We start from the raw sequence: 106439 nt of genomic DNA on the forward strand, positions 1-106439 counted from the left end.
CATATAATTTTATTGTAATTGTTTTTATACACACCATTCAAAAGTATGGGGGTATATTGATTTTGTCAATGGAAATATTGGTCTCCATAAAATAAATATATAAAATTCTAAGATGTTCTATACAAGTCTGTCCATGTGTCTGCCAAAGTCAAAACTCCGAAAAAAGAAAGCTTTTTGACACATTCTTTTGCAATTTTCACAAAAATTTTGCAATATAATTTCATAGAAATCACCACATATTTGCTTCTTTACAAAAGCTTGATTTCTATTGCAAATTTGGGGAAACGATCCATAATCTCAAATATCTGCCAAATAATGGTCCGGAAAATGTGTTAGTAGTTTATGAATAAGGGGTTTAAAATGTAATTTTTAGTAAAATTAGTTTGGTATAAACAAATTGTGGACAACAATACATCAGATTTTTAAAATTGAATAACAGCCAAAGTAGAACATCGAAAAAATCGATGTATCGTCCACATTATCGATGTTTTTGATCTATATTTTCAAACATCCATGTTTTTACGAACGATGTTGCTTTCCCATTTATGATCGGTCCAACATTATGTATTATTAGGTAATTAGTTAGTTAGTTAGTTAGATAGTTAGTTAGTTAGTTAGTAGTTAGTTAGTTAGTTAGTTAGTTAGTTAGTTAGTTAGTTAGTTAGTTAGTTAGTTAGTTAGTAGTTAGTTAGTTAGTTAGTTAGTTAGTTAGTAGTTAGTAGTTAGTAGTTAGTTAGTTAGTAGTTAGTAGTTAGTTAGTTAGTTAGTTAGTTAGTTAGTTAGTTAGTTAGTAGTTAGTTAGTTAGTTAGTTAGTTAGTTAGTTAGGTAGTATTTAGTTAGTTAGTTAGTTAGTTAGTTAGTTAGTTAGTAGTTAGTTAGTTAGTTAGTTAGTAGTTAGTTAGTTAGTTAGTTATTGTTAGTTAGTTAGTTAGTTAGTTAGTTAGTTAGTTAGTAGTTAGTTAGTTAGTAGTAGTTAGTTAGTAGTTAGTTAGTTAGTTAGTGTTAGTTAGTTAGTTAGTTAGTTAGTTAGTTAGTTAGTAGTTAGTTAGTTAGTAGTTAGTTAGTTAGTTAGTTAGTTAGTTAGTTAGTTAGGTAGTTAGTTAGTTAGTTAGTTAGTAGTAGTTAGTTTAGTTAGTTAGTAGTTAGTTAGTTAGTTAGTTAGTTAGTTAGTTAGTTAGTTAGTTAGGTAGTTAGTTAGTTAGTTAGTTATTTAGTTAGTTAGTTGTTAGTTAGTTAGTTAGTTAGTTAGTTAGTTAGTTAGTTAGTTAGTTAGTTAGTTAGTTAGTTAGTTAGTTAGTTAGTTAGTTAGTTAGTTAGTTAGTTAGTTAGTTAGTAGTTAGTTAGTTAGTTAGTAGTTAGTTAGTTAGTAGTTAGTTAGTTAGTTAGTTAGTTAGTTAGTTAGTTAGTAGTTAGTTAGTTAGTTAGTTAGTTAGTTAGTTAGTTAGTTAGTTAGTTAGTTAGTTAGTTAGTTAGTTAGTTAGTTAGTTAGTTAGTTAGTTAGTTAGTTAGTTAGTTAGTTAGTTAGTTAGTTAGTTAGTTAGTTAGTTAGTTAGTTAGTTAGTTAGTTAGTTAGTTAGTTAGTTAGTAGTTAGTTAGTTAGTTAGTTAGTTAGTTAGTTAGTTAGTTAGTTAGTTAGTTAGTTAGTTAGTAGTTAGTAGTAGTTAGTTAGTTAGTTAGTTAGTTAGTTAGTTAGTTAGTTAGTAGTTAGTTAGTTAGTTAGTTAGTTAGTTAGTAGTTAGTTAGTTAGTTAGTAGTTAGTTAGTTAGTTAGTTAGTTAGTTAGTTAGTTAGTTAGTTAGTAGTTAGTAGTTAGTTAGTTAGTAGTGTTAGTTAGTAGTTAGTTAGTTAGTTAGTTAGGTAGTTAGTTAGTTAGTTAGTTAGTTAGTTAGTTAGTTAGTAGTTAGTTAGTAGTTAGTTAGTTAGTAGTTAGTTAGTTAGTTAGTAGTTAGTTAGTAGTAGTTAGTTAGTTAGTTAGTTAGTTAGTAGTTAGTTAGTTAGTTAGTTAGTTAGTTAGTTAGTAGTAGTTAGTTAGTTAGTTAGTTAGTTAGTTAGTAGTTAGTAGTTAGTTAGTTAGTTAGTTAGTTAGTTAGTTAGTAGTTAGTTAGTTAGTTAGTTAGTTAGGTAGTTAGTTAGTTAGTTAGTTAGTTAGTTAGTTAGTTAGTTAGTTAGTTAGTTAGTTAGTTAGTTAGTTAGTTAGTTAGTTAGTTAGTTAGTTAGTTAGTTAGTTAGTTAGTTAGTTAGTTAGTTAGTTAGTTAGTTAGTTAGTTAGTTAGTAGTTAGTTAGTTAGTTAGTTAGTTAGTTAGTTAGTTAGTTAGTAGTTAGTTAGTTAGTTAGTTAGTTAGTTAGTTAGTTAGTTAGTTAGTTAGTTAGTTAGTTAGTTAGTAGTTAGTAGTTAGTTAGTTAGTAGTTAGTTAGTTAGTTAGTTAGTTAGTTAGTTAGTTAGTTAGTTAGTTAGTAGTTAGTTAGTTAGTTAGTTAGTTAGTTAGTTAGTTAGTTAGTTAGTTAGTTAGTTAGTTAGTTAGTTAGTAGTTAGTTAGTAGTTAGTTAGTTAGTTAGTTAGTTAGTTAGTTAGTTAGTTAGTTAGTTAGTTAGTTAGTTAGTTAGTTAGTTAGTTAGTTAGTAGTTAGTTAGTTAGTTAGTTAGTTAGTTAGTAGTTAGTTAGTTAGTTAGTTAGTTAGTTAGTTAGTTAGTTAGGTTAGTTAGTTAGTTAGTTAGTTACTTAGTTAATTAGTTAGTTTTAAACACCTTTTAATAAAGAATTTGAAATAAAATTGTTCGTACGACAAACATTCCTCTACTAAGTTAATTAAAAACTAATCAATTGCAGACTTTGTATTAAATTTAGCGGATTAAGTTCATTGGATTTTCAAGAACATTTCGTACATACAATATACGAATAGTAAATAAGTGTGTTATTTACTAGTATATAATGTATCCGCTACATATTTATAAATAAAATAAATGAAACAATAACACTGACAACAACAAATAAAATCAATAAATTATAACAAATTGTATTTAATAGTATTTATTTACATTAGTGTGGTACACCAACCATTCTATAACGTCTGTTTATCTATATGTCCAACATTTAAAAAATAAAAACCAATACTTACCCAACAGAGACTTAAACAAATGCTTTAATTCAAACATTATTATCAAATGTGCCACAAACCTTAATTAAGTTTAGCTAGTCTTATAATACTTCAAATCAACAGGATCGTAGTTCGAACTTATAAATATTTTTGGTTTTTCAATGAAAAACTTATATTTTTATAATAAATACATTGTTATTAACCTCCTGGACGCTTCATATATAACAATTTAGCTGTACCTTATGGTACGATCGGGTCCAGAAAGCGAGATCTTCGGCGATAAACAAATTTTTAAATCATTTCTAACTAAAAATTAAATCTTCATGTTTGCTGGGTAAAACGATATTTTCTTTTCTCTCGAATATCCTTCTTTTGTATGTAGTATTATTTTTTTAAACATTTGTGTGTGTAAGCATGTAAATGTGTGTAAATTTTGTTGTTGTTCTCTTTACTATCAAACACTCGTCTGTCCACTTGTGGTTGACATACAGACATAAACATTTATTATAATACATTTTTTCTTGCCATTTTATTTGTTGTCTTTGTTGTTTTAGTTTACATCAACATATGAATGTCTGAATTCATATCGGTCTGTATTAGTAATTGTATGTCTATGGTTGGCAACTTATTGTAACAATTTAATTTATTTGAATAAAATACAAAACTGATCTGCATTCATAGTGTGACACACATACACATAGCAAACAAGTTGAATACAATAGTCTGGTTTTTACGATTGTTAAACAATTTTATGGCAAGAATGAAAATTATTTGCTTGGCATTGAGCCAAATAAATGTCTGGTCATTGGGTTTTGTTTTTTTTTTTTCATTAACCAGAGACGATGAAATTACTTCTGGGCTCTAGTATAAACTCATAAAGATTTTTGAATTAAAAACAAAAAGAAAACAGGAGACAAGGTGATTTTATTAAGGATTTACTGTGGTTATATATGAATAGATATTTCTGTTGATACCTATATAGATTACTAAATAATATAAAATAGATAGATAGATAGATAGATAGATAGATAGATAGATAGATAGCTAGATAGATAGATAGATAGATAGATAGATAGATAGATAGATAGGATAGATAGATAGATAGATAGATAGATAGATAGATAGATAGATAGATAGATAGATAGATAGATAGATAGATAGATAGATAGATAGATAGATAGATAGATAGATAGATAGATAGATAGATAGATAGATAGATAGATAGATAGATAGATAGATAGATAGATAGATAGATAGATAGATAGATAGATAGATAGATAGATAGATAGATAGATAGATAGATAGATAGATAGATAGATAGATAGATAGATAGATAGATAGATAGATAGATAGATAGATAGATAGATAGATAGATAGATAGATAGATAGATAGATAGATAGATAGATAGATAGATAGATAGATAGATAGATAGAAGATAGATAGATAGATAGATAGATAGATAGATAGATAGATAGATAGATAGATAGATAGATAGATAGATAGATAGATAGATAGATAGATAGATAGATAGATAGATAGATAGATAGATAGATAGATAGATAGATAGATAGATAGATAGATAGATAGATAGATAGATAGATAGATAGATAGATAGATAGATAGATAGATAGATAGATAGCTAGATAGATAGATAGATAGATAGATAGATAGATAGATAGATAGATAGATAGATAGATAGATAGATAGATAGATAGATAGATAGATAGATAGATAGATAGATAGATAGATAGATAGATAGATAGATAGATAGATAGATAGATAGATAGATAGATAGATAGATAGATAGATAGATAGATAGATAGATAGATAGATAGATAGATAGATAGATAGATAGATAGATAGATAGATAGATAGATAGATAGATAGATAGATAGATAGATAGATAGATAGATAGATAGATAGATAGATAGATAGATAGATAGATAGATAGATAGATAGATAGATAGATAGATAGATAGATAGATAGATAGATAGATAGATAGATAGATAGATAGATAGATAGATAGATAGATAGATAGATAGATAGATAGATAGATAGATAGATCGCATAGATAGATAGATAGATAGATAGATAGATAGATAGATAGATAGATAGATAGATAGATAGATAGATATAGCTAGATAGATAGATAGATAGGATAGATAGATAGATTAGATAGATAATTACAAAATTAATATACATATAATTAAAATATTTTTCGTAGTAACCTCATTTTTGTGGCAACCTCATATACTTTAACTTTCATACTTAAATCTACATAATATATGTATTATAATAAAGCTCTTTTTTGTAACAGAAGGACATTATTAAATAAATATCAAAGTAAAACTAAACCTTATTTTAATATACAAACAAAGAAAAAAATAAACTCTTTTTCCCCGCACAAAGCAATATTTTGCTAAATAAAGAAAGAAACCCACAATTGGAAAAAGGCAAATAAGCCTTATAGGATATTACAAATTCCTTTACCCCTAAAATTTTATTAAAAAGTTCAGTTACAACATTTTTTCATTAAACTTACAAATTTTCACAAAAATAAACCAGCAAAACAACAAAAACAGCAATCAACAAATAAACGAAAAGCTAAAAACAACAGCAAAAAAAAACATTAAAAAAACTAACAAATATTGCCAACGTTGTACAAAATAAAGCCAACAGCAAAAAACATGCTTGCAATACTTTGTTGTTTGTTTGTTTGTTGTTAAAGACGGAAACGGAAATGCATTGAAGTTATATATGGCGCGCATTTTGGTTTCATTTTATGGTTTTACTTTTGTCATTTTCCAACCGTTCCCCAGCATATTTTTGCCTCTAACCAACAAACCTCAACATTAGTACCATTACATTTCATGTTCATTTATGTTTTTACAATTTGTCCCCTTCAACCGGAGTTTTTTTTTCCACGGTTTGTTTGTAAAACTTAAAGTTTACTTAAATACTAACGCGTGTGTGTGTATGTTTTTTGCCATTTCTTTTTCTGTGTTATTAGTTTATTTCAATTTCTTTTGGCTTTAGGATCGTTTTAATACCTTTCACCACTACGTTGTGGTTAGTGGGTATATAAAGTAGTTGGTTATTTGATGTACAATAACTGAAAGTAGTCACGAAGGATGTTGGTTTTGAGATTAGTAGTTTCAAATGTAATATCTTGTCGTTAGAAAGGATGTTATCTTGAAGCTAATATAGTATAGGTGCTAGGTTCAAAACTGGATCCTATATAAGACATTAATGTTGCTATAAAACACATTTGTATAGAATTTTATAGCCGATATTAACTAGATTAATGGGTTTTCGAGCGATTTCTCTTGACTCAGCAGTTTACAGAATTTGATGGGATAATTGACTGCTGTACGTCCAATTTAAATATCTGTTCTATTTTTTAACATAAGTTAATTCAAATTCTTTACCACCGACTATAAAATTTTATGTTTGATTATTTCTTCTGTTGACTTTTTCAAATACTTGTAGATGTATGTATGTATACATATAAGGAGTTCTACACATAAGTAAAATCATGTTACAAGTTTTTTTGTGAAGTGGCGTTTTTTTTTTTCCTTTCAAACTACATTTTGTGTTCAAAATGAAAAGAATGAAAAGTACTTAAACAAGTACATGTTATTTAAAGTCAAAAGGTTATTGCAGGTGTTTTAACTTAAGTTTCTTCTAATACAACAATAAATAGCAAACATACAGTTTGATCAAATACTTTGCGACATATTGTCGTAAGTCAAGTAATAGTATAAATATATTTGTGAAATATTCAACCATTTTTGCTTGCGGTGGTTATAACATGGAATTGCTGTCATTCCAATCTCAATACATACATTATAGTTAAATGGGATTATTTTAGTTGACATTTGGAAAAGACAACCTCCTAGCAAAGGATAATGAATATATAGTAAATTCATTGTCTTTTGCTTAGGTAACATTCTTATAAACTCACATAATGATAGTGAAAAATTTTGTTTCGATAAAACATCCGTTTAAGCCGGATATGTTATCGGTTATACCAATAAAAACTTAAAACTTAAATTTTTAAAATAAAAAACTATTAAAACAACTTTTCCTACACAGTGTCAAGTGTCACAAGAACTTATCATGCTTACTTACAAATAAGTACTAAAATAAGTCATTACAAGTAAGACAGCTTCCTAATGTTATGAATTAAGTCTTGTGCACGAAAATACGACAATCCGAAGCACAAGAAATCATAAGTTTCTCGTCCAACCAGACGAATCAACATTTAAACCGGATATAGATGACGCCAAGGTAATACTCTGTAATTGGTAGGACCATAAGGTCCAATGATCAAAAGATCAACTTTTATTATAAACACCCAAAAATCTCACTTTTTGAAACCATTTTGACTACTTTTAGCTGATGAAATTGAATCTGGACAACTTTGACATCCATATAAATACATGAGGATAAAATGGGTGCGGCACCTCCCACTTAAAAAAATCTTAAATTAGTATATCTGAGAATATATAACAGCTGGAGTGTTTACTTTTTTTCGGAGACACTTTAGTTGCATCATGTATGTTTAGACCAAAAAAGGGGCGGACTTTAAAATTTAAATTACTATTGATTTTAGATTAGATTTTAGGGGGCTAGAACCTCCCATATAAATTAAATTCCAAAGTTCGTTTATCTAGGAAACTTTTCGGAGACACTTTCGAAGCAACATGTATGTTTAGACCATAAAATGGGCGGACTTTAAATAGGAGGCGTGGCACCTGCGAAATGAATTAAATACTAAAATTCGTTTATCTGAGAAACTATTGTAGATAAAATCTTAAAATGTTGCACAAATACCTTTAGCATCCATGAGAATATTTAGGAGAAAAACGGGCGGACTTTCATAAGGGTGGCACCTATCACTACGATTGATTTTAGATTAGATTTTAGGGGCCTGGAACCTCCCATATAAATTAAATTCCAAAGTTCGTTTATCTAGGAAACTTTTGGTGATAGAATCTCACAATTTTTTACAATGAATTTTAACATATATTTGAAGATTTTGGAGAAAAATGTACCGACTTTTATGATGGGGGCCTGTATAATTTAAAAATTTTAATAACTTCCTTTTATGTTGAATTGTATATTCTAAAAGAAATTTTATATAAAATACATAACAATAAAGAAAAGCCTGTTTTTTAACATTTTTCTCCGAAATCCTCAGAATTCAAATCGCAGGTACTGCTAATATGTGAAAGATATCATCCTATTTTATTTCCTTATTTATTGTCCATCAGTCAAATGGAGATTTTCTTAAAATTATCAAAATTGCTTAACAAAATTGCTAAAAGTTTGAAACTAGAGTTTTAAAACTGCCTTCTGAAGGGTTTTCCATTTATGACTATACCCCTATACTATACACTATATAATGAGGGTAAAAACTCGCAAGTACCTATCTCGTTCGCTTACAAATAGGGAGTTAGGTAAGTACTTACTGTGATCTCCTGCCAATAGGGAGTTAAGTAGTGTTGTTTCTGAGAAAAATTTCTACGCCCACTGCGCATATTATAAGTTTTCAGTGTTAACAAGTAAGAGTGTTATATTCGGCTGTGCCGAATTTTGTATACCCACCATCAAATCATTGCCGAAAAGGAATGCTTTTTTCAATTATGGACCGATCCTCGTCAAGTTTTCTAGAACGATTTCAGTTTAAGCTAGTAATGAGCGTTAAGGCCATTTTCTGAAGGGGACATTATGTGGAGGGTAGGGTTGATTATGAACCGATCCTTATAAAATTTTACAAAGCGATTTAGGTTCCTATAAATATGTTCATGACGAATTTCATCGCTATATATGCTTCTTTTAGACAGTTATGAGCGTTAAAGTCATTTTCTGAAGGGGACCTTATATGGGGGCTAGGGGAAATCGTAGACCGATATTGCCCATTTTCAATACCAAGCAAACTGCACCAATACTAAATGTCTATGCTAAATTTCAGCACGATAGCTACTTCCGTTTGGACTCTATCGTGTTTTCAACAGACAGACGGACAGACGGACGGACGGACATGGATAGATCGTCTTAGAATTTAATAAGGATCCAGAATATATATACTTTTATGGGTCTAAGATGAATATTTCGATGTGTTACAAACGGAATGACAAAAACAATATACCCCCATCTTTTTTAATGGTGGGTATAAAAATAAAGTTCGAAATCAATATGTCAAAGCTGAAAGTTAAGTACTTACATAATATATTATGTGTAAGTTATTACTAGACTCATTCTAAGTAATACAGACGGTATGTAGTAGTGATTGCAAAGTAAGTTGTTGAGTAAGTATAAGTCATTACAATGTTTTTACCGGGGATGAAGCACTAAAAGATGAAAATGTGGAAAATTTGTAGGTGAAACGACCTTTTTAATCACATATTCGGAATCAGCCCAACAAATAACACTGGAATTAGAGAAATCGTTGGCCTCTGTATGAATTTTATACAGATTTGAATCCTGTCCTTGGACAGAAAAGATAAATTTCATTGAATTAGCAAAGAAATTTCCAAAACGTTGCTTATCCGTTTAGTTTGAACTACCGATTTAAGATTTTGTTGATTATTTTTTAAATTTTTTTGAAAACAAAATGCCATTTGTTTAAATTATTATTTTCTTAATCACTTCCAGCATTAATCTTACTACTTAAAACAATTTCATTTTAATTACCAAATACTTAAACTCCAATTAACACTTATTATTTAAACCAGCCCCTTTCGATTTACAAATGAGAATTTCAATATTAAAATTAATTAGACTATGATATTTATTCACACCATCCCCACCCCAACTTAAAACAACTATTATAATGACCTTATTGCAAGTTATTATACAAAGTAATTAACTTAAATTCATCATTATACACATTTCTTGCAAATTCAGGTCAACTAACAAAAACTAAAAAAATATGAGAAAATTAAAAAACTAAAATTCATTTAACGAAGCCAGTTCCAATAACCTACTGACGTTAAAGATGTTTGTTTAAAAGTGTTTTTGTTTGTTTTTGATTTATTAAGAAACTTTATAGAAATATAACAAGCCAGCAGAATCTGTTGCAAAATAAACAAATCATCTCTTTAGGAATATTGCTGTTATTGTTGTGGTTGAGTTGTTGTTGGTTATGTTTTTTTCACTCATACATTTTCATGTCAAGTGTGTGTCTTAAAGAGGCGAAGGACATGCTTTTAGTACTTTTTTTGTTTATAAAAAAAAACTATATTTATTGTTTTGTTGTTTGTTACTGTTGTATGTGTTTGGGAGAGAGAGAATTTTTGCTTTTAATTTTGAACAACAACAACAAGTACAACATCAGCAACAAAAAGAGAAACACTTTAGAATTTGTTGACCCACATTTTATAAGCAAACAAATGAACATTAAATCTTTTTATTGTGTGTGTGTATGTATGTAAGCATCTGTGTGTAAATATATGAATGAGAATGTATGCATGACCCATATTTTAATAAATGTTTACGAGTACACAAACTCGACAAATGTTGATGAACTTTTCTATTATTTCTTTAGCATCCCATATACAAAAAAAAAGAGGAAACAATTTAGAATCCTTTTTTCTACAATATTTGATACATTGTACATTTATATTACAAAACACTTACAAACAAGTATTGGGTTGGTTTAAAAGTAATTTCGTTTGTTAAACAAAACTATAATACAGAAAACTATATAACATATCTATTGATCAGTCTATTTACTATTCGCCAAATACAGTCTATGGACTATTGTCTAGTCTGTACACTAGTCCATTGAACACTATATAAACGATTTACTAGTCTATGGACTAGTCTATAGCTTATTCTGTGGACTAGACTAGTCTATAGCTTATTCTATGGATTAGTTTATGGCCTATTCGATGGCCTAGTCTATGCACTATTATTAGTTTATGCACTAGTCATGGATTGGTCTACTGATTATCCTATTGACTAATCTATGGACTGGACTACTGACTATTCTACTGATAAGCCAACTGACTAGTCTATGGACTGGATTACTGACGTTTCTTTGCATTAGTATATGAACCAGTCTATTGACTAGTCTATTGAATAGTCTATGAACTATTCTATGAACTATTCTATAGACTATTCTATGAACTATTCTATAGACTATTCTATTGCCTAGTCTATGGAATAGTCTAATAACTTGTCTATGGACTAGTCTAATAGTCTTGTCTATGGACTATTTTACTGACTATTCTATTGATCCTTCCATTGTTCAATCTATGGACTGTGCTATATTCTGGTCTACTGACAATTACATATATGGACATGTCAATAGTTAAGTCTATAGATGAGTCAATTTACAGTCTATTCACTGCACTACAGACTTGTATTTGTACTAATCTATGGCAAGACTAATCTGGCAAGTCTAAGTACATACTAGTTGAATGGTGTACAAGTAGGTATGAAACCCTTACATCAGATATGCAGTTTTTAAAAATTCTAACAACTATAACAATAATTACTACCTCTCAACAATGATTATGATCTACTAATTGTTCTAATTACAATAAACAAACAGAAATCTAAAGTTTTTCATATTTTTATTTCAAAAAATACAATCAATTATAGAAAACAAGTAAATTACAACTTTTAACAGCCCAAAAGCAAATAATAACTAAAATCATTCAAAAAAAAAACACTTATATAACCAACCCACAACCAATAACTACTTGAAATTCTAATGTGAACAATATTTAAACATAGTTATACATACTAATATCTATACATTATATATGTATATAAAACATCTATATATAAATGTTTATCTTTACGATTATATTCTTTATTTAATTCGTACAATTTCCAATATATTTGCAATTTAAGTCTTTAAATAAATACAAAATCAATTTATGTAGATTTTCATTTGTAATTTCCATATGCATGACATAAATATTTGTCTTGTTGGGATTTTCTATTTGCTTTCTATCACTTTTCAAATGTTAGAAAAAAAAACATGTGAAAATATTATAGTATTATTGAAGTTTTTACTGTTGGTTTTTCTGCAATAAATATTTCCTGGAAAATACAAGTTTTTTTTTCTTATATTATAGAGTATGTTAGTAAACAAGTCTGTTTTTTTTTTTGGTGAGAAGTATGTATGTATAGAAGGCTTATCCAAAGATATTTATGGTATTTTAGGTTTAATTATGGCTATTTGAATCAAATATATTGGTTATAATAAAAATGTTCAAGGTTATTTATTTGTGGTTATTATGTTTTTAAATATTTACATAAATATTTAAAAAAATTGTATTGCTACTATAAGAAAAATTTAAAAAGTGATGTGAATACTCTACACATCTGTAGCGAGGAGAGTACTATGCATAGTTTTTAGAGCAGTAGTCCACATTTAGTCCCGAGTTGACCAATATTGATGGACCACCCAATCATTCCTATTTCACTAAAGGAGTAGAACCACTACTGCCTTGAAAAGGGATTTTTTGATTTTTGGTATAAAAATGGAAAATGTGGCGTATACTTTATATTACGATTCTCATAATAATGGCAATACTCATACGCAATGTTTGAAAATACGTACGTTTGAAACATACATTATTTTAGTTAGTTAGTTAGTTAGTTAGTTAGTTAGTTAGTTAGTTAGTTAGTTAGTTAGTTAGTTAGTTAGTTAGTTAGTTAGTTAGTTAGTTAGTTAGTAGTTAGTTAGTTAGTTAGTTAGTTAGTTAGTTAGTTAGTTAGTTAGTTAGTTAGTTAGTTAGTAGTTAGTTAGTTAGTTAGTTAGTTAGTTAGTTAGTTAGTTAGTTAGTTAGTAGTTAGTTAGTTAGTTAGTTAGTAGTTAGTTAGTTAGTTAGTTAGTTAGTTAGTTAGTTAGTTAGTTAGTTAGTTAGTTAGTTAGTTAGTTAGTTAGTTAGTTAGTTAGTTAGTTAGTTAGTTAGTTAGTTAGTTAGTTAGTTAGTTAGTTAGTTAGTTAGTTAGTTAGTTAGTTAGTTAGTTAGTTAGTTAGTTAGTTAGTTAGTTAGTTAGTTAGTTAGTTAGTTAGTTAGTTAGTTAGTTAGTTAGTTAGTTAGTTAGTTAGTTAGTTAGTTAGTTAGTTAGTTAGTTAGTTAGTTAGTTAGTTAGTTAGTTAGTTAGTTAGTTAGTTAGTTAGTTAGTTAGTTAGTTAGTTAGTTAGTTAGTTAGTTAGTTAGTTAGTTAGTTAGTTAGTTAGTTAGTTAGTTAGTTAGTTAGTTAGTTAGTTAGTTAGTTAGTTAGTTAGTTAGTTAGTTAGTTAGTTAGTTAGTTAGTTAGTTAGTTAGTTAGTTAGTTAGTTAGTTAGTTAGTTAGTTAGTTAGTTAGTTAGTTAGTTAGTTAGTTAGTTAGTTAGTTAGTTAGTTAGTTAGTTAGTTAGTTAGTTAGTTAGTTAGTTAGTTAGTTAGTTAGTTAGTTAGTTAGTTAGTTAGTTAGTTAGTTAGTTAGTTAGTTAGTTAGTTAGTTAGTTAGTTAGTTAGTTAGTTAGTTAGTTAGTTAGTTAGTTAGTTAGTTAGTTAGTTAGTTAGTTAGTTAGTTAGTTAGTTAGTTAGTTAGTTAGTTAGTTAGTTAGTTAGTTAGTAGTTAGTTAGTTAGTTAGTTAGTTAGTTAGTTAGTTAGTTAGTTAGTTAGTAGTTAGTTAGTTAGTTAGTTAGTTAGTTAGTTAGTTAGTTAGTTAGTTAGTTAGTTAGTTAGTTAGTTAGTTAGTTAGTTAGTTAGTTAGTTAGTTAGTTAGTTAGTTAGTTAGTAGTTAGTTAGTTAGTTAGTTAGTTAGTTAGTTAGTTAGTTAGTTAGTTAGTTAGTTAGTTAGTTAGTTAGTAGTTAGTTAGTTAGTAGTTAGTTAGTTAGTTAGTTAGTTAGTTAGTTAGTTAGTTAGTTAGTTAGTTAGTTAGTTAGTTAGTTAGTTAGTTAGTTAGTTAGTTAGTTAGTTAGTTAGTTAGTTAGTTAGTTAGTTAGTTAGTCAAATTTGAAAACACAACCTAAATTAATTAGGTGTGTAAAATCCTATTAATTCATTCTCTACATTGTCATTGCTAACAATTGACAATTACAAATAAAATCAAAACCATCAATGCACTTTTGTTATAAACTGGAACACGCCATAATTGATAAAAGCTTTTTCATTAACTAAATGAAAATGCATTCTGGGAAAATTGTAATATGTACGTTTGTAATTTCATTAAGATTCCTTTTTTAACCTTTTGCAACTATACTTACTGCGTAAATGTAGTATTACTTATGTTGGCAAGTACTTAGAGCAAATTAATATTCATTAGAAAACAAGTAAACAGTGTCAAAGAAAACTCACTGATTAGAGTACAAATATACAGATGCTGAAAGAGCTGTAAAGAAAATATGTTTTCTCATAATATGAAAACTAAAAAATATATTAGTCAGTAAGCAAATAGCAGGCAATTATTATTATTATTTTGCACCTTTTCAAACTCGTATTCCTCTATTTATGCTTACATTTCAAAATAATTTAACATGACTTGCTAGACAAATATGATACGCTACATACGTATAGCCCAGCAAACAAAAATTATATGAAATCATTTTCTAAAGTTGAAAGGAAACAACTATTTATATTATTTTCAAACTTTGAATTCAAAACTATATGTTTGCTGGGATCTAAACTGAAACTAATACATTATACTTATATATACATACATATGTATGTATTTAGAAATGTGTCAGTACGAGTGATTGTGTATGTATGTCACACTTGACATTTCAATGTAAACTTTCAAGAAATTCTGTATCTTTTCTCTATCCTACTGCTGCTGATATCTCCTCATATAAGCAGTGTTTCCTTTTGTCCCATTATTAGTAGAAAAAAAAAACAAAAAGAGGAAAATGATGACAAAATATTTCAGCTCAAGTAGCTCCTTCATTACAATCTCTTTTAGTTTTCTTTTTTTTCAACTTTTTTTTTTGTATTTTTCTTATAACAAGGAATGCATTCATAATTTAAGCTTTTCATGTAGTTGTAAGTAGTTGTGTGTTAAATAGAAAAACATACATATGTATAATGATTGTACCCATTTTAACCCTATAGTAAGTGATATCTTCTATTTATAGATTCTCATTCCATTCATAGTCGATATTACATTAAGTTTAAAAAGTACCATGAAATATCATTAATGAAACTCTAATGACACAAAAAATGGTGTTAAATTGAAATCATATGAAAAGATTGACAGGTGTAGTTTGTCTTTCTTATACTCAAACATAAATAGATTCGTTGTTTCTTTCTATATTAAAAAATCATTTACTTTTGAATAAAACGAAATGTATTCTAAATAGGACACCAAGATAATACCTTAATAAAATTTTGTAGGTTTTATAATTCATGGCAAAATATTTTTCAAACTTAAACACTTCACATGGCATAATGGAAAATATGGCAAAGTTGCAAATAATGGTTAATGTTATATATAATTCCGCTTTATATCGGAATATCTAATTTATTCAAATATAAATTGCTAGGTATTGAGTAAAATAGGTTTAAAAGAAAAATGTTAGTTAGTAAGTTAGTAAGTTAGTAAGTTAGTAAGTTAGTAAGTTAGTAAGTTAGTAATAGGTAAGTTAGTAAGTTAGTAAGTTAGTAAGTTAGTAAGTTAGTAAGTTAGTAAGTTAGTAAGTTAGTAAGTTAGTAAGTTAGTAAGTTAGTAAGTTAGTAAGTTAGTAAGTTAGTAAGCTAGTAAGCTAGTAAGTTAGTATGTTAGTAAGTTAGTAAGTTAGTAAGTTAGTAAGTTAGTATGTTAGTAAGTTAGTAAGTTAGTAAGTTAGTAAGTTAGTAAGTTAGTAAGTTAGTAAGTTAGTAAGTTAGTAAGTTAATAAGTTAGTAAGTTAGTAAGTTAGTAAGTTGGTAAGTTAGTAAGTTAGTAAGTTAGTAAGTTAGTAAGTTAGTAAGTTAGTAAGTTAGTAAGCTAGTAAGTTAGTATGTTAGTAAGTTAGTAAGTTAGTAAGTTAGTAAGTTAATAAGTTAGTAAGTTAGTAAGTTAGTAAGTTAGTAAGTTGGTAAGTTAGTAAGTTAGTAAGTTAGTAAGTTAGTAAGTTAGTAAGTTAGTAAGTAGTAAGTTAGTAAGTTAGTAAGTTAGTAAGTTAGTAAGTTAGTAAGTTAGTAAGTTAGTAAGTAGTAAGTTAGTAAGTTAGTAAGTTAGTAAGTCAGTAAGTCAGTAAGTTAGTAAGTTAATAAGTTAGAAAGTTAGTATGTTAGTAAGTTAGTAAGTTAGTAAGTTAGTAAGTTAGTAAGTTAGTATGTTAGTAAGTTAGTAAGTTAGTAAGTTAGTAAGTTAGTAAGTTAGAAAGTTAGTAAGTTAGTAAGTTAGTAAGTTAGGAAGTTAGTAAGTTAGTAAGTTAAAAAGTTAGTAAGTTAGTAAGTTAGTATGTTAGTATTTTAGTAAGTTAGTAAGTTAGTAAGTTAGTAAGTTAGTAAGTTAGTAAGTTAGAAAGTTAGTAAGTTAGTTAGTTAGTAACTTACTAACTTACTAAGCTAGTAAGTTAGTATGTTAGTAAGTTAGTAAGTTAGTAAGTTAGTAAGTTAGTAAGTTAGTAAGTTAGTAAGTTAGTAAGTTAGTAGTCAGTAAGTTAGTATGTTAGTAAGTTAGTAAGTTAGTAAGTTAGTAAGTTAGTAAGTTAATAAGTTAGTAAGTTAGTAAGTTAGTAAGTTAGTAAGTTAGTAAGTTAGTAAGTTAGTAAGTTAGTAAGTTAGTAAGTTAGTAAGTTAGTAAGTTAGTAAGTTAGTAAGTTAGTAAGTAGTAGTTAGTAAGTTAGTAAGTTAGTAAGTTAATAAGTTATTAAGTTAGGAAGTTAGTATGTTAGTAAGTTAGTAAGTTAGTAAGTTAGTAAGTTAGTAAGTTAGTAAGTTAGTATGTTAGTATGTTAGTAAGTTAGTAAGTTAGTAAGTTAGTAAGTTAGTAACTTGGTAAGTTAGTAAGTTAGTAAGTTAGTAAGTTAAAAAGTTAGTAAGTTAGTATGTTAGTAAGTTAGTAAGTTAGAAAGTTAGTAAGTTAGTAAGTTAGTTAGTTAGTAAGTTAAGTAGTAAGTTAGTAAGTTAGTAAGTTAGTAAGTTAGTAAGTTAGTTTAGTAAGTTAGTAAGTTAGTTAGTTTAGTAAGTTAGTAGTTTAGTAAGTTTGTTAAGTTAGTAGTAAGTTAGTGAAGTAGTATGTAGTAAGTTATTAAGTTTAGTAAAGTTAGAATGTTTAGTAAGTTAGAAGTTAGTAAGTTAGTTAAGTTAGTAAGTTAGTAATTAGTAAGTTAGTTAATTTAGGTAAGTTAGTAAGTTAGTAAGTTAGTAAGTTAGTAAGTTAGAGTAAGTTAGTAAGCTGTAAATTAGTAGTTAGTAAGTTAGTAAGTTAGTAAGTTAGTAACGTTAGTTAATTTAGTAAGTAGTAGTAGTTAGTTAAAATTCGTAAATTAGTAAAATTAGTAAGTTAGTAAGTAAGGAAGTTAGTAAGTTAGTAAGTTATTTATGCTCCTTACCACATATTGTCTAATGATATCATCTTTAAATCAAATTTGAAACATTTTATTCAAAATTAACCCACATCCCAACATTTATACAAAATTATTTAAAGTCCTGTGATAATAGGCCATGACAAACCCAATAATACTCATGAAAATTTCCCGCTGTTTTAAGGATTATAAAAAGAGAATTAAACATTTGGCAAAGCTCTTGTTAAAATTAAACTTGTGCTCATGAAACTGTTTTGTATTAAAAGATTTTTGACATTCACGCAAACTTCTGCATAAATTTTTAAATACAATGGTTTTATATTACTTTATTTGTACATAAAAAAACTAGTACGATTTTAGTTGTCGTATTGTTGGTTAATTTATGTCAAAAAGGTTTTTAGCCTTAAATGTACACAAGTTGATATACATACATATACCTATTTGCAAACAAAGACAATATCTTAAGGCCTTTATCACAGATAAAAAGAATGTACTGTATGTACTTAGGTATGTATATCTGTATGTGTAGAGAGAAGTTTTTCATATCTTCGTCAAAATAAATTCATACCCACAGTCGTTTGGCTAATTTGTAACATTTCTGTACTTACATATTATCTCCGCTTACTTTTTCCTTTTCATCTTTACTTCCTTTCATTCTTTCCATCTTTCTGATATGATGTCAAGTGTAGGTTAATTGGGGACACATACTTTAGAATGAGTGCGTAATATATATAGAGACATACACTTTCATTAACTATAAACACTTACAACATTTTAGAAAACACCTTCATTTAAACAAGCACAATACATTAGGATGACCCCAGTTATTTGCGACCTGTACAGTGCGCACAATGTTTGCATGGAATACAGACGGACGGAAAGACATAACTCAATCGATTCAGTAAGTAATTCTAAGTAATAATTGAAGGTGGGTGTAAGACCAATATTTTTGGTGGTGTAGCGTATAACTCTCAAATATTTCATATTTTTTGTATAAAACAGTAAATCCTAATTTATTTGGACAGTCCTAATGGACATACATATGCATAAGTTTATATTATCAAACAAGAGAAATGCATAATAACTTCTATTGTTAGACCACGAGAAGAGAGATAAGAAAGAAAATATAATATTTTATATAAAACTACCCAACAAACACTTATTTATCAATTTGTACATTTTTTGTTCATGCAGAGGTAACATGCCAGCACACAGTGGTATAGGAAAAAAAAAAAGAGGGAAATAATTCGGTAACTTCTAAACGGTTAATCCGATTTTAATGAAATTTGGTATGCACAAAGAGGAGGTGTTGTCGAGTTTAGGTTTTGAATTTGGACCTTATAGGCCAACCAGGGGCCCGGCGGACCAACCAGGACACCTCGGCTATGTTAAATTTTTAAAACGATCCTATTTCTTCATTTGAGTTCCGATTTAAAAAAAAATTCGTATATAGAATCTCCTCATCGAGCACTACCTAATGTTTTTTAAGTGACAAATTAATTAGGGAAAACTCAACATCTTTTAGAAAATTTACCTAGCACTATTATTTTCATCCATAAAGTTAACTCTTAAATTTGTTACATATATGGATGAAAATAATAGTGCTAGGTAAATTTTCTAAAAGATGTTGAGTTTTCCCTAATTAATTTGTCACTTAAAAAACATTAGGTAGGCATCAATGGAAAGGTAATATTGTCTATTTTTCAAAACTGTATATAATTTTTGAAAATTAAAAAATTCGCGGAATACTTTTTTAAAAAAATTTAAAAAATGTTTTTTATTCAGTTTTTGCGAAGATACAAATTTTTCAAATTGCAATAAAAATTTTATTTATGAATATTTTTTTGATGAAATTTTACAGTTAAGTAGATTTTTTTACTCAAAATCCAAAATTAAATAAAAGTTTCGAATTTTCTTATTAGAAATCACGGAATTCCCAAAAAAGTTTTAAAAAATCCCAAAAATGGTATTTTTTGGTTTTTTGCCTATTATATCCATACCAGGGGCGGGGTTATCGAAACCCGTTACAAAATGATTAAGAACATATTGGGTCATATAAAACAGGTCACTATAATTTGATATCGACTATGCGATTTGAGAATTTTTGCTCAAAATTGAATTTTCCATAAAAAATAGGGTTTTTTTGGATGGACCTGGTCCCTTCGGTATCAAAAATGTTTAGGTTTTGTTTCATTTATCGTATTTTATGTAAAGTCAGCTTTCCAAAAAGTATAAATTCTATATACATCTTCTTAGAAACTTTTTAGATAACTTAAAAAGAAAAAGATACTTTTTTCCCAAAAAAATTACAAAAAATCGCAATTTTTTAATTTTTTAAATTAATGCCTATAACTTTGGACTCAGTCATGATTTTTACATAATTCTTTCACTGCTTGATATATAAACTTGTTGTTAAGCGAATAAAAAAAATGGCGAAAATCGGGAATATTTGGACCCGCTATTATCAAAAAACTAAAGTAAGGAAGGTAAAAATTTTAAAATTTTAATTTTCAAATGCGAATTTCTCCTAAACTATATGAGATAATTTACTGCTTTTATAGTGCTCGATGAGGAGATTCTATATACGAATTTTTTTTTAAATCGGAACTCAAATGTAGAAATAGGATCGTTTTAAAAATTTAACATAGCCGAGGTGTCCTAATTTGAGGACCCTCCGCCGGGCCCCTGGTTGGCTTATAAGGTCCAAATTGTTTGTTTTTGTTGGGTTATTTATGGTGCCCAGACAGTACGTGACAAAGTTGCGTGAGTGATTCCTTAAGTTAAGCAAGACATATTTTCTCATGTAACTAATACTTGCAGTAAATATTTAACTAATATTACAAGATATTCATCTATCCACATTAAATGTCCTTTAACTTGTTTTAGACATCTTGTTCTATGCTGATTTTCCACTTCTTATTTCATTACGATTATGGAAATACATGTCAGGATTGAAATATCATTTACATTACTCATGAACTTCCCACAACGCCCTCGCAATTCATTTTTTTATGTATTAAATTAAAAAGCTCTAGGATGAGTAAATAAATAACAACCACAAGTATGATTGTTATGTAAGTTTGTGGCGAATTTTTTATACTATTCACCAAATTAAAATGTTTTAGAAATACATGTAAAGTTTATACTACTGTGTTGATCGATTATTGACAAACTTGCCCATATATGGCCATCCTGAGTGGATTATAATTGTATATATTATTCATAATGTAAGAAAAACAAAACTAATAAATGTTTAAAACTTAATGATTGATTCCTAATTTATATATGACCCCCATACGGAAGAGTCCTAGTGTGGGGTATTACATGATTTTCTTTAGACCACACAATATTTATGACAACACAAGCAGAGGTAGTCTTAACAAATTACTCACACTAATATCGAATATTGTTTGATTGATTACATTAACAGGAAATGAACTGTAAAAGTGAAAAGCTTAAAATTTAATTTTCATGTATTTTTTCTTTTTTTTTAATTTTTACCGTTGGAACAACAAACGTGGAGATAAATTCATTGTTAAGTTAATTAATTTTCATTTCAAAAGATTCGCCGCATGAATAATTGCTTTAAGCGAAATTTGTTTCTTAATTTAATAAATATGTATGTATGTACATAAAATGAATCCTTAGGAATTTTCCATAAAATAAATTAGCTTAAAATGTGTGTGTATAGCAAAAACTGAAAATCATATTTAAATTATTACGGATTTAAAATTTTTTGCTTAAACTTAAAAAAATTTAAAAAATCTTGAAGATTTTTGTAAAATGTTAAGCTTTTTCTACTTAGATACTTTGAAAAGTATTACAGCTGCTTTGTTGCAGAAGAAAAAAAAAAACAAAGTAAAAAGGATTTATATCATGATGGATGGATTATTGAGATTTATGAGTTGTTGTTTCTTAAATGTGTTTGAATAATTGTGTACATGTTGCTGATTTAGTTACAGTTGCAAAAAGAGAATTTGTTGACAGATGAAAAAAAAAACATAAAGAAATCTTCCTTCATATATGAACGGATTTTCAATTTATATTCAAACATATTAAATGTCAAGAAAGATTTTTGTTTTTATAAAACAGTTTCAGGTAAAGGGTGTCCTTAATCAAAGCAAGTTTAGCAAGTTTTAGAAATTAATAATGAAAAATAATTTTTTGAAAAATTTAGAATTTTTAAATGTTTCACAATGTGTAAACATTAACCAATATATGTCCTATTATCCTGCTTGAAAAATGAAAAATCAATTTGTTTATTTATAAACACAAGTTTATCTGTAGTTTATCAATCCTCACCGGAAATTGTGCTTAATTGCTGGTTGGTTGAATTTCTAAAATTTTTGTTTAACTTGTGGTACCTGTATCTACAATGTTTTGATATTTGATAGAGAACTGTAATGTGTATATATACGTACATACATATGTACATATGTATGTTCTAATGCTACAGAATATTGTTATAGTTATCATCAAAAAATATGGGGATATATTGATTTTGTCATGGGTTTACTTACTGAGATAGAGATTGTCATTTGAACAATTTACAGTATTTGATTTTTAGAATGAGCTTAAGCTCATTTAACATTCATTCGAAAACTTTTCAGTGTCTAATGTCTGATATACTTATAATTTGTTCAATAAATTATCTGTATGATTGACTACAGTTTAAGTCTCAACTTTATATTAGACAAAGACCTAGAGACTAGACTATTCACAAGACTATAGTCCTAACTATGGACCAGAATATAGATTCAAGTATTGTCTCCACTAGAAAATAGATTCCAGTTTTAACCATAAACTAGATTATAAAAAACATTATAATCTACAGTCAATAGTCTAAACTCAAATTAGATCGATTCTGGATTGTGTATCCTGAGTATTTAGCTCGACTACACTTTAGACTATAGTATGCACTACGGAATAGACTTTAGTCTGAACTATAGATTAAATTATGCCAAAACGGAGTCTCTCTTGATTGTTCGTGAACTAACATGATAACCACAGTCTGAACTATATATTAGATTATAGTTAGGACTATAGATTAGACTATAATATATACAGTCAATAGTCTAAACTCAAATTAGTTCGATTCTGGATTGTGTATCCTGACTATTTAGCTACATTTTAGACTATAGTATGCACTACGGAATAGACTTTAGTCTGAACTATAGATTAAATTATGCCAAAACGGAGTCCTTCCGACTCTACTTGATTGTTCGTGAACTAACATGACAACCACAGTCTGAACTATATATTACATTATAGTTAGGACTATAGATTAGACTATAATCTATACACTACATATTTAACTATAGTTTAATCTTTAGCCTGTGATATTAAGAATGGACTATAGATTTTTGACTATATTAGCGATTAGGATATATTCTGAACTATAGATTAGTCTCAAGTCCAGACTATGGTTTAAACTCTATTATAGAATATAGTTTAGATTCTAGTTTGGACTATAGATAAGACTATTATATGGGCTGAATAATCGACTATATATTAGATTATAAATTAGAATAAAGCAAGCACTATAGATTAGACTATAGACTGGACAACTACATATGAGACAATAGTCTGGTATATATATTAGACTATATCTCAACTACAAATTAGGCTATAAGCTGGACCATAAATTAGATTATAGTCTGGATGGATTGGACGCAATATAGTTAAAATAGATCATAGATTAGACTAGACTATAATTTGGACTAAAGATTAGACTATAGTTTAAATCATAGAGTAGATCATAGTTTGCACTATACAGTAGACCATAGTCTTTATATTAGACTTTTTCTGGGCTATAGATAAAACTATAATCTGGACTAAAGTCTGAGCTATAGAGTATAATATAATCTAAACTAAATATTAGACTATAATCTGGGTTTGAGAGTATACCATAGATTAGACTACTTCATATTAGCCTATAGTCTGGTATATACATTAGACTATATCTCAACTACAAATTAGGCTAAAATCTAGACCATAGAATAGATTATAGTCTGGACTATATATTAGACTATAGTTTAAGCTTTAAATAAAGCTACACTCAGGACTATAGTCTAGGTTAGACAGTGACCAATACTGTAGATTATACCATTACTGTTCTATAGATTAAACTACAGTTTCGACTATAGATTAGACTATAGTCTGGACTATAGATTGGACCATATATAGTTAAATTAGATTATAGATTAGACTATACTCGATTTTAGTATGACCTACAGTTTTGACTATAGATTAGATCATTGAGAAACCTATAGCCTGTTCTATAGATTAGACTATAGTCTGATCTTTACATTAGACTTTGTCTAAGCTATAGATTAAACTACAATCAGAAACACAACAATCTCAACTAAATATTAGACTATAGTCTGGGTTTGATAGTATACCATAGTCTAGAATAGACTATGGTCTATGTATACAACTATAGTCCAGGTTAGACTGTAGATTAGACTATAGTCTGTACTATAGATTTGACAACAGTTTTGTCTATAGATTAGACTGTAGTCTTGACTTTAGATAATAGTTTAATGTGGGATATAGTTTAATCTATTTTATTTTTTTGCTCTGCTTTATAAGGATAACATTCGTGGGATATAACCTTGTATCTACGAATTAGAGTCAACCATGAAGTTATGCATTAGTTGAAAGTACTTTTACGGATGTACGATGATTACTTGTCGAACTGCTCATATCATATTAATATTCTATAATGGTGATGCTGAGATTACCCCGAATCTTTTTTGTTCGTTTGGCAAACATTTAGTTTATGAATAAAAATACTATATACTGCATTATACATCCACATAAATATGTTGGTCATCTATTTTTCTGGATCATTGTCCCTCATTATTTTTCTTTACCGGCCTTTTCTATGTTGATTATATATTATGTTTAAGTTTGGGATATCTAGGATAGAAAAATAATACTTGTTTATTAGATAATATTTAAATATGAGTATTGGGAGTTAAAATTCTATAAAAATAGCTATATTTAACCACAGTTTTAACACAAACTTGGCAAATTGAAATTGTATAAATTTTGTCCAGACAACAAAATCATAAATAAATAACTAAACACTGAAACCAATTTAAACAAAAAGTCAAAAAACAACAAAAATAATAATTTTTGGTCATGACACTCTTTACAAAGGATAAACTTTTTTCTCAATTATAGACTTGCTGTTTTAATAAATCATCAGGTTTGGTGAGCACCTTTTTTTGAAGTCATCTATAGATTGTAGGATAATTATAAATGTCCTCTAGTATTTATGTGAGTTAGAGTGGTAGAAAATAGTTTTTGGCAGTAAAAACTATTAAAATAAATGAAATAATGATGGTAAACAATTTTGTGTTGAAAATTACATTTTATTATAATTTTACGCTTCAAGCGGTTTGTTTTGTTTTTTTTTTGTTTTCGGAAATGATCAAAAGTTGTTTTTGGCATATTTTATATAAGTGGATGTTTATCTAATTTTTCATGTAGTTGGCAGTAAATGGATTTCATTGTTTAATATTACCACAAAAAATGTATACAATAGACCGACTCACAGAAAAAATGTATCTCAAAAAATTACTTTGTTTTGTCATACTATGTTTCCCAATATATTTATACCCCACACCACCATAGTGGGGAGGGTATTATACGTTTGTGCTGATGTTTGTAATGCACAAAAATATTGGTCCTACACCCACCATAAAGTATACCGATTGACTCGGAATCACTTTCTAAGTCGATTAAGTCTGCCCGGCGCAAGGTACTGGTTGCAATTTTCAAGATATTTTGATGAAATTTAAATTATACGTGTTTTTTTCCCAACGACGAAGCCTATTGAAAATGGTTGAAATGGGTCCATTATTTCACCTAGTCCCCATACAACCCTACCCCCCGAAAAGGGCTTTTGAGTTCATAATTATGTTAAATATTGTCGTATCTATACAAAAACCGGCAAAACTTAGTTCTATATACGTCTTAATAATACTACCGATTTTCATAATTATCGGACTTTATTTGACCCTAGCCCCCATACAATGTCCCCTTCAGAAAATGACTTGAAGATCAATAATTCACTAATAAACACTAGTATCACGATGAAATCCAGCATACATAATTCTAATGTAAACCTTAAGCCCAAAATTCCCAAAATTTATAAGGATAGGCCAATATTTACCTTTGCCCCCATATTACCCCTCTTTTAGAAAATCACTTTATTCAACAAATTGCTAAAATATTTCGGAATTAAGGTAAACAACTTAAATGCTTTATTATTAAAAATAATCCATATTTTTAACATACTCAGTGGTGTAGGGTATCATATAGTCGGCCGTGCCCGACTATACTTTCCTACTTGTTTAGTTGTTGCAATGACCGCTTGTAAGCTGGACTGTTATCGAAAAAATATCCGAATTTATAAGTCCAAAAGGAAATTACACGCAATATTTTGAACACATTGGAAGGTTATACACAAACATCGAACGTGCCCGATTGTATACCAGGAACTTTTAAACACTAATCCTAGATAGAATGTCAGTAGAGCGAAGAAATACCGTCTAACTAATCACAACTCTAGCTTTTAGGCCGTCAGAAAGCAATTTGGGTGATATCAGGTGATATTTGGGATTAGTTCGTAACGAAAAAGTGAATGTACTTGATTTAAAGACATGGAAACTAGAGGTAGTTAACCTAAAGAACGCAAAACCATTCAATACAACGAGAGCTTAATTAAAAATATTAGCGAGATAATCCCATAAAGAGTCATGAAACGGTAGGAAGAACCACAAAGATCCTATGGGGTGACCATAACTTGAGCAGTACGAGAAGCATCTCCAAAATGTGGAAATCTGAAGTTAGTAGGATAGTACATACATATTTTGAGTGGACACACAGGATTACGGGCACAACTACATATATAAAATTGAGGGTGTGGATTTAGACGAACGTAGAGCAAGTACAGAGGACAATGAAGCTCTCGATTAGGCCATGTCCGTCTTACTGTCTGTATCATGTTTGCCTGCCTGTCTGTTTGTCTGTCTGTCTGTCTGTCTGTCCGTCAGTCCGTCTGTCTGTTGAATTCAAATTTCTAAAGACCCCAGATATCTTCGGGATCCAAATTTTCAATAATTCTTTCGAGAAGTTTCCTATATAAAATCAGCAAAATCCGTCCATAAATAACAGAGATATAAGCAAAAATCCAAAACAACCTCTGATAAAAAACCAACAACAAACATACAACATGTGTGTTGGTTTCATTGTTCTGTGTGTATTTTGTTTCGTTTAGTGTTCTTGTAGTTGTTGTTTGTTTTTCTTTGTGTTTAGTTTAATTCTGCTCCGCTTTATACAGTAAAATTCAATAGAACTTAATAACTGTAGAGAGCTTTAATAATAACTAATAGTAATAATTCTCATTTAGTTTACAATATTTGACATATTTTTATGTTTTCTTCAATTTCAGTTTAATTTACAAAAGCATGAAGATCAATGAAAAAATGGCGACTCCGATAGAGGAAAAAGTTGATCAAAATTTAAAGGTAAGTAAAATTATATTCAGTTAAACATTTCTTTTATATTAAAACACTTATGTTAGGTTAATCAAAATATTACTTTAAAAAATGGCTCATAAAAGTTAAAATAAAATTATTTTTCGTAAGCTGACTTGAGATGAATGAAACTAAAGTATTTAGTTATCTGTAGTGCTCCGATTTGCATTGGTAAAGGATCAAGTATGATTTACATTGCATCCAAATAAATTACCATATTGTGGGCGGTCCTCAAGACACTCTACTGTATTGAAATTATTGATCAATTTTAATCAGTTTTAATTAAATTATCTCTTGTGAACTATAGGGTTTAATGAGAAGCAGTATGTTTCATCAATTAATATTACAATACAAAACCAATCAGTTTCATTTTGGTTTCTGGGGTTTGTATGAATATTTATTTATCATTGCATTAAATTCCTTCGCATATTAAATTACAAATGTACATTATGTTGGTCTGTTAATTTGCTGATGTATATAAGAATTTCAATAATTTATTGTTTATTTGGTAGTTTTTATCTTAAATGACACTTAAGGACTATTTAAATATGAAGCAAAATTGCACTTGTTTCAGCTGAACAAAAATCCTTAATTCTTTTAACAAATTGCAGAGCAAACTGTACAAAATTTGTGACGTAATATACATATATATTTTATTTTGACACCATCCTATTAAACATTCTTATTAATTAAACCCAACTTTCTCTTCATAACAAACAATACAAAAATTTCAGCAATTTGCTTGGCTCCCAGATGCATACATTATTTTTGTCTTTTACAAACATTATTGTATCAATATCAATTTGTTACTGGTTTTAATTTCAAGATATGTATGTATGTATGTCCACATACATATTACAAATGTGTTAATAATTAATACTGGAAAGACTGTTGTTTTATTATAATTATTTTACACATTTATCACTTATTATTATTTTAACATACTATATTTATAATGAATGTCCGTTCAATCATTATGCACTATATGAAAATTATATGAAAATTAATTTAAATAAATTATAAATAAAAAATTTTGGTATTTCTTTTATAGATTCGCACTGGCATGGTAAATGTCAGCGATGGCAAATCGAAACCCGAACCACTTAGACTGAATTTAACCATGGAACTGGTGACACTACAAAGATTAGAAATTGTTACGCCCACAAATCCACAGAATGGTCCGCCAAGTGAATCAAAAGTAAGTAAATAAGACTTGATTATAGACTGGATTAAAGACTAGCCTATAGACTAGAATATAGACTGGAATAAGACCAGACTATAACTATAATATAGACTAGATTACAGAATAGATTATAAACTACACTATTTACTAGACTATAGAGTAGACTATAGACTAGAACATAGACCAGACTATAGAATAGAGTATAGACTAGACTATAGACTAGACTATAGACTAGACTATAGACTAGACTATAGACTAGACTATAGACTAGACTATAGACTAGACTATAGACTAGACTATAGACTAGACTATAGACTAGACTATAGACTAGACTATAGACTAGACTATAGACTAGACTATAGACTAGACTATAGACTAGACTATAGACTAGACTATAGACTAGACTATAGACTAGACTATAGACTAGACTATAGACTAGACTATAGACTAGACTATAGACTAGACTATAGACTAGACTATAGACTAGACTATAGACTAGACTATAGACTAGACTATAGACTATACTATAGACTAGACTATAGACTAGACTATAGACTAGACTATAGACTAGACTATAGACTAGACTATAGACTAGACTATAGACTAGACTATAGACTAGACTATAGACTAGACTATAGACTAGACTATAGACTAGACTATAGACTAGACTATAGACTAGACTATAGACTAGACTATAGACTAGACTATAGACTAGACTATAGACTAGACTATAGACTAGACTATAGACTAGACTATAGACTAGACTATAGACTAGACTATAGACTAGACTATAGACTAGACTATAGACTAGACTATAGACTAGACTATAGACTAGACTATAGACTAGACTATAGACTAGACTATAGACTAGACTATAGACTAGACTATAGACTAGACTATAGACTAGACTATAGACTAGACTATAGCTAGACTATAGACTAGACTATAGACTAGACTATAGACTAGACTATAGACTAGACTATAGACTAGACTATAGACTAGACTATAGACTAGACTATAGACTAGACTATAGACTAGACTATAGACTAGACTATAGACTAGACTATAGACTAGACTATAGACTAGACTAGACTAGACTAAGACTAATAGACTAGACTATAGACTAGACTATAGACTAGACTATAGACTAGACTATAGACTAGACTATAGACTAGACTATAGACTAGACTATAGACAGACTATAGACTAGACTATAGACTAGACTATAGACTAGACTATAGACTAGACTATAGACTAGACTATAGACTAGACTATAGACTAGACTATAGACTAGACTATAGACTAGACTATAGACTAGACTATAGACTAGACTATAGACTAGACTATAGACTAGACTATAGACTAGACTATAGACTAGACTATAGACTAGACTAGCTAGACTATAGACTAGACTATAGACTAGACTATAGACTAGACTATAGCCTAGACTATAGACTAGACTATATACTACACTATAGACTACACTATAGACTAGACTATAGACTAGACTATAGACTAGACTATAGACTAGACTATAAAAATGTATAATCGTACGATTACAAAACCAGTGTTATTACCACACTTCTTAAATTGTTTTCTAAAGTGAAGTGTGCATAAGATTCGTAGCGTCCGTAAAGCTCATTCATTTATTTCATATTTTTTAATGAATATTAATTTAAATTTTAAAAATTTAATTCATTTATTAACACAACATACATGCGTAAAAATTTGTATAAATCCCAACACTGACAAGCAAAACATTTGTATCATAAAACGCAATCTTTATGTATAGACACGTTAATTATTATAATTTTGTTGAAAAAAAAAACAAAAAAAAATAAATTTCAGCTGCAGCAAGCATGTCATTAAATCTCATGTAATTACAATAAATTACAATTATTACATTATTTTAAATTCATATAAAAAGTAGTGACTATTTTAAACTTAATTAAAACAAATATAGGACACACACACTCCCGCATACACTTTGCCATAATTAAAAATGTTTGTTATACTTTAATGTTATACCTTTAATCCTTTAACTATTGAAAAGTTGAAGTAATTATTTAAACATTTATTCAAACAAACTTTACACACTCCCTTTGAATTTCATAAACTAATTTGTTCAAGTTATTAAATTTCCTCTCGCTCTTTCTACAAACATAGTCTTGACGCTTTTGTTTTTGCCTTTTATTTACTTTTAGGAACGCATGGTGCAAATCACGCGTCAAAAGCAGGGAGGCCTGGGTCTGAGTATAAAAGGTGGTGCCGAACACAAGTTGCCCATATTAATCTCACGCATTTATAAGGATCAAGCAGCTGACATTACGGGACAATTGTTTGTGGGTGATGCCATAATTAAAGTTAATGGTGAATATATAACAGCCTGCCCTCACGATGATGCTGTGAATATTTTGCGAAATGCTGGCGATATTGTTGTTTTAACGGTGAAACATTATCGTGCAGCAACGCCATTTCTACAGAAACAATGTAAGTTGCGAAAAATTTTAATGTGTGTGTATGTGTTGTGTATGTATAAATGTACTATTGTGTGTATATGCAGAACTTTAAATGAATAATTTGTTGTTATTAGAATTAGAGATGTGTTTGGAACAAGAAGTAGGAACTTACAATTGTTTAAGGAATAATGTAATCATCACTTAAGTATCCATGATATACTCTCTTTGGTTCAAAATTTGAAGTCAACCTGATCAGAAAATGTCAAGTCCGAAAAGAGTAGACTATATATGATAGACTAGAATATAGACTAGACTATATACTAAACTATAGACTAGACTAAAGACTAAACTAAAGGCTAAACTATATACTAAACTATAGATAAGACTAGACAATAGACTATAGACCAGACTATAGACTAGACTATAGACTAGACTATAGACTAGACTATAGACTAGACTATAGACTAGACTATAGACTAGACTATAGACTAGACTATAGACTAGACTATAGACTAGACTATAGACTAAACTATAGACTAGACTATAGACTAGACTATAGACTAGACTATAGACTAGACTATAGACTAGACTATAGACTAGACTATAGACCAAACTATAGACTAGACTATAGACTAGACTATAGACTAGACTATAGACTAGACTATAGACTAGACTGTAGACTAGACTATAGACTAGACTATAGACTAGACTAGACTAGACTATAGACTAGACTATAGACTAGACTATAGACTAGACTATAGACTAGACTATAGAATAGACTATAGACTAGACTATAGACTAGACTATAGACTAGACTATAGACTAGACTATAGACTAGACTATAGACTAGACTATAGACTAGACTATAGACTAGACTATAGACTAGACTATAGATAGACTATAGACTAGACTAGACTAGACTATAGACTAGACTATAGACTAGACTATAGACTAGACTATAGACTAGACTATAGACTAGACTATAGACTAGACTATAGACTAGACTATAGACTAGACTATAGACTAGACTATAGACTAGACTATAGACTAGACTATAGACTAGACTATAGACTAGACTATAGACTAGACTATAGACTAGACTATAGACTAGACTATAGACTAGACTATAGACTAGACTATAGACTAGACTATAGACTAGACTATAGACTAGACTATAGACTAGACTATAGACTAGACTATAGACTAGACTATAGACTACTAGACTATAGACTAACTATAGACTAGACTATAGACTAGACTATAGACTAGACTATAGACTAGACTATAGACTAGACTATAGACTAGACTATAGACTAGACTATAGACTAGACTATAGACTAGACTATAGACTAGACTATAGACTAGACTATAGACTAGACTATAGACTAGACTATAGACTAGACTATAGACTAGACTATAGACTAGACTATAGACTAGACTATAGACTAGACTATAGACTAGACTATAGACTAGACTATAGACTAGACTATAGACTAGACTATAGACTAGACTATAGACTAGACTATAGACTAGACTATAGACTAGACTATAGACTAGACTATAGACTAGACTATAGACTAGACTATAGACTAGACTATAGACTAGACTATAGACTAGACTATAGACTAGACTATAGACTAGACTATAGACTAGACTATAGACTAGACTATAGACTAGACTATAGACTAGACTATAGACTAGACTATAGACTAGACTATAGACTAGACTATAGACTAGACTATAGACTAGACTATAGACTAGACTATAGACTAGACTATAGACTAGACTATAGACTAGACTATAGACTAGACTATAGACTAGACTATAGACTAGACTATAGACTAGACTATAGACTAGACTATAGACTAGACTATAGACTAGACTATAGACTAGACTATAGACTAGACTATAGACTAGACTATAGACTAGACTATAGATAGACTAGACTAGACTAGACTATAGACTAGACTATAGACTTGACTAGACTACAGACTTGGCTAGACTATAGACATAGACTTGACTAGACTACAGACTTGACTAGACTAGACTACAGACTTGACTAGACTATAGACTCGACTAGACTAAAGACTCGACTAGACTAAAGACTCGACTAGACTATAGACTTGACTAGACTATAGACTTGACTAGACTATAGACTTGACTATAGACTATGGTAGACCTTTCGAGGAGCCTCATGAAAAATTCGGTTATAAATCGTTTGTCTCCATTACGTACAAGTTTAAAGCAAGAACTATTTAACAAACAATGGGATAAAGGGGCGTGGCATCTAATCATGATAGCCAAATATTATTTTTAAAAATGTTGCTATAATAATATAAAGCTATTATAATATAAAGCTATTATGAGTTTGAAGTCTTCACTCTTTTGAAGTTCCGCAGTTGTAATAGTAAGAAAATTTTATTAAATTCCGTTTCTTTAATATTTGCACAACAATTTGCCTTTAACGCCTTTCATTATGAAGCTTAAAAATTCAAGCAAAGTAATAAAAAAAATAGAAATAAATGAAAACAATTTGAATAAAATGAATGCCAAACAATTTCAAGGCCGAACAATTTGAAGTGATTTGAGAAAATGTTAATAGAAGTTAAATTATAAGAGATGTTTATGTTACTGTTATAAAGCCGTAATATTTAAATTAAATTATAACATAATAATTGTATAATAATTTAATAAATATGAAACACGCTGCTGATAGCCACTATTCCCAATTGGCCAAAGATCGTGAAGGCAACAACATATGAAAGTGAATACAGTAACACCGGAACTGTTAAAATAACTATAGAGGTTCCTTATAGGGTCCTAATATGAGTTGTAGATTCCTTTACGGTCTGATCTTCGCAGATATTTTGAGTGATTTGTATTGTTGAGAAACTTATTTATATCAAATTCTATATAAATACCTTTCGGTAACAAGTGTCTTATTATCATCTAAATTGTGACTCGTATGAGAACATTATTCCGAATCATGTGGTTATTTTAAAGTACTCGGCTTTATTCTGTTTTTCTAGCAAAAAAAAATAATTTTCACAAATTTTCAACATCAATTCTTTGGGAAAAATTACAAACTTACAAACATGCGTACCTAGACATAAGTATATGTAAATGTATATGCAAATTAAACAGAATATAAACAGCAAATTGACCAACAATCAATACAGTATCTATTGTATTCGAACTTGTTCACTTATATAAACTTATATACACTTTTTTGTCCTATGACATGTCAATGGGACCATTAAAACGTCAATGCAAGTTGTTCATCCTGCCATTTACTTATGCAAATATGGGAGAAAACATTTAACATCACAAAAAAGGAACAACAAAAAATTGGTATTTCATCCTGTATAAATTTATTTTTTTAAAGAATTTTGTTGTTATTTTAACTTTTTTCGAGTTTGAATTTTCATTTACATGAGAGAAACACTCAGCACTTGTGTTTTAATGTTATTTAATGTATAGCATATTAGGATGGTTCCAAAAAGTTTTTGAGCTCTTAGTTTAAATGAAAAATAATTATACGAATTATTCAAATAGTCTATGGACTTTTCTATTCATTAGTACTCAATACTCAAACTAAAAGAGTAGTCCCAAGAGTGACTCATACATTAGTCAATACACTAATAAATAGATTAGTCGATAGACTATTTGATCTCTCATATACATATAATAAACTACAGACTAGCTCATAGATTAATCAATCCATCCATAGACTAGACAATATCTAGAAATCAAGTGGCCATTACATAAAATTGTCAATCAAAAGACCTGTCCATTTAAAATGGATTAAATCGGTAAACTAGAACAATGAAATTTAATAATAGGTCCGTTCGTCCTACCATCAAAAAAAACCTCCTAAAGTTCGATCTATATTTTCCGTTATTCTACCAACTGTGAAAGTTTTATATTCAATTAAATATGTCTTACATATGTATGTATATGTACATGGTCATCCTAATGTACAATTCGTACATATGTAATGTCAATGCAAAAACAAATGTAATTTAATTCTTAATTATATGAAAAAGGGTACAAGTACTTAAGAGTACATTTACATTGGACTCTTTTGTCTTGATGCCATTACTTTAATTTAACTTATTTCTATACGTATAACAAAATTACTACATTCATCCCTGCAGTTCGCGGTGACTATTCCAAAATGTCACATAGATGATGTCACAAAATCATCCGAATTTCTTTGACTACAAATGAATTATACATTCTGTATCGATTATTTGTGGCGAGATGAATGTATAGTGAAAAGCGATTATCTATAGACTAGTCTATAGTCTAGTCAATAGTATAGTCTAGTCTAGTCAATAGTATAGTCTATAGTCAATAGTATAGTCTATAGTCAATAGTATAGTCTATAGTCTATAGTCAATAGTAGTCTATAGTCTATAGTCAATAGTATAGTCTATAGTCTATAGTATAGTCTAGTAGTCTAGTATAGTCTATAGTCTAGTCTATAGTCTAGTCTATAGTCTAGTCTATAGTCTAGTCTATAGTCTAGTCTATAATCTAGTCTATAGTCTAGTCTATAGTCTAGTCTATAGTCTAGTCTATAGTCTAGTCTATAGTCTAGTCTATAGTCTAGTCTATAGTCTAGTCTATAGTCTAGTCTATAGTCTAGTCTATAGTCTAGTCTATAGTCTAGTCTATAGTCTAGTCTATAGTCTAGTCTATAGTCTAGTCTATAGTCTAGTCTATAGTCTAGTCTATAGTCTAGTCTATAGTCTAGTCTATAGTCTAGTCTATAGTCTAGTCTATAGTCTAGTCTATAGTCTAGTCTATAGTCTAGTCTATAGTCTAGTCTATAGTCTAGTCTATAGTCTAGTCTATAGTCTAGTCTATAGTCTAGTCTATAGTCTAGTCTATAGTCTAGTCTATAGTCTAGTCTATAGTCTAGTCTATAGTCTAGTCTATAGTCTAGTCTATAGTCTAGTCTATATAGTCTAGTCTATAGTCTAGTCTATAGTCTAGTCTATAGTCTAGTCTAGTCTATAGTCTAGTCTATAGTCTAGTCTATAGTCTAGTCTATAGTCTAGTCTATAGTCTAGTCTATAGTCTAGTCTATAGTCTAGTCTATAGTCTAGTCTATAGTCTAGTCTATAGTCTAGTCTATAGTCTAGTCTATAGTCTAGTCTATAGTCTAGTCTATAGTCTAGTCTATAGTCTAGTCTATAGTCTAGTCTATAGTCTAGTCTATAGTCTAGTCTATAGTCTAGTCTATAGTCTAGTCTATAGTCTAGTCTATAGTCTAGTCTATAGTCTAGTCTATAGTCTAGTCTATAGTCTAGTCTATAGTCTAGTCTATAGTCTAGTCTATAGTCTAGTCTATAGTCTAGTCTATAGTCTAGTCTATAGTCTAGTCTATAGTCTAGTCTATAGTCTAGTCTATAGTCTAGTCTATAGTATCGTCTATAGTCTAGTCTATAGTCTAGTCTATAGTATCTATAGTCTAGTCTATAGTCTAGTCTATAGTCTAGTCTATAGTCTAGTCTATAGTCTAGTCTATAGTCTAGTCTATAGTCTAGTCTATAGTCTAGTCTATAGTCTAGTCTATAGTCTAGTCTATAGTCTAGTCTATAGTCTAGTCTATAGTCTAGTCTATAGTCTAGTCTATAGTCTAGTCTATAGTCTAGTCTATAGTCTAGTCTATAGTCTAGTCATAGTCTAGTCTATAGTCTAGTCTATAGTCTAGTCTATAGTCTAGTCTATAGTCTAGTCTATAGTCTAGTCTATAGTCTAGTCTATAGTCTAGTCTATAGTCTAGTCTATAGTCTAGTCTATAGTCTAGTCTATAGTCTAGTCTATAGTCTAGTCTATAGTCTAGTCTATAGTCTAGTCTATAGTCTAGTCTATAGTCTAGTCTATAGTCTAGTCTATAGTCTAGTCTATAGTCTAGTCTATAGTCTAGTCTATAGTCTAGTCTATAGTCTAGTCTATAGTCTAGTCTATAGTCTAGTCTATAGTCTAGTCTATAGTCTAGTCTATAGTCTAGTCTATAGTCTAGTCTATAGTCTAGTCTATAGTCTAGTCTATAGTCTAGTCTAGTCTAGTCTATAGTCTAGTCTATAGTCTAGTCTATAGTCTAGTCTATAGTCTAGTATAGTCTAGTCTATAGTCTAGTCTATAGTCTAGTCTATAGTCTAGTCTATAGTCTAGTCTATAGTCTAGTCTATAGTCTAGTCTATAGTCTAGTCTATAGTCTAGTCTATAGTCTAGTCTATAGTCTAGTCTATAGTCTAGTCTATAGTCTAGTCTATAGTCTAGTCTATAGTCTAGTCTATAGTCTAGTCTATAGTCTAGTCTATAGTCTAGTCTATAGTCTAGTCTATAGTCTAGTCTATAGTCTAGTCTATAGTCTAGTCTATAGTCTAGTATAGTCTAGATAGTCTAGTCTATAGTCTAGTCTATAGTCTAGTCTATAGTCTAGTCTATAGTCTATAGTCTAGTCTATAGTCTAGTCTATAGTCTAGTCTATAGTCTAGTCTATAGTCTAGTCTATAGTCTAGTATAGTCTAGTCTATAGTCTAGTCTATAGTCTAGTCTATAGTCTAGTCTATAGTCTAGTCTATGGTCTAGTCTATAGTCTAGTCTATAGTCTAGTCTATAGTCTAGTCTATAGTCTAGTCTATAGTCTAGTCTATAGTCTAGTCTATAGTCTAGTCATAGTCTAGTCTATAGTTTCGGTCTATAGTCTAGTCTATAGTCTAGTCTATAGTCTAGTCTATGTCTAGTCTATAGTCTCGTCTATCGTCTAGTCTATAGTCTAGTCTATAGTCTAGTCTATAGTCTAGTCTATAGTCTAGTCTATAGTCTAGTCTATAGTCTAGTCTATAGTCTAGTCTATAGTCTAGTCTATAGTCTAGTCTATAGTCTAGTCTATAGTCTAGTCTATAGTCTAGTCTATAGTCTAGTCTATAGTCTAGTCTATAGTCTAGTCTATAGTCTAGTCTATAGTCTAGTCTATAGTCTAGTCTAGTCATAGTCTAGTCTATAGTCTAGTCTATGGTCTAGTCTATAGTCTAGTCCTATAGTCTAGTCTATAGTCTAGTCTAATAGTCCTAGGTCTATAGTCTAGTCTATAGTCTAGTCTATAGTCAGTCTAGTCTAGTCTATAGTCTAGTCTATAGTCTAGTCTATAGTCTGTCTATAGTCTAGTCTATAGTATAGTCTATAGTCTAAGTCTATAGTCCTAGTCTATAGTCTAGTCTATAGTCTAGTCTATAGTCTAGTCTATAGTTCTAGTCTATAGTCTAGTCCTATAGTCTAGTCTATAGTCTATAGTCTAGTCTATAGTCTAGTCTATAGTCTAGTCTATAGTCTAGTCTATAGTCTAGTCTATAGTCTAGTCTAGTCTATAGTCTAGTCTAGTCTATAGTCTAGTCTATAGTCTATGTCTAGTCTAGTCTAGTCTATAGTCTAGTCTAGTCTATAGTCTAGTCTATAGTCTAGTCTAGTCTATAGTCTAGTCTATAGTCTTGTCTATAGTCTAGTCTAGTCTAGTCTATAGTCTAGTCTATAGTCTATAGTCTAGTCTATAGTATAGTCTAGTCTATAGTCTAGTCTATAGTATAGTCTAGTCTATAGTCTAGTCTATAGTCTAGTCTCTAGTCTAGTCTATAGTCTAGTCTATAGTCTAGTCTATAGTCTAGTCTATAGTCTAGTCTATAGTATAGTCTATAGTCTAGTCTATAGTCTAGTCTATAGTCTGGTCTATAGTCTAGTCTAGTCTAGTCTATAGTCTAGTCTATAGTCTAGTCTATAGTCTAGTCTAAAGTCTAGTCTATAGTATAGTCTATCGTCTAGTCTATAGTCTAGTCTATAGTCTAGTCTATAGTCTAGTCTATAGTCTAGTCTATAGTCTAGTCTATAGTCTAGTCTATAGTCTAGTCTATAGTCTAGTCTATAGTCTAGTCTATAGTCTAGTCTATAGTCTAGTCTATAGTCTCGTCTATAGTCTAGTCTATAGTCTAGTCTATAGTCTAGTCTATAGTCTAGTCTATAGTCTAGTCTATAGTCTAGTCTATAGTCTAGTCTATAGTCTAGTCTATAGTCTAGTCTATAGTCTAGTCTATAGTCTAGTCTATAGTCTAGTCTATAGTCTAGTCTATAGTCTAGTCTATAGTCTAGTCTATAGTCTAGTCTATAGTTAGTCTATAGTCTAGTCTATAGTCTAGTCTATAGTCTAGTCTATAGTCTAGTCTATAGTCTAGTCTATAGTCTAGTCTATAGTCTAGTCTATAGTCTAGTCTATAGTCTAGTCTATAGTCTAGTCTATAGTCTAGTCTATAGTCTAGTCTATAGTCTAGTCTATAGTCTAGTCTATAGTCTAGTCTATAGTCTAGTCTATAGTCTAGTCTATAGTCTAGTCTATAGTCTAGTCTATAGTCTAGTCTATAGTCTAGTCTATAGTCTAGTCTATAGTCTAGTCTATAGTCTAGTCTATAGTCTAGTCTATAGTCTAGTCTATAGTCTAGTCTATAGTCTAGTCTATAGTCTAGTCTATAGTCTAGTCTATAGTCTAGTCTATTGTCTAGTCTATTGTCTAGTCTATAGTCTAGTTTACAGTCTATTTTATAGTCTAGTCTAGTTTACAGTCTATTTATAGTCTAGTCTTGTTTATAGTCTAGTCTATAGACTAAACGCCATAGTTATTTATTTATCGATTAACTATTATATTAGCTAGCCTATGTACTAGTATTTTTACTAGTATTTTGACTTGTCAATGGAGTAGTCTCCAGACTATTCCCAAGTTTTGAAAAAGGGACAATAGTACTGAAGTTTTTGTTCTCGCTCAAAAAGTCTAGTCAAGTATTGGTTAGACATTTTGTCTCTAAAAGGGAAATATTTACTACTTGCAAAACTGTTAGGATACCTTTATATACATACAAACATTCCTATAGATAAATATATGCCACATAATGTATGAGTCTTGTTATATACATATGTATGTAAAGTGCCAGACTGCACACAAAACCCCATATGTAGTAAATGTATGTTTGTATATAATGTTATTTATTTAACATTTATTTCCTCATATTGTTTTTGTCTCAACATATTAAAACGAGTATACTACACAAACATCTACTATTTTATACATACATTTATAAGTTTTTACTTTGTTTTTCTCTCTTTTATTTTCATGTGTTTTTTTTCCTTCAACTTTCTCCTTATTAAGTGGCAAAAGATACACCAGACTCGGATAATGATACAACATGTGCTGAACTAAAGGCTGACGAAGGATATAAATCCTCAGTGAATAATGGTACCATAAGCCGTAGTTGTAGTAGACCAATGTCAATTTGTTCAGAACCAGAAAAGAAATGGGTTTGATGTTGTGGCAGGTAAGTTAAAGCACGAAAAAATTAATAATAACAAAAACAACAATACAATAAAGAACGGAGACAAAAGGAAATGTTTGAAATAAAGACAGGAAGTTGAAAGCAGGGGAAAAGAATAATGAATTAAATTGCAATGTAGACATTAAAATGTACTTAAAAGAGTACATGAATATAAAATTTAAACTGGTTAATTTTTTTTATAAGGATCGCTTAATTTAAGTGGATTTTTATTATTTTTTAAGAAAATAGTAATGAAAATGAATATCAAAGAAATATATTTTTAAGAACATTTATTTCACATTTATATTGTATAGAATAAATCTGAAGCGTTCGAAATAGAATTTTGTAATATATCCGCGAAAATTTTTTGAATATTCTATCAAAAAATTTGTAAAAATTTTTTAAATGTAAACGTAGTGAATGATAAACATATATTCTTAATAATTTTCTGTTTCCTGTTTAGTACCTCTAATGATGGCTTACGTGACACGTTACATTTATGGTACCGATAAATTAAGACAAATGCTTTTGAAGTTCGAGGAATAAATGGAACCTCCACCGGCATTATACACTGTGATGATTTGGCAATTTTGAGTCAATGGTTGAAATTAATTAACGACAATGTTGTGGGTTTTAACACATTTACAGGTAAGTTTTGTTACATACATATATGACATGTTTTTCTTTCATATTTAAAGAAAATATCGGAATTTAAAATGATTTCTTTAAATTATAATGGTTAGTTAGTTAGTTAGTTAGTTAGTTAGTAGTTAGTTAGTTAGTTAGTTAGCTAGTTAGTTAGTTAGTTAGTTAGTTAGTTAGTTAGTTAGTTAGTTAGTTAGTTAGTTAGTTAGTTAGTTAGTTAGTTAGTTCGTTAGTTAGTTAGTTAGTTAGTTAGTTAGTTAGTTAGTTAGTTAGTTAGTTAGTTTAGTTAGTTAGTTAGTTAGTCTAGTTAGTTAGTTAGTTAGTTAGTTAGTAGTTAGTTAGTTAGTTAGTTAGTTAGTTAGTAGTTAGTTAGTTAGTTAGTTAGTTAGTTAGTTAGTTAGTTAAGTTAGTTAGTTAGTTAGTTAGTTAGTTAGTTAGTTATTAGTTAGTTAGTTAGTTAGTTAGTTAGTTAGTTATAGTTAGTTAGTTAGTTAGTAGTAGTTAGTTAGTAGTTAGTTAGTTAGTTAGTTAGTTAGTTAGTTAGTTAGGTAGTTAGTTAGTTAGTAGTTAGTTAGTTAGTTAGTTAGTTAGTTAGTTAGTTAGTTAGTTAGTAGTTAGTTTAGTTAGTTAGTTAGTTAGTTAGTTAGTTAGTTAGTTAGTTAGTTAGTTAGTTAGTTAGTTAGTAGTTAGTAGTTAGTTAGTTAGTTAGTTAGTTAGTTAGTTAGTTAGTTAGTTAGTTAGTTAGTTAGTTAGTTATTAGTTAGTTAGTTAGTTAGTTAGGTTAGTTAGTAGTTAGTTAGTTAGTTAGTTAGTTAGTTAGTTAGTTAGTAGTTAGTTAGTTAGTTAGTTAGTTAGTTAGTTAGTTAGTTAGTTAGTTAGTTAGTAGTTAGTTAGTAGTTAGTTAGTTAGTTAGTGTTAGTTAGTTAGTTAGTTAGTTAGTTAGTTAGTTAGTTAGTTAGTTAGTTAGTTAGTTAGTTAGTTAGTTAGTTAGTTAGTTAGTAGTTAGTTAGTTAGTTAGTTAGTTAGTTAGTAGTTAGTTAGTTAGTTAGTTTAGTTAGTTAGTTAGTAGTTAGTTAGTTAGTTAGTTAGTTAGTTAGTTAGTTAGTTAGTTAGTTAGTTAGTTAGTTAGTTAGTTAGTTAGTTAGTTAGTTAGTTAGTTAGTTAGTAGTTAGTAGTTAGTTAGTTAGTTAGTAGTTAGTTAGTTAGTTAGTTAGTTAGTTAGTTAGTTAGTTAGTTAGTTAGTTAGTTAGTTAGTTAGTTAGTTAGTTAGTTAGTTAGTTAGTTAGTTAGTTAGTTAGTTAGTTAGTTAGTTAGTTAGTTAGTTAGTTAGTAGTTAGTTAGTTAGTTAGTTAGTTAGTTAGTTAGTAGTTAGTTAGTTAGTTAGTTAGTTAGTTAGTTAGTTAGTTAGTTAGTTAGTTAGTTAGTTAGTTAGTTAGTTAGTTAGTTCGTAGTTAGTTAGTTAGTTAGTAGTTAGTTAGTTAGTAGTTAGTTAGTTAGTTAGTAGTTAGTTAGTTAGTTAGTTAGTTAGTTAGTTAGTTAGTAGTTAGTTAGTTAGTTAGTTAGTTAGTTAGTTAGTTAGTTAGTAGTTAGTTAGTTAGTTAGTTAGTAGTTAGTTAGTTAGTAGTTAGTTAGTTAGTAGTTAGTTAGTTAGTTAGTTAGTTCGTTAGTTAGTTAGTTAGTTAGTAGTTAGTTAGTTAGTTAGTAGTTAGTTAGTTAGTTAGTTAGTTAGTAGTTAGTTAGTTAGTTAGTTAGTTAGTTAGTTAGTTAGTTAGTTAGTAGTTAGTTAGTTAGTTAGTTAGTGTTAGTTAGTTAGTAGTTAGTAGTTAGTTAGTTAGTTAGTTAGTTAGTAGTTAGTTAGTTTAGTTAGTAGTTAGTTAGTTAGTTAGTTAGTTAGTTAGTTAGTAGTTAGTTAGTAGTTAGTAGTTAGTTAGTTAGTTAGTAGTTAGTTAGTTCGTAGTTAGTTAGTTATGTAGTAGTTAGTTAGTTAGTTAGTTAGTTAGTTTAGTTAGTTAGTTAGTTAGTTCGTTAGTTAGTTAGTTAGTTAGTTAGTTAGTTAATTAGTTAGTTAGTAGTTAGTTAGTTAGTTAGTCTATGGACTACTCAATTGTGTTGTATAATAACTAGTCTACGATCTGCCTATTGACCGGTATTTTGAGGAGTTTTTGGCTTAGTATAATTTACTAGTCTTGGTCTTTGGACTAGTCTATTGCTTGGTCTTTGGACTGCCCATCAACCAATTTTTAAAACATAAAAAATAATTTTACTGCTAACAACAACATACATATTTACTGAAAAAAAAAATAGGGTCAGAAATTACATCAAAATTGCAAATGAATTACTCCGTTTATTTATATTTTTAACAAAAAAATCAAAACAAACTTTTTAAAAAAAGTATTAACTAAAAGTGTTGATTATACAGAGCTTTTCTGTTGACTGTTGACTAAAAAAGTTTTCATACAACCATGTTGAAAGGTTAACTCCGCACAACTAATATATTTTTCAAAAATCTATAGAAGATACATTATACATATATCCATTAGCAGTAACATTAGCTCATGTACAAAAAAGGAATTTAGTTACATAGTGTCAACATTTCACCATCGATGTGTGAAAAACTCCATTTGTCAACAGAAATTCTCTGTATAATCAACATTTTTAGTTAATACTTTTTAAAATGTTTTTTTTTTTTTATACTTTTTTCCTCTCGTTAAATATACAAACAAACGGACTTATTAATTTACATTTGTGATGTTATTTCTGATGCTGCTGGTTCTGGTTGTTGTTGTTGGTATTACTGAAATACGAGCAAAATATAAAATTTGTAGTACAATAAAGCAATTTGTTTACAAATAAAATACATGCATGCAAATATTCATATTCTTCGCTTTATATCCTCTCATAGTCCAACATGATAAATGGCGAAAAACAAACTCATACGTACATATATATTAATCGAACAAAAGCTACAATTTCCCTGCAGTTTTGGTTGGGAAATACCCGGGTTAAGAAACGGCCGTACACAATTTTCATATATGTGTATAAAAACTTAAGTTATGTACCAGTTCCAGCCAATCCTTAGGGACTTATGATAGAAAATTTAAATTCAATTCAAAATCAGGGCACACTTCACATTTATATATAGAAGTCCAAACTCGGAAAGGTCGTTTCGATGCTTTCTGTTTCCATATTGAAGATAGTTAACTGATCAGTGAAACTGCTGTTGTTGGTGATTTCATTGTCCACAACTCTTCTTGGCATAACAGTTCTATATATAGTTATAGTGAATGACCCTAAATAGAACACCAACATATTACATTCGACCTTTTTCGTACTTGCACCTCTCGGTAATTCGGATAACAGTGTGATGTTCATTGGACATTCAAGTATCTCCGTTTTCTGAAACGGTTCAAGACATGCTTCATTCCATCTTACCTCCTTATCTACACCACTTATATCTGACTTCAAATGGAATGCAACTTTCGACTGCGTTCAGGAGAGGGGACGAAAGTACTTATCGGTGACAGATATTACAATAGAATGGATTCTTTTGAAATTAGACAACCCTTATATTTATATGTAAAATATGTCATTCAGCAAGAGCACATTCATTGACCAGTGAATCGCATAATGCATTACAGAGAGAATTCGTTCTAGAAATCTTTCCTTTCACTCTATTCTCGCATAAAACTATTTTCCTAGTTCTGCAAGAGTATGGATCATCCCCTAAGTACTGATACAAGAAAGAAATACTTAGAAACTTTAGTCAGTCAGACATTCAATTCGTTGTTAAGGGATACATTGACTATATATTACTGGAACGTATATTTTGCATACCTTGTTATTGAACATAGCACAGCATACCGACAATCTTAAAAACATTCTGTCCCACATAAACCATTGTTCTGTTTTTATACCCTACACCACTTCAGTAGGGAGGGTATATTGGGTTTGTGCTGATGTTTATAACGCCCAATAATATTGGTCCTATACCCACCTTAAAGTATACTAATCGGCTCATCATCAATCATTTTCTGAGTCGATTTAGCTATGTCCGTCCGTCTGTCCGTCTGTCTGTCTGTCTGTCTGTCTGTCCGTCTGTCCGTCTGTCTGTCCGTCCATGTAAACTTTGTAATCAAACTACAGGTCGCAATTTTGAAGATAATTCAATGAAATTTGGTACATGATCTTCTATTGTCCCAGGGACGAAGCCTATTGAAAATGGTTAGATCGTTCACCTAACCCCCATACAACTGAACCCCCCAATAGGACTTGTAAAACTTGTAATCAAACTACAAGTTGCAATTTTGGAGATAATTCAATTAAATTTGGCACATGATCTTTTATAGTACCGTAGACGAAACCTATTGAAAATGGTTAACATCGGTCCATTATTTCACCTAGCCCCCATACAACTGAACCCCCCGAATAGGGCTTTTAAACTTTGTAATCAAACTACAGGTCGCAATTTTGGAGATAATTCAAAGAAATTTGGCACATGATCTTTTATGGTACCGTAGACAAAGTCTATTAAAAATGGTTAACATCGGTCCATTATTTCACCTAGCCCCCATACAACTGAACCCCCGAATAGAACTTTTAAACTTTGTAATCAAACTACAGGTCGCAATTTTGGAGATAATTCAAAGAAATTTGGCACATGATCTTTTATGGTACCGTAGACAAAAGTCTATTAAAAATGGTTAACATCGGTCCATTATTTCACCTAGCCCCCATACAACTGAACCCCCGAATAGAACTTTTAAACTTTGTAATCAAACTACAGGTCGCAATTTTGGAGATAATTCAATGAAATTTGGCACATGATCTTTTATGGTACCGTAAACGAAGCCAGTTGAAAATGGTTTACATCGATCCATTATTTCACCTAGCCCCCATACAACTGAACCCGCCGAATAGGGATTTTAAGTTCATAATTATGTTTAATATACTCATATCTCGAAAAAGAGCTGCAAAAAACAAGTTCTATACAAGATTTGATGACGCTCACGAATTCCATAATAATAGGTCCTCATATGACCCTAGCCCCTATGAAAAGCCCCCATCAAAATTTCACTTAAATGTCCACAATTTTATTCAACAATAAACGGCTTAAGTATGTATATCTGAGGCAAGGTAAAATTCAATTTAAATGCTTTATTATGGCAAATAAATCACATTATATTTTTGTCAAAGGTGTAGGGTGTTACATGGTCGGCCTCGCCCGACTATAATTTCTTACTTGTTTACCAATTAAAATAGATTACATCGCTAATACTGTGGCACGAATCTATCAATTTTTAACTTTACAAATCTTTAAGAAAAAATCTACAGTTTGTAAAAATTTCAACACACTTCACAACAGGGAAACCACATTCTCGTTCCTAAACGATAACAGAAGACAACAAAGTTTAAAAAAAAATCGAACCTCAAAGACCGAAATAAAGGCTTGAGATGCCTCTTTACTCTAAAGCTTTAGTACTTTTATTTAAGACAGACATTTTCAACTTTCTGTGACACTGTCAACTATAGTACAAACAGCTAACAAATTTGAATAAAAAAAAATCCCCTTTAAGTGTATATTTTTTCGGTTTAAAGGTAAAATAACAATAACAAGAGCAAAACAAAATAAAACTGCCATGTTAAAGCTCTTAATGTATGTCAGTGGACAACAGCAGGATGTAAATTTATGGACCTATTTTGTTCGCCATAAACAAGAGTATATTTTTTACTAAGAGCTTTTTCCATTTAAGATTACCTTATAAAAGTTTTTGTTTTTCGAAGTTCATAAGAATTTAAAATCGGAGACAAAAAGCATGGAAACCAGTAGAAACAACACAGAAGAGTTCTAAGAGCTTTTAAGAAATTTTGCCAGTGAAAGACTTCTTTAACACTAAAGAATGTATAAGTTCTCTGAAATGATTTTTTGTCCAATATAAGTTAAGAAACCAAATATTTAACTAAATTGTTAAAATATTGAGAAATTAACAAAAAAAAATATATAATTTTGAAAAAATATTAAATAAACATTTCGTTATTTATTTTATTAGTTTATGTTTGAAATATGTATGTTTTTATTTATTCATAAATATCTGAAATATATAAAAATTTTTAAATTTATGTATGAATTTTATTTCACTTTTGTGACTTTGCATTTTTATATTTTGCATTTCTTTCTTTTTTTTTTTTTTGTAGATGAAACTTTACAATCGTAATTTTGCTGTTGGCGAACGCATTGAATACATGGGTTGGGTAAACGAGGGCGTCATCAATAATAATATTTCATGGCAGAGCTATAAACCACGATTTTTAGTATTAAAAGGCACCGAAGTGATGCTTTTCGAAACACCACCGGTAAGTTAAATACACACAAACAACCAATAGGTTTTTATTAATATTTGAAATATTCCTACGTTTAAAACAACCACTTGCAGTCAATTGAAATGTGAAATATTTTTGAAAACTATTTTTTTCGTTGATATTTAAAATTTATATTGATAAATAAATTGTTAACCAAATATTTTTCAAGGGGAATTTAATAGTTATGAAATAAAATAAGGGGAAATGATTTTAAAATGTTATACATAAAACTTATTCATAACTATTTATCAATATTTATAAAAAAATTTTCATAAAAAGTCTAGTCTATAGTCTAGTCTATAGTCTAGTCTATAGTCTAGTCTATAGTCTAGTCTATAGTCTAGTCTATAGTCTAGTCTATAGTCTAGTCTATAGTCTAGTCTATAGTCTAGTCTATAGTCTAGTCTATAGTCTAGTCTATAGTCTAGTCTATAGTCTAGTCTATAGTCTAGTCTATAGTCTAGTCTATAGTCTAGTCTATAGTCTAGTCTATAGTCTATCTATAGTCTAGTCTATAGTCTAGTCTATAGTCTAGTCTATAGTCTAGTCTATAGTCTAGTCTATAGTCTAGTCTATAGTCTAGCCTATAGTCTAGTCTATAGTCTAGTCTATAGTCTAGTCTATAGTCTAGTCTATAGTCTAGTCTATAGTCTAGTCTATAGTCTAGTCTATAGTCTAGTCTATAGTCTAGTCTATAGTCTAGTCTATAGTCTAGTCTATATCTAGTCTATAGTCTAGTCTATAGTCTAGTCTATAGTCTAGTCTATAGTCTAGTCTATAGTCTAGTCTATAGTCTAGTCTATAGTCTAGTCTATAGTCTAGTCTATAGTCTAGTCTATAGTCTAGTCTATAGTCTAGTCTATAGTCTAGTCTATAGTCTAGTCTATAGTCTAGTCTATAGTCTAGTCTATAGTCTAGTCTATAGTCTATCTATAGTCTAGTCTATAGTCCTAGTCTATAGTCTAGTCTATAGTCTAGTCTATAGTCTAGTCTATAGTCTAGTCTAGTCTAGTCTATAGTCCGTCATAGTCTAGTCTATAGTCTAGTCTATAGTCTAGTCTATAGTCTAGTCCATAGTCTAGTCTATAGTCCAGTCTATAGTCTAGTCTATAGTCTAGTCTATAGTCTAGTCTATATCTAGTCTATAGTCTAGTCTATAGTCTAGTCTATAGTCTGGCCTATAGTCTAGTCTATAGTCTAGTCTATAGTCTAGTCTATAGTCTGGCCTATAGTCTAGTCTATAGTCTAGTCTATAGTCTAGTCTATAGTCTGTCTATAGTCTAGTCTATAGTCTAGTCTATAGTCTAGTCTATAGTCTAGTCTATAGTCTAGTCTATAGTCTAGTCTATAGTCTAGTCTCTAGTCTAGTCTATAGTCTAGTCTATAGTCTAGTCTATAGTCTAGTCTATAGTCTAGTCTATAGTCTAGTCTATAGTCTAGTCTATAGTCTAGTCTATAGTCTAGTCTATAGTCTAGTCTATAGTCTAGTCTATAGTCTAGTCTATAGTCTAGGTCTATAGTCCTAGTCTATAGTCTAGTCTATAGTCTAGTCTATAGTCTAGTTATAGTATAGTCTATAGGTCTAGTCTTATAGTCTAGTCTATAGTCTAGTCTATAGTCTAGTCTATAGTCTAGTCTATAGTCTAGTCTTAGTCTGTCTATAGTTCTAGTCTATATAGTCTAGTCTATAGTCTAGTCTATAGTCTAGTCTATATCTAGTCTATAGTCTAGTCTATAGTCTAGTCTATAGTCTAGTCTAGTAGTATAGTCTAGTCTATAGTCTAGTCTATAGTCTAGTCTATAGTCTAGTCATAGTCTAGTCTATAGTCTAGTCTATAGTCTAGTCTATAGTCTAGTCTATAGTCTGGTCTATAGTCTAGTCTATAGTCTAGTCTATAGTCTAGTCTATAGTCTAGTCTATAGTCTAGTCTATAGTCTAGTCTATAGTCCAGTCTATAGTCTAGTCTATAGTCTAGTCTATAGTCCAGTCTATAGTCTAGTCTATAGTCTAGTCTATAGTCTAGTCTATAGTCTAGTCCATAGTCTAGTCTATAGTCTAGTCTATAGTCTAGTCTATAGTCTAGTCTATAGTCTAGTATGTAGCCTAGTCTATAGTCTAGTCTATAGTCTAGTCTATAGTCTGGTCTATAGTCTAGTCTATAGTCTAGTCTATAGTCTAGTCTATATCTAATCTATAGTCTAGTCTATAGTCTAGTCTATAGTCTAGTCTATAGTCTAGTCTATAGTCTAGTCTATAGTCTAGTCTATAGTCTAGTCTATAGTCTAGTCTAGTCTAGTCTAGTCTATAGTCTAGTCTAGTCTATAGTCTAGTTATAGTCTAGTCTATAGTCTAGTCTATAGTCTAGTCTATAGTCTAGTCTATAGTCTATAGTCTAGTATAGTCTAGTCTATAGTCTAATCTATCGTCTAGTCTATAGTCTAGTCTATAGTCTAGTCTATAGTCTAGTCTATAGTCTAGTCTATAGTCTAGTCTATAGTCTAGTCTATAGTCTAGTCTATAGTCTAGTCTATAGTCTAGTCTATAGTCTAGTCTAGACTATAGTCTAGTCATGTAGCCTAGTCTATAGTCTAGTCTATAGTCTGTCATTTGGAAGATTGGTTTATTAAGAATTCTGCTTCAGTCTCACTAAATTACATATACATACATAGATACATATTTATTGCTTTAAAGTTTACCACACTCTGCGTATACGTAATACTTGTTGTATTCATCATATAATTATTAAGTATACGCAACCGTTTACATTCACTTAGTAAAAAGTTTTTTTTTTTTTTTTTTGCTAAAAACAAAGAACTTAGTAAAAACTTCATAGCATCAAAACCTTGTCATATATCGGTATTAATATGAACATCAGAGAGATTTTCGGAAGAGTTTACATTATGTTGACTTAGAAATAATAACAAATAATAACAAATCAAGTTTGTTAAATTTTTCATAACAAATTTTATTTTTAAACAATTTATTGACAATAGAAAGATATTTTGTAGGGCAATGTTCAATTATGGTGAGTTATGCATCGGACCTTATGAAATTTATTAGAGAGATTGTGTTGCAATCTCAAAAGAACTTAGAATGTATATACTTTTCTAATATATATAAATATTTTGAAACTTAGCTAAAAAATTGTCTTCCGCAATTTCTTTCGAAATTGTAATAACTCAAACAAAGTTAACCAGTTATTAAGCTTACTTTCAAATATCAGTAAAATTACTAGCTATGAGGTTTAAAAAAAATAGTTTTAAAAAATTCCAAACAGTTATTTCAGTGTGAAAAACTAACATCTTTGTTGCCTTTAAATAAACGGGCCACTAGGCTGTGTGTGCAGTCTAATTGCCATAACATCGACGGAAATTATTGTCATATATTCATTTGCCATTTGTACATTTTATGGGGAAATTGATTCTACATATATGTTAACATCTGTATTCTACAGCATTATTTGGCATTACAGTTGAACAGTGTTAAAATGAATTCGTCATAGAGCGAAGGCTTTTTCTAAACTATTTTTATGTTAAATTTTTTTGCAAAATGTGATTTTCACAATAAACTGAGTTATGTAGAACAATTTACAAAAAAAAAAAGATCAATAAACATTTTATTGTAAATACAGTATAGTCAAATTGGGACGATTTCATTTTAGCCATACTCATTTGTAGTTCATGCCACAAAAATTGGCTGGCAATTACCTTTGAATTCGCAAACTAATACATATACATTAGCATGGTCCCGTTTAATTGAAGTTCATTTTAATGGAATATTTCTTAATGTTTTTATACAAAAGGATATTTTTCAGTATAGATCCATTACACCAAAGTACTTTAAATTTTTCCTGTAAACATCAATAACTTTTGTTTTTAAAGCCACCCTAATACACACACATGCTACGCAATATTCAAATTCTTTTATGCAGCAATTTTTCTGAAATTGTAGGAAATTTTCATTTTTCATTTAATTGAATTTACATCATCTACTGCATGCTGAATATTAAAAAATATTTTCATATATTTAAAAAAAATTCCTCACAGGGAAAACATAACACCTTTATACATAACAAAAATTATTGGTTGAATAATTCGAGAAAAATAACGAATTAAAATCAGTTAACAAATGAAAAAAGGCAAAATTTTTATTAAATAATTTTTAATAAAAAATACACCTTCAAATACGTTACAATATGCAAGTAAACATGAAATTATTATGAAAATCATAAATATTGGAAATAAAAATAATATTTAAATTTAAATTACAAAATAAAGGTAATGTTTACATATGACAAGTTAAAATTATAATAAAATATCAATGTTTCTGTCAAACTACTCAGCAAATTGATTGATTTTATAATTTTGCAATGCAACTACAAATATAAATTATTTAAAGTGTGTAAAATATATACTGCTATCCTACATATACATATATACATATGTATACATTTCCAAAACCAACCATATAGTAATACTCTTCAGTAGAGAGTCTCCATTAAATTTGTTACATGTGGAAATGTTCAAAAATGGTCTCATCAATATTGAATCCTAGCAGGAACACATTATTTCAATGCAGTGATGCTACTGGAGGCAAATACTTACCATATTCGCTTACAAATAACTACTTAAATTAGTACTTATAAATAAGGAGTTAAAAAGTTAAAGTTGTTTAACTCACAAAAAATTGCTGACACAGAATACGAATCCAATATATCTAATTCGCAAAACTTCCGAGCTAAGTTATCGTCTGTTTAATTCATTCAAATAGTAAAGTATCTTTTTCGAAAAGTGAACTCATACCACTTTCAAAATTAATGGTTTCTATATTTCTGTATCTATATTTAATTTCTATTTATTTATATAGATACTTCACATACGTCTGTTTGTACAAACCTATTCATATATAACTGTCCATAAGAGATTGATAGAAATATGACAGTTTTAGACAAGTTCTATTTATACATACATACTTACATATATACACATAAGGAGGGGCCCGCTTGTTTAGAGAAAAATAAAATACTGATGTTCTCACCAATTATGAAGCCAGTAAACAAAGTTCAGAAAATTTTAAACAAATAGATGGAATTTTAATAAATAAAAAACATTTTGTTGAAATTCTATCATAAAATAATATTTATAAGTTTGACAAAAAAAACCGAAATTTTTTAAAACTTTTGTAATTGCACAGAAATGTTTGATACGACCTTAAAAACGAAGACCTTTAATATGATACTAAAATTAGGCATATTTTCTTTGTAAGAAATCTCATAAACCTCCAAAAACAACCTTTTTATCCATTGACCCAGCCAGTACAAAACTCAGAAAATTCCTTACAGGTTCGACCCTAATGTACGTAATAAGTTGTATTGCGTTTGAAAGAAATCCTATTGAAGAATTATAAGAAAGTTGAGAAGAATATTTGATGTAGTTTGTTGTGTTTTGTTAATGTAAAAGATCAAATAAATAACTTAGTATATTATTATGTACTTCTATTTGTTGTTATGTTTTTTACAAAAAGTATAAAAGTTTTTTCAATGAATTTGGCGAAATGATTAACAACATTTTTATAAAATAAATTTCAAAATGAACTAACTAACTACCTACTAACTACTACTACTAACTAACTACTAACTACTAACTACTAACTAACTAACTAACTAACTAACTAACTAACTACTAACTAACTAACTACTAACTAACTAACTACTAACTACTACTAACTAACTAACTAACTAACTAACTAACTAACTACTAACTAACTACTAACTACTAACTAAACTAACTACTAATCTAACTAACTAACTAACTACTAACTAATAACTAACTAACTAACTAACTAACTACTACCTACTACTAACAACTAACTAACTAACTAACTAACTACTAACTAACTAACTAACTAACTAACTAACTACTAACTAACTAACTAACTAACTAACTAACTAACTACTAACTAACTAACTAACTAACTAACTAACTAACTAACTAACTAACTAACTAACTAACTACTAACTACTAACTACTAACTAACTAACTAACTAACTAACTAACTAACTACTAACTAACTAACTAACTAACTAACTAACTAACTAACTAACTAACTAACTAACTAAACTACTAACTAACTAACTAACTAACTAACTAACTAACTAACTAACTAACTAACTAACTAACTAACTAACTAACTAACTACTAACTACTAACTAACTAACTAACAACTAACTAACTAACTACTACTAACTAACTAACTAACTAACTACTAACTAACTAACTAACTAACTAACTAACTAACTAACTAACTAACTAACTAACTACTAACTAACTAACTACTAACTAACTACTAACTAATAACTAATCAACTAACTAACGAACTAACTAAACTACTAACTACCTAAACTAACTACTAACTAACTAACTACCTACGAACTAACTAACTAACTAACTAACTAACTAACTAACAACTAACTAACTAACTAACTAACGAACTAACTAACTAACTAACTAACTAACTAATCTAACTAACTAACTACGAACGAACTAACTAACAAACTTAAACTACCTGACACTAACTAACTAACGAACTAACTAACTAACTACTAACTACTAACTAATAACTAACTACACTAACGAACTAACTACTAACTAACTACTAACTAACTACCTAACTAACTAACTAACTAACTAACTACTAACTAACTAACTAACTAACTAACAACTAACTAAACTAACTAACTAACTAACTAACTAACTAACTAACTAACTAACTAACTAACTAACTAACTAACTACTAACTAACTAACTAACTAACTAACTAACTAACTAACTAACTAACTAACTAACTAACTAACTAACTAACTAACTAACTAACTAGCTAACTAACTAACTAACTAACTAACTAACTAGCTAGCTACTAACTAACTAACTAACTAACTAACTAACTAACTACTAACTAACTAACTAACTAAACTAACTAACTAACTAACTAACTAACTAACTAACTAACTAACTTACTAACTAACTAACTAACGAACTAAGTTTTCGTAATCATTTTCTTCTGGTGTTTGTAACGCTTAAAAATATTCGTCCTATACCCACCTTAAAGTATCGGCTTAGAATCGTTTGTAAGTCGATTAGCCATGTCCATCTGTCCGTTCATCCGTCTGGTTGGCTGTTTTCTAGAAGCCTAGTGAAATGGTTAAAATCCAATATTTCTCCTTCTATTAGTTATTATGGGCTTTTGAGACCATAATTATGTTAAATGTACTTGTATCTCCATACAAAATAGCATAACTAAGTTTTGTAAAAGTCTTGATTACCTTGCCATATATATTTCGTCCATAAATTGTTTAAATATATTGGAAAGAAAGTAATATTCAAGATAAATGCTTTATTGTGAAAAATATATCATATTTAATACTTATTCATAACTGGTATAGGGTATCATATGGTTGGCCACGTTTGATATGGCTATGATGACCCCTCATGCCATGTTAAAATATTGACGTCAAGAGAATTAATTAAAGAACGAAATGAAATTTTCGACGGGAAAATTAGCTACTTCCATTTTAGGGCCACCCTAATGTACATAATAAATTGTACTGTGTTTGAAACAAGTTCTATTAAAGAATTATAAAGTAGTTGTTAAAAGTAGTTTTTTCAATTCTTTTAACAAACTGATTAACTACATTTTTATGAAATAAATTTTAAAATGAAAACATAGCCAAGCTTAAAAAAGCCAATACTTATTAACTTAGTTAAATTAAGAAAACATATTTTATGGAGTTAACCTATTTGACAACGGAATCATCAATACCTATGTATGTATAGATATATTTATTGCATCAATAAAAATAATATAAAATGAAATGTTTGAAATTCAAGTAGAATTCATAACAGAACATTTTATTGCAACCTTTATGAAGGCAATACATATAAAAACAAGTAAGAAATTATAGTCGGGCGAGGCCGACCATATAATACCCTACACCTTTGACAAAAATATAATGTGATTTATTTGCCAAAATAAAGCATTTAAATTGAATTGTACCTTGCCTCAGATATACATACTTAGGCCGTTTATTGTTGAATAAATTGTGGACATTTAAGTGAAATTTTGATGGGGGCTTATCATAGGGGCTAGGGTCAAATGAGGACCTATTATTATGGAATTCGTGAGGGTCATCAAATCTTGTATATAACTTGGTTTTTGCAGCTTTTTTTTTCGAGATATGAGTATATTAAACATAATTATGAACTTAAAAGCCCTATTCGGCGGGTTCAGTTGTATGGGGGCTAGGTGAAATAATGGACCGATGTAAACCATTTTCAACAGGCTTCATTTACGGTACCATAAAAGATCATGTGCCAAATTTCATTGAATTATCTCCAAAATTGCGACTTGTAGTTTGGTTACAAGGTTTACAAGCCCTATTGGGGGGTTCAGTTGTATGGGCGCTAGGTGAAATAATGGAACGATCTAACCATTTTCAATAGGCTTCGTCCCTGGGACAATAGAAGATCATGTACCAAATTTCATTGAATTATCTTCAAATTGCGACCTGTAGTTTGATTACAAGGTTTACGTGGACGGACAGACGGACGGACATAGCTAAATCGACTCAGAAAATGATTCTGAGCCGATTGGTATGCTTTAAGGTGGGTATAGGACCAATATTATTGTGCGTTACAGACATCAGCACAAACCCAATATACCCTCCCCACTGAAGTGGTGTAAAAAACTTTAATTTCAAAATATGTCAAAAGCAATGAATGTAAATGGGAAAAAGGTAAAATAAATTTATATTGGTTTTGTGGCAGAAAGTGTACAAATATGTATACATATATTTTATGTAAAAAAAATATTATATGATTTTTAATATTATAGATATGTGGTAGTCCAATAATGGATTGATCTTCATGAAATTTGGTACAAAATATTTGATCCTTATAAGACCTTTATTTAAGTTATGAATGTTTTAATCATTATTTTGAAATTGATCTTAATAAGCGACTTGTACTTCTATTGCAATCATCAGCCAAAATATTTAATTAATTTTTTTCTTAATTTTCCTTTTTAATTCCCACATTTAACCCATAATTTAAACCAAAAAAACAAGTTATATTTCCCCCATCAAGCGGGTAATAAAGAAATTTCAAAATAAAATTAACATGAAATACAGTTTCAACTCTGCAACAATATTATTTAACCAAAAATTAAAATAAATGTAAACAAAAACAATTTATTTTAAAACAACCACACAACAAACTACACATTGTAATGAGAAGTGTAATGATTCTTAAGTAAAAAGTTGAAATAATCTTGAATATTTGTTTATGTGTTTTTTTTCCCTAGAATACATTTGCATACTTAATACAATTAACAGTTTAAAAAAGTTTTTACTCGCCTGGGAAAAAATAAATTGTTTCATAAAAACAACAAAGAAATTGAGCAAAAATTTACAAAATATTGCAGACTTGAGTTGAAATGTTAAAATTGTCTATCTACACTTTGGCATTACAAAATTGCTGTAATATAATGAAAATTTATTTTTTGCAGTTTTTCTGTACATATTGTTAAAACTAGTATCATAACGAAATTGTATAGAATCGGTACAAAATTACTCCTAAGACCCTACCTACTAAGTACAAGTACATGCCATAGCTTTTAACTTAATGATAAATTTAGTTTCCTCTCCGTCGTCAGTTTTTTTTTCATTTCTCTGTAGTCTGACCCTAATCAAAAGCTTTGACATTAACATAATTTTATTACACAGAAAGAATTATTGCTAAAAAATCAATTTTCAAACAAACTCCTACAGTGGGGAAAATTGGGAATAACGAGAAATATTCTGTAATTTCTAATCAATTTACTGAACTTTCTCATGCCTAGGAGAAAGTGTCGCCATGTTTAAGACTTTCGCACAGGTTCAGAAATCGAAATTTATTTGTGTGTAATTGTTTTTCTTTATACACAACAGAACACGGACATGGTATTAAACATACAACAACAACATTAAAAAATGTTATACATCAATAATAAGATTTAGACAGCCTGTCAGATAGACGGAGTGATAATGTTTGGTTGAACTTTTAAAATAGTTTTACGTATTCTTATCTTAATCCCTAAATTGAAGGTATTTACTATAGACTAAACCATAGAATAAACTATAGACTAGACTATAGACTAGACTATAGACTAGACTATAGACTAGACTATAGACTAGACTATAGACTAGACTATAGACTAGACTATAGACTAGACTATAGACTAGACTATAGACTAGACTGTAGACTAGACTATAGACTAGACTATAGACTAGACTATAGACTAGACTATAGACTAGACTATAGACTAGACTATAGACTAGACTATAGACTAGACTATAGACTAGACTATAGACTAGACTATAGACTAGACTGTAGACTAGACTATAGACTAGACTATAGACTAGACTATAGACTAGACTATAGACTAGACTATAGACTAGACTATAGACTAGACTATAGACTAGACTATAGACTAGACTATAGACTAGACTATAGACTAGACTATAGACTAGACTAGACTAGACTATAGACTAGACTATAGACTAGACTATAGACTAGACTATAGACTAGACTATAGACTAGACTATAGACTAGACTATAGACTAGACTATAGACTAGACTATAGACTAGACTATAGACTAGACTATAGACTAGACTATAGACTAGACTATAGACTAGACTATAGACTATATAGACTAGACTATAGACTAGACTATAGACTAGACTATAGACTAGACTATAGACTAGACTATAGACTAGACTATAGACTAGACTATAGACTAGACTATAGACTAGACTATAGACTAGACTATAGACTAGACTATAGACTAGACTATAGACTAGACTATAGACTAGACTATAGACTAGACTATAGACTAGACTATAGACTAGACTATAGACTAGACTATAGACTAGACTATAGACTAGACTATAGACTAGACTATAGACTAGACTATAGACTAGACTATAGACTAGACTATAGACTAGACTATAGACTAGACTATAGACTAGACTATAGACTAGACTATACTAGACTATAGACTAGACTATAGACTAGACTATAGACTAGACTATAGACTAGACTATAGACTAGACTATAGACTAGACTATAGACTAGACTATAGACTAGACTATAGACTAGACTATAGACTAGACTATTGACTATACTATAGACTAGACTAGACTAGACTATAGACTAGACTATAGACTAGACTATAGACTAGACTATAGACTAGACTATAGACTAGACTATAGACTAGACTATAGACTAGACTAGAGACTAGACTATAGACTAGACTATAGACTAGACTATAGACTAGACTATAGACTAGACTATAGACTAGACTATAGACTAGACTATAGACTAGACTATAGACTAGACTATAGACTAGACTATAGACTAGACTATAGACTAGACTATAGACTAGACTATAGACTAGACTATAGACTAGACTATAGACTAGACTATAGACTAGACTATAGACTAGACTATAGACTAGACTATAGACTAGACTATAGACTAGACTATAGACTAGACTATAGACTAGACTATAGACTAGACTATAGACTAGACTATAGACTAGACTATAGACTAGACTATAGACTAGACTATAGACTAGACTATAGACTAGACTAGACTAGACTATAGACTAGACTATAGACTAGACTATAGACTAGACTATAGACTAGACTATAGACTAACTATAGACTAGACTATAGACTAGACTATAGACTAGACTATAGACTATAGACTAGACTATAGACTAGACTATAGAACTAGACTATAGACTAGACTATAGACTATAGACTAGACTATAGACTAGACTATAGACTAGACTATAGACTAGACTATAGACTAGACATAGACTAGACTATAGACTAGACTATAGACTAGACTATAGACTAGACTATAGACTAGACTATAGACTAGACTATAGACTAGACTATAGACTATACTATAGACTAGACTATAGACTAGACTATAGACTAGACTATAGACTAGACCTATAGACTAGACTATAGACTAGACTATAGACTAGACTATAGACTAGAATATAGAATAGACTATAGCCAAATATATACGCTAGACTACAGGCCAGACTATAGACTAGACTATAGACTAGACTATAGACTAGTCTATAGACTAGACTATAGACTAGACTATAGACTAGACTATAGACTAGACTATAGACTAGACTATAGACTAGACTATAGACTAGACTATAGACTAGACTATAGACTAGACTATAGACTAGACTATAGACTAGACTATAGACTAGACTATAGACTAGACTATAGACTACACTATAGACTAGACTATAGACTAGACTATAGACTAGACTATAGACTGAACTATAGACTAGACTATAGACTAGACTATAGACTAGAATATAGACTAGAATATAGCCTATATAGCTAGACTAGCCAGACTATAGACTAGACTATAGACTAGACTATAGACTAGACTATAGATAGACTATAGACTTGACTGACTAGACCAACGGTTCCCAAATGGGGGTCCGCGGACCCCTAGTGGTCCGTAGTAAAATCCTAGGGGGTCCGCGAAGACGAACGAAAAAAACCATGAATAAACATATTCTGCTTTTATATGTATGTACAAATATCTCCAATTTTGTGCAATAATCCCAAATTTTTTGTGACTTTTTGAATTTTATTTTTTCGGTTGTTTATCAGGAAGAAGCTAGGCCCTACAAATTTATTGTATAACTTTTATAAGTAAAGTATTGCATGATTTGTAATTTTATTTCCTGTATATGTACTGAAATAATGGTTTTTATTTCAGACAAATAATACTCTGCCTTACAATTAAATTAGGGATACTGGTATTCCGGAGTAAGAAGTTCAATTCAAAGACAAGCTTATTACAGATTTAAGTTTATCAAATTGTAAGCAAAAGTGTTCTCGTTTGCAAGGACTAAAATTATATATTTCCAAAACAGAGGTGACTCTTTATGCATCTCTTTATAAATATTCCAATCCGACGTGATACACAGATTTTAACTTGATTTTGTCGACCAATACATATTATTAAATTAACATCAGAAAATCCATAGCGTTTCGCGTAAATATGTAGCCAAAAACCATGAAGTAAAATAATTCGTTGGTATTTTAAAATTTAAATTTAAGTTCCAAATTCACAGTACTTTAACAAAGAGTTCAAATCATATATTATGCGGATAACCCATTCCGCAACAACATAGAAGAAGTCCAACTTTCTGTATTATTTTCCCGAAATTTAGCTCACTTACACAGTTCACCCTTTGCAATCGCAACAAATTTTTGAAACGTGACTCCTTAAGCACATGTGACAATATTTGATAAAGAAACCTTTTCCCTACCTTGAAGAAAAATGAACATGAAAGATCTCACGATCATAAAATTAAACATCATGTTAACATATCAACAAAGAAGTCATTCTATCTTCAAAACATGCAATTGAAAACCTATCTGAAATATTATATATTCTCAATGTACGGGAATATTTTATAGATATGACATCTCTACATTTATTAGACCTAGGGATTAATGAAACTAGGTCAATTTTCGGATGGACAATTATTTAGAACAATAAGATATCAAAATATGTATGGGGGTCCGCAAATTAAATAAGTTCTTCAAGGGGTCCGCGAAGTAAAAATCGGTGGGAACCGCTGGACTAGACTATGGACTAGACTATAGACTGACTATAGACTAGACTATAGACTATACTAAAGACTAGACTATAGACTAGACTATAGACTAGACTATAGACTAGACTATAGACTAGACTATAGCCTAGACTATAGACTAGACTATAGAATAGACTAGACTATAGACTAGACTATAGACTAGACTATAGACTAGACTATAGACTAGACTATAGACTAGACTATAGACTAGACTATAGAATAGACTAGACTATAGACTAGACTATAGAATAGACTAGACTATAGAATAGACTAGACTATAGACTAGACTATAGACTAGACTATAGACTAGACTATATTCTAGTCTAGTGCTGAAATTCCATATAAATAAGTTTCTTACGATCAAAAATCTAACTACCGAATTTTTTGAGGATGGGCTCATAATTTACCCTACTCCCTACAGAAAATTACCTCATGGTATCCCTGCATGTAATTCTTAAAAACGCTGTTGCTTGGGATACTCCAATATTCATGGATTAAAAGTTGAACAAAAATATTTTGTTTTAAAAATTAATATTTTGTTAATCCGAAAAGGATGTGTTCATAGTTAACTTAATAGGTTGATATTTCAAATATCAACCTAATGTTTATAGGGGAGCATTCCATTTACGGCATACTGTTTGATTGTAGGTATATAATAATCGGCATAGGCGAATATAACACTGTTACTTGTTAACTATAACAACGTGTTCTACAAGAATCTTAATTATGCATTTTTCTGAAAAAAAAAAAATACAAACATTATTTAATTAAAGAATTTTTGTTAAATAAATGATAATAAATTATAAGTTATCTTATATACCATCCTGTTATTAAAATTATATATGTATATTTTCCATTACAGCTAAATGTTGCCGGCTTGACAAAAGCTCTGGTTGTCTATAAAGTGTATCAAACAATGTTTCGTGTTGTCAAGGAATCGGAAACGGTTGACAGTCGCCAACATTGTTTCCTGCTGCAGAGTGCTGGACATGAGCCACGTTACCTTAGTGTAGAAACACGTCAGGAATTATTGCGCATCGAAAATAGTTGGAATGCAGCCATAGTAACAAGTGTTATTAAGTTAGGGGTAAGTTTTCTTTTGGAAATTCATAAAGAAACAAAAAACGCACACACAAACACAACTCATGCAAAACCTACAGATATTTATCCTACACTAAGAAATAGATACAATAATAAAAAGTCCTTTTACAAATATAATAAAGGTAGTCATTCTGTCAGTCATTATCATAGATAAATAGAAACTAGAAGTTGATTTAGTAAATGGCTGTAAAGGATTTTAATGGCTCTTTGTTCAATGGTTATTTAATGGTTTTTGTTGGCTTGTTGTCATGTTGAAATGTAATTTTAATGTCTGGATTATATTGTATGACTGGCTAGCTACCTTTGTAACAGATGGACGGACGACCTTGTGAAATGTGTTAATTCAAGTTTTTATATGTCGTTCAAAATAATCACTGTTAAAGGTTGAATATTTAAAATTTTGTTTAATATTTATTTTGTGTATTATAAAGGTCAACTAAAATCGATATTAGGAAAAACCCAAAATAAAAAGTTGTTTATTAAATTATGTTTACACAAACTTTGTTAACAGGGAAACTTTGTTCATACTGAAATATGGTTGAAAGTTTGCTAAATAAAGTTTTGTTTTTTAGGTTTTGCTGTATAAAAGTAAGCAAACTTTAAAATATTTTCATATTTTAATGGAAAATGTTTTTAAACTAACAAAATATATAAATAAGATAATAAAACTATACCGCACACCTTTTAGATATTTAGCTAAATTTTAAATAGAATTTAGAAATTAGTTTTAGCCTAGTCTATTGATTTAGAATATAGTAGTCTATAGTCTAGTCTATAGTCTAGTCTATAGTCTAGTCTAGTCTAGTAGTCTAGTCTATAGTCTAGTCTATAGTCTAGTCTATAGTCTAGTCTATAGTCTAGTCTATAGTCTAGTCTATATAGTCTAAGTCTAGTCTATAGTCTAGTCTAGTCTATAGTCTAGTCTATAGTCTAGTCTAGTAGTCTAGTCTATAGTCTAGGTCTAGTCTAGTATAGTCTAGTCTAGTCTATAGTCTAGTCTATAGTCTAGTCTATAGTCTAGTCTATAGTCTAGTCTATAGTCTAGTCTATAGTCTAGTCTATAGTCTAGTCTATAGTCTAGTCTATAGTCTAGTCTATAGTCTAGTCTATAGTCTAGTCTATAGTCTAGTCTATAGTCTAGTCTATAGTCTAGTCTATAGTCTAGTCTATAGTCTAGTCTATAGTCTAGTCTATAGTCTAGTCTATAGTCTAGTCTATAGTCTAGTCTATAGTCTAGTCTATAGTCTAGTCTATAGTCTAGTCTATAGTCTAGTCTATAGTCTAGTCTATAGTCTAGTCTATAGTCTAGTCTATAGTCTAGTCTATAGTCTAGTCTATAGTCTAGTCTATAGTCTAGTCTATAGTCTAGTCTATAGTCTAGTCTATAGTCTAGTCTATAGTCTAGTCTATAGTCTAGTATAGTCTAGTCTATAGTCTAGTCTATAGTCTAGTCTATAGTCTAGTCTATTGTCTATTCTATTGTCTATTCTATTGTCTACTCTATTGTCTAGTTTTTATTCGAAACTTAATAAGCCGGACTGTGAAGTCAATTACAGACTGAACCTTGTGGGCAGGACCACTGCTTGTACTATGTTCCAAACTGTAGTCTGGAGTATATCCTCGATCCTAAAATTGTAGAATAATTTTTAAAATTTTGGCCTGTGGTTTAGATACAAAGATGTTATTGCAGAAGTTATTCAACCACAAATTTGAGATATTATTAAATCATATAAAAAACATGTTTTTAATAAACTTAAACCCTTTTCAATTTAAAAATGTCTGCTTTAAACATTTTCTTACATTGAAACTCTTCAACAATTTTGTCCCATGAATAAATTATTTTTCTGTTTTTTTTTTTTTTCTCTATACAAAAAGTTTCAATTTCTGAGGCATTGTTATACCCTACACCACTTTAGTGGGGAGGGTATATTGGGTTTGTGCTGATGTTTGTAACGCACAATAATATTGGTCCTATACCCACCTTAAAGTATAAAAATCGGCTCAGAATCATTTTCTGAGTCGATTTAGCTATGTCCGTCCGTCTGTCCGTCCGTCTGTCCGTCCGTCCGTCTGTCCGTCCGTCTGTCCGTCCGTCTGTCCGTCCGTCTGTCCGTCCGTCCATGTAAACCTTGTAATCAAACTACAGATCGCAATTTTGAAGATAATTCAATGAAATTTGGTAAATGATCTTCTATTGTCCCAGGGACGAAGCCTATTGAAAATGGTTAACATCGGTCCATTATTTCACCTAGCCCCCATACAACTGAACCCCTCGAATAGGGCTTTTAAAACTTGTAATCAAACTACAGGTCGCAATTTTGGAGATAATTCCATGAAATTTGGCACATGATCTTTTATGGTACCGTAGACGAAGCCTTTTGAAAATGGTTACCATCGGTCCATTATTTCACCTAGCCCCCATACAACTGAACCCCCGAATAGGGCTTTTAAAACTTGTAATCAAACTACAGGTCGCAATTTTGGAGATAATTCAATGAAATTTGGCACATGATCTTTTATGGTACCGTAAATGAAGCCTGTTGAAAATGCTTTACATCGGTCCATTATTTCACCTAGTCCCCATACAACTGAACCCCCCAATAGGGCTTGTAATCCTTGTAATCAAACTACAGGTCGCAATTTTGAAGATAATTCAATAAAATTTGGTACATGATCTTCTATTGTTTCAGGGACGAAGCTTATTGAAAATGGTTAACATCGGTCCATTATTTCACCTAGCCCCCATACAACTGAACCCCTCGAATAGGGCTTTTAAAACTTGTCATTAAACTACAGGTCGCAATTTTGAAAATAATTCAATGAAATTTGGCACATGATCTTTTAAGGTATCGTAGACGAAGCCTATTGAAAATGGTTTACATCGGTCCATTATTTCACCTAGCCCCCATACAACTGAACCCGCCGAATAGGGCTTTTAAAACTTGTAATCAAACTACAGGTCGCAATTTTGGAGATAATTCAATGAAATTTGGCACATGATCTTTTATGGTACCGTAAATGAAGCCTGTTGAAAATGCTTTACATCGGTCCATTATTTCACCTAGTCCCCATACAACTGAACCCCCCAATAGGGCTTGTAATCCTTGTAATCAAACTACAGGTCGCAATTTTGAAGATAATTCAATAAAATTTGGTACATGATCTTCTATTGTTTCAGGGACGAAGCTTATTGAAAATGGTTAACATCGGTCCATTATTTCACCTAGCCCCCATACAACTGAACCCCTCGAATAGGGCTTTTAAAACTTGTAATCAAACTACAGGTCGCAATTTTGGAGATAATTCAATGAAATTTGGCACATGATCTTTTATGGTACCGTAAATGAAGCCTGTTGAAAATGCTTTACATCGGTCCATTATTTCACCTAGTCCCCATACAACTGAACCCCCCAATAGGGCTTGTAATCCTTGTAATCAAACTACAGGTCGCAATTTTGAAGATAATTCAATAAAATTTGGTACATGATCTTCTATTGTTTCAGGGACGAAGCTTATTGAAAATGGTTAACATCGGTCCATTATTTCACCTAGCCCCCATACAACTGAACCCCTCGAATAGGGCTTTTAAAACTTGTCATTAAACTACAGGTCGCAATTTTGAAAATAATTCAATGAAATTTGGCACATGATCTTTTAAGGTATCGTAGACGAAGCCTATTGAAAATGGTTTACATCGGTCCATTATTTCACCTAGCCCCCATACAACTGAACCCGCCGAATAGGGCTTTTAAGTTCATAATTATGTTTAATATACTCATATCTCGACAAAAAGCTGCAATAACCAAGTTGTATACAAGACTTGATGACCCCCACGAATTCCATAATAATAGGTTCTCATATGACCCTAGCCCCTATGAAAAGCACCCATCAAAATTTCACTTAAATGTCCACAATTTTATTCAACAATAAACGGCTTAAGTATGTATATCTGAGGCAAGGTACAATTCAACTTAAATGCTTTATTATGGCAACTAAATCACATTATATTTTTGTCAAAGGTGTAGGGTATTATATGGTCGGCCTCGCCCGACTATAATTTCTTACTTGTTTTCATTTGGCTTTAGAAATGTTAGTTTTTTATATGAATATTTCGAAAAAAAATATTTGTTTTTATATTTCCAACTCGGCCATTGACCCGCAAGTGTACACACAAAAAGAAAAATTGGAAAAACACAATTTGTTGTATAAACAAAACACACAAAATCAATCATAATTTATAATAGAAAAGAAAAAATACTGAAAAATGTGTGTATTCAGGCCAATAGAAGTTCTAAGTAAAACTTTATACATTTAGGAAAATATGAAAATATTGCTAAAGAAAAAGTTTGAAACATGAAAACTACTATGAGGAAACTTATTTGGAAATATTAGTGTTTTAGGCGTTTGAAGCACTGAAAATGTACGATGAGAATTCATAACATATCTTATAACATTTTTATCCTTTAAGTATAAGTATTTTAATTCTTAGATAATAGGTCAATTATTTTTCTGCGATATACATATACATTAAATGTAAGAGCGTTATAAAAGAAAGTTTTGAATTATTGCATGTTTCACTTCCAAATAATATAAAAAATTTAAAATTATAAAAAAATATAAACAATAAATTTTAATAATTTGAACTAATTACTCCAAGTTTTCTGACCACACTTTCAAAAAAAAACTTTTCTACAAAAACAATAAGAAAACCATTAGAGAAAACAAAAAAAATTCTTAATTACAACTCATACGATGTGTTCGAATTGCGTGATGTTGGACTTCAACACGAAATCTTTATCGATTCACATTGAAATTCAAATAAAAATTTGCTAAAATGGCTATCAAGTATATAAAGCACACACATACATACATAATCGCTCCCATATAAGGATACTTGGTCTTGTTAGTAGTTGGCACAGAAACAAGAAGAAACGAAAATAAATGGAAAAAAAGCTCAAATTATAAACTCCCTAGTACTCATACTAAAGCATCAATGTAACAGTCATTGAACTTTTTTTTCTAATTCTAGCTTTTTTCCTTCATTATATTTCTTGCCCGACAAGGAACCCAAAAACTAGTAGTTTGAGTACAACTTTTCGTTCACATATTCCTATGTGTAGAAAGTGGCAATTTGTCTGTAATTTTTTAATGCCTGCATTTCCGTTTGAACTTAAGTTGAACTCTTGTTTCCATCACATGCGACTATTTGGGAAGTGTGTTTGTTGCATATAAATTCATGAATGTAGTACATATGTCTGAACTTACATATAAATTGTTTAAAGTTAATGTAATATTATGGCGATAAAATTTGGCTAATAAAAAAGTTTTTGTTTTAATATTGAAACATGATTGCGTGATGGTATTAACTATGGAAATTTAAAAAAGTGGTTATTAAACATTACACCAAAAATATCCAAAAAATTCTAGTGGGCATGACTGATTATTTTATACACTACGACAGATCCTAAGAACCATATTATTACGACACTATCTAGAATTTTTAATAAATATGAAGTTTTAGTTTTAGTCAGTTCTAATTCAGTTCTAATTCAGTTCTAGTTCAGTTCTAGTTCAGTTCTAGTTCAGTTCTAGTTCAGTTCTAGTTCAGTTCTAGTTCAGTTCTAGTTCAGTTCTAGTTCAGTTCTAGTTCAGTTCTAGTTCAGTTCTACTTCAGTTCTACTTCAGTTCTAGTTCAGTTCTAGTTCAGTTCTAGTTCAGTTCTAGTTCAGTTCTAGTTCAGTTCTAGTTCAGTTCTAGTTCAGTTCTAGTTCAGTTATAGTTCAGTTCTAGTTCAGTTCTAGTTCAGTTCTAGTTCAGTTCTAGTTCAGTTCTAGTTCAGTTCTAGTTCAGTTCTAGTTCAGTTCTAGTTCAGTTCTAGTTCAGTTCTAGTTCAGTTCTAGTTCAGTTCTAGTTCAGTTCTAGTTCAGTTCTAGTTCAGTTCTAGTTCAGTTCTAGTTCAGTTCTAGTTCAGTTCTAGTTCAGTTCTAGTTCAGTTCTAGTTCAGTTCTAGTTCAGTTCTAGTTCAGTTCTAGTTCAGTTCTAGTTCAGTTCTAGTTCAGTTCTAGTTCAGTTCTAGTTCAGTTCTAGTTCAGTTCTAGTTCAGTTCTAGTTCAGTTCTAGTTCAGTTCTAGTTCAGTTCTAGTTCAGTTCTAGTTCAGTTCTAGTTCAGTTCTAGTTCTAGTTCAGTTCTAGTTCAGTTCTAGTTCAGTTCTAGTTCAGTTCTAGTTCAGTTCTAGTTCAGTTCTAGTTCAGTTCTATTTCAGTTCAATTTCAGTTCTACCTTAGTTCTAGATCAGTTCTATCTAAGTTCTAGCTCAGTTCTAGTTCAGTTTCCTTAAGTTATTATTTGTTGATTGTTCTTATTAACCTGCTGAATCCTCTGTATATCTGACAATCTTAAACCCAACACCTGCACTATGCGCGTGTGACACAGGCGACATCATGAATCGATTCTCATAAAATTTTTTATAGTAGTTAATGTTGATTTTATGTGAATATTTCAAATATTTATAACCTTCCTAACCAGACTCCTTTACAATTATGTATATTTCATATGACAAAAATTTCACATTAAAAATCACCAAAATTAAATTAATATACTTATGCGTAGACATTTGTTTAATGCTTATAATACTAAATAAATTTATCTTGATTGGCTGTCAACTTTTCATTTTGCACTTTTTTGCACATTAAAAATATTAACTTCAACTCAAACTCCAAGTCGTACATACTCCATGCAGTTAGTTACATACAGTTGGCTGACTGTCGAGATGTTTGTTTGTTTTTAACCTACTTAACAGTAATGCCAACAACAACAATGAATTCTTCAACGTTTCTCTACCATTTCTATTTTAATATAAAAGAAAAGTTTTTTTTTGCCATATTTTTACCATCACATTTCTGTGACCACAAGTCATAACAGCTTAACTCGAAAATCATATTTTTGGGAAAACTAAAAATGAGTTTTCGAAAAAATATGATTTTCGACATTTTACCAAAAAAACTTTATTTCACGGAAATATAGTTTTCTCTAAAACAACTTAGGTGATTTATAATTGTCACCACTGATTTTTTATGACATTTTTATGTTGAATTAAAGTGTATATAGAAGAGAATGAAAAAAGACTCAATATTTTTATTCATTTCATTTTTTTCACATCTTTCACATCGTCGTCAAAATTCCTATACTTATGTATTTACTTCCAACAACAACAATAGTAACATAATTTTACTCCGTTTTCTTTTTGCAGCGCAAAACTTTTGCCGTATCACATCATGGAAAGAGTGGAGGACTTACATTAGACTGGCAAACTGGTTTCTCATTAGCTGAGGGTGCTGATTCAGCCATAGTGTGGCAATATAAATTCTCACAATTACGAGGCTCCAGCGATGATGGCAAATCAAAATTAAAGTTACATTTCCAGGATCATGAAACACGAGCAATTGAAACAAAAGTAAGTATGTAGATGAATGGGACTTTTGTGTGAGAGTAGGTTTGTGTTAATAGATATTAGGGTAGCCACAAAAAAATTTCTAAGTAATCTACTTAAATAACTCCGTAATTTGTTGAAACTTGATAAAAATATATGAACGATATTTTGATAGTAGTTCTCAGTTCAAAATAGAAGAATTTGTTGTTATTCCAGCATTGTGTTTAATTGGATAAATTTAAATTGGTTATCATGAAGTCACCAAATACTGGAGCAAATAACAATAATTTTAAAAATCAATAATTTAAAAAAAAATAATACTTTAACTTTTCACAATACCTTTGGGGTTATCCTAATAAAACTGTTCTTACGATTTTATATTACCGATGTGATTATAAAAACAGTGGTTTAGATATTCATATGTTAAAGAAAATTTTACCTAGATTAGTTCTAGTTCAGTTCTAGTTCAGTTCTAGTTCAGTTCTAGTTCAGTTCTAGTTCAGTTCTAGTTCAGTTCTAGTTCAGTTCTAGTTCAGTTCTAGTTCAGTTCTAGTTCAGTTCTAGTTCAGTTCTAGTTCAGTTCTAGTTCAGTTCTAGTTCAGTTCTAGTTCAGTTCTAGTTCAGTTCTAGTTCAGTTCTAGTTCAGTTCTAGTTCAGTTCTAGTTCAGTTCTAGTTCAGTTCTAGTTCAGTTCTAGTTCAGTTCTAGTTCAGTTCTAGTTCAGTTCTAGTTCAGTTCTAGTTCAGTTCTAGTTCAGTTCTAGTTCAGTTCTAGTTCAGTTCTAGTTCAGTTCTAGTTCAGTTCAGTTCTAGTTCAGTTCTAGTTCAGTTCTAGTTCAGTTCTAGTTCAGTTCTAGTTCAGTTCTAGTTCAGTTCTAGTTCAGTTCTAGTTCAGTTCTAGTTCAGTTCTAGTTCAGTTCTAGTTCAGTTCTAGTTCAGTTCTAGTTCAGTTCTAGTTCAGTTCTAGTTCAGTTCTAGTTCAGTTCTAGTTCAGTTCTAGTTCAGTTCTAGTTCAGTTCTAGTTCAGTTCTAGTTCAGTTCTAGTTCAGTTCTAGTTCAGTTCTAGTTCAGTTCTAGTTCAGTTCTAGTTCAGTTCTAGTTCAGTTCTAGTTCAGTTCTAGTTCAGCTCTAATTCAGTTCTAGTTCAGTTCTAGCTCAGTTCTAGTTCATTTCTAGTTTAGTTCTAGTTCAGCTCTAATTCAGTTCTAGTTCAGTTCTAGTTCAGTTCTAGTTCAGTTCTAGTTCATTTCTAGTTTAGTTCTAGTTCACTTCTAGTTCAGTTCTAGTTCAGTTCAGTTCTAGTTCTAGTTCAGTTCTAGTTCAGTTCTGGTTCAGTTCTAGTTCAGTTCTAGTTCAGTTCTAGTTCAGTTCTAGTTCTAGTTCAGTTCTAGTTCAGTTCTAGTTCAGTTCTAGTTCAGTTCTAGTTCAGTTCTAGTTCAGTTCTAGTTCAGTTCTAGTTCAGTTCTAGTTCAGTTCTAGTTCAGTTCTAGTTCAGTTCTAGTTCAGTTCTAGTTCAGTTCTAGTTCAGTTCTAGTTCAGTTCTAGTTCAGTTCTAGTTCAGTTCTAGTTCAGTTCTAGTTCAGTTCTAGTTCAGTTCTAGTTCAGTTCTAGTTCAGTTCTAGTTCAGTTCTAGTTCAGTTCTAGTTCAGTTCTAGTTCAGTTCTAGTTCAGTTCTAGTTCAGTTCTAGTTCAGTTCTAGTTCAGTTCTAGTTCAGTTCTAGTTCAGTTCTAGTTCAGTTCTAGTTCAGTTCTAGTTCAGTTCTAGTTCAGTTCTAGTTCAGTTCTAGTTCAGTTCTAGTTCAGTTCTAGTTCAGTTCTAGTTCAGTTCTAGTTCAGTTCTAGTTCAGTTCTAGTTCAGTTCTAGTTCAGTTCTAGTTCAGTTCTAGTTCAGTTCTAGTTCAGTTCTAGTTCAGTTCTAGTTCAGTTCTAGTTCAGTTCTAGTTCAGTTCTAGTTCAGTTCTAGTTCAGTTCTAGTTCAGTTCTAGTTCTGTTCTAGTTCAGTTCTAGTTCAGTTCTAGTTCAGTTCTAGTTCAGTTCTATTCAGTTCTTCAGTTCTAGTTCAGTTCTAGTTCAGTTCTAGTTCAGTTCTAGTTCAGTTCTAGTTCAGTTCTAGTTCAGTTCTAGTTCAGTTCTAGTTCAGTTCTAGTTCAGTTCTAGTTCAGTTCTAGTTCAGTTCTAGTTCAGTTCTAGTTCAGTTCTAGTTCAGTTCTAGTTCAGTTCTAGTTCAGTTCTAGTTCAGTTCTAGTTCAGTTCTAGTTCAGTTCTAGTTCTGTTCTAGTTCTGTTCTAGTTCTGTTCTAGTTCTGTTCTAGTTCTGTTCTAGTTCTGTTCTAGTTTAGTTCTAGTTCAGTTCTAGTTCAATTCTAGTTCAGTTCTAGTTCAGTTCTAGATCAGTTCTAGTTCAGTTCTAGACCAGTTCTAGTTCAGTTCTAGATCAGTTTTGGTTTAGTACTAAAACATTGCAGGTTTACGAGATACCTAAATATTTCTAAAAACAAAATGATTCTGGGTAGATAAAAATGCCGATTTCTTAAAAATGAAACTATTATTAAATTAAAAGAAAATTCTGGAATCTATCTAAATCACTGTTCCTTCAGCAAATATTCTCATAAATAATACAAATCAAAATTATAATAAACTAATTATAAAAGCATAGTGGCAGAAAAAAAGCGACATCCTGAATGGAATCAAATTGAATTGGATTTTATATGGTTGACTTAGTTTATTTGACAGTATTTTTCAATTAAAACAAATTGAAACAAAATTATTTTCGAGTATTATTAAATAAAAGTTTGACGTTAATTTACTCTTAACGGCCTCATTGTTTGTAATTGTTTTTATTATTAAAATTTCCTTTTAATATTTTTTTTTTTTTTTAATACTAGTCGGGGTACTGTAGTCCTATAGTCTGAGTATAAGTTTGGCAAATATTTCCTTTTTTAAGTAGTAGTTGTTGGTTTTGTTTATTTGCTCTTATTTCACAATTTTTTCTCATTTTTTGTTTTTGCTTCACTCATAAATTGAAACATTAGCAATAAAGTAAATCCATGCTCTCTCATCTTTGCCTCATTGTTCTACTTTAGCCATATAAAAAATAACAACATCTATTTTTTACAATTTTCCTACATTCGTTTTCTTTTTTCATATTTTTTCCGCTTCCTGCCAATAAACTTTAACACTAACAGAGTATAAAACGCCATTTATTTTATATTGTTGAGCTGCCATTTTTTTAGTTCTTTTATTATTTTTATTTTATAGTAAACCATATTACTTACTTATTTAAAGGTTTTTTATATATTAAATAAAAATTGGATAATTTTATAGATTTTTACAAAAACTTAATTGAATGGAATTTGAGTTGATTCAAAGAGATTAGTAAATGGAATAAAAACATAACATTAAGAATAATTTTATAGTTGATTTGATTTTATAAAGTTGTTGTTGATTGTAAGGACTATTTCATATTAGACATGCCCAACCTATATATTGATCTATATACATGCCCCTCATCGAAACACATATAAGATACAAGGCATTTGGAATATTTTATCTTTAGACAAATTTATCAAAATTAATAATAGGACATCTCCGTATACTTGACATATTGGACTGCTATCGAAATTAGATGAAAATGTCTTGGAAGCGATATTACTTACCGAACTAGATCTTACTTATAACTGAACTAGAACTGAACTAGAACTGAACTAGAACTGAACTAGAACTGAACTAGAACTGAACTAGAACTGAACTAGAACTGAACTAGAACTGAACTAGAACTGAACTAGAACTGAACTAGAACTGAACTAGAACTGTACTAGAACTGAACTAGAACTGAACTAGAAATGAACTAGAACTGAACTAGAACTGAACTAGAACTGAACTAGAACTGAACTAGAACTGAACTAGAACTGAACTAGAACTGAACTAGAACTGAAAACTAAAACTGAACTAGAACTGAACTAGAACTGAACTAGAACTGAACTAGAACTGAACTAGAACTGAACTAGAACTGAACTAGAACTGAACTAGAACTGAACTGAACTAGAACTGAACTAGAACTGAACTAGAACTGAACTAGAACTGAACTAGAACTGAACTAGAACTGAACTAGAACTGAACTAGAACTGAACTAGAACTGAACTAGAAACTAGAACTGAACTAGAACTGAACTAGAACTGAACTAGAACTGAACTAGAACTGAACTAGAACTGAACTAGAACTGAACTAGAACTGAACTAGAACTGAACTAGAACTGAACTAGAACTGAACTAGAACTGAACTAGAACTGAACTAGAACTGAACTAGAACTGAACTAGAACTGAACTAGAACTTAACTAGAACTGAACTAGAACTAGAACTAGAACTGAACTAGAACTGAACTAGAACTGAACTAGAACTGAAATAGAACTGAACTAGAACTGAACTAGAACTGAACTAGAACTGAACTAGAACTGAACTAGAACTGAACTAGAACTGAACTAGAACTGAACTAGAACTGAACTAGAACTGAACTAGAACTGAACTAGAACTGAACTAGAACTGAACTAGAACTGAACTAGAACTGAACTAGAACTGAACTAGAACTGAACTAGAACTGAACTAGAACTGAACTAGAACTGAACTAGAACTGAACTAGAACTGAACTAGAACTGAACTAGAACTGAACTAGAACTGAACTAGAACTGAACTAGAACTGAACTAGAACTGAACTAGAACTGAACTAGAACTGAACTAGAACTGAACTAGAACTGAACTAGAACTGAACTAGAACTGAACTAGAACTGAACTAGAACTGAACTAGAACTGAACTAGAACTGAACTAGAACTGAACTAGAACTGAACTAGAACTGAACTAGAACTGAACTAGAACTGAACTAGAACTGAACTAGAACTGAACTAGAACTGAACTAGAACTGAACTAGAACTGAACTAGAACTGAACTAGAACTGAACTAGAACTGAACTAGAACTGAACTAGAACTGAACTAGAACTGAACTACTAGAACTGAACTAGAACTGAACTAGAACTGAACTAGAACTGAACTAGAACTGAACTAGAACTGAACTAGAACTGAACTAGAACTGAACTAGAACTGAACTAGAACTGAATTAGAACTGAACTAGAACTGAACTAGAACTGAACTGGGACTTATTCTTCTTCCAAATTCTCATAATGTTGATTATTTTTCGAATATATTTCGAAAACATAATTATTTTCCAGAACATGATGAGTAAAATTAAATATTTCTTGGGCAAACACTTTTTGCATAATTTAATTAATTAATTTATATTTAAATACATACATATATATGTACATTATTAAGCAAAAATATTTATTTCTTTTTTGTGTTTTTCTTTCATTTTTATGTATCATCATTCGCCTGCTCTTTTTTCTTCTTGTATAAAATAATTTCAAAAAATACGCAAAAACAATTGGCCACAAAGGAACTAGAATGTCAAGTGCTACAGAGTTTGTTATTTTGTATGCATGCATTTCTGACAGCTAAAGTTGCGTCTGTTGATCCAGCATTTTTAAGTTCTATACAACAGACTTAAACTTTATTACAACTATAAATGCAACAGTTCAGTTGTTTTGTTTTTTTTTTTTTGCAAAAAAAAAAATATATAAAAAAACCATTAGAGTTGTACGCGAGTATACTTACTACATAACTAAAATAAATTAAAAACAAAAATGAACAAAAACAAACAACAAAACTATGAATTCTAAGTAAGTATGTATTTACATAAAATATTTATATAAAAATTATTATTAATTATATAATATTATCATAAAAATCAACAAAATTATATACAAAAGCAAACACAAACAACAACAAAAAAACTATTTATTAAAATTAAAATAAAAAACCAAAAAATTCAACTATTATGAAACTTTAAATGTTGTTGCAACATTACAAAAAACAATGAGAAAATTATATATGAAAAAAGTCTTCATAAATTAGACTTAAAAACAATTTTTTTTTAGATAAAAATTTATAAAATAAATTTGTATATTAAATTGAAATATTTATAATAAGAAAATAAAAAAAAATATTACTTAAACAAGGAAAAGATGTAAAAGAAATTGATAAAGAAAGAAAAATAAAATTAAAATAAAAACCTTAAGCTCATTTATAATAAATAAACAATTTTTAGCAAAGCTTAAACTATATATAAATAAAATAAAAGAAAATCTTTATATGAAAAGATCGGTTTAAATCGATTATACTATAATTTACACCATAGTAAGGGGAGAGAGTTAAATTTCTTTAAAATTTACTAAAAAATTATAAATGGTTTAATAAACATTTTCATGATGGAATAAGCTTTCGTGTTGATAACATAATTTTTGGCGATTTAAACAAAATTTAGACCCGAGATGGCGAACATTGCTAGGAGATCTAAAGGCCCCCATCCTACTTACAAAGACCAACAACTTCAAATCTTTTTAGAAACATCTCATCTCTGACTTCGTGAAATTTCGTTACAATGTATCAAATAGTTCAAAATAATAAAATAATTTCTAAAGCACTGTGCTAGTTGTCCAAAATTTGTGGGCCCACCTACTGGCCCCTTTCATGCTATACAACTGTAAATTAATTCGAAAACTCTACGGGTCGAATTTTGTTAAGTTTTGTTACATTCTCTCTAATACTTCACGATTTTCCGTATTATTTCTAATCATTGTTGTGTAGTGCGTATGAGCAATAAATATTTATATGATAATTAAATATTATGTATACTCCCAGTATACATATAATTTATAATTTTTTTTAAAAAATGTATAAAACTATATTTATATCGGAAATTATGGGTCTCTTGGGAAGGAAATTCTAAGGATATTTGCCCTTGGATTCAAAAGCAAATTGATGGCCTATTAATGATTATGTTCCCTCTCATGGGTCTACTGGAAATCATCGTATAAAAGGGTAATGTCATTTTAAGGATATTTGGCCCTGGATTAAAAAGCTAATTGATGACCTATTTAAAACCACTTTATTTAAAACCATTATCACATAATTATAATCTACTAGCGTACCCGAGCTACTTCGTCACCCCAATCGAAATTACACAATGAATAAAAAACCGAATATGATTCTTACAGGCCTTGGTTGGTTGGATAACGTTGTAGTTCACTGCTCGCAAACTGTCAAAAAGAGTCGAAAGGACTCTGTCTGTCAGATGTGGTATTATATAGTATTATATCCAGCCTGTAGTAGTGAGAAATCCCAGGAGGTCATTGAGTTTTGACCTAGATAACTCACCAAGGCTGGATACGAAGTAATTGGCGGCAGGGCTTTGTAAATGTGACGGTATCCATTGCAGTGGAGCCCAAACCCTACGTATCTGCTTAGGATCTAGTGAGTAGTTATATCCCGCGATTTAACCCGATTATTCCGAGTTATAACCCCGTCTAGTGCATTTCTCATTGAAAGAAGGCCACACTACTGTGACCCCTCTATATGTATCCAGATTATTCCATCTATTTTAAGCATTTTGAAGAAAGCACTTGAGGATACCACTTTCGATAGAACCCAACGGAGTTGCTACTGAAACGACGTAAGAGATATCCAAAGTAGATCGCGTTGTGGCTAGATCATCTGCCTTTGCCATAGTAGTTGCTATGTGAAGGGACCCATATTAGGGTAATGTCAGACAGGCGACCCAGCCTTAACTAATCCTTCTTGCATTGCCTGACAAATAGAGACAAATAGAAAGTGCTGCTAGGTTATCGACAAAAATTCCTATATTGCCCGGAATATTAAGACCATATAGAGCTCTACAGCATGACATTATCGCAAATATTTCAGTGTAAATAAAACTACAGCTACTAGGAAGACGGAGAGAGATACTTATGTATCTGAGCTTCTTCGTAGAAGACACCAGAACTCAGGCCGCAGTTTATTTTAAAACCATTTGTATTAATCCTACAGGTATATTCGTTCGGTAGGTTGGTCATACAACAGTAATTTCTCGAAGCACCTGTTATTCCAATACATGTTGATCACTGAATTTTAAATAGTTAATCAACCATAAATTTCTTTCTAGTTGAACTCATTCATACAAGAGATTCGTATGTAGGAAGAGGAGGTTCTATAGCTATATATATCCATGACTATTTTGGGACTACGGTCCCGTTTTATGCCGAAGGCACCTTCTATGTCTAAGTAGGCTCCCATAGAATACTGATTGGTCGGAAGTCTTTCGCATTTTCATGACTTCGACCTTCGACGATCTTCACCTTTCGTCAATTGACATGAACATGGTCATGAAGACAAGGGATGATTTACTCTTTTGCTCTTTGTAGCATCTTGGGCAAAATACATACCATAAAATCTTGGTGACTTAAATGGAGAGAAGTTATCTATCGCCCATGAAATTGAGTCCCACTTTCTTTTACAATTTCCGTGACAATATCTTTGCATCCTGGGAATAGGTATTCAGTTGGATATCAAGAGATACTGGATTTGATCCTTAGCTATAATTTTGCAGAATCTTCTCAATAAGTTTCTTTTTGCAACTACTATAGCTTTTTTAAATGCTTTTAATTTCCTTACATAGCTCAGATAGCTCCGAGTTTCATCATAGAGAGAAGCTTTTCTTTACCTTACCGATTGGGCCGGAAACTTCGAAAGCTTTGTTTAAAACTTTACTAAAATGTTCCTCTCTCACTTCAAGACCATCGATTGATTCTTCAACAGTTGATATGTTCTTACGTAGCTCAGATAGCGTCGAGTTCCATCATAGAGGGAAGCATTTCTTTGCCTTAGTGATTGTGCTGGAAACTTCGAAAGCTTTACTTAAAACTTTACTAAAATTTTCCTCTATCTTTTCAAGATCATCGATTGAAGATTCAATAAAAACAGTTGATATGTCCTTTAGTTTATGTCCGAGGATCCCTTTATACTTGTAGCAGTGGATTCTTCTTGGTTTCCTATAGTTGATATGTTATTTAGTTTATGTCTGAGGATCCTTTTACACTTGAATCAGTCGGTTTTTCTTGGTTTCCTATAGAGCGTTTTTTCGTAGATTTTTTTATTATAATATCGAATAGAACCAAAAAAGATATCAACAGATATCATAGATCTGTCATTAATATCTAGTACTACTTCCCACTCACTATAGTTGTTGAACTCGTAAAAATAAATGTTGGTGTATTACCAGAATAACTTGTTAGTTTATTACTATAATGAACATTTTGCCCTCCGATATTGTAGGAAGCTATAGACCAGTCTATATATAGTCTTGCCTATAGATTGGTCCATTGACTTGTCAATAGAATAGTCCATAGTCTTATCTATATACTAGTCTATTGTTTTGTCTAAAGACTGGTCTATAGTATTGTCTATCGACTGGTCTATAGTCTTGTCGATAGTCTGGTCTATAAACCGGACAATAATCTTGTCTATAAACTGATCTATAGTCTTGCCAATAGTCTCTAGACTAATCAATTTACTAACATTTTCCCCTTCAAAATTGTAATACTAAAAATTTATGGTGTAAATTATAAACTAAACATAATTATTAATGGTAGTCTTAATATTTTCATAATATATTCTTAATTTATTACTCTTGAAAATAATTAAAGAAAAAACTAAAAGTATGCTAAACAACCAAAAAAAACAAAAACAAAGTACTTAAAAAATAAACACAGATATTGGCCTTTAATTTTCTTGTTTTCAAAAACTATTAATCATTAAAACTAAACTTAACTAAACTAAACAAAAAAAAACAAAAGAAAAAAAATAACAAAATAATTAAAATCTTATATTTCTACAAAAGTAAAGAAAAAAATATAAAATATATTTAAAAATTAAAAAAAAAAAATTAAGCCATGGTAAGGAAATGAAAAGAACCACTGTAAAAGAGTGATGTGCTAAATAAGTTATTTTAATATAATTTTCAAAATAACTTAAGAAAAAGCTAAAAGGAAAATTTAATTTTCTTTAAACTTTTAATAACTGAGAAAGAAATTTAAGATTTTATGTTATAGTTTAAACCATAAAAACCAATTATTGTTAATTTTATTTAAAACAACATATGCGATTTTTAAAAATTATAAACCTTTTAAATAATTTTCTTTTTTCAATTCAATAAGTTTTAGTCTTTAATTAATTTTTACATAAAACGTCAATTTATAACTGTGTCTTTAATTGTTAAAAAAAAATAAAATAAATAAAATAAAATTTGCTAAAAAAATATATATAAATAACAAAAAGTACATATGTCTTAAATATTTACGACATACCACATAACATTATTACCTACATACAACATTTTACAGCCATATTGAAATTTTAGCTCTTCATTGTAACGAAAAAACAAACAAACTAAATAATTAAATTAAACTTAACATAAAGTAAAAGGAACAAACACTTCAAAACCACCATTATAAGAAATAAAACCTTAGGAAAAAAAAACAAGAATAATACGATTCATTAAAGCAAATACTAAATCACATTATTTAAAAGAAATACGAATAATTATTTTCAGTTTTTTTTTCTTTCGTTTCTGTACAGCGACGAATGTGTTAAATAAAGAATGCAAAAATGTGTTAAAACTTCCATTCATTAAAATTGTTTGTTTTATCATTTGGGGTTTTTCCTCTTTAACACGTTGTGGTACATATTTCATGTTTTACAATAGTTTGTTAGAGAAAAGAAATTGCTTTCTTTGATCATTATTTGAATTTGTAGCAATTTATTATTTTTGCATTTGTGTAAAATCTAATGAAAGAAATGCTCACAAAAAGCTCTAAAAATAGACCGATATATAGCCGTGTCTATAGATTGTTCTATAGACTGGTCTATAGTCTTGTCTAGACTGATCTATATTCTTGTCTATAGACTGGTCTATAGCCTTGTCTATAGACTGGTCTTTAGTCTTGTCTATAGTCTTGTCTATAGTCTTGTCTATAGTCTTGTCTATAGTCTTGTCCATAGTCTTGTCTATAGTCTTGTCCATAGTCTTGTCTATAGTCTTGTCTATAGTCTTGTCTATAGTCTTTTCTATAGTCTTGTCTATAGTCTTGTCTATAGTCTTGTCTACATTCTTGTCTATATTCTTGTCTATAGTCTTGTCTATAGTCTTGTCTATAGTCTTGTCTATAGAATTGTCTATAGTCTTGTCTAAAGACTGGGCTATAGCCTTGTCAATAGACTGGTCTATAGTCTTGTCTATAGACTGGTCTATAGTCTTGTCTATAGACTGGTCTATAGTCTTGTCTATAGACTGGTCTATAGTCTTGTCTATAGACTGGTCTATAGTCTTGTCTATAGACTGGTCTATAGTCTTGTCTATAGACTGGTCTATAGTCTTGTCTATAGACTGGCCTATAGTCTTGTCTATAGACTGGTCTGTAGTCTTGTCTATAGTCTTGTCTATAGTCTTGAATGTAGACTAATCTACAGTCCTGTCTATAGACTAGTCTACAGTCCTGTCTATAGACTGGTCTATAGTCTTGCCTATAGACTGGTCTATATTCGTGTCTATAGACTGCTCTATAGTCTTGTCTATAGTCTTGTCTACAGTCTTGTCTATAGTCTTGTCTATATTCTTGTCTATATTTTTGTCTATACTCTTGTCTATAGTCTTGTCTATAGTCATGTCTATAGTCTTGTCTATAGAATTGTCTATAGTCTTGTCTATAGTCTTGTCAATAGTCTTGTCTATAGTCCTGTCTATAGTCTTGTCTATAGTCTTGTCTATAGTCTTGTCTATAGTCTTGTCTATAGTCTTGTCTATAGCCTTGCCTATAGTCTTGTCTATATTCTTGTCTATAGTCTTGTTTATAGTCTTGTCTATAGACTGGTCTATAGTCTTGTCTATAGTCTTGTCTATAGTCTTGTCTATAATCTTGTCTATAGTCTTGTCTACAGTTTTGTCCATAGTCTTGTCTATAGTCTTGTCCATAGTCTTGTCCATAGTCTTGTCCATAGTCTTGTCTATAGTCTTGTCTATAGTCTTGTCTATAGTCTTGTCTATAGTCTTGTCTATATTCTTGTCTATATTCTTGTCTACACTCTTGTTTATAGTCTTGTCTATAGTCATGTCTATAGTCTTGTCTATAGAATTGTCTATAGTCTCGTCTATAGACTGGGCTATAGCCTTGTCAATAAACTGTTCTATAGTCTTGTCTATAGACTGGTCGACAGTCTTGTCTATAGGCTGATCTATAATCTTGTCTATAGACTAGTCTATAGTCTTGTCCATCGACTAGTCTATAGTCTTGTCTATAGTCTTGTCCATCGACTAGTCTATAGTCTTGTCTATAGTCTTTTCTATAGACTAGTCTAAAGTCTTGTCTATATACTGGTCTATAATCTTGCCTATAAACTGGTCTATAGTCTTGTCAATAGACTGATATATAGTCTTGGCAATAGACTGATCTATAGTCTTGTCTATAGACTGGTCTATAGTCTTGTCAATAGACTGGTCTATAGTCGTATCTATAGACTGGTCTATAGTCTTCTCTGTAGACTGGTCCATAGACTGGTCTTAGTCTTGTCTATAGTCTTGTCTATAGTCTTGTCTATAGTCTATATTCTTGCTTATAGTCTTGTTTATAGACTGGTCTAAAGTCTTGTCAATAGACTGGTCTTTAGTCTTGTCTATAGACTGGTTTATAGTCCTGTCTATAGTCTTGTCTATAGTATTGTCTATAGTCATGTCTATAGTCTTGTCTATAGTCTTGTCTATAGTCTTGTCTATAGTCTTGTCTATAGTCTTGTCTATAGTCTTGTTTATAGTCTTATCTATAGTCTTGTCTATAGTCTTGTCTATAGTCTTGTCTATAGTCTTATCTATAGTCTTTTCTATAGTCTTTTCTATAGTCTTGTCTATAGTCTTTTCTATAGTATAGTCATTTCTATAGTATTGTCTATGGTCTTGTCTATAGACTGGTCTATATACTGATCTATATATAGTCTTGTCTATATACTGGTTTATATACAGGTCTACAGTCTTGTCTATAGACTCGTCTATATACTGGTCTATGTACTAGTTTATAGTTTTTTCTATGTACTGGTCTATAGCCTTGTTTATATACTGATCTATAGGCTGTTCTATAGTCTTGTCTATAGTTTCGTTTTTAGGCTGATCTATAGTCATGTTTATAGGCTTGTATATAGTCATATTTATTGACTAGTCTATAGTCTTTTCTATAGACTAGTCCATATTGTTGTATATAGATTAGCCTATAGTCTTGTCTATGGACAGGTCAATAGTATTGTTTATAGACTGGTCTATAGTTTTTTTTATAGACTGGTCAATTCTGTACTATATTCTGAAATATGGTTTGTAGTCTGAACTATGGTCTAGCCTATAGTTCGCCCTATAGTATGTTTTTATATTTGGACTCTGGACTGTGAATATTCTGGTACATTATATGGACTATAATCAGATATATAATCTATACTATACTTTAGAATATGATCAACACCTTCATATGTACTTATGTACTTTTAATAACATAGATGAAAAATTAATACCTTCGTACTTTTCTTTCAAAACCCTTACAATTATTTTTTATACCACCTACAACTTATACAACTCACGCCACTAGTGAATGGAGCTAATATATTTTCTAGCATGACTTTTTTTCCTACCAACGGCAAATGAGGTTGAACATTTTAATGAATGGAAATATAAAACCATTATTTCTATTTTTACCACATAAAAAAGAAATTATTTTTATCTTTAACATTATTATTATTATTTTTTTTTTTGTTTTTTCTTCAATAATAAATAGAGAAAAGTGCAACAAAAAGCTTAAATAAAAAGAAATAATAAAATTTCACACATAAATACAACAACTCAACTCATCTTTAATAACAACAAACAAAGTCATATCAATAACACAAAGAAACCAAGTTAAAATAAAAAAAATAAATAAATTATAGTGCTAGAAATTATTAAAAATAAAATGCAAAAAAATATATATATTTAAATGTATGTATATGTAAAGCCATAAATAAACAATTTAAATATACATATACCCATATATATGTAAATAAAAAAACAAAAACTATTTACAAATTCAATAATATTTAATTGATATTAAAGTGAAAAAATCATAAGACACACACACATACCTAGATCAACAAATAGAAAGGAACAGCTGTTTTTTGTTTAGTTAAAATTATATATGTCAAATCCTGGAAAAGGTTTTGAATTTGTTCCAAATAACTAGTTCGAGAATGAATTCAAAGAGAAAATCTTTAAATTCTTGTTTGTGATTCCTAATTACCTCCAAACACTTTTCTAAGAACCAGTTTTTGCTAATGTAAAACTTATCTACAGTTTGATCATGCTGCCCTAAGCCTATATTAATAATTTCTGACCGATTTGACCGAAGTTGTGAGCTATTTCTAGACTAGACTATTGTCTAGTTTAGTGACCAGCTTTTGGCTAATCCATTGTCTAGCCTAGTTACTATTGGCTAGTTTAGTGAATTGACTAATTTCCAGCTCAGTGACTAGCCTATTGACCAGTCTAGTGATTAGTCTATTGATTAGTCTAGTGCATAGTCCATTGACTACTTTCTTAACCGGTCTGTTGGAGATTCTACTGATTAATCTGTTGACTAATTCAGTCAGTAGTCTATTGACCTGTCTTTTGGCTAGACTATTAACTAATCTGTAGAGTAGTTTCTTGGTTAGACTGTTGAACAGTTCAGTCTGTTGATTAGTTTATTGTCGAGTCTAGAGAATAGTTAATTGGGTAGTCTAGGGACGAGTCTATTGACTAGTATAATAATAGTCTATAGACTATTCTAGTGACTAGTTTCTTAACCGGTCTTAGTCTGAGTAATATGTTGACTAGTTCAGTCAGTAGTCTACTGACTTTTCTAGTGAATTGTCTATTGACTACTTTAGTGACTAGACTTGTGAATAGACAATTCAATAGTTTAGTGAATAGTCAATTGACTAATTGACTAACTGACCAGTATAGTGATTAGTCTATTGATTAGTCTAGTGAATAGTCTATTGACTAGTTTATTAACTGGTCTGTTGAATAGTTTACTGACTTATCTATTGACTACTCTCTTGACTAATTCAGTCAGTAGTCTGTTGTCTAGACTAGTGAATAGTCTATTGAATATTTTCTTGACTAATGTACTGACAAGTCTATGGACGAGTCTATTTACTAATCTGTTGAGTAGTTTCTTTGCTAGACTGTTGAATAGTTCAGTGACAAGTCTATTGATTAGTTTATTGACTAGTCTAGAGAATAATATATTGGATAGTCTATTGACTAGTATGATGAATAGTTAAGTGACAAGATTCTTAACTGGTCTTGACTAGCATACTGACTATTGTATGGACGAGTCTATTGACTAATATGTTGACTCATTCAGTCAGTAGTCTAGTGACTAGACTATTTTGACTAATCTAGTGACTAGACTATTGACTAGTCTAGTAACTAGTCTATTGACTAGTATGTTAATTAGTCTAGTGTCGTTTTTCTAGTGTATAATCTGTTGAGTGGTCTACTAACTAATCTATGGGCGAGCCTATCGAATAGGCTATGATCGAATCTGTTGATTGATTTTATCAAGAAATGACCCTTACGTATACATTGGATACGGATTTTGTGAGGGAAGTTAGAGATTGTATTGTTTGTAAATCTTCGATTTAAATTTGATTTTATTACAAGAGTTTTGTGTCACTTTCGCCGGGAGTTTCTTTCCACGTGACCAATCGACTACAAATTGTTGTGTTCTTGATGAAAGTATTTCACACAAATCAGCTAATACTTATATTGAACAAGTCCTCATATTTCAGAGGACAACAGGCCGACTCCTCATTGGTTACTTTTCTATTCACAAATTTTATTAATTTGTTCTTCAATATGTACATAATTTCTAAATTCATTTATAATCATTTAAACCATAATAATACAATAAACTAATTTTTGTGCAAATCTAATAAATCCCATTAATTCAAAATAATAAATATTTATTTATTTATCCTGATTTAATTTATGGCATAATTGTTTACAATAGTCAATAGGAATTTTCATTCTCTTTTAGCAATTCTGCAATGGAATCCTAAATATTCACTGACCTTAAATACTTAAATAGTTTTCCATTATTTGTTTTCTATTGACCCACTTTAATGCGAGTAAAAATTATTGTATGATGGTTTTGAAAGCAAACAACAATAAAAACAAAAATAAAGGGAAAATTAACAACAAAATATGTTGGTATTAATTTTTTTTTTACATTCACACATACAAGCTAGGTTTTATACATATAATTTATACAACACCATTAAAAAGCATTAATTGTTGTTGTTTTATGATTTTGAAAAATATAAAAAATACAATAAAATCTATATACATAGATACAAAATACATACATACTTATATACATACATACAGATGTATATACACAAATGCATAGATGACGTACATTAGTACAATTTTATATACTTTAACACATATACCTAAATAAATACATAAGAAAATAAAATACTTACGAATATACATACAAACATACTTACATACATAGAAAAACATAAATATATATATTTTTTAAATGCACCCTTAGAAACTCATACCCGACTAATCGACCACCCAGTCAACAACACCCATCCAACCAACTAAACAACTACATGCACAAAAGCAAATGAATATCCTTTTTATTTACTTATGTTTTTCATTAGGATTTTTTATTGCAAAAAACAAATCAATATATATTTGAAAAAGCATTTAATCCATGTTCCATTTTTATTAATTCAAAGAAAATATTTTTTTAATCCTAAATGCCCTAATAATTGTTAATAACAAATGTGTGCTATCAGAATCAGAGCAATGTTATTAGGAGCAATTTTTTTGTTGTGCGAAAAATATCTAAAAAGAGGAGTTAAAAGAAATTAAAATACATAAATCCTAGTTAGACAGGATTTTTATATGTTAGTATTGAGGAAACATTTTATAAGAAATATATGAATGTCTACATAGTTAATCAGTTCTAGTTCAGTTCTAGTTCAGTTCTAGTTCAGTTCTAGTTCAGTTCTAGTTCAGTTCTAGTTCAGTTCTAGTTCAGTTCTAGTTCAGTTCTAGTTCAGTTCTAGTTCAGTTCTAGTTCAGTTCTAGTTCAGTTCTAGTTCAGTTCTAGTTCAGTTCTAGTTCAGTTCTAGTTCAGTTCTAGTTCAGTTCTAGTTCAGTTCTAGTTCAGTTCTAGTTCAGTTCTAGTTCAGTTCTAGTTCAGTTCTAGTTCAGTTCTAGTTCAGTTCTAGTTCAGTTCTAGTTCAGTTCTAGTTCAGTTCTAGTTCAGTTCTAGTTCAGTTCTAGTTCAGTTCTAGTTCAGTTCTAGTTCAGTTTCTAGTTCAGTTCTAGTTCAGTTCTAGTTCAGTTCTAGTTCAGTTCTAGTTCAGTTCTAGTTCAGTTCTAGTTCAGTTCTAGTTCAGTTCTAGTTCAGTTCTAGTTCAGTTTTAGTTCAGTTCTAGTTCAGTTCTAGTTCAGTTCTAGTTCAGTTCTAGTTCAGTTCTAGTTCAGTTCTAGTTCAGTTCTAGTCCAGTTCTAGTTCAGTTCTAGTTCAGTTCTAGTTCAGTTCTAGTTCAGTTCTAGTTCAGTTCTAGTTCAGTTCTAGTTCAGTTCTAGTTCAGTTCTAGTCCAGTTCTAGTTCAGTTCTAGTTCAGTTCTAGTTCAGTTCTAGTTCAGTTCTAGTTCAGTTCTAGTTCAGTTCTAGTTCAGTTCTAGTTCAGTTCTAGTTCAGTTCTAGTTCAGTTCTAGTTCAGTTCTAGTTCAGTTCTAGTTCAGTTCTAGTTCAGTTCTAGTTCAGTTCTAGTTCAGTTCTAGTTCAGTTCTAGTTCAGTTCTAGTTCTGTTCTAGTTCAGTTCTAGTTTCTAGTTCAGTTCTAGTTCAGTTCTAGTTCAGTTCTAGTTCAGTTCTAGTTCAGTTCTAGTTCAGTTCTAGTTCAGTTCTAGTTCAGTTCTAGTTCAGTTCTAGTTCAGTTCTAGTTCAGTTCTAGTTCAGTTCTAGTTCAGTTCTAGTTCAGTTCTAGTTCAGTTCTAGTTCAGTTCTAGTTCAGTTCTAGTTCAGTTCTAGTTCAGTTCTAGTTCAGTTCTAGTTCAGTTCTAGTTCAGTTCTAGTTCAGTTCTAGTTCAGTTCTAGTTCAGTTCTAGTTCAGTTCTAGTTCAGTTCTAGTTCAGTTCTAGTTCAGTTCTAGTTCAGTTCTAGTTCAGTTCTAGTTCAGTTCTAGTTCAGTTCTAGTTCAGTTCTAGTTCAGTTCTAGTTCAGTTCTAGTTCAGTTCTAGTTCAGTTCTAGTTCAGTTCTAGTTCAGTTCTAGTTCAGTTCTAGTTCAGTTCTAGTTCTGTTCTAGTTCAGTTCTAGTTCAGTTCTAGTTCAGTTCTAGTTCAGTTCTAGTTCAGTTCTAGTTCAGTTCTAGTTCAGTTCTAGTTCAGTTCTAGTTCAGTGAAATTTTATATGAACTCAGTGAATTTGAATAATTACCAAATGTTATACTACTCTTATATCAACTAGTAAATTATTCACAAATCAGCTGAAAAATCCGGTACATTTTGTAATTTTATTTTTATAAAGAATTGTGCTATTAGACAAATCTGTTTTAAAAATAATTTTCAATAAATATGTGTTTTAAATTTACGTAACTTACGTTTAACTTAAGCAATTTTTAATGATATTACACATGTACATCATTAATATTGGGATATTTGAAATTGGATTAAATGCTTTAAACAATTATAAAATATGCAAAACCTACAATAATCATATAATTTACAAAAAAAAAATCATAGTTTTCCATTAAATTAAGTACAACCATTAACCGAAAAACTGTGGCAAATTAAGGATATTCACAGTTTTCTAACAAATTAGAAATATGTAAACATTTATATCATGTCCTTTATTAATACAGTTTTAAAAATTGTTAACTATTCAATATAAAACTGTGATTATCCTTAATGCAAAAAACACAAACAATCAATTCGCAAACATAATTTCCGGCACTCCCCTAAAAACAAACTGAAATCATACTGTATTTTAATTAACTTCTTGTTAATAATACATATTGTTACATAAATATAAAATAAAAATTATTAAAAAAAAATAGCATTAATACAGCAAATTAATATGACGGTAATTTTGTTTAAAGCTACTTTATTTCAATTTATAAAAAAATAAACAAATTAATCAAGATTATTTTTTTGGTTTGCATACAGTTGCTTTAATTAACAATTATTTCAACTCATTTGTCTGTGCATTTATTTTTGAAAATGTATAACAAAAAAAAAAAAAAAAAACATGTTGTGTATGACTTTAAAATATTATTTTTTTAACAATTTAAATTTATTGCAAATGAAAAAAAAAACACAAATATAAACGACGAGAAAAGAAAGCAAAGTAATGAATGAAGAATGTTGAGTAAAAAAAACGAAAAGATTTATAATTAGCTGAAAAAAAAAAATACTTATAAACAAAATAATAAAAATCAAATTATAGCTAAAATTAACGAAAAAATATATAACAAAATTATGTTTTTTATTAACTGCTAGTAAAAGGAAATAAAGGTGAGTCTTTTTCTTAATTTTGTTTATTTCCTTTTCCTTAATAGCATGTCCGTTTTTTGCTAGTTTCTGTTAATATCAGTTTTAATTTAATGTAAAGAACTGTTTACTTATTTTCAAAAGGACTTAACTATTTACATTTATTTTTTCTTTATTTTCAGGAATCACTATTATAGATTTATTAACTACTGCACTTTTATTGTTATTACATTTTCTAATTAAATTAATTAAAAGAACACATAAAATAATTTTAAGATTTAACTATCACTTTCAATAAATTATTGCACTTTATTGTAGAAAAATTAAAGAAAATTACACTGTTTGTTAATTTTTTTTTACATAAAATATGTAATACACCATTAGGTAAGGTTAGGAAGGGCTAATCGGAGGAAGTTATGGTCCATTGTAAATATGTACCTTCGATATGAAGATAGAAGAGAAATACAAATAAAAAACTATAAACAGGATATAAGAAAGAAAACAGTCAATAACAGATCAAGAAAGTTATTTGACAGATTATCTGAAACTTCTTTGTAACCTCCAACCGAAAGAACGACTACATTCATCAATATTACCCAATTCGTTGTGGAATCTACTTGTTAACCAATTCAATTGCCTCTAGCTTCTTCCGATCTTCACATAGCCTATAAAAGGTATAGACACGTCCCATTTGCCAATAAAGGCCTTAATTGAACAATCCAGTCGAACAAATACTTTGGTTGCTTTCGCATCAGGTTTTGGACTTTGAAGCCCTCCATGACTGATTAGTTTTGTCCCGAAATCTATCAGAGATCATCCTTTAATTGTTACAAATAGGTGGTTTGACCCTTCTGTCACTTTTATTTACGTCAATGCCTGTACATTGCAGTATCCTGTATCCAAAACAGCCTTATTGTAAACGGCCTTATAACATTGATAAGAGCATTTCTGCAATGTTCCAGTATTGTAAGTGCAGCTTGACAGATCCTAGAACTATATGCTCTCGTATCAGTACCGTCGCTTTCCAGATCGCTATGAGATTCATATACAGTGGAAGTCCACTAGTACGAATTATATAGTGTCAGGCCCTTTCGTAATACCGAAAAATTCGTATTATTGAACAACACATTTTGTATGTTTAAATTCAAATAATACACATAAAATATTGGATTTTATTTATTTTTGTTTTATTTTACATGAAAAATTACATAACGGAACAAAATATAATAAATGTGTATTATTTTATACCCCATTTACACATACACGAAATCTAGTACTTATGAGATTTCGAGCCAAATCTACTTGATTTTAACTAGATTTCCCATATAAAACAAAATCTACTTCGTAACTAGATTTCATTAAAATCTACTCAAAATCTAATAGTTTTTAGTGATGCAACTCTGTTTTTTCATAAATAATACTAAAAAATACGACACTACACAAGAAAAAAGAGGAAAACAAAACAAACAAAAAAAAAAATGTCGACAAAATTTTTATAAATTGAAAAACATGAATGAAAAGTTAATCTAAAATAAAAGGTAATGTTATATTTAAATATCTATTTTTTTATTTTAAATGGAATTTTGATAAATATCCCATTTTTCCTTCTTATTTTTCATATCACACACTTTTTCAAGATACAGTGTCTCACATAAGTATTCAAATTTAGGTGTCCTTTAAAGGAAACATAATTTAATAATATTTATTGTGTGTAAAATTAATAATTAAATTTGATATATTTTCTAGAGAGTCTTAAGGTTTAATATCACACTCCTTAAAATTTGGATAATTTACATTTACTTAAATAAATTTAGCTTTTTTTAAAAAAAGGTCCATAAAATTACTTCACAAAAGTATACGAATTTTTCCTGTATTTCATATTTGACCATATTTTACGAAACACAAAAATTAGAATCGAATGGTCTTTTTGCTTAAAATTGTTTCAAGGGGTTACTATCAACCGAAAGGATATATTTTTGCCCCATTTGGCCCACAATTTTGGGGCATTTGTACCATCTTTTCATATAATATCATTAAAATGACGATTTTTGACCATATTTGCCATTTTTTTCTCTTTTTCCAGAGATAAACCCAAAATTTAATATTGGGATTTAATAGATTCCTTGAGGTAGGTATCTAAAAATAATAATTTTTGTTATAAGGACCTGTATTTAAACATTCCAAGATATATTTTTGGTATCGTTTTTCTATTTCTAATTGAATTATCTGGATCTTAAGAGCCTTTTCGTATCACTAGGATCGATATTTTCCGACAAATTTGGCTAGTATATATTATTGTAGATATTAGCACTAATATATTTTAAATTTTCAAAGCATCGTAGTGGTATACAACTCCAAAACATGCCTTAACAAAACGTCATCCTATACAGTAGATTTCAGTTTTTACTACTCATAACATTCACGATTATGTTGCCCATTACAACAACGCTGTATGTCCAAATTTTTGGGTTTATTTTGATCATAGTAGATAATATTTAAACAGATATCAATATTTTTGAGTTAGACCATAATGATATGGTGACATTCAGCCTAGAGGCCATTGGTTATAAAAAGAATGATTCCACTATATTGAATGACGTTTCTTCGAGGCATGCTTTGGAATTGTACACTTCCACAATATATTGAAGACTTTAAATGTATAACAGCTGATATCTAAAACAATATATAGAAGACAAGTTTCCCCGAAAATTTTTGACCCTGGTATTATAAAAATGGACTTGAGTTCCAATAAATTGAATTAGCGATAGAAGAATGATTCCAATAATATATATTGAAACGTTTAAATACAGATTCTTGTAACAAAAAATATTGTTTTTAGATACCCCAAGGGGTATATTAAATCCCAATAACAAATTTTGGTTTTATCTCTGGGAAAAAGGAGAAAAAATACAAATATTGCCAAAATCGCCATTTTAATGATATTACATGAAAAGATGGCACAAATGCCCCAAAATTGTGGACCAAATGGGCCAAAAATATATCCATTCGGTTGATAGTTACCCCTTAAAACAATTTTTAGCAAAAAAACATTAGATTCTAATTTTTGTGTTTCGTATAATATAGTCAAATATGAAATACAGGAAAAATTCGTATACTTTTGTGAGGTAATTTTATGGACTTTTTTTAAATAAAGCTAAATTAATTTAAGTAAATGTGAATTTTTAAAGTTTTAAAAAGTGTGATATCAAAGCTAAGGACTGTCTAGACAATTTAACAAATTAAGTTATGAATTTTGCATTCAAAATATATTATTAAATTTGGTTTCTTTTCATATTATACCTAAATTCGAATACTTATGAGAGACACTGTATATTAGAAAAAATGAAATCTTCCTAAATGTCAAGAATAGTAAGTGTAAACGGACTAGATTTGGAAAAAGATTTTAAATGAAATCTACTAGATTTCGTGTATGTGTAAATGGGGTATTAAATAAATTTCTTGTACATAAACAGGCATAAAAGGGACATATTTACGTATATGAATTGTTAATTTTGAAAGTATCGTGAGTCCAATGGTTGAAATGAGATATATGTAGAAGGTTTTAAATTTTAATGTTTTTAAAAAGATGTGTGCCAAAGATAATTTGCAATTTACATATGTGTTCTAAAATGTATTAAAATGTTCAGGTTACATAAAACTTTTATTAGAAACTTGAATGGAATATACCACAATTCTCTAATTTATAATTTTCTCTTAAAAATTAGAATAGTTATCCTTAAACCCATTGTTTGGAATGTGGAGTCACACTACTTTCAAAATTAACAGTTCATACATACATATGTACATATATAAATATCATTTTACTTATTAAAAAATCCATCATTTAACATCGATGTTTATTACATTGTAAAATGATTCTTACGGCTTTTTCAATAACAGCGCTTTTGAGGCTTCGATATTGTTCTCAGCAGAGTTATTGTCGGGAACTAATAAAATACTTTCCTCATTGGCGTTATCATCCAATTTAATTTCTTCTCTTGGGTCATCAAAATTCCAATAAAATAAACTAATAATACTAAATAATTGTTGATTAGTAAATATACATGCAGTAAATTGTGTGTATAGGATTTTTAAAAATACAAAACACTTGTAATAAATACAAAAAAACTTCAAAATTACTGAGCTTAAGGTGAATGATACCGAAATAATAAAATAAAAACATAATAAAAACTTCATTCATACGTAAATAAAACCAAAATTCCCATAAAAAATGCGTTATTCGTACTATCGAACAGAAAAATTGTGACTTTATTCGTACTATAGAGTAGACAATGCAACAATTTTGCCATTCGTATTATTGGATATTCGTAATAAAGAGTATACGTACTATTGGACGTCCACTGTAACTGAATCCATATTCGATTTAAAAATCTCAAACAAAAGGAATTCCGACAAATTTTTCATTATTTTCTTTGCCCACTGATTATTTTGTCTGTAATCGCTTAGTTAATATAAAAGAGTATTCGGTGGGACCTTAGATAATGCAATTCGAAAGGTCTTTATTATTTAAGTTTAGCTAATACTTCCACCATAACCACAGAGGTTTGTTCCTTTGCTAAACTAATTGTAATTTTTACAACAATATGGCAACTTAAAAATTAACAGGGTTGGACAATTAAAGACGTTTGATAAGAACAACTAACCAACTAACTAACTAACTAACTAACTAACTAACTAACTAACTAACTAACTAACTACTACTAACTAACTACTAACTAACTAACTAACTAACTAACTAACTAACTAACTAACTACTAACTACTAACTACTACTAACTAACTAACTAACTACTAACTAACTAACTAACTAACTAACTAACTACTAACTACTAACTAACTACTAACTAACTAACTAACTAACTAACTAACTAACTAACTAACTAACTAACTAACTAACTAACTAACTACTAACTAACTAACTAACTAACTAACTAACTACTAACTAACTAACTAACTACTAACTAACTAACTAACTAACTAACTACTAACTAACTAAACTAACTAACTAACTAACTAACTACTAACTAACTAACTAACTAACTAACTAACTACTAACTAACTAACTAACTAACTAACTAACTAACTAACTACTAACTAACTAACTAACTACTAACTAACTAACTAACTAACTAACTAACTAACTAACTAACTAACTAACTAACTAACTAACTAACTAACTAACTAACTAACTAACTAACTAACTAACTACTAACTAACTAACTAACTAACTAACTAACTAACTAACTAACTAACTAACTAACTAACTAACTAACTAACTAACTAACTAACTAACTAACTAACTAACTAACTAACTAACTAACTAACTAACTAACTACTACTAACTAACTAACTAACTAACTAACTAACTAACTAACTAACTAACTAACTAACTAACTAACTAACTAACTAACTAACTAACTACTAACTAACTACTACTAACTAACTAACTAACTAACTAACTAACTAACTAACTAACTAACTAACTAACTAACTAACTAACTAACTAACTAACTAACTAACTAACTAACTAACTAACTAACTAACTAACTAACTAACTAACTAACTAACTAACTACTAACTAACTAACTAACTAACTAACTAACTAACTAACTAACTAACTAAACTACTAACTAACTAACTAACTAACTAACTAACTAACTAACTACTAAAACTAACTACTAACTAACTAACTAACACTACTAACTAACTAACTAACTAACTAACTAACTAACTAACTAACTAACTAACTAACTAACTAACTAACTAACTAACTAACTAACTAACTAACTAACTACTAACTAACTAACTACTAACTATAACTAACTAACTAACTAACTAACTAACTAACTAACACTAACTAACTAACTAACTAACTAACTAACTAAACTAACTAACTACTAACTAACTAACTAACTAACTAACTAACTAACTAACTAACTAACTAACTAACTAACTAACTAACTAACTAACTAACTAACTAACTAACTAACTAACTAACTAACTAACTAACTAACTAACTAACTAACTAACTAACTAACTAACTAACTAACTAACTAACTAACTAACTAACTAACTAACTAACTAACTAACTAACTAACTAACTAACTAACTAACTAACTAACTAACTAACTAACTAACTACTAACTAACTAACTAACTAACTAACTAACTAACTAACTAACTAACTAACTAACTAACTAACTAACTAACTCCCTAACTAACTAACTAACTCCCTAACTAACTAACTATATTTATAAAGTTTCCCCGTGATTGCTTAAGAAACATCCAGTCACCACTTCACTTTGGCTAGTGGCAATGCAACTGAAGTGGCAACCGAGATGTCAAAAACACATTTTAAATATCACAACAGGTTTCTAAACGATTTTGATGAGTCCACTTCTGTTGTGGCTAATATGTATTACCAAAAATGCACACAATTTCCTATCCATCGATACCACCTTCTTTCGTCAAACCACTTTAATTCTTTTATTTGTTAGCTTTTTCATAATTTTATTATCTTCTTTTCGAAAAAATTCACAAAACATAAAACTACTTAAGATTATCAACCAACCAAACAACTTTATTTACCTTGGGCTATTTCAGCATCTAATAACTTAACATCAATACCCAAATCACTAAGCCTCTTAATGACTTCCTTATTATCCAAACCATTTTCCTTATTATACTTATAGTTCATGGTTAATTGCACCTCTTCCAGACCCTGAACATGTTCAAACAAACTGCCCTCCAGCTTCAAATCAATATCACTTTCCTCGCGCAGCACACAGAAATAAAGTAGAAATACTGCCAAACTGGCTGAAATAACATAAGGCTGATACCATAAATGTTCATCGGAACCGCCACTTCTGGTATCTTTAGCACGCCATGTTGCCGCCTGACTGCCAAAGAATTTAATGGGCTCGTTGTCCACATCTTCTTCGGTTTGTGTACGCTGTTTGCTGGCACTAGTTTTCGTTTCAGCTTTCTGTGCCATTGTGCGTTGGAGCGTTCTTACCGGCCATTGTCTGTTAGTAGATTTTGTAAGATTTTTTATTGTGGTTTTAATTAGTTTTGTTGCAAGTTTAAGAAAACTATACCTGAATTTACTGATTTCCCTGATTAATCTTAAATTATTCATTGTTTTTGTTATAGGTTTCTTTAATAAATTTTGAGTTAAAATAATTTCATAACAAAAACTTTTCCAAAAATGCAACTTTTTTATTTATAAATGTGACAATGGTGAGTTTGACAGTGGCGTTCAGAGCCCTGCGCCGACAAATATTAACGGCGGCGGCGACTGACACTAAATATGTCGGCGGCGGCTTAAAATCGACTGTAAGCCGGCTAAGTTTTCAACTACGTTTAGTTTTTAATTTTTCAACGATTTTAAATAAAAACGGAATCCGAGAGATCAGAAAGTAGGATTTTGGAAGCAAATATATTGTTTATAACAACAAAACAGAGCAAACTCAAAAGTTGTATGAGAAATTATGCAGGGATGAATAAAAAATTCTTAAAAATTAAAAACAAATCCTTTCTCCAAGTTTTACTAGGATCTGCCGATATTTAACCCTATCTTCCATATAAAACATCTTGCAGAAAATCAGTTTCTAAAAAATTTTGCATTAAGAAAATGATCAATAACGTAAAAACAAAGATATTTTATTTGTTTATTTACTAGCTATACCCAGTGTGCTGTGCTACCCTAAAAGCAATATAAATAAGAAACCTACTTAACAATTTTGATGATTCTAACTACAATAGTTTTCCAGATATACAATTTGTTACATATGGGAGATTCCACGTTTAATTTAATTTATGAAAAATTTGAATAATCTAATAGTTTCCAGATATACAAAATTTTGTATTTAATTCATATGGGAAGTGCCAAACCTCCCATTGAAAGTTCGCCCGTTATTCTCTAAATGTTCTTCAGTAAAATTTGAAGATTCTAGCTCTAATAGTTTCTCAGATATACGAATTTTTCTATTTAATTCATATGGGAGCTCCAAGCCCCCCAGATGAAAGTACGCCCTTTTTTCTCCAAAATGTTCAGATGAATATTAAAGTTGTTCGTGCAAAATTTGAAGAATTTAGTTATATTAGTTTCCCAGATAAACGAATTTTTGTATTTAATTCATATGGGAGGTTCCGCTCCCCTCATTGGTAGTCCCCCGAATTTATTACCCAAAATGTTTACATGGATGTTAAAGTTCTTCCAGAACAACATCATTTAAAGGGATCACAAAGAGATTGAAAAATATTCCAAAAGTTTCACTTTGAAAACATTATTAGAATGTATGAAAACTCGCAACTTTAAAGGCAGACTATTCCTATTTTAGCGGTAATTTATTATTAAAATAAGTAAGAAGTAAGAGTTATATTCGGCAAATCATATGTCGTAAAAAACAAATTTCGGAAGTGGTCCGATCATTAGATTAATAAGAACGTCACCGTAATTTTCAGATTAGGGACTTAAATGTGGATTTGGATCAATAATATATATAATTTAAAGTATTTTTTTTAATTCTACTATAATTCTATCATAATGATAACTTTTGGAATGATGCATTAGCTATAAACTGATTTTCTGTAAGAGGGTTATATTGGCGGACCGATCCTCATAACTTTATTTTTCGGTTCCTAAAAATGTTTTTTTCGTCGACATCGACATTTGAAATCCATTTATGTGCGTTTAAGTCATATTCTCAAGAAGATTTCATATACATATTTGCATTACATATTTTCGTTCCAACAAAAATTGTTTTATTATGGTATTATTAAGTACGTAAATAACGTTAAAATCAATTATTGAAGGGGGCAGGGTCAATTATGGCCTATAAAAATTTCGATTGATATCGAGCCATTTTTGCAAAATGGACGTAAGCGAGATAAATTTTCGTTCAATTAGGATACTGCGTGTTTAATTTTATGTTTATATATTCAATATTTTAGAAAATTCAAAAAGTACCAGTTAATGAACGAAAAATTACCAGAAATACTCCAGTTTAAATTTTCATTCACTCAAGTCCCTGATTGCTTAGTTTTATGTTTTTAGGTTCATTATATAAGAAAATTCAAATAGTACCAGTTGAAGAACGAAAAAGTACCAAAAAGTCCCGTTTTATATGCTCTCACTTACTCCATGCCCTACAGGATTAATTTCATGTCTATAGGTTCAATATTATAGAAAATTCAAAAAATACCTTTTGAAGAACGAAAAAGTACCAAAAAGTTCCCTTTTATATGTTATCACTTAATCCGGGCGGTACATTCCTAATTTCATGTTTCTAGGTTCAATATTATAAAAAATTCAAAAAGTACCAGTCGAAGAACGAAAAAATACCAAAAAGTCCCTTTTTATAGATTATAATTTACTCCAGGCTCTACATATTTATTTTTATGTTTCTAGGTTTAATTTTATGGAAAACTCAAAAAGTACCAGTCGAAATTTTGTAGCAAGCTCAAAAACTACCAGTCAAAGAACAAAAAAGTACCAAAAAGAGCCATTTTATAGATTCTCATTTACTCCGGGCTCTACGTGCATAATTTCATGTCTCTATGTTCAATATAATAGAAAACTCAAAAAGTACCTTTTGAAGAACGAAAAAGTACCAAAAAGTCCCCTTTTATAGGACCTCACTTAATCCGGGCTCTACATGCTTAATTTCACGTTTCTAGGTTCATTATTATACAAAAACTTAAAATGTACCTTTTGAAGAACCAAAAAGTCCCCTTTTACAGGTCCTCACTTAATCGGGGCTATACATGCTTTCATGTTTCTAGGTTTAATATTATAGAAAATTCAAAAAGTTCCTTTTGAAGAAAGAAAAAGAAGAACGAAAAAGAGAAAACTCAAAAAGTACCTTTTTAGAACCAAAAAGTTCCGAAAAGTCTCTGAAAAAGAAGTACCAAATTACATTTTTAATCGTTTATTCCCCAAAGGGTCCGATTTTGAAAAAATTACCGGACACTTGCCCGCTTTTTTTTAAAATGAATGACGATAAGCTTTAACTTTTTTTGTAACTTTTCTAGTTTAGGAGATTTGAGGTTACCGAATTTACGTTTTTACCTTTTTTTAACCCCCAAAAAATTCGAATTTCTTATTGGATACATTTGGTGGGAGACCAACCTCCTGCCGAAATTTCAGCTCTTTAGCTTCAACCGTTTAGGCTCTACGATGATGAATCAGTCAGTCAGTCAGAAACGTTAGAATTTTATATATATATGTATGTATATAGATTTCGTGCATTGAATTATACTGTAAAAACATTGTAATGTTCGACTTGAATTCAAGTTTCGTTTTCACTGGAGAATGCTATTGAATTAAAGTGTATTTCAACACTTGAAATTTGAATGTTTGACTGGAATTAAACTTGTTTTAAACTTTAATTCCAGCAAGAATGCTTATTTGGTATAGTGTGACAACTATAAGGGACCTAAAGTCGACATAAAGCCCACAATGGTTAGTACCAATATTTTGCCCAAACAACATCTACATACCTAACCAGGTTATATCCTCTAGGTCCGTGAAGACATTCTCTACAAAGCTATAAATTTGTATAAAAGGCGGCTTAACAATTGTTTCTTGTAAGAGCTTCACTGAAAGGCACACCAGACAGACATCGCGCTCTATTATGGGTGTATGGTAGTGATTCTGCTGAGATCAATGGTATAATAATAAGTATGTATCCCAAGAATACCCCCTGAATACGGCAATCAGCTTCCGTCCATTGCCTCTAGGTGATAATATACCATGTCACCACTAGCCGACCGACCAACACCCGCCTAGGTGACTAGGTATATAATTGCCACTCTCTTGTGGGCATTCTTCCAGGAGACCATCATGATGCCTCCTCTTTCTTGAAAAGAAAGACGTTCTTTATAGACCAATAAATAATTAATTAACACCATTACTTCCATTTTTTAATCTTCTAGATCTCACAAATACGCCAAATCTAGATTTCAATAAACGCTTTTGGGTATTAAACGAAAACAACGCCCCCCCGGAAAAACATTTTCATCATAGTTATTAACAATTTATCTAAATTAAACCAAACACTTGCTGTTTCTTTGCACAATGATCCTCGGTATAGTAGTATTATAGCATACAATCTTATTAATTTCAATTTTTAGTAAAAAATTATTTTTTTATTTAAAGAATATCATTTCTGTCATTTTAGATTTTCGCACACACACAGCAACAGATTTTTTTGCCTTTGGCAAATAAAAAATGCAGAAAACAGTTTGGCGCGAAAAATTCTAGCAGAATTTCTTTTCGCAGTCGGCAGAATTGACATCAACTGCACTTCCCATTTGAAATACACATGTTCGATACCCTAGCCCTTTACGGTATGACATACCGGCAATGTAAAAAGGTGTAGCTCCGTTGACGTCAACGAAGCTGGTTTGAAGTCAAAGCAGCGACTCGAATTAGGCGCGAAAACACGAAAATATCTGAGGCGAAGCATATACATCGAACGTTGAGCAAAGTTCTACACCGGCCAAATTTCAATGAGCGGCTTATTATTAGATAAAAGAAAACTTGCTTAAATGAAAACAAATTAATTTTATATTGTAAAATTCCACAAATTTAGTGAAAGTATTCTGTATATTGTACAAAATATGGCGAAATTTTCAAGCCGTATTAAGCTGAAAAATTTTCGGCGGCGGCGGCTTTGACATTTTGTTCGGCGGCTAGACTTAGTCGGCTTAAGCCGAATCGGCGCAAGTCTCTGGTGGCGTTACGTGATGCACAGCTGTAACGTAAGACAAAACATATGTTGGTGTCTTAACATTTTCTAGAGCTACCATACTTTTATGATAAGAAATTTATTTTTACTAAAGATGGCGCTGACGTACTTTTTAAATACCGTTAAAATTATAAAAAATTACATATTACGAAAACTTATGCATGTCATTTTCTTATGAAAGTTATTCACGCTCTGGCGATAAAGCCCGTTCTTATGATACATTCGAAATACGATTTGCAAGTTCACCGGTATAAGAACACCTTTCACCTTAATCAGGCGGGTATATGTACATATACATATGTACATATGTATGACAGTTTGCCTTTCCGTTTGTATTTTCTACAAAATAATTTACCCACCATATAAAGTATATACCAGGATGGGAAAACTTATTACTGTAGGACTCTTTTCAGCTCTCTTTGACATCGAAAAATATCGCATTTTTCGGTAATTTTTCTGACTTTTAAGTTTCTGATAAATAAACCATAGGTCAATAGACCACTAGCAAAGTCTATTCTGTAGCCTTTAGTGTAGTTTATAGTTTAGTCAATACAATAGTATATAGTCTAGTGTATAGTTTAGTCTATGATATAGTCTATAGTCTAGTATATTCTATGGTCTAGTCTATGGTCTAGTCTATATTCTAGTCTATAGTCTAGTCTATAATCTAGTCCATAGTCTAGTCTATATTTAATCTAGTTTATAGTTTAGTCAATACAATAGTATATAGTCTAGTGTATAGTTTAGTCTATAATATAGTCTATAGTCTAGTATATTATATGTTCTAGTCTATGGTTTAGTCTATATTCTAGTCTAGTCTATAATCTAGTCTATAGTCTAGTCTATATTATATTCTACAGTCTAGTTAATAATCTATTCTACAGTCTAGTCTATAATCTTTTCTATAATCTAGTCTAAAGTCTATAATATAGTCTATAGTCTAGTATATTCTATGGTCTAGTCTATATTCTAGTCTATAGTCTATTCTATAGTCTAGTCTATACTATATTCTACAGTTTAGTTTATAATCTATTCTACAGTCTAGTCTATAATCTTTTCTATAGTCTAGTCTATAGTCTAGTCTATAGTCTAGTCTATAGTCTAGTCTATAGTCTAGTCTATAGTCTAGTCTATAGTCTAGTCTATAGTCTAGTCTATAGTCTAGTCTATAGTCTAGTCTATAGTCTAGTCTATAGTCTAGTCTATAGTCTAGTCTATAGTCTAGTCTATAGTCTAGTCTATAGTCTAGTCTATAGTCTAGTCTATAGTCTAGTCTATAGTCTAGTCTATAGTCTAGTCTATAGTCTAGTCTATAGTTTCTAGTCTATAGTCTAGTCTATAGTCTAGTCTATCTATATATATAAAATTCTAACGTTACTGACTGACTGACTGACTGACTGATTCATCATCGCACAGCCTAAACGGTTGAAGCTAAAGAGCTGAAATTTGGACAGGAGGTTGGTCTCCCGCCAAATAGATCCACTAAGACGGGATTTTTGGAAATTCGAATGTTTAGGGGGTAAAAAAGGGTAAAAACGGGTAAATTCGGTAACCTTATATCTCGTAAACTAGAAAAGATACAAAAACAGTTTAAAGCTTATCGCCGTTCATTTAAAAAATAAACGGACAGGTGTCTGATACTTTTTTAAAATTCGGCCCCCTTAGGGAATAAACGGGTAAAAACTGTATTTTGGTACTTTTTTCGCACCCCATGTATCTTTTAAACCAGTGCACATTCAAAAAATATTTTGACTCCTTCATAACTTAACGAAAAAATAAAAATATGAATTTAGTACTTTTTGGATATTCGGACGTTTAAGGGGTTAAAATTGTACCTATTTTTGGTACTTTTTTCATAAAACATTGTTTTTGGTTTATTAACTTATACATATGAATACATAATAACGGGCTCCCACTACGATGTTGCAACTTTTTGGAATAGAATTTTTATTTCGTTAATGGGGAGGAAAAAAGTACCAAAAGGGGTAAAAACGGGAAATTTGATTTTATTCAGCCACAATGATCTAATTTAAATAAAATTTTTAAATTTAGAAACACTAAATATCCTAATGGGGTGTTATTTGGAACCCCGGTATCAAGTGATATTTTTTGGTACTTTTCATTCTCCAACTGGTCCTTTTTGAGTTTTCTATGATACTGAAATAGAAACATGAAATTAATAATAAAGGGACTTTTCGCTACTTTTTCGTTCTACACAGGTACTTTTTTGAGTTTTCTTTAAAATTAAACCTAGAAACATGAAATTAAGCATGTAGAGCTCGGAGTAAATGAGAATCTATAAAATGGGACTTTTTGGTACTTTTTCGTTCTTCAAAAGGTACTTTTTGAATTTTCTATAATATTGAACCTAGAAACATGAAATTAAACATGTAGAGACCGGAGTAAATGAGAATCTATAAAAGGGGACTTTTTGGTACTTTTTCGTCCTTCGACTGGTACTTTTTGAGTTTTCTATAAAATTTAACCTAGAAACATGAAATTAAGCATGTGGAGGCCTTAGTTAATGAGAATCTATAAAAGGGGACTTTTTGGTACTTTTTCGTCCTTCGACTGGTACTTTTTGAGTTTTCTATAAAATTTAACCTAGATACATAAAATTAAGCATGTAGAGCCCTTAGTAAATGAGAATCTATAAAAGGGGACTATTTGGTACTTTTTCGTCCTTCGACTGGTACTTTTTGAGTTGTCTATAAAATTTAACCTAGAAACATGAAATTAAGCATGTAGAGCCCTTAGTAAATGAGAATCTATAAAAGGGGACTTTTTGGTACTTTTTCGTCTTTCGAATGATACTTTTTGAGTTTTCTATAAAATTTAACCTAGAAACATGAAATTAAGCATGTAGAGCCCGGAGTAAATGAGAATCTATAAAAGGGGACTTTTTGGAACTTTTTCGTCTTTCGACTGGTACTTTTTGAGTTTTCTATAAAATTTAACCTAGAAACATGAAATTAAGCATGTAGAGCCCTTAGTAAATGAGAATCTATAAAAGGGGACTTTTTGGCACTTTTTCGTCTTTCGATTGATATTTTTTCAGTTTTCTATAAAATTTAACCTAGAAACATGAATTTAAGCATGTAGAGCCCAGAGTAAATGAGAATCTATAATAGGGGACTTTTTGGTACTTTTTCGTCCTTCGACTGGTACTTTTTGAGTTTTCTATAAAATTTAACCTAGAAACATGAAATTAAGCATGTAGAGCCCAGAGTAAATGAGAATCTATAATAGGGGACTTTTTGGTACTTTTTCGTTCTTCGACTGGTACTTTTTGAGTTTTCTATAAAATTTAACCTAGAAACATGAAATTAAGCATGTAGAGCCCTTAGTAAATGAGAATCTATAAAAGGGGACTTTTTGGTACTTTTTCGTCCTTCGACTGGTACTTTTTGAGTTTTCTATAAAATTTAACCTAGAAACATGAAATTAAGCATGTAGAGCCCTTAGTAAATGAGAATCTATAAAAGGGGACTTTTTGGTACTTTTTCGTCTTTCGACTGGTACTTTTTGAGTTTTCTATAAAATTTAACCTAGAAACATGAAATTAAGCATGTAGAGCCCGGAGTAAATGAGAATCTATAAAAGGGGACTTTTTGGTACTTTTTCGTCCTTCGACTGGTACTTTTTGAGTTTTCTATAAAATTTAACCTAGAAACATGAAATTAAGCATGTAGAGCCCGGAGTAAATGAGAATCTATAAAAGGGGACTTTTTGGTACTTTTTCGTCTTTCGACTGGTACTTTTTGAGTTTTCTATTAAATTGAACCTAGAAACATGAAAATAAGCATTTAGAGCCCGTAGTAAATGAGAATCTATAAAAGGGGACTTTTTGGTACTTTTTCGTTCTTCAAAAGGTACTTTATGAATTTTCTATAATATTGAAAATAGAAACATGAAAGTATGCATGTAGAGCCTGGATTAAGTGAGAAACTATAAAAGGGGACTTTTTGGTACTTTTTTGTTCTTCAAAAGGTACTTTTTGAATTTTCTATAATATTGAACCTAGAAACATGAAATTAAACATGTAGAGCCCGAATTAAGTGAGGACCTATAAAAGGGGACTTTTTGGTACTTTTTCGTCCTTCGAATGGTACTTTTTGAGTTTTCTATAAAATTTAACCTAGAAACATGAAATTAAGCATGTAGAGCCTGGAGTAAATGAGAATCTATAAAAGGGGACTTTTTGGTACTTTTTCGTTCTTCAAAAGGTACTTTTTGAATTTTCTATAATATTGATCCTAGAAGCATGAAATTAAGCATATAGAGCTTGGAGTAAATGAGAATCTATAAGAGGGGACTTTTTGGTACTTTTTCGTTCTTCAAAAGGTACTTTTTGAATTTTCTATAATATTGAACCTAGAAACATGAAATTAAGCAAGTACAGCCAAGATTAAGTGATAACCTATAAAAGGGGACTTTTCGGCACTTTTTCGTTCTTCAAAAGGTACTTTTTGAATTTTCTATTATATTGAACCTAGAAACATGAAATTAAGTACGTAGAGCCCGGAGTAAGTGAGAACATATAAAAGAGGACTTTTTGGTAATTTTTCGTTCTTCAAAAGGTACTTTTTGTGTTTTTTATAACATGAAATTAACCATGTGGAGCCCGGAGTTAATGAGAATCTATAAAAGGGGACCCTTTGGTAATTTTTCGTTCTTCAACTGGTACTTTTTGAGTTTTCTAAAATATTGAATATATAAACATAAATTTAAATAGGGGACTTTTTGATATTGCAGATATATATACATTTACAATAATATTTATTTTATTCCATTACGATGAGGGTAGCGAAGCACACTGGGTATAGCTAGTAGTCTATAGTCTAGTCTATAGTCTAGTCTATAGTCTATAGTCTAGTCTATAGTCTAGTCTATAGTCTAGTCTATAGTCTAGTCTATATTCTAGTCTATAGTCTAGTCTATAGTCTAGTCTATAGTCTAGTCTATAGTCCAGTCTATAGTCTAGTCTATAGTCTATAGTCTAGTCTATAGTCTAGTCTATAGTCTAGTCTAGTCTATAGTCTAGTCTATAGTCTAGTCTATAGTCTAGTCTATAGTCTAGTCTATAGTCTAGTCTATAGTCTAGTCTATAGTCTAGTCTATAGTCTAGTCTATAGTCTAGTCTATAGTCTAGTCTATAGTCTAGTCTATAGTCTAGTCTATAGTCTAGTCTATAGTCTAGTCTATAGTCTAGTCTATAGTCTAGTCTATAGTCTAGTCTATAGTCTAGTCTATAGTCGAGTCTATAGTCTAGTCTATAGTCGAGTCTATAGTCTAGTCTAGTCTAGTCTATAGTCTAGTCAATAGTCTAGTCTATAATCTAGTCTATAGCTTCGTCTAAAGTCTCTTCTATAGTCTTTTCTATAGTATATTACATAGTCTATGCTATAGTCAAGTCTAAAGACTAGTCTATAGCCCAGTCTAGTCAATAGTGGTGTAGGGTAGGTTTTTATAGAATTTTCATAATACTTACCGAACTATCCAGACCCAAAGTCAATAACATCTTAAAAAATATTAAAGCCCAAAATGTACTGCCGGGCCTGGTAGCAATTGCAGCTGGATATAGTCTAGTCTATAGTCCAGCCTATAGTCTAATATATAGTTTAGTCTATAGTCTAGTTTATAGTCTATTCTATAGTTTAGTCTATTGCCTAGTTTTTTGTCTAGTTTATAGTCTAGTCTATAGTCTGTGGTCTAGTCTATCGTCTAGTCTATTTTAAAAAATTCTCGGCTTAAATAAT

At 30.0% G+C, this 106439-nt stretch overlaps 2 protein-coding genes across 2 annotated transcripts; one reads left to right on the forward strand and one right to left on the reverse strand.

The window, feature by feature from the left end:
* The first annotated feature begins 27034 nt into the window (after positions 1-27034).
* Positions 27035-79052, forward strand: LOC119607115 (gamma-1-syntrophin). The gene is given in 12 exon segments (XM_037960894.1): positions 27035-27106; positions 28167-28313; positions 30503-30788; positions 39963-40114; positions 40116-40128; positions 40589-40642; positions 40645-40757; positions 40759-40773; positions 46963-47121; positions 61732-61956; positions 69221-69424; positions 74842-79052. Coding segments are annotated over 12 exon segments (1539 nt in total). The 5' UTR covers positions 27035-27046; the 3' UTR covers positions 74953-79052.
* A 16319-nt stretch (positions 79053-95371) lies between these two features.
* LOC119607118 lies at positions 95372-96191 on the reverse strand. The gene is made up of 2 exons (XM_037960897.1): positions 96025-96191; positions 95372-95952 (listed from the first exon to the last, which is right to left on the reverse strand). The coding sequence occupies exons 1-2, from the start codon at positions 96063-96065 to the stop codon at positions 95508-95510; spliced, it is 486 nt and encodes a 161-aa protein (XP_037816825.1). The 5' UTR covers positions 96066-96191; the 3' UTR covers positions 95372-95507.
* Positions 96192-106439: the final 10248 nt, after the last annotated feature.

Source organism: Lucilia sericata, unplaced genomic scaffold (assembly GCF_015586225.1).
Source record: "Lucilia sericata isolate MDLA Ls3-8-SP2 unplaced genomic scaffold, ASM1558622v1 Contig000658F_arrow, whole genome shotgun sequence".
NCBI lineage: Eukaryota > Metazoa > Arthropoda > Insecta > Diptera > Calliphoridae > Lucilia > Lucilia sericata.

Bases quoted from the DNA above. Each gene is read 5' to 3' on its own strand.
- LOC119607118 (XM_037960897.1), bottom strand. From the start codon at position 96,065: ATGAATAATTTAAGATTAATCAGGGAAATCAGTAAATTCAG. The intron at 95,953-96,024 runs GTATAGTTTTCT...ATCTACTAACAG, and splicing joins AGGGAAATCAGTAAATTCAG to ACAATGGCCGGTAAGAACGC.